This window comes from Rhodamnia argentea, chromosome 3 (assembly GCF_020921035.1).
Source record: "Rhodamnia argentea isolate NSW1041297 chromosome 3, ASM2092103v1, whole genome shotgun sequence".
NCBI classification, from domain to species: domain Eukaryota; kingdom Viridiplantae; phylum Streptophyta; class Magnoliopsida; order Myrtales; family Myrtaceae; genus Rhodamnia; species Rhodamnia argentea.
This window is the reverse complement of record NC_063152.1, coordinates 28,366,952-28,509,654: the sequence shown is the minus strand read 5'-3', so window position 1 is coordinate 28,509,654 and position 142,703 is coordinate 28,366,952. Positions and strand designations below refer to the sequence as shown.

Here is a 142,703-nt window from a genome sequence, read left to right as displayed (position 1 = left end):
TATATACTTAAGTCATATATCTAGCCACCCCAAAATTAATATACCAAGCCAGTAAAAAAAAAAAAAACTAGTGGTCAATCCTTAACGGATTTATCATGTATATATAAAAATATACATTTAATATACAACGTGTCTCAACATATCGAAATTCTCTATTTTTTATAATGCGTCGCCTTGTCGTGTTGCATGTCGCGTGTCGGTGTCGGTGTCGGTGCCGGTGCTACTTAGATGGCAATTGACTTGAATGTGAGAACTCCCCTCTTGTTAGGGCTAGAGATGTCAATAAGGATTAAATACGTATATTTTAACCCATATTCAATAAAATGGGTCAAATATGGCTTGTCTTTGAACCATTTAGATAGACAAACCCAACCAATTTGCAATTTACTTAGCTTGTAAAATTTATTAGTTATTTTTTTAACTTTAATTTTTCAATTTTATTTTTTATAAGTAAAAGAAAGAAAAAATTAAAATTAAAATTAAAAAAAATAAAAATTGCTCAAAGAAGGAGAATGTCGCCGATTGCCGTTGGTCGCCATCTCTCGCCACCAGATTTCATAGGGCAAAAAAGGAATAGAAAAAAGAAAATAAAAATAAATTAAGAAGTACTTTTTGAGAAATAAAAAATACTATTTTTTAAAAGTAAATAATAATTTTAAAAAATATAAAAAAATTTCATCATATTTGTATTGCATGAAAGTGATTTAGCAATATCATTTTTCGTAACAAATTATAAGAAATAAATATTTCATGATTTGGTTGAATATAGAAATGTTTAAGTAATACGGGTTGGGTTGGATATGGATTGAACTGGGTATGGGTTATTAGATTTGTATTGCATAAAAATGAGTCAAAACAGGTTAAATAGATCAATATGGGTTGGACGATATTCAATCTAACCCAAATCTAACTAGCTTATTTTTCGCAAACCAAACGTCGAAAAAATCAAAAATCATTTTTGTGGAAGTTATTTTTTTCGAAACAAATAGAAAAAAACTTTTTCAATTGAATAAAAAAAACCATGTGATTTTGGCTTGAAATTACATGAAAACCACTATTTCCTTCATGACTAGTTCGGATTTGATAAAACAAGATTTTTCACGAACAAGCTAGTAGAAACAGGTTAGCAAGCGTGACAAATCTCGATGCATACCAACGCTGTCGGAGCAAAATATAGATATGGGATTTACAAAGTATTTTCTGTGTTTTTTCAATTTTTGGGGGTTTTCTTGTTCCGTACACTATAGGGACGCTAAACCTAAACGTGTACTTCCTTTTGTAAAATTGTAGTTACCGGAGAGAAATTTCTCGGCGTGTGCTCGTAATTGATGTTAATATGAGACTTGGTGATCGATCGTCGTTTATGCTTCGTTGCTACAACATATCCGTCTTTGTGGAATGGGCGAGTCTCTACAGAGTATACCATGTTAATTCACTTTTCAGATTTACTTGTTTTAGTTACTTTGGGGGATTTGTATCTTTATCTTGAAATTATGTATACCTCTTTCATATGAAATGAAGATTTTCATTTTGATAAAAGAAAAAGTAATTTTTTTCAAGCATAAAAATATTTTCTTTAACTAGCTTATTTTTGGGAACCAACGTCAAAAAATTCGAAAATTATTTTTGTGAAAGTTATTTTCCTCGAAATAAACAGAAAAAAACTTTTTCAGTTGAAAAAAAACATGTGATTTTGTCTGGAAATTACATGAAAACCGATATTTCTTTCATGACTGGTTCGGATTTGATAAAACAAGATTTTTCTCGAACAAGTCTAGTAGAAACAGGTCAGCAAGCGCGACAGATCTTGATGCATGCCAACGTTGTCCGAGTAAAAGGCCGAGGCGGCGGAATTTTCCCGGAGGGCTAGAACCCCAAGCTACTCTCTGTCCATACAGATCGACCAAGACCGTGCTGAGCTGGAACTCACGGTGGGACCTGCAACTGCAACATGGACCCACTTGATAGACAAAGCAAACGACAAAGTCAACGGAAAAAGTCGATGACGGCTGGGATTTGCATTTTGTTTGGGCCATTGGGGCGATTGGGGCTTTGCTTGTTTAACTGCATTTGGCATCGAATTCTGTTTGATTGGATTCTGCATTGGCATGTTGTGTTTTTAGACGACCATTATTGTCCTTGAGGAGTGATTGACAATTTTCCCAAGAAAAATATATTTATCCGGGCAAATTGGATGTGATTATTTTCTACATACGACGAATGAATTACAATTATATGAATCCATCATGTTTGATTCTTTGCCAAGAGGATTATTTTTCATCCAAAGGATGGAGTTATTTTCTATGTTGTATCTCTTTTGTATGGTTGCGTCAATGGAAAGGGAGAAGAAATTGAGCATGAAGTCGATAGACCAGCTCCTAGCTTTTTCTTTTTTTAGACAAATAAAACTTATATTCCATATTCTTGACATAAAAAAGTCAAGATTAGGGATATGGGTTCACATCTGAAACCTAGAACATACGTTATTTACTTTGGAACTGGTACAAACTTTTATTTTATTTTATTTTTTGTATCATTTTATCATATATGCATTATGTACATATCAAACATAAATATAATTTTTTCTGCTTGAACCGGTCTGGTTGCTCACCCCAAGTCGAGACAAAAACTTCAAACTCAAGCTTCAAACTTGTCGTTCCATCTGAATCAAGGTTTGAGGAGACAAAGGTCCATTGCCACGATAAAATGCTTCTGCATTAAGAAAAACTATAATCCAACTACGCCTTTTGTCACACACGTGCACTGGACTAATAGACCTATTGGAATAGAACCTTCCCCTCCAAAGATAGTAGTACATAGTAGAAAAGTGCATGAATCTACTGTTAGGATCGGCGCACAATCACAATGGAATAAAATGAGCAAGAAAGAGAAAATTGAAACACAAAATTTTATTCTGATTCACCCTCAAACTAGAGTTACGTCTAGTAGAGGATTCCTCTATAATTAGATCATCGTACCTCTTATTACATCACTCAGTTACAAGCGAAAAAAAGTATATATAGCAATAGCTATTCATGAGCCTAAACCCAAACTACTAATGAAAAATTACGGATTTAAATCATAAAAGCTCTCGGGTGTCCGGAGGGCGCTGCCCCCTTGAGACCCCCGCTGGGACGGCTTCCCCGGACCCCCGCCGGCTGAGCGTGAAGTGAGACCAACGTGCTTTCATGTCGCAGAGGAATATGAACTACACCCCAACATCTACTACAATATGGTGTTTTGGGGATAATGCAAATGACTAAAAACTAAAACTACAATTGTATCGTTGGAATTTCTCCGCGAAAAAATGTCTTTCACCGAAATTCATTCTTCGATTTTTAATTATGATAAAGGATCTAGTGGAGATATTCAGGAGAGATCCATATAGTTAGAAAATAAACACGTAAGATTTGTATAGATCACGATAGGATTACACAAATGTGATATTGATCAGAGTTTGACTCGATGAAAAGATATAATGAGTACAATCCAAAAGAAATCGGTACAACTAGACTTGAAAGAAAATATATAAATATAGACCACACTGGAGTTGAACTCGACGAGATGGCTTAGTGAGCTAATTTCCTTCAAAAGATAACAAACCAACGCACACAAAACTACGCCAAAGTTTGACTCGTTGGTGTAGAATCTAAGTTAAAGACTAACGCCGGAGTTTGACTTGACGACGAGAATCTAAAAGCTACGCTTAAGAAAAGTAAAGTGTAGTAAAGATACGATAAATTTTGTTGATTTTTTTGTGGGCTTCTTCTGTGGACGTTTGTTAATATTTATATTGGTTGAGTAGGTAAATACCCTTGAGCGGTTGTAACTTTTAGCGCGTCGATAGCTACCATGTCTATCATCTTCCACGAACTTTTTTGACCCGGTCTTCAAGCAGTTATTTAGCTTCAAATAACTATCAATATCTTAGCTTCAGCTTAGCCTCCTTGCTCGAACCAATCATGTCCACGTTCTCCACCTTTAGGACTTATGAGTTAAAATCCCAAGAATCGTCAATAGCCACTAGACTTGCTGTGTCAACTAAAACTTTTTTGTTCATGTGGCTTGTGTTCACGTCCTCCGAACTTACGAACTCATGGGCCGTATTTTCAGGGAGCTACCTGTTGATAACCGTACTCCTACCAAGTAATTCAAACATGATTTTTTGTCTTTTTTGGTGCTCCTTAAAAAGTATTTGGATCTTTGATGGGATTACTTTTCATTGGCACCCATGTTTATAGCTTGCTTCATCTATCCTTATATGTTTCACTACTTTAGACACACGGTATCACCCTTGCTACTTGGAGAGATGGCATTATTCCTTGCCATGATCGATAGCTTGATTAATATTTCTCTCCTCTCGAGTTCTGTATGTGTCTTGTATTCTGTCGAGATGCTTGTTCCTCATATGTTTAGCACGTGTGTCGATTTCTCACATGTGCAGCACATGTGTGGACTGACAGATTATTTTGAGTGCCAACAACTATATATTGTGAATAGATAATGTGATGTCATCAAATTAGCTTATTGCTTTGAATGTTCAAATATGTTTTTTCAGATTATGCAGCTCACAAAAGTAAAGCCATTTAATACATATACATACATACACGTATATATCTTGATGCGTACTTTTAGTATAATATCCTAATTATTCAAAATATTTTTAAGGATAATATTTTATTCAAAATATTAGAATTCTTTTAAATCACAAAGCTATAAGTCTTGTAATTTTTTCTGTCGACTCAAAAAGCCAAGAAGATAGCAAATATATGTCACATCTTGGATTGGATGAAGGAAAATTGATGCTAAAAGCAGGATTAGACATTGGACGGACGATTGAATGCCACGCGCAAATTATATTGTTCTCTTGTCTTATCAAACTATTTCAAGGGCGGGTGTTGCCTATGTAGATTTTTTTTTTCGAAAAACTTTACAAGGCTTCTCTTCATCAGAAAAAAATATAAAATTTAATAGTTCGATCCCACGAAATTTTCCAATTGATTGATGCGTGGAGACAGAGTCTAGAATCTAAGAGCATATTGACAAGTAGAAATTGGCAAACCCTAGTAGTGGTTTTCAAGAAGGTCAAATAACCACCAAAAGTATTGGAAAGTTAAGGTATTATCAATGTTCTAAATCGACATAGATGGATAGGTAGAGAATACTTATAGAGTGTGAACAACTTTCTTTAAGAACTCACGTCATCATTGATAGAGACTTCATGAAGTTGACGTGTAGAGACACAATGACTTTTCATTGATTATGTCTAGAATCTAAGAGTATATTGAAAAGGAGAAAATTACGAACATTGCATATTTCAAACGGCTCAAAATAACCACCAAAAGCTTTCGAAAAGTAACTATTACCTATATTCAAAATCAACATAGGTGAGTAGGTAGAAAATATATTTAGAATGCCAGACAACTTTCTATAAGAACTCGCGTCATCATCAATGGGGATTTTTTAAAGTTGATCACTAAAAGCAAAATGACAGACAAGCTATAACAGTAATAAAGCGAGATATTTCCTCACTTTCTCTGGTTTCTTCCCCTACTTGGGTTTCTCTTTATTTCGAAAAATACATCCTATGTAATTTTTGTATGATTAATGCAGTCAAGTCAGTCAACCATTTTGAGTAAGAGTGATAAAATATTAGGGTAAACAACAAAATCAACACCCAAATTTTCTAACTTCGAAGCTCTTATCGATGGCAACATGACGTAACTGTTTTACAAAAAGTGTAAAAAAAGTAATAGAGTGGGATATTTCCTTCCTTTTGACTTCTGACGAAAAAGTATTAAAAAAGTTTTCAATTTATTGCATTTGTGCCAATTCAATCTTAAATTTTTTTATTGTATTAATTGAGTCTTAAACATTTTAACAATTTGTCAATTAAGTTCATCCGATAAATTTTGGCTGGAAATTTCTGATGTAGATGCCATCTATCCTACGTGGCGCGGTATGCACTAACGTTGATATTTTTTTACTGATATTTTAACATTTCCTCCTTTTTTATCTTCTCTTTATTTTTTTACGAAAAAAATTATAAAATTTATAAAAAAAAATTAAAATGTCATTAAAAATATCCACGTCAGCGCTGGTTGTGCCACATAGGACAATCGGCGTCTACGTCATCAATTTCAGATTAAAAATAACCGAGTGGACTCGGTCAGCAAATCATCAAAAGATTTAAGACTCAATTGGTACAATTAAAAAGTTTATGATTGAATGACACAAATACAATATGTTTATGACCTTTTTTTTTTATACTTTTACACCTCACTAATCACCTGGATATTACCATAGGAAGCCGCTAGTCCGACAATATGCCGGTATTGTCGTTATTTCTGACCCACGATGTTTCAATTAATAAGTGCTTTATGCAAAACACGCGATAATTATATGTGGATCTATAGTTAGAAATAACTGACAATATTGTTAGACTATTAAGAAAGCATTTTCCTATTACCATATTATCATTTGCGAGTCCCCTTGTTGCTTTTCTTCCTTTTTTTTTTCCTTCCTCTTTCCTCTTCCTTCCTCAAACTCGAAACATTCGCTTAAAATTTTCGTTGAACACCCATGCTAGCTAAATAAAGATATAATGATTGGGCACAACCCAACTATGAACGACAGTTGTCAGCAAAACTATGGACATAATTATCATGTTATGATCATTGCATTCGTTGCCTAAATATTGTAGCCTCATTATGATTGTTTGAAAATCCAAAGCTCCTATATTTCATGGTGATGGTGGTCCAGGAATCGGTCTAATCCGTTGATAATGAAATCGAGGCAGTTGAAAAGGAGTGCAGATTTCCACTTATGCCTTTTAGATGACGAACTCTTTTCTTATTATTGCTTCCACTTATCATCAGGGGTGGGTGCATAAATCATTAGGGAGATAAGACAACGATTTCTAAAAACCTCAGTTCCAGAAAGAGGGTGAGAATTAAAAATCATTAACTACAAGTCTTTGTCAAAACAAATGATTAATATTGAAAAATAAATTCCTTACCAAAAAAAAATATTGAAAAATAAATGTATTATTTAGGACCTAATTTTACTAAGATGGAGCCCGCAAGAAGTTGCTCGCTCATTACCCGTGAAAAGAGAGTTTTCGTTGGTTTCCTGGTATGAACTGTACAAGACTTCAGCTTTGGGACAAACCATCTTCTTATAACCCAACCACATCCCCCTTCAACTGCGACCTCAACACAAAGAATTCTCTCTCTCTCTCTCTCTCTCTCTCTCTCGCGCGCGCGCGCACAAAAGCTTGAGATATCCATTATAGACACTCCTGATTTTGTTCACTTTCATTTCTAGTTATCGTCGTCGACATCGTCGTCATACTTAGCGTGCATTGATATGGCTGGGTTGATCACGAAATAAGCTTTCCCGAGATCAGAGTCCCGGCGAACATGCCAAGCATTCGCATGGCCGCATCTGAACCCGCGACGGCAGTGTCTAAAGACAAGATTTATGTCTCGGTCGGGACGGATACGAAAGAGAGCCAATTGAAGCTAGTTTGGACGGTGCATCAGCCAGGGGGCAACACCAACATCGGTATCACTCATGTTCTAGTTCCTTCACAGAGGATCCCCGTGGATAAGTGGCACTTTTATCTATTAGAGTTATAAGAAAAAAAAAAAAAAAAGAACTTAACAAACTCGCATGGATACAATAGACGGGTCTTCCATGATGGACAATCGCTATAAATATAATTGATTATACTCTTGATGGTTTCGGGACGTTGGGGAATCATAAAAAAGGTCCGAAATTTATTGTACTTGTGTTTAGTCATAAACCTTTCAATTTGGTTAATTTAGTCCTAATTATTTTTAACGATTTGCCAATATAACTCATCCGGCCAATGTTGGCTAGAAATCCCAAAAATGGATGCCGACCGTCTCACGTGGCCCGGCTAATGCAGACGTGGACAATTTGCTGATTGTTAAATAACTTTTACAAATTTTTTTTCTTTTTTTCTGTTTTTTTTTTTTTCCTTTTTATTCTTTTACTTCCCTCCTCCGGTCTGCGGCCTTGACGTTGCCGACCACAGGTGAGGGCATCGTAGTCCTTCATGAATCTAGGGGAGGGCTACCACACCCTCACCATATCTGGGCGGCACAGTCATGCCCAATGCAGGCAACAACCGTGGCACCCTCGCTTGGCCCAAATATGGCAAGGGCATCGCAGTCCTCGCCAGCCTCATTTTTTTTTTTTTTTGGTCAATGCCAGCCTCATTTAAAAGATAACACAAAATGAATTAAAAATTGAAAAAAATTATGAAATATATTAAAAATTGTGAAAATTGTCCACGTTTGGGCCGACCGTATCACTTAGGATAATCGGCATCCATGTCGACAACTTTCAGCCAAAAATTCATCCGATGGATTACATTGACAAATTGTAAAGTATTTAAGACTAAATTGATCAAACTAAAAGATTTATGACTAAATTGGTACAAGTGCAATATATTAAAAACTTGTTTTTAGTAAGTATCCCCGATGTTGGACCATTTTCGGATATCCTATTACTGTTACTTGCTGTTTAATTTTCGACTTTCTTTCTTTTTGCGGCGTTCTTTCTTGCAATGAATTACGCTAATTGTGCTGTTAATTTGCCTATGGTTTGCAGGAGGGTTAGGTGCTGGAATTCCTGCAAACTCGGCAAACATGATAATGTTGAAAGCACACAGAGAAAACGAGAGGATGAACATGCATAAAATCTTGGATAACTGTCTGCCCGTTTGTAAACAAATGGGGGTATATTTACTTTCTTCTTCTTCTCCTCCTCCTTCTCTAGACAATTAACTATCATGATCAATTGACTTCTTCATTTAGAGCAAAAGTGTCAAATAGGTGGATCGGATCGGATTTGGGTCGGGTTGAATATGATCCGACCCATATTTACCCATTTAACCCACTTTGACCAATTTTATGCTGCACAAATTTAACGATTCACATCCGATACGACCCATACCCGATTCATACCCGATTTGTATTTCTTAAACATTGATATTTCTTTTTATCAAATAATACACTACTTATTTCTTACAATTTGATAAAAAAAAGATATTGTTAAAGTACTTTTATGTAATAAACATTTAGTGAATTTTTTTATTTAAAATTTTTTAAAAGGTATCTTTTATTTTTTTTTTCCTTTTCTTCTTTCTTTTTCTCCTCCTTCATCCTCCCTCCTCCCTTAGCCGGTTGCGGGGTTTTGGCAATGGCCGGTGGCCGTGCCACCGGTTGCGTCCCGGCAGCTCGCCAACATCGCCCGGTGAGCCTTGAGCGGGTGTTGCTCGAGGCCGGATCCGAAAATAAAAAGGATGCTTGAAATAGAGAAGACAACTCCACGGCATGGTTGCTGCAGAGTGTCGTCTTCTCCCCCAACCAGCATATGCACACCACCTCCTCGGGCCGTCGCCATTTTTCCAACCCGTGTTAATGGGACCTTTGGAAAACCAAGCTCAACGCCATAGCCGAAGAAGGTGGAGGTCCTCGGCCTCATATTTGAAGCCGGTGGAGGACCTCGACCTCAAATCGGAGGTCGTTGTCGCGACCCTCGATCTCGATGGCGGGAGATCGTGGGCTAATGGGTCGCCCTTATCAACCCGGTTGCGTGTGGACCTTCGGACGCGGACCTCTCCCAAGGCCCATTACCCAAATCGCAACGGATGATAAAATCGTGGTCGACCTTTCGGTGTGGTCTAGTGACATGTGCTACGTGTGCATGCCTCAGAGTCGCCACCAATCGTTTCATGGAAGGTACGATTGGAAACCCTATCGAATAGTCGGGAGTTTCTATTCGATTCTGCGAGAACAAGAGAAGTGGGTTCGGGGACTTAGTTACGTCAATTATCTTAATTGACTCCCTTTCGGTACCTAAGTTGAATAAATTTTTCTAATCTCAGATTTCATGCGGGCGAGTGGGGTACGGATCCTAATCTAGGAGTTCATGCGGATGGGAGTGACTATCCTAGCAATCACAATCAATCAAAGTAAATGCGCAAATCAAGGAATCCATAACGTGCAGATAAATCACATCAAATCAGCATGGCATTCCTAATATAGCCCTATTGGCTTAGAGAAAGGGTATTCAAAGCATAGGGGAAGATCGGGAGTGATTTGGAAGCGATTCGCCCATGAGGGGCAAAATCGTAATTTTGAGAAAATTTGGGGACGATTTGCCAAAAAGGAAAAAATCATCATTTCTGAAATAATCCGGAGTGAGAAACGTCAAAAATAGGATTGGCCATTTAAACAGACCCATTTCCTAATTTTCGGCATTTTTTTGAGGTCTACAGGAATTTTTGGAGACAAATTACCCCTAAAAGGTAAAATTATCAATTTTGAAAAGATCGGGAGGAGAAATCTCAAAAATAGGATTGGCCAGTTGATTGTGGCCATTCCTCAATTTTTGAGAATTTTTGGGAATTTTTGGGAATTTTCTACAATTTTTCCTAAATTTTTTCGATTTTTTAATGATTTTTTCGATTTTTTTATTTTTTTATTATTAATTGGACCGGGTCAACCCGGTCCATTGACCGGTTCCCCCCCGGTCCGGACCCACGCCCGGATCGGCGCTCCCCAAAACGACGTCGCCCACGGACCTTCGCGCTCGAATTTTGGAAATCTCCCGCTCAAAAATAATCAATGCTTTAGATTTCGCCACGTGGCGCGAGGACAGCAATCAGATTCGTTGGCCCGAGTTGACGGCTCGGGATCGAAGGTGGACTTAATTTCTACCGCACGATTTAAAGGGACGGATCGACGGTCCAGATCGAAAGAAGCTAACAAATCGTGACTGTTCGATCCCACTATTTTTTTTATTTTCTGAAAATGTTTTTTTATTTATTATTTTGAATTTTCGAAATTTTGATCCAATGATCGGAATGGTGACGCGTGGCCAAACCCGGGCCACGCGATCACAAAAATATTTTTTATTTTTTTTCGAAAAATGGAATATATCTGAAAAAATGGTTTTTATTTTTCGAAAATCCGAGATCTCGACACGTGGCCTATTTTAGGCCGTCGGATCAACTTTTCTCGTTGTAAAAAATGTCGACGTGGCTGCCACGTCGGCGACAGCTGGCCGTTGACCCGGTCAACTTTAGTTGACCCGGTCAAAGAGCTCGCCCGAGAAGAAGACCGGCGCCTCGCCGGAATTCGATTCCGGCGCCCAAACAAGCCCAAAACGTCGCGGTTTTTCCCTCATTCGATCTCATCACAAGCCTACATCCATATATCCCGAGCTTGACCCGAACGACTAACCTAAACTAACCTAAACCGACCTTCGATGTCCGGCCGAACCTGCAATTTCCGGCGAACTAACAAAATGACACAAAACTTCGCCGAAGATCAATGATTCTGCTGCAAATCTAATCCTCATCAACTCACGATCTACCTATTCCAGATTTAGCGAGAGAAATAGCTCTATTTCAAGCAAACAGAGATCCAATCAAACACACATGTCCGGCCACTATCAAACGCGACGATTTTGCGTTAAATCACACATTAACTCAATCAATCAACATCTATGGAGTAGAAGATACTTACCTGGAGGTTCGGTGGCTTCGTTTTTTTAAAGGAAATGAACTCACGAGCTCGAAACGAAATGCGAGGTTAGGAGATCGACGCGGGGGATTTTCATGCGTAAAAATCACAAAAGAAGTACAAGAACCGGTTGAGAAGAGGCGCAGGAACATTTCCAGTTAAAAAGCAAAGGAAAACGATTATGTAGTAGAACCGAGCTACGGGAAACCGAATCTGGAAAAACGACGAGGATGCTCACCTGTTTTGAGCTTGATGACGACGGCGGGAAGCTTTTTAAAAATCTTCGTGAGACCGAGAGGACTCGAATGATGCTATCGGCGAGGAAAGGCGTCGCTTGATTTGGCCGGCGACCGAACTTTGAGCTCTCTGTGCTCACCCTCTCCATGGCGTCCCTCTCTCTCTTCCTCCTCTTCGTTCTCTCCTTCCCTTCGTCCCCCCTCCAATCCCCCCACTTTTTCTTGCAAGCACGCCCCTCACTTTTTTTGTTAATCTCTCGTGCTCTCCTCTAACCGCATCTCCCTTCTCGAATCTTCTCGAAGCTTTTGGTCGAGGAAAAACCGTTCGAAAAACGGCCTTCTGCTCTCTAATTTGCGCCGGTGAACACTTGGAGAAGATGATGAATAGTGCCGGGTCTCCGGGTCGGATCTGCCCGACTCGGCGGGCCCGGTTCGTGCAAAGAAAGGTCAAATCGAAGTAGCAATTGACATTTTTTCACGAAATTGATGTCACAAATCATTTTCTCAACATGGACTCCCTCTGCAAATGTGATTTTCATGAAAAATTTCTTTGAAATTGAGTGAAAACCCCAAATATTAAGTAGGATCCGAAATTGATTTTTGCAAAATTGGAGTCCTTAATGAAAGAATTATCCTCAATTGAACCTACCATTAGATTCAGAAGGTCAAAAACTATAGGATAGGGGTCTTGGGGTTCCATGGGCTTCTCTCAAGAAAATTTAATTTCGGATTTGGTATTTTAGGGACTAAAGTGAAAGAATTTTTTGTGCAATTAAGTCCCTAATGCCAAAATTGAGCAAATTAAGGCGCAATTGGACCAGAATGTGAAATGGAATACTAGAGAATCATGTCACAACCTTAATAGTGAAGAAAGAAAAATAAAATGACCCCAAATGGTATTTTTATGTCTAATTTGTGGGGTGCATTTGTGAAGGAACACACAGATCCAAAATGGAATTTTCAAAGTTTAAGAGGTCAAAATGAAAAGGAAATTAAAAGAAAAATACTGACTATTTTTCCGTATCTTTGTGACCTCGAATGGTATTTTTCTTGATTTTTTGGGTATTTTCTTATTTTCTGAAAAATATCAAAAAATGCGAAAAATTATTTTTTGATCAAAAATGGTTCCTCGAGCTTGGCCAAGGCTACCAAAGTTGATTTTTCAATTTTCTAATTTTTTGTGAATTTTTTATGAATTTTCAAAAATAAATCGAAAAAAAAAAGGAAAAAAAAAGATGATTAAAAATCAGGTGTCAACAATTGTCCCTCTTTGGGAGTGATCTCGCGAGAGGTCACTTCCAAAGATAAGGTGACACCTGAAATCTAATCGAATCGATTGGGGAAAAGAGAAAAGAAAGAGTTGTGACAGTTGATCTTCAAGCATTCTCGTCGATAAGCTCTTATCCAAAATGAGACTCCATGCGGTAGATATGAGAGGAGAGTAAGAAAAGATTTACCCGGCGCTTACCCGTCCGAGCTCGAGAGGCTTTCCCGTGAGTGTGAATGGATTCTAGAAGATACCTAGGGATTCATCATCAGAATGTCCTAGGGAGATTAAGCTCTGACCCATATGGTAGGTCAAACCATAATGGAATTCCTAATTAATAGGGATGTGAAGACGACCTATCCCGTCTGTGGGATTCGTCGGAAGATTTGATCCGTATGGTGAATCAGCCCATAAAAAAGAATTCCTACTTGAAGGGATTCTAAAGACGACCTATCCCGTCCGTGGGATTCGTCGGGAGATTTGATCCGTATGGTGGATCAGCCCGGAAAAAAGAATTCCTACTTGAAGGGATTCTAAAGACGACCTATCCCGCCTGTGGGATTCGTCGGAGGATCCGATCCGACCGGTGGATCGATCCGAAAAAGGCTCACCTACTAAAAGGTTTTACCCGTAAGATGATTTATCCCACTTTCGAGACTTGTCAAAAGTTTTTAGAGAAGGCTTACCTACTAAAAGGTTCACCTAATAAGATGACTGATCATGGATTTAGGGGATACCTGGAATCCCGTAGAAAATCGAATCTGAAAATTCTTTTTAACCAAAGAGGTGTCATTCTGGGATGCGGGGTTACCAGAAATCCTGCAGAAGTTTAAACTTGAAAATTTTTCTTATCAAAAAGTGGAAATTCTTTCTTACCACGAAAGGCGTCCTTCCGGGATCCGGGGTTTCCATGAGTCCCGTAGAAGTTTAAACCTGAAAATTTTTCTCCACAAGAGAAGATTATCAATCTTTTATGGGGAATACGTTATCGAACCGACAAAATTTCTATGACTTAAACCGAAGTCATGAAAAAGTCTGAATGGATGTATTATGATGTCGGAGGTTATCCAAAACATCTTGCAACATGCTAAAGTGATCAAAAATTCCTTGTGAGGAAAGTTTGAATCCAACGATCTGAAACTACCAAAAGAGTTTGGTTAAAACGTCCATTGGAGTATTCTCATCAAAGAGGGCTTCTCACCATTTTGAGATAACGGTTTTTTCATTTTGAAAGCGCTCAAATTTCCTATCGAACCTATGCCTAGGATTCGGGATCATTCGCAGCGCATACATCTTGATCGATCGGGAGGTCTTCGAAAGGACCGTAATGTTGGGCTTGGACAATGGTTTCCAAGTGGAACTCACAATTGAGTCAAGGCTATTTGAACGAAAATCTTCAACATCTGCTCCGGGTTTACAAGTCAAGAAACCTGCAAAATGAGAGAGAAATGATCTTGCTCGTACTTCTTCGAGCTAAGCTTCTACGTTAATCCAAGTGCTTTAATCGGAAAAGACTTTTCAGGGTTGTAACGCAGGTAAGGATTGGAGACCGAAAAATGCTTATTTTTGGGCCTAGAACATGTAAATGGGTGTGTCGTTGGTGATCATTGCAGCTTTACCACCGATACTAACCCTTAGGGATTATCCTTCGAAGAATGTTTCTAATCTTGAAGGCATACCCGAAATTCTTTGGAGAGCATTCTCATCTTCAAAGTACACATTTGTCTTTAGATAGCACCTCTATCACATCGAAATGGTGCAAACTTTTATCTCTGTTTTCGTCATCCGAGCATGACATAACTACAGAGTGATCTATCTCCACTGGGAGTTTTCTTTTACAACCAAGTCTCATTTGAGACAAAGGTATCATGAAATCTTTTGATACTTACAAGATCGAACACATGGTTCACAAATGTACGAGTATTTGAATGGGCATTGGCCTTGCTTTTACTACGCACTTTGCTTTTTCTTATGCCCGGGATTGGCTTTTCTTCTTTCTCGCTCTTTTTCAAAATCCCGCATTTTCCTTTCTTTTCTTGGAAATAGGATTTTCAATGGTTGTGCTAGATATTCAATTGAAAGTTCTAGCATGCCCCAAGATTGGCTTAAGAATTTCTTGTAAATCCTATTTCTTGAACTCTTCCGTTCTTGGAGTGTTGTCGCTCACACCTTGATATATGCAGCGATCACCAATAGGGGTTCATGAAACGAATATGCAGGCTCAATTGGGCTATGCAAAGGATAAAAATGTATAGGATAGAGAAACGAATGCTTTTCGTCATCCTAAAGCACTTGAATTATCGTATAAGCAACACACGAAGATTGATGTTAGTCAAAGCAAGAAAATTTCTAACCATTTTCCTCCCGATATTGCCGGACTTACCTCCATTTGACCCCAATGAGGGGTGGTTCTTGACAGGGGTAAAGAATGAAACCGCCATTCAAAGGGGTTATCAATGGTCACCTGTAGTGTTTAAGATAGAGAAATGAATGCCTCCGTCGTCTCAATCCATGTAATCGCTGCGAATAACCCCTATGTCCGCAGGTCAAGGTTTTACTATACCTTCCACTCCACTCATCTCTCAAGTGTGTATGGGACGTGTTTGGGTAAGGTTTGCCTCTCGTCCGAGGAAATATCCAATGAATGGTTTAAACAACTCTTGTTGGAAAAGTTTATTTTCTGTTTTTCAATTCATACCCTCAAAGGGAATTTATGGTTCACTCTGCATGTTCCAAATGTGCTTGAATAACCTCCGTTTTTGAAGATGAATGCAGATAACATGACCAATAAAAAGTCTAATTCCGAAATCAAAGGCCTCTGCGAATTACCGACATTTACAACCGTCTCTCGTCTTGTGAGATGATGGAAAGAATTCTTGCATCTATTCCGACGTCGATCTTTGGTCGTCTTTTGTGCTTGATCGTCGTACCTTGGCAAAAAAGACACGATCACTTGATGAGCAATAAAATTGAAATGGAAGTAATGGAACAGATACATATCACATGTTTTCATTATTTTGAGATGAACAAACCCCCTAGCTCTTCTTGAACAGGTTGGGTCTCGGATTTCCTGTTTTTGAACCCCGCAAATTTTGTGCATATATGTATGTATGCATGTATGTATGAATGCAATGCAGTAATTCTATGGCGACTCGGATCCTTCAGAAGAGAGCCACAATCATTTCTGATTTTATTTCGGGGATAATATTTCTTTATTGCATCAGCATTTACGGGATATCCCAATTCCTCTCCCTCTGAATTTACAAGAATCAAGGCCCCTCCCGCAAGCACTTTCTTGACAACATATGGACCCTCGTAATTTGGAGTGAATTTACCCCCCGGATGAGCGGCGTTTGGCGTTGTCTTTCTCACCACGAGGTCTTCCACCTCAAAATATCTTGGCTTCACCTTGCGATTGAACGATTTGGCTACTCTTTTCTGATAACTTTGGCCATGACAGATAGCCTTCAGACGCTTTTCGTCAATTAGATTCAACTGCTCGCACCTTTGTTGTATCCATTCGACTTGAGAAAGTTTGACTTCTGATAGTACCCTCAAGGATGGAATCTCCATTTCTACAAGCAAAACTGCTTCCATGCCATAAACCAGGGAATAAGGAGTTGCCCCGGTTGAAGTTCGGATCGAAGTTCGATAAGCCATCAATGCAAAGGGTAGCCTCTCATGCCAATCCCTATAATTTTTCGCAGTTTTCGACAGGATCTTCTTGATGTTTTTATTTGCGGCTTTAATCGCCCCATTCATCTGCGGGCGATAAGGAGACGAGTTAAGATGTCGAATGCCAAAGTGATTCAACAGATTGTCGACAATCTTGTTATTCAAATTGGACCCATTGTCCGTGATAATTGCCTGAGGAGACCCGTAGCGAGAGATTATATCTCTCTTAATAAATCTTGCTACGCTCTTTGCAGTGACGTTAGCGTAAGAATTGGCTTCAATCCATTTGGTGAAATAATCAATCGCTACCAGTATAAAGCGATGACCATTTGAAGCAGGAGGGTTTATTGGCCCAATCATATCTATCCCCCACGTAGAGAAAGGCCAAGCTTCTGACATTTGATGAAGTTCATTTGGAGGGGCATTAATCCTATCTCCATACATCCGGCATTGATGACATGATCGTACATGTTGATCGCAATCCGACTCCATGGTCATCCAATAATAACCGAGTCGCATGATCTTTTTTGCAAGGAGATGACCATTCATGTGGGGCCCACATACTCCTTCGTGAATCTCTTTCATGAGTATGTTCGCTTCCTTGGCGTCTACACACCCGAGCAATACCGAATCAAATGATCTTTTATACGGGGTTTGGCCGCTCACAAAGAATTTGGTAGCCATCTTGGCTATATATTTTTTGTCTCCGGCCCGACTCCCTTCGAGAAATTCCCCTTTCGGAAGATAGTTCTTGATATCATGATACCATGGTTCACCATCAAATTCCTCTTCGGTCAGCATGCGATAAGGTGGTCGGGTGATCACATCAATTCTCAAAGGTTTTATATCCAGCCCGTTCGTCACCCGCAACATAGAGGCTAATGTTGCCAAGGCGTCTGCAAACCGATTTTGTGTTACGGGCAAGTATTCAAAGGATATTTCTTCGAATTCAAAGGCAAGTTCTTCCAGGAACTCATGATACGGGATGAGCTTGGAATCTTTCGTTCTCCATTCTCCTTGAGTTTGAAGAATAATTAGCATAGAATCGCCATACACCCGTAATTTTTGCACCTTCATGGAAATGGCTAACCGTAAGCCCGGGATGCATGCTTCATACTCGGACACATTATTGGTACATGGAAATATCAACTTTGCCGTAACGGGGTAATGTTGACCCTCCGGGGATATCAAGACCGCCCTAGTACCAGCTCCCGATAGGTTAACCGCACCATCGAAATACATGGTCCATTTGTCTTACGTTAATGCCAGGACTTGATCTTTAACTTCTGTTTTATCTGGAATTGGCTCTGACCGAGAGCTTTACGCTAGCAAATCTGCTATAGCGCGTCCCTTAACAGATTTCTGAGGTGAATTTCTTATGTCAAACTCCGACAACATCACCTCCCACTTGGCTAGTTTCCCAACCAATGTTGGTTTTTCCAACAGATACTTAATCGGGTCATTCTCTGTCACCAATTGAATGTGATAATGCAGAGTGTACTACCTCAATCTGCGAAGTACCCAAACTGTTGCAACACAGGTCTTTTCAACGGGAGAATAATTCATTTACGGGGTGGTGAACTTTTTGCTCGGGTAGTAAATGGCTCTTTCTTTTCCATCTTTAGGATTAGTTTGTGCCAACAATGCTCCTAGCGACTCTTGATGGATCGTCAAATATAAGGTCAGCGGGTATTCTGGAATAGGTGGTACCAAGATCGGTGGGGAAATCAAATACTATTTGATCTTCTCCAATGCCCGATGACATTCGGCATCCCGCACCACTTTGGCGCCTTTCTTCAGAAGTTTGAAAAATGATCTAGCCGTGTCAGAGAGTTGGCACATAAACCCGGCAATGTAATTCAATTTTCCCAAAAGGCTTCTCACTAGCTTAACTCGTCGGGGAGCGGCTATGTCGAGGATTGCTTTTATTTTGGACGGGTCCACCTCAATGCCCCTATTACTGACCATGAAACCGAGGAACTTTCCGGATCTTGCCCCGAATATGCATTTGTTGTGGTTTAATCTCAGCTTATACTTTCTCAAGCGATCAAACAATTTTCTCAATATTTGGACGTGATCTTCTCCGGGTCTGGATTTGGTGATCATGTCGTCAACATATACCTCGATCTCTTTATGTATCATATCATGAAACAAGGTCACAATGGCCTTCTGATATGTCGCCCCGGCATTTCTTAGTCCAAAAGGCATAACCTTGTAACAAAAGTTTCCCCAAGGGGTGGTGAATGAGGTCTTGGCCTTGTCTTCCTTCTTCATCGATATCTGATTGTATCCAGAGAACCCGTCCATAAACGAAAACAATTCAAACCTCGTTGTATTATCAACCGTTACGTCGATGTGTGGTAGAGGAAAGTCATCTTTCGGGCTCGCTTTATTCAAATCCCGATAATCCACACACACTCGAATTCTCCCATCCTTCTTCATGACAGTGACGATGTTAGCAATCCGATCTGCGTAAGGAATGGCTTCAATAAAGCCAACTTTAAGAAGTTTCATCACTTCCTCTTTAATCTTGTCTGAGAGCTCAGGTTTCATCGTTACGCATGATTGCTTCACCGGTTTGCATCCTGGATTAATGGGTAATGCATGTTCCACAATGTTCGGATCCAATCCTAGCATATCCGCATATGACCATGCAAAGATATCTTGATATTCTTTGAGCAACTCTGTAATCCTGGACGCGTCCGCCCGCGATAAATGTCCTCCGATTTTCACTTCCTTGACATTTTCAGATTCTCTAATGTTAACAACAATTGGCTCTTCTTCGGTGGGAGGCTTAGATTCTTCAAAATTAACCCAATCCCTCTGGATAGCTATCCGACCCTCGTCTTCTTCTTCTATATCGCAAGAATAATCCTCCCGATGATCAGAGTTGCATAACAACCTAGCATGCATGTTTGGGATGATATGCCCGAAATGTCATGGAAATGGTCGGTATATGCAAATCATAATGGATGATTTTATGGAAAAATCCTTTTATGTTTGTGAAAGACATTTTAAAATCAGAAAATCTAGAAAATGAAACTAGTCCTCATATCCTCAGACATCCTTGTTCCAAAAAGATTATTTTGGAAAACAGGAAGCACATGGCAAATCGAGCTTCAATCTTCGATTCACGAAGACGAGCGTCATCATTAGATCGATTTGTTATTCCACATGTCCTTAATGAAACATGAAAAGCTTTATTGGATGTAAAAAGGATCGCATTACAAAGTGTGCTGTTTGGACCACCGGTCGGAGGTCCAATGGCATTTTCCTTTTAAATTCAAAGTAAAAAAGGCACTAAATCAAAATGCGGAAAAGGAATACAGCAGAAATGCGATAAAGTAAACACAAATGCTAGTAATAAAGGAAAAACTGCAGAGAAGATCTCTTTACTCAGTAACATCTTCATTTGCCTCGAGCCATTCGACTATCACATTCACAGTGTTGTCCTCGAGGAATGGATTGGTCAGGTCTGTCTCTGTCGCAGGGGACGCCATCTCGTCTGCCGGCCATTTGGAATCCTTAGAGAAAAATTGGTTCAACCGATTGTCGAACATTTTAGCTTTTCCTTTCCGGGTGGGAGAGCCGATAAAAGAATCACCTCGGCCTCCTTGACGTCTTCGGCTTCCATGGTTTTTGCCTTTGCCTCGGCCTCGGCCTCCATGGTGATTTTTCAGAGTGGCAGGGCTGCTGCTATCGATTCCAAAACCCAATCCCGTTCTGTGCTCATTGGACTCGAGTTGTAAAGGAGTGCGGATCCCTTGGCCAAATTTTCCTAGGCCATCTCCCGGAAGATATCCATAAGCCAAAAGCATTTTTGCGGGTGGAGCAACGAATTCAGAAAGATTAGGAACTCTTAGCTTGGTCCCAGCTGGTGTATGGACCACGGCCACTAGTTCCAAAGAATGATAACTTGCCTCTTCTTTGGCCTCGGGCTCTATGTAGGGTATGGCACTGTTACGATAAGACCGGAGATCTACCTCGCCGTGGACGGTAACAATCTTCCCATCTACTATGAATCGCATCTTTTGATGTAAGCTCGAAGGGACAGCCCGAGCTACATGAATCCATGGCCTTCCCAATAAAAACCCAAAAGCACTCGGGAGATCCATCACTTGAAAATCAATAGAGAATTTGGTCGGGCCTATGACAACATCAAGCTCGATCTCCCCAACCACAGTTTTCCTCATTCCGTCAAAAGCCCCGACGGTCGCTTTGGAAGTTCGAATCATCTCTTCTTTTATGCCCAAATTCCTCAACGTGGCCAAAGGGCAAATATTGAAAGCGGATCCATTGTCTATCAACACATGGGCTACTCGCTTTCCATGACACTCTGCGGTAATGTATAGCGCTTTGTTGTGCACTCGCCCGTCCATGGGGAAGTCTTCATCTGAGAAGCTTATTTGGTCCTTCAGCAAGATCGCCCCAACAAAGTTCTCCAATTGAGTCTCATCAATCGTCTCGGGGACATGCACCTCATTCAACACCTTCAGGAGTGCTTGTTTGTGCTTTTCCGAAATAATGAACGGATCAAGTAAAGAGATCCGGCCCGGCATTTTCCTCAATTGCTCTATCACCTCGAACTCGCTCGTCTTGACGATGGATAAAAGCTTTTCAGCGTCTTCTTTAGTAACCTCTTTCTTTTCGGGTTCAGCTTCCCAAGGGGCATAAAATCTACCCGATCTCATTACAACATCTATTTCTCCGGTTCCATAATTCCAATGGACCGCTTTGGGGTTATACGGCTCTACCGGTGGAACTTTAATCACCACTGGTGTTACTTTTTCAATTTTGACCTCCGGTTCATCATCCGTCTCATCGTCAGAAAAGCAAATCACTACTGGCTTGACCGGACGATCGTCTTTACTGTCGCAGCCATCAACTTTATCCAGTCTAATCACAATGGGAGCTACAGTCCCAATCATCCCAATCAGATCATCTAGATCTTCCGAATTATATCCGCACTCGAGCTCTTGGTAAAATACATCGTGCTTCTGAACGATCGACGAGATTCCTTGATCTAAGGCAATCTCACTATCTCTTTTGCTTGAGGATTCAGCTTCTGCACCTTGAAATTTTTCAGTCAATAAGCTCCTTTCAACCTCTTCGCCCACTCGCACCAAATGAGCGAAAGAATAGAAAGTCGATGGAGGGTTTTGCTCAAAAACTTCACGCGAGAGGGGTTCTAGAAAATATCCCCCCAACTCTTCTTCAACCATAGGAGTATAAACTCGCGAATTTCGCGTCTTCTCTCTACACGCATCCAACCCCAATTCTTCATCCTCCTCATGGGTCAAATCAGCCTTAGTAAAAATTGCTTCGAGACGAGTGAGTTTCCGTGAAGCAAATGATTCGGTAGCTTGATCGGCGGCGGGGGTGATTCCAGCTGAAGCCAAAGAGCTTAAAAGTTCTTTCGTTTCCGTCAACAATGCGATCAAGTTCCTAAACCGGCAAATCAATCTCATCATCCTCAAGCTCATTTTACGACTGCGAGTGCGGGGTTGTACGAAGATGCATCTCATACGTCGTCATGACCGATCCAACACCGCCGGTTGTTGAGCAAAATTTTTTAATTCATGAGAGAAATCAGCCTCGTATTCCATCATGTGAGACAACAACTCCATAACCTCGGTATTATTCATTGCCCCTGAATCTTTCGGATGAGGTACGACTTTGACAGCATCATCAACTACGTCCGGCTCGATAACTTCATCCATACCTCCCCATCCATCCGGTACAATATCCTCAGCCTTTATGAAAAAGCTAGGAGGAGCGGAGTATTTAACTTTGAAATTGTACCTCCCCGAGTCTTCGCCCAAATTATCCACGGTTTCGCCCTTTTCATGAGCCTCCAATACGAATCTTTGATCGCCCACACGAGTCTTTTCGGCTTTCAGATCATCCTCATTAATCTTAGACTCGGGATTCGTAATCAATTCTAAATCACCCATCAAGCTTTCATGAGGAATCCTCCAAGAATTGCCTTGCTCGGTTTCCATCACGAACCGATCCCGATCCAAACTCACAGTAGCGAGCACTCCTTCAAATGTCTCGTCGCCGACATCCGCAACTATCCCGAGGCTCATCAATTTGGCGATACATAACATTTTTCGTTCAATCGACATTTCTCCTTCATTTGGATAAGATGAAACAATTGCCAAAATGTCATGCAATTTGCTCATGTTCACCTTGAGCTCTAAGTGATGCTTTTCTTCTCCGCCAAAAATCATCCCTACCACCCGGTGATCGGGGAGCGGATTCTGCTGTACATTAGGCGCCGTCTTCTCAAACTCCACCAGATGGTTATCAATAAGGGCTTGCACCTTGAGTTTTAGGATGTAGCAGTTGTCGACATTGTGTCCTCTCTCCCCCATATGATAGACACACGATCGGCTTTCATTATATCCGGGATATTTCATCGGGTTTGGCCTTGGCGGTTCCTTCGCAACTAAATGCTCCTCCAACAGCATCGAAAGCAACTTGGATAATGGCCTAGGAAGGGGTGTGAACTGCTTAGGAAGTGGCTTCTTCCTCGGTTCTTGTACCTTTTGCGTCGACCATGACGACCCTCCCCGTGTCGGGTTGGAATTCGAGAACTGTTTGGGCTTTGGTGGATTCGGTACAAAGGCAATGTCAACTCCCGCCCCACCTTCTTTTCTCAATGCATACTGGCGTCTTGCCGGCACTTCTGGGGCTTTTCTTTCTCTCATAGCCCATTCCAGCCATTCCGCAACTTTTATCGGATGGACAAACGTCCGACATCCCGACGTGTTCAACTTGTCAAAGTACTCGTAGGGGAGTGCCTTCGAAACAAGTCAACTAACTCGTCTTACGGAATAGACGGCTTAACTTGTGTCGCCAAAGCTCGCCACCTCCGGGCATACGTACGAATCTGTTCATCCTTTCCTTTCACGGTTCCGAGCAAGTCTTCTCGAGTAGGGGCGGTGGCGGTGTTAAACTTGTACTGATGTAGAAAATCTTCAGCTAAATCCTCCCAACCATCATAATCTTCCAAGTCTAACTCGATAAACCAGGCCAAAGCAGCGCATGCCAAACTTTCTTGAAATGTGTTCATTAAGAGAGGGACATAATCCGAATAATGCGCCATCTTGCGCAGATAATATTTCAAGTGAGCACGGGGACAGCCTGTCCCATTGTATTTTCTGACAAATTCCGGTTCCTTATAATCCGGAGGCACCTCAATTTTCGCAAAAGGGGAGATCTTATCAAATCCGGCTAGCTCATAGCCTTGACTGCTCAGGCACTCTTCGATCTTGGCCAACCTTTTAGCCCCCTCTTCCGTTTTAACTGCGGATTTTCCTTTTTCCTCCTTCTCCAAATTGATAACTACAGGCGACGCTTTAGGTTGTGGATTAACCTGAGGAGCTTGAGTGACTTCAGGAACAGGATGGGCGCCTTCATGTTGCCCCTTGTCATTAGTGTTAGACAATGATGGATGGGCGGGATTGTTCAGATCCGGTATCTCCGGCTGTCTTGCATGAGAAGCTTCCAGCAAAGCTTTCATCTCTGTTATCATTGCCACCAGCGAGTTCACTTGTGTCTCGAGAACTCCGACTCTCGGGCTCGGTTCTTCCCGCTCCATTCTAGTTCTCAAACGAGTTCTAATACGACCTCTTGGTTGTTCCGTGATTAAAATCACCTGTTTTGAAGAACGAAAATAAAGTAAGAATACTGAAAGGAAGCAATAACAAAGTACTGAATCCTTTCAATTGCATGTTTTCTTTCGATTAATGAGAGAAAGGACTACTTCATGAGCCCTATTCTCATATAAGTAGCTCTTTTCCTCATTCTCCGAGAGAAATCATGTAATTAAAAGAAGCGTAATCCATGGCAATAGTTTTAATGCATCGTAAAAAGAAACATCTCAACATGTATATATAAGAAAATCAACCGAGTTCATTACAACCGAAACCTCAAAGAGTGTTTGAAAGTTAAAATGACATAATGTTTCGATATCCTAAACTTGATGGAGTGATTCTATCCAAGTCCGGGACGTTTGGGATCTAGGGTGTCCCGAATATCCCAAGAGAGGTCAAGTTCCCCCATCCGAGACTCCCCATCTTCATGATAAATCGGCGATCTCATATCTTCGGGTACATAGGGCTCCACTCCGGGCATATGAGAAACGATGTATTCCGGCACGTATGGCTCGACAAAGCTACGTCCGACTGTCTTGAAATGGCAGATGTACTCGGGTGATGCCCTGTGAAGGTTCATCTTGTCGGTCATATCTTCCGGCCACTCTATATCCCCGGTCTGGGATTTCTTCAGGGAATCCTTAATGTACTCAACCTTGGCCTCGAACGGCTCCTTATATTTGCCTTTGAGAACCTCCTTCGGTATGTCAAAAGAGAAGACTCCCGGTGCGGGCGGTGTCGGCATCTTCTGTAAAGCTCCAAACTGTCTGATGACCCTCATTGGGTAATACGTAGTAGCTCCGGTAAAACCCATAAAAGGAACTAGATCTCCATCATTACAAGTTAGTCGAGCCTTATATATCCTTGGCCATTTAAGCCGCCATTGGAGTTGATCCGGTTTCAAGGTTCTAAGAAATTCTCTCCAATCCTTAAAGTTGAGGTTAGGGACTCGATGATGAGTTTGAACAAAGGTTCTAAAGGGGTTGGTGTGAGGATTAATCTCAATGAAACCCATACGGAGGTTGAATTGTTTGATGTGAGAAGTGAACCACATATACAGAAATCCACTAGAAGCCCTAAAGATTCCCTTATTCCTAGCCCGGAAACGGTTTAAAGACATGAAGGTTTCTGCTAAAATCAAGCTGGAATAATCCCACCCACAACAAACCCGTCTAACTACCACAGCCATAATAGGATCAAAAGTGGTGGTAGAAATAGGAAATAATACGAAGCTAAAGAAGGCTAAGATAAAGACCCTACCCGACTTAGTCCCCTTATACGCAAGAAGGTTTGAGAACCTATTTATGAGGAAAGCAAGGGAAATGCGCCCACAATTGCTCTTGGCATTTAGGGTTACCTCGAAAAGGTTAGTATCTAGGAATTCAGCTAATGAGCTAAGGGGTTCATATCCTATTGGAGGTTGGACAAGGCGAGGTGTAAATTCTATTCCGATGGCGGTACTATACTCCTCTAGAGTAGGGGTGAGCTCGAGTCCTTCCATATTGAATGTGGCGGTGATCGGATCCCAAAATTACGCCATGGCTTGGATGAAAGCGGGAGGGCATTCGATCTTCATCAAGTCCAGCAGATATCCTAGTCGTGTCTTGGCGTACGTCCGATTGGCTTCACCCATACTATCTCACCAAGCTAGGAGCTCATCTCGAGGGATCTTGAATACTTGGATATCATTCTTCCCCATCAAGTCTAGAATATTCAAATGATGTTGAAAAATCAATTGCCTTGGATTACTTTAAAATGCATGGATGCCAATGTTATGAAACATGCAAGATGCAATCCAATTACATATTTCGGTTAGTGAAAATAAAAATTAGATCATCTCATCTAGGCTAAAGACCCAATATGAGATCTAATTTAAATTTCAAATAAGCGAATTATGCAATTGATCGTGATCGTCTCGGTGATTAGGAGAAATAACAAAGTCACATTCCATTGATCAAAACAACAAATCGAACAAAGTAGGGAAAATATACCGGAGTAGATTCCTAATACATTGATATCTAATAGAGAAAAAGTGGAAGAGATAAGAGGAAATCCCGTGAAAAGGGAATCCTATACATGTAGACTAAAACATGAAAATGGTAAAAGATCAATGGAATGTGAAACCTAAGCTTCGAACTGTACGAGATCACCATGTTCTACTTGTCCTCATCTGATTCCTCTTCGGGGTAATCTTCGTTGTCTTGGGTAGATTTTTCAGTTGGGACCTCCTCGGATGAGTCGTCCATCGGGGGTTCTTCCTCGAGCGATCCCTCACTAAGCTCCCGCTTCCGGATAGGGTTCTTCGATCAGCACCTCTTCTTTAATTGGTTCTTCCTCTAGGGATTCTACCTCCGAGTCTTCTCCCGAAAAGGCATCGATGATGGTCTTTCCTCCCTCAATGAATTCTCCATGGTGGCGTAATTCTTCCGGCCATTCTCTCGTCCATGTCATTGACGCTTCGGGGGACTCCTCAGCCATTTTGAGTTTAGGCTTCTTGAGCACAATATGCTTTGGCTTGGTTTTGATAGCAGGACGCTTCCCCTTCTCCCACGGAGCCAGCATGGGTCGGTTCACTTTGATCCGACGTTCAGCCTTTTGACGAGCATACGCTTCTCTAGCCGGTTGGTTGCGACGCTGTCTTTGTAATTCCATAAGTTCCTCATGACGTCTATCCATTTCGCGATTGAATTGCAAGTCAATCACATAGTATTCGGTGTGGCAATCTTCGGCATATCCTAACTTCTTCCCCGTCGGTTCACGTCCATGCACGAACCTGGTGAAGTGCGGGCCCGTATTGGGTCCGGGCCACACCACCTTCCTCCGATGGATGAACGGCTCCAGCTCGGCAGAACTTCGGAGAAACAACGGCATCCTAATCTACCATTGTTATTTTTCTTAATCACCAGGACGATTTATAAGCATATGTCATGCTCATGAATGCGAATGATATGCAATATATGAACAAATTATGATGAAACAGCATAAAGAACTACATCATAAAATAAAATGCCTTACCAACCAATACGAAAGGGAATGCATGATTTTCCCTGCACATTTTTGGTTTTAGGTATACCAACCATCCACAGATATGCGCATGAGACAAGTGAGGGGTATACTCTAAAAATCGAAAGATCGGGTATGGAACCTATGGCTAAAGGCTCCCACGATCCAAATATGACAAATTCGCCCTCGAGGGTACCTACCCGAGAGGGTTGGAACTTGCCAATCAAGATCATGAGCGGGAACGAATACGAAAGTCTCAAGTGCCATCGAACACAAGATCCTTTCGCATCCTTTCCCTATCTAAGGTAACCTATAGGTGGTTGCGGTCGGGGTTTGACCGCCGGTGTGTGCAACGTGTCGTGATCGCCAAAACGCAATTTCATACACAACAGTTTATATCAAAACACCGCTTCTATAAACACATCCACAAACATACATTCCTTACTCCGACCTGCAGGAAACAATGTCAACAATCACTCCACCCCTTATTTCTCCCACTGCGCAAAAACATCTAACACATGTGTTAGCATACGTACCTCACCTTCAAGAGCATCCGCATAAAATCGGGTTAGGAAAAATCAATCAACTTCTTAATCGGCTCAAGTCCTCTAATGGCTTCGTAACCAGTCCCAAGCGGAGTCGCCGGTCTGTCGCGACCCTCGATCTCGATGGCGGGAGATCGTGGGCTAATGGGTCGCCCTTATCGGCCCGATTACGTGTGGACCTTCGGACGCGGGCCTCTCCCAAGGCCCATTACCCAAATCGCAACGGAGGATAAAATCGTGATCGACCTTTCGGTGTGGTCTAGTGACATGTGCTACGTGTGCATGCCTCGGAGTCGCCACCAATCGTTTCGTGGAAGGTACGATTGGAAACCCTATCGAATAGTCGGGAGTTTCTATTCAATTCTGCGAGAACCGGAGAAGTGGGTTCGGGGACTTAGTTACGTCAATTATCTTAATTGACGCCTTTTCGGTACCTAAGTTGAATAAATTTTTCTAATCTCGGATTTCATGCGGACGAGTGGGGTACGGATCCTAATCTAGGAGTTCATACGGATGGGAGTGACTATCCTAGCAATCACAATCAATCAAAGTAAATGCGCAAATCAAGGAATCCATAACGTGCGGATAAATCACATCAAATCAGCATGGCATTCCTAATATAGCCCTATTGGCTTAGAGAAAGGGTATTCAAAGCATAGGGGAAGATCGGGAGTGATTTGGAAGCGATTCGCCCATGAGGGGCAAAATCGTAATTTTGAGAAAATTTGGGGACGATTTGCCAAAAAGGACAAAATCGTCATTTCTGAAATAATCTGAAGTGAGAAACGTCAAAAATAGTATTAACCATTTAAACAGACCCATTTCCTAATTTTCGGCATTTTTTTGAGGTATACGAGAATTTTTGGAGATAAATTACCCCTAAAAGGTAAAATTATCAATTTTGAAAAGATCGGGAGGAGAAATCTCAAAAATAGGATTGGCCAGTTGATTGTGGCCATTCCTCAATTTTTGAGAATTTTTGGGAATTTTTGGGAATTTTCTACAATTTTTCCTAAATTTTTTCGATTTTTTAATGATTTTTTCGATTTTTTTATTTTTTTATTATTAATTGGACCGGGTCAACCCGGTCAACGGACCGGTCAACCCGGTCCATTGACCGTTTCCCCCCCGGTCCGGACCCACGCCCGGATCGGCGCTCGCCAAAACGACGTCGCCCACGGACCTTCGCGCTCGAATTTTTGAAATCTTCCGCTGAAAAATAATCAATGCTTTAGATTTCGCCACGTGGCGCGAGGACAGCAATCGGATTCGTTGACCGGAGTTGACGGCTCGGATCGAAGGTGGACTTAATTTCTACCGCACGATTTAAAGGGACGGATTGACGGCCCGGATCGAAAGAAGCTAACAAATCGTGACCGTTCGATCCCACTATTTTTTTTATTTTCTGAAAATGTTTTTTATTTATTATTTTGAATTTTCGAAATTTTGATCCAATGATCGGAATGGTGACGCGTGGCCAAACCTGGGCCACACGATCACAAAAATATTTTTTATTTTTTTTCGAAAAATGGAATATATCTGAAAAAATGGTTTTTATTTTTCGAAAATCCGAGATCTCGACACGTGGCCTATTTTAGGCCGTCGGATCAACTTTTCTGTTGTAAAAAAATGTCGACGTGGCTGCCACGTGGCCGCCACGTCGGCGACAGCTGGCCGTTGACCCGTCAACTTTAGTTGACCCGGTCAAAGAGCTCGCTCGAGAAGAAGACCGGCGCCGGCGGACCTTGCCGGCGCCTCGCCGGAATTCGATTCCGGCGCCCAAACAAGCCCAAAACGTCGTGGTTTTTCCCTCATTCGATTTCATCACAAGCCTACATCCATATATCCCGAGCTTGACCCGAACGACTAACTTGAACTAACCTAAACCGACCTTCGATGTCCGGCCGAACCTGCAATTTCCGGCGAACTAACAAAATGACACAAAACTTCGCCGAAGATCAATGATTCTGCTGCAAATCTAATCCTCATCAACTCACGATCTACCTATTCCAGATTTAGCGAGAGAAATAGCTCTATTTCAAGCAAACAGAGATCCAATCAAACACACATGTCCGGCCACTATCAAACGCGACGATTTTGCGTTAAATCACACATTAACTCAATTAATCAACATCTATGGAGTAGAAGATACTTACCTGGAGGTTCGGTGGCTTCGTTTTTTAAAGGAAATGAACTCACGAGCTCGAAACGAAATGCGAGGTTAGGAGATCGACACGGGGGATTTTCATGCGTAAAAATCACAAAAGAAGCACAAGAACCGGTTGAGAAGAGGCGCAGGAACATTTCCAGTTAAAAAGCAAAGGAAAACGATTATGTAGTAGAACCGAGCTACGGGAAACCGAATCTGGAAAATCGGCGAGGATGCTCACCTGTTTTGAGCTTGATGACGACGGCAGGAAGCTTTTTAAAAATCTTCGTGAGACCGAGAGGACTCGAATGATGCTATCGGCGAGGAAAGGCGTCGCTTGATTTGGCCGGCAACCGAGCTTCGAGCTCTCTGTGCTCACTCTCTCCAATGGCGTCCCTCTCTCTCTTCCTCCTCTTCGTTCTCTCCTTCCCTTCGTCCCCCCTCCAATCCCCCCACTTTTTCTTGCGAGCACGCCCCTCGCTTTTTTTGTTAATCTCTCGTGCTCTCCTCTAACTGCCTCCCCCTTCTCGAATCTTCTCGAAGCTTTTGGTCGAGGAAAAACCGTTCGAAAAATGGCCTCCTGCTCTCTAATTTGCGCCGGTGAACACTTGGAGAAGATGATGAATAGTGCCGGGTCTCCGGGTCGGATCCGCCCAACCCGACGGACCCGGTTCGTGCAAAGAAAGGTCAAATCGAAGTAGCAATTGACATTTTTTCACGAAATTGATGTCACAAATCATTTTCCAACATGGACTCCCTCTGCAAATGTGATTTTCATGAAAAATTTCTTTGAAATTGAGTGAAAACCCCAAATATTAAGTAGGATCTGAAATTGATTTTTACAAAATTGGAGTCCTTAATGAAAGAATTATCCTCAATTGAACCTACTATTAGATTCAGAAGGTCAAAAACTATAGGATAGGGGTCTTGGGGTTCCATGGGCTTCTCTCAAGAAAATTTAATTTCGGATTTGGTATTTTAGGGACTAAAGTGAAAGAATTTTTTGTGCAATTAAGTCCCTAATGCCAAAATTGAGCAAATTAAGGCGCAATTGGACCAGAATGTGAAATGGAATACTAGAGAATCATGTCACAACCTTAATAGTGAAGAAAGAAAAATAAAATGACCCCAAATGGTATTTTTATGTCTAATTTGTGGGGTGCATTTGTGAAGGAACACACAGATCCAAAATGGAATTTTCAAAGTTTAAGAGGTCAAAATGAAAAGGAAATTAAAAGAAAAATACTGACTATTTTTCTGTATTTTTGTGACCTCGAATGGTATTTTTCTTGATTTTTTGGGTATTTTCTTATTTTCTGAAAAATATCAAAAAATGCGAAAAATATGAAAAATTATTTTTTGATCAAAAATGGTTCCTCGAGCTTGGCCAAGGCTACCAAAGTTGATTTTTCAATTTTCTAATTTTTTGTGAATTTTTTATGAATTTTCAAAAATAAATAAAAAAAAAAGAAAAAAAAAAGATGATTAAAAATCAGGTGTCAATAGCCGTGAACCTCCATCTTCGCTGATCGGGAGGTCCAAAAACTCTAATCCGAGGTCACGGACCTTTTGTCGGCATTAGATCTAAGGGTTGAGTCCGGGAGAGATGTAAAACAGAACAGACAATGGTCGCGATGCTCAAGTATCGAGCAATAACACCAACGAGCGATTGGAGAAGGTGACAGTGTCGGAGCGTCAAGCTACGAGCGATGGGCAATAGGCGATGGGTGATGATGGCGATGCTCGAGGAACGACCAACAAGAGCAAGTGGAGTCCCTTGACCGGAGCTTCACGTTCCTTGTCAAATTTTTGTTCCATAGTGTTACCTGTGGGTTTAAATTAACAGCTTAAATGGGTTCAATATGGGTCTAGGGCTTCAGTGTTTTGAACCCATTTTTGATCTGTTTTATAAAATTTTAAATGTTTCATATTCAACCCAACCCATTAAAAACCGATGGGAATAAGACGAAGAGGAAGGACGATTTCGACAAGACAAGAGGAGGGGATTTTGTTCAATGTATGAATTCTCATTCCCATACCGAAAGGGTTACAAGACAAGCCTTTATATAGGCATAATACAATGACTCTTCAATTACACGACTCATAAATAAAGAACAACTAAATGCATTAATCAAAACATTATAACTCTAAAAGACACTTGGAAAGACTACAAAGCATTAAAGACAATTCTTGATTCATGTACTAGCGCATGCATACGTCTTGGGAGTCTAATGGACTCATCGAAACTTTGGCAATACTTAATGAATTTGGTTTAATTTCCAACAAAACTCCCCTTTAAACCAAATTCTCTTCCATCAATTATTCCAAGCAGACTCTTGAATTTTCAAAACACATCGACCTTCAAAGGTTTAGTAAAAATGTCTGCAACTTGATCTCCGGTCTTTACATACGACACTTCAATTTCTTTCTCTGTCACCTCTTCTCAAATGAAGTGATATCGAACATCGATATGTTTGCTTCGTTCGTGCAAAACTGGATTCTTCGCCAAAGCAATGGCTGAAACATTATCGACATTAATCTCTGTCGCGTTCTTCTGCTCCAAATGAATTTTTTTAAGAAGTTTTCTCAACCATATCCCATGACATACGCTTGAAGATCCTGCAACATATTTGGCTTCACATGTCGAAAGTGTAACACTGGATTGCTTCTTTGATGACCTTATGAAAACAGTATCACATAAGAAAAATATGAAACCCGAAGTACTTTTTCGATCATCGATATCTCCATCATAGTCACCGTCTGAAAAACCTCTAAGCCAAAAATTTTAAGATGGATAATAAAGTAAGCCGTGAGAAACAGTACCTTTGACATATCGAAGTATCCTCTTTGCAGCTTTAAGATGGGAGGATTTTGGTTTCTCCATTTATTGACTCACGATTTCGACACTACACAAGATGTCCGGCCTTGTACATGTCAAATATCTCGGGCTCCCAATCAAGCTCCTATAATATGTCGAATCAACATCGACACCTTCATCGAACTTTGAAAGTTTGGCTCCACATTCCATTGGTGTATTTACCAATGTACAGTTCTTCATGTCAAACTTTTCAAGTATGTTTTCCCCATAGCCTTTTTGGGAAATAAAAATCCCATCACCACTTTGCTTTACTTCGATACCGAGAAAATAATTCATGAGACCATTATCCGTCATTTCAAATTCTTTCACCATAGATGCCTTAAAAGCATCAATCATTGCTCCATTATTTCCTTGAAATAAGTATCAATTCCGGAATTCCATGCTCTCGGTGCTTGTTTTAGCCCATACAGCGCTTTCTTCAATCTCAGCACTTTGTCTTCATGACCTTTCACAAGAAACCCTTCGGGTTGTTCAACGAAAATTTCTTCTTCAAGGATGCCATTTAAAAATGCTTATTTGACATCCATTTGATGAATTTTCCATGCATTCTGAGCTGCAACATAAATGATTAATCTAATCGTTTTCATACAAATGATAGGGGCAAATACTTCGTCATAATCAATTCCAGCCTTTTGCTTGTACCCTTTTGCGACGAGCCTAGCCTCATAATGAGTGACTTCTCCTTTCTCGTTCTTTTTCGCCTTATAGACCCATTTGACATCAATTGCTTTCTTGTCCTTCGGAAGATCCGCAAGTTGCCATGTTTGATTTTTCTCAATAGCTTCGATTTCTTCATTCATGGCTTTCCTCCATTTTTCTTCTTTTACATCATCATCATACACAATCGGCTCACAATCTGCAAGAAGGCATACAAGGTGAAGTTCATCGGTAACTTCATAAAGCTCGGACAATCTTCTTGATCTTTGTGTTGTTGGTTCGTCGACACCGTTTGAAGAAGTTGGTGTTGATGAACTCGGACTCGAAAATGATGTTGGAGAGGAAGGTGAAGGTTGATCCTTCGACTTCATTTGACCGGAATCACCATGAACATTCACTTGATCTTTTGGATTGTCCTCCGACAAAGCATCTTCATCGAACTTTACATCTCTGCTTATGTACACTTTTAAAGTGTTAGGATCAAATAATTTATAAGCTTTCGATAAAGAGTCATACCCGATAAAAATGAGCTTTTTGCTCATATCTTCCAACTTTGATCTTTTCTGCTCCGGAACATGAGCATATGCCATGCTCCCAAAAATTCTCAAATGTGAAACATTAGGTGTTCTCCCAGGCCATGCTTCTTGTGGAGTCACGCCTTCAAGTCCATTTGTCGGACATCTACTTTGAAGATAGATTGCACACATAACAGCCTCACCCCAGAGTTCTTTGGGCAGATTTTTGCTTTTCAACATGCTTCGAACCATTTCGAGAATGGTTCTATTTTTCCATTCTACCATGCCATTTTGTTGAGGAGAATAAGGAGCCGTTAGGAAACGTCGAATACCATAATCTTCACAAAATTTGTTGAATGCGGCAGAAATAAATTCTTCTCCACGATCGGTTCTCAAAGCTTTAATGAAATAACCACTCTCTTTTCAACTAATTTCTTGAATTGTTCGAAAATTTCAAACACTTCCGATTTTTCTTTCAAAAAATACACACAAGTTTTTCGAGTAAAGTCATCAATAAATGTAACAAAATATCGATGATTACCACACGACTGGGGTGTGATTGGACCGCACACATCCGAATGGATCAATTCCAGCGGCTTCTTTGCTCGAAAAGTTGCTTCTTTTGGAAAGCTGGTTCTGGAATGCTTCCCGATGACTCACCCTTCACATAATTGATCGGGATGATCAATATGTGGTAAGCCATAAACCATCTTCTTACGAGAAAGCATATTGAGTCCGCCAAAATGGAGATGGCTGAACCTGCTATGCCACAACCATGAAGGATCATCCACACATGATTTTAAGCAAAGAGCCATTTCATTTTTTATATTGAGGGTGAACATCCTGTTCTTCGACATCTTCACGGATGCAATCAACCTATTATTTTGATCTCTTAGCACAAGGCTAAGATCTTTCATGTGCACAGAATATCCTTTCTCCAGAAGTTGTCCCAAACTCAAGATATTGCTTGACATTTTTGGAACATAATAAACGTTAGAAATCAACTGAAGTGCACCATTCTTCAAATGAATCCGGATTGTACCTTTGCCTTCGACAAGAATTTGGGAATTATCACCAAATGAGACTTTCCCTTTGATTGTCTCTTCTAACTCGGCAAACATCTCCTTTCTTCCACACATGTGGTTGCTTGCTCCAGTGTCCAAGTACCACGTATCACTCTTTTCTCCTCCATCTTCTTTGAATGCCAATAAAAGAACGTTATCGGCATCATTCACCAAGTTTTCCTTTTCATCTGCTCCACTACTTTCTTTATGCCAACAATCAGAAGCATAATGACCCGGATTATTGCAATTATAATAACAAATTTTAGATTTATCATACCATTGACCTCTCGAATTTCTGCATCTTCCACGAACAAAACTTTGATTTTGGTAGCTACCTTCTTTGGGAGCAAATTCCCCTCTACTTCGGCCACGGCCTCTTCCATGAAAGTGACCACGACCTTGACCTCGATCTAGATTAGTGCTTCGGACTTGCACAGGTTCTCTTCTTTGTTCCTTCTCATCTCGAATCGACAACCGAGTTTGGAGTACTTCCTCCACCAGTTCATGTTTATTTCTTCCGAGACTTTCTTCATGGGCTTGTAATGAACCCATAAGTTCATCGATCATCATGGCATCAAGGTCTTTGGATTCATCGATTGCAACCGCAATGTGGTCGAACTTTTTGTCTAACGATCGAAGAATCTTCTCGACGACTCGAACATCGAAAACTTCCTCACCATTTCTTTTCATCTGGTTCACAATTGCTAAGACTCTTGTGAAATAATCAGAAATCGACTCAGATTCTTTCATACAAATTATCTCGAACTCGCCTCTTAGAGTTTAAAGGCGAATCTTTTGAACTTTTTGTACTCCTTGGTGTGTGTTGCGAAGTATCTCCCATGCCTCCTTTGAAGTTGAAGCGTTCGACACTTTCTCAAACATCGAATCGTCTAAGCATTGATAGATGATTGATAGGGCATGCTGATCTTTTGATCGAATCTTCTCCAAGGCATTCCTTTGATTTTGATTCATGGTAACTTCATCATATGGCTCATCATATCTATTGTTGACAACTTCCCAAACACTATAGGCGCCAAGTAGAGCTTTCATTCTTGAAGCCCAGTTACCATAGTTTTCTTTGGTAAGGCGGGGATATTGAAGAGGAAACAGATTATTAGTTGAGGCCATGATTATGAACCAAAAAACTCTGATACCAATTTGATGGGATTAAGACGAAGAGGAAGGACGATTTCGACAGCTCGAGAGGAGGGGATTTTGTTCAATGTATGAATTCTCATTCCCATACCGAAATAGTTACAAGACAAGCCTTTATATAGGCATAATACAATGACTCTTCAATTACACGACTCATAAATAAAGAACAACTAAATGCATTAATCAAAACATTGTAACTCTAAAAGACACTTGGAAAGACTACAACGCATTAAAGACAATTCTTGATTCATGTACTAGCGCATGCATGCGTCTTGGGAGTCTAATGGACTCATCGAAACCTTGGCAATTCTTAATGAATTTGGTTTAATTTCCAACAAAAATGAGTTAAAAAATGAGTTTGTGACTGATATTGCCACCTCTAATTTAGAGACTAAATAATTAAGGCAAATTAATTGGTTTATCAGTTATTAGGTACAAGCAAAGAAACTGCTCATGGAATCTATGAAGAAGCACCGACGTACCAAACTCCTAGCATGTCCGACACACGGTCAATACGTCCAACACATGATCAACGCTAGCAAGATGCCGAACACACGTGAGTCGGTGAGGAAAGAGGGCGGGGAAGAGCAGATCCGAAGGGCGTAGATCGGTGGGGTAGAGGGAAGAGCATCTCAGGCCATGAGAGAGATGAGGGAGGGAGCCGGCGACGGGCGGCGAGCGCCCGTGTAGAGAACGGCCTTCATGGGTGTCGGAGTAGAGAGCGAACGCGCCAAAGGACAGAGCAAGAGAGCGCCGGAGGAGAGACGAGCAACAAAAATCATGGTGGTCGACGTCCGGTTGGCTTCGCAAGACAGAGAGGAGAGAGAGAGAGAGAGAGAGAGAGAGAGAGAGAGAGAGAGAGAGGTGTGAGATATGCATGAGATTTTTTCAGAAAGTAAAGAGAGAAAAAGAGGGGGAGAGAGAGAGGATAGAGAGATGAGACAGATATGAGCCGTGTGAGATTTTTTCAAAAAAGTAAAGAGAGGGAAGGCGAGAAGACCTAGTGGAGGGGGAGCGTGCAACCGCAGACCATTTATTTTTCTTTTTACATTATTATTTATTTATTTTTCTAGGCTGGTTGGGATCAAATTAGGGGATTACCCCATGGTAGGAGCTTCCTTTTTATTATAAGAACTCTTTTCGTAAATTCTCCATTTTATAAAAAAAAATTTATAGAAATAAAGGAAAATTCCAAAGAATGGCCCAAAATCCTCTCATTTTCTTAAATAAGAATCTTAAGTGAACCTTGTTTCAAATAAAGGCATGAAGTGCTATTATTTTCTCAAACAATGGTCCGAAGTGAACATTATTTCAAATAAGGGTTGAAGTGGCCATAAAACCTCAAAAAAGGGCCCGATTTCAAGGGTAACTCGGTCTTTTTCCTTATTGATTTTTTCTATTTCATTAAAAATTAACAACAAAAAAAAAACATATAGAGGCGAAGAGGGCGACGGGGTTGTCGGCTCGGCGGCCCTTGCCTTGACCGGGGGAGGGGCGGCCACCCCCTACCCGGATCCGGGAGAGGGAGGGCTCAACCCTCTCTCTGTTTTGGCGAGAGCCTACAAGCCCGACCAAGGGAGGGGTGGCGACCCACGCCCTAGTCAAGGCGAGGGCCGCCAACCCCCGCCTCGACTTGGGCGGGGGACATCGGCCTTTGCTGAGGCACCGGCGATCCCGCCGGCCATCGCCATCCTCGTTGACCCCCCACCAGCAGTGGGTGGGTTGCCACAAACGAGAGGGGTAGCCCTCCCGCCCATGTGGCTGTCTTTTTTTTTTTAATAGAAAAATAAAAAATAGAGAAAAAATAAACACAAAATCAAAATGAGAAATGATGAAAATGCCCTTTAAGCCGGATCCTTTTTTGAAACTTTATGGCCACAGACCCTTATTTGATACATACTATGTCACTTCAAGCCCTTATTTAAAACAAAATTCACTTGGAGCCCTTACTTGAGAAAATAAGAAGATTTCGAGCCCTTATTTGAAATTTTAGCTAGAAATAATAGTATATCATGCATATATAAAATATGTATTTAATATATAACATTTCCCAACATATCAAAAATCTCTATTTATTAGAAATGACTTGTTGATGTGTTATGTTGTGTCGCGTATCACGTATCGATGTTAGTGCTACTTAGTCCATCATTGGTGAGAGGAGGCAAAAGTACATTTTTAGTGTCAAAAGTTGTGTATGGAAATCACTTTGGTATCAAAAGTTTCAATCGAATCACTTTAGTGTCAAGTTGGAGAAAAAATGATCACTTTGGTGCATCCGGCCAAAAATTCTGGCCAAAATTACCATGTGACATTTTTAATTAATTTTTCAATTTTAATTCGCGTTTTAAAAAAAAAAAAAATGAAGTCCACGTGGGTTCCACGTGAGAGGACAATGTTGGGGCGGGCAGTAGAGGAGGAGGTTATTTCTCATTTGGATTCCTCTTTCTTATGGCCGTGTCAACGGAAAAGAGGAGGAAATTCAGCATCAAGTCAATCCCAAAGTCAAGCTTCATTGTCCACGATCCGATGCTTCTGTGACATTGAGGTAGAAAGACTATCCGACCGCTGCTCCATGTCACACACGCATCGCACACGGGTACAGGACCAACTAGAATAATAAACTTAAAGGAGGAAGACCCAGACTAAGAGACTACTTCTGCTTTAGGACAAGCCAACTCTCTATAAGACTCCCCCGCCTTACTTTGTTTCCGCAATCTCAGATAGTTCTTCCCATGCCTCGCTTTCTGTTTCTCTCCTGAGTTTGTTTCCCAATTTCCGTTTTTCTGCTAAGAGCCGCCAGTCATTCCCCGTCGTCTTACTTGACACTTGGCCGGCGATATAGCCGTGCTCGATCGTATCAGACTTCCGGCGGCGACGATGGTGTCTGAAGACAGGATTTATATCGCGGTGGGGAAGGATGCGAAAGAGAACAAATCAAAGATTGTCTGGACGGTGCATCAATCCGGATGCAACTTCAAGATCTGTATCGTTCACGTCCTAGTCCCGTCGCGGAGGATCCCCATGGGTAAGTCAACGTTTCTTTCTTCTGTTTCCTTCGCATATTTCCATCCACCGTTTTAGTAAGAACAAGAACTTACCATGCTCGCATGGATAGAATACACGAATCTTCCAGGATAGAAAATGGTTGTAGCAATAAATTAAAAAATTCCCTTCGAGGGTCTCGCGATGGAGGACCATATTATTATTGGATATCCTATCTCTATCATTATCGATTTCCGTTCTTTTTGCGTTGTTCTTTCTTGCGAGGAACTAAAATAATCGTGCTGTAAATTTGCCTTTGATTTGCAGGAGGCCTGGGTGCCGGACTCCTTGCGAGCTCGGCGAACGAGATAGTGTTAAGAGAACACAGAGAAAAAGAGAGGATGAACGCGAATAAAATCTTGGATTGCTGCCTGCTCGTTTGTAAACAAATGGGGGTATACTTACTTTCTTATCCTCCTCCTCCTCCTCCTCCTCCTCCTCCTCCTTATTATTATTATGAGGAGGATAACAATGAAACGAATTTGCTGATTTATTGGTTGATTAGGTGACAGCGGAGAAAGCGTACATAGAATCGGACAGCGTCGAAAAGGGGATTGTGGAGCTCGTACATTCGCATGAGATCAGAAAGCTTGTGATGGGTGCAGCAGCGGACAAGCTCTACTTCAAGTGAGTACAAGGACAGTGGGACACCCCCACATGGGTCGTGGCCCTGTCCATTCCAAATCTGTCCTCTTCCTAACGAAAAGGAAATGCTTGTTTGGATCCTTAAGATGTTTTGTACATTATATCAGGAAAATCGGTAGCGCTTCTCGAACGCAATATCTTGGTTCGCTCTGAGTCCATCACTTATACATCATGTGCTACGAGTCAGTCCTATTTTCCTACAGAGTGAAAAAAAATAACAAGAAGAAGATAACGAAATTTGTGACATATCGTTCCAAGAATCGGAAAGTCTCTTGCGTTGTGTCTACAAAGTTATGTTTGGTCTTGTGCCGCATCACACCAAATTAATTCGCTTGCCTTCTCTGGTTTTGAATCGGCAGGAGGATGACAGAAATCAAGTCCGAGAAAGCCATCTTCGTTCGCGACAACGCGCATGTCTCTTCCCACATTTGGTTCATCTGCGACGGGCACCTCATTCACACAAGGTTATCTTTTTCACTTTCAATTTGTCTTCTTCAAAGCCATCAATTGCCCACGTCTTGTTGGGATAGTTGAGAGCCATGACAGACCTAGCATTTTAGGTTGGGATGAGGCTGGGACAAATATTGGAAAAATTGCTAAATATGCACTAAACTTATTCTAATTGTGCCAATTTAGTCTATTTGACCGGGAAGCGCTAACGTGACAAATTTCTAATAATATTTTGATTTTTTTTCAAAAAAAATTAATTATTTCTTTTTAAAATCGTCTTTTCTTTTCATTTCATTTTTTTTTTGTTGGGCCGGCGACCTCTGCCGGCCGCTTGGCGAGGGTCGTGGCCCTCGCTGGTCGCCGGGCTAGAGACCTAACCCAAGGGCCGACGACCAGGCTTCCGGCCCAAACCCAAAGAAAGAAAAGAACATAACAGAAAAAATATTAAAAAATAATTAGAAGATTTTAAAAAATTACTAAAAAATTGACCCGTCAGTGCCGGCAGGTTAAATGGGTTGAATTGGCACAATTGTAATAGGTTTAGAGCTTTTTTAAGTTATTCTCCCCAAATAATTGCATTCATGTCTTACATTATACCTTCTTTCTTTGAATGATATGGCTAAATACTTGGGAGATTTTGGCTGGAGGCCCATTGCGGATCAGTTCCCCTAGGTCCATATATGTCTAATTGGCTCATAAAGCTATAAATCAGATTTTAGAATGAAATTGAGCACAAGTACGAACGTTTATGGGCCCGGAATCCTGGTCCGGACGAATCAATTTCCCCATAATGACATATTCAGTTGTTTCCATTCCTTGTCAATATAGGGAAGCTCGGACGGTTCAAGTCGTTGCAGAAGTTCCTAGTGATGCGCCAGCACCAAAGACTCCGAGCCTTGGAGCCGGAAAGTCGAGTCTCTCGAAGTCACAATCCGCCAAACTGCAGAGGAGCCGTACGACGAAGTTGAGCAATCCATTTCAAGACATGGTGAAAAGAACCTTCTCTTGGAACACCGACCGACGTGCAGTGATGCCAATTGCTTCTCCTTCTTCCTCAGATAGCTCTCCAGAGCAGCCCAATGTGGCGAGCATAATGTTGGAGAGGCGAGATAGTTTGCGAGAACTCAAATCAGCTTCGACAAGTCTTTCCTATCGTCTGCAGTCAACACAGTCGGTCTATCATACCGGCCAGTCATCAATTTCCAACACTCAGGTATGCGCAAAAATAAGACAACCATTGTTGTTTTCATGTTCTCTAGCCAGGAAGTCATGTCTCTAGCCTTTGCTTATCCTATTTTATAGCCAGGAATATCTTACTCTGTCCTTAAAATGAAATATTTCAACTTTAGCTAATTGTAACAGGATATGAATGAAAACGATGCGCGAGAAGGGCTTGAGGCGGGAGGGATGACTTGTGCTGAAGCGGAAGTAGATATCACCAAAGGCGGGCCAAAGGAACCCGGAAAGGTAAAACGTCCATATAATAAATTTGACAACCTTTGCTATACATCGACCCAGATGCTCTGATATTTGTACATTGTTCATGCTAAATTGTAACACATAGATATCATGTATGACATAACTTACATGAAGATGAAAGATGATTTATTGACTTGTGGCTAAAGAATAAAAGATGAACTATTGGTTGTAGCATTATGGGTTAACTTTAAGCGGAAGTATCTGCAGAGATTATATGCTGAGAAGTTGGAGGAAGAACTTGAGAAGGTGAAGGATCAGCGAGACAAAGTGATGGAAGAACTTCGCAATGCTCAGGCCCTGAAATCGCAGCTCGAGAACCAACTCATGGAGTCCGACCAGAGCAGAAAGGAGTTGGAGCTGAAAATCGTTGAAAGCGATGAAATGTTACAGACTTTTAGACAAGAGCGAGAGCTGCTGCAGATCGACCTCGAGAACGCACGCCAAAAGGCTGAGGAGGTGAGCAGAAGAAGCAAAGGAAATTCTTCGGGGTCAAAGTACTTCTCCGAGTTCTCCACGACCGAAATCACGGAAGCTGCTCAGAACTTCGACGAATCCTTGAAGATCGGAGAAGGCGGTTCCGGGAGCGTGTATAGAGGCTTCCTTCGACATACACGGGTGGCTATAAAGATCATGAAATTTCCTGGCATGCAAGGTTCAAAAGAATTTCAACAGGAGGTTAGAATTCTCGAGTATCCTCTACGTGTTTTCATGTTTTCTCTAAACCAAACTTAGGAATAGTAAAATATATATAAAGACTTGGTTCATCATGAGGTCAAATTGTTTTCTCCAATAACATCATTGTTGATCATCGAACTCTTGATTGAATGTCTCACAGGTGGATGTGCTGAGCAAGGTGAGGCATCCTCATCTCATCACGCTCATCGGCGCTTGTCCCAAGCCCTGCACTCTTGTTTACGAATATATACCAAACGGGAGCCTCGAAGACTGGCTCCGCAGCAGGGACAAGGCGAAGCAGCTGCCGTGGCAAGCCCGCATACGCATCGCCAATGAGCTATGCTCCGTCCTGGCCTTCCTCCACTCTTACAAGCCTCACAGCATCGTCCACGGGGATGTCAAACCGGGGAACATCCTACTGGACGAGCACCTCGTGAGCAAGCTCAGCGATTTCGGCATCTGCCGACTGCTGTCCGGTGGCGAGCGGTCGATCAACAACACTACCGTTGTGTACCCGACCAACCCGAAAGGGTCGTTTGGGTACATGGACCCCGAGTTCCTCGTCACGCGAGAGCTGACCACGAAGTTCGACGTTTATTCTTTCGGGATTATACTGCTTCAGTTATTGACGAGGAGGCCCGCCTTAGGAATAGCGAATGTAGTGCGAAGGGCAGTTAGCGCTGGGACTTTGGAGGCCATCTTGGACCCTTTGGCTGGAGAGTGGCCCTATATGGTGGCTGAGAAGTTGACTCAGTTGGCTTTGAGGTGCTGCGAGATAAGCAGAAAGAGTAGGCCGGATCTCCGGTCAGAAGTGTGGACGGTGCTCGAATCGGTCGCCGCTTCCTATCAATAGACCGAGACTTCTGAATATTCAGTATTGAGCGATATACATGTTCGTATGTGTACATTGAACTTCATTTAAAATAAAATTTCCAGGTGATGTGTGGCGGCCGGCAGTGAGTACCGGCCGGTTTGTGTGCATGTACATACATAGGTTTTTCGCTTTGTCAGGTGTTGAGCTATCTTGTTGAAATTTCTATCTGTATATACCCACCATTGCTCTTATGAATAGATTTTTGCTGTGCATTAAGTACATGGTCATTGAGGTGGGATTGCTTAATTTCATGCAGAACTAGACCCACGTATACAGCAGCAAGCAAATCCAATGCCTTGCTATGCTCTTTAGTCCTATTTACCACGAATGGAGCAGAACATCGAACTGATGATACAAAGGGCCTATGTATAGGCTGTCCCAGAGTATTATCTAAGGTAACTAAAAATTACAAAATCAATCACAATAAATCAAGGAAGATTATGATACTATCAATATCTCTGACATTCCCCCTCAAATTCAAGGTGACATTGAAGATGTCAACTGGAGTTTGGAGAATAGCTCTTGGAAACGTCCAGGTGAATGTGCCTTAGTAAAGATATCAGCCGTCGATCGAGTTGATGAAGTGGTGATAACACGAATAGTACCACGAAGCACATGAGATCAGACGAAATGACAATTTATTTCAATATGCTTGGTACGCTCATGGAAGACATCATTATGGGCAATCCGAATAGTATTCTAGTTATCGCAATAAATGATCGTTCCACCATGATAACGAACTCTGCCGTCTTCTAATAACCATCACAACTATAATAGTTCAAATGCCGTATCAACAAGAGTTTGATATTCTGCTTCTGTACTAGATCGAGCAATAATAGTGTGTTTCTTACTCCACCAGGAAATAAGGGATTCTCCTAAGATGAAGTAGTAGCCAGTAGTAGAACGACAATTAAGAGAGTCACCAGCCCAGTCAACATCTGAATAAGCCGACAACTCTAAGGTTGAGTGAGCCAAAAAGTGAAGACCATGAAATAAGGTACCCTTGACGTAGCGAAGAATGCGAAGAACGAAAGCAAAGTGAGTCGTGCGCGGCATGATCATGAATTAACTTACAACATGAACAGCATAAGCGATATCATGATGGGTAATTGTGAGATAAATAAGACCGACAACCGGATGTCGATAAAGAGTAGGAGTCGGAAGAGGAGTCCCATATTTGTCATCAAATTTCACATTAGTCTCAATGGAAGTTAAAGCAATCTTGTTATCCGCAAGCCCTATCCGAGAAATAAAATCAATGGCATATTTTGCTTGAGAAAGGCAATACTCAAAAGAATCTACAACAACTTCCAAACCTAGAAAATAACTTAGTTGTCCAAGATCTTTAATTTCAAAATGTCGACTCAAATACTGCTGTATTTTTGTAATACGACGATGATCATCAGCAGTGATAATGATGCCATCTGCATATAATCCCACGAGATGTTCGTTGAATGAAGAGAACATTGTCGTAGGGACTAGAGATAAATCCAAAACATTCCATAGTGGAACTAAACTTGGAATACCATGCACGAGGAACCCGCTTCAAACCACGCACAAGGAACCCGCTTCAAACCACATAATGCTTGGCATAGTCGACATATTTTATTAGAAGTGTGAGAATATCCAAGGGGAGACTCCATATAAACTTCTTCAATGAGATCGCCATTGAGGAATGCATTTTTAACATTCATCTGGAATAGAGACCATCTCTTAATGGCAGCAACAACACAGAGGCTATGAATAGAAGTGAGACGCGCAACTAGAGCAAACGTCTCATCATAGTCAATGCCATACTCCCGAGTGAAGCCTTTGGCGACTATCGTAGCTTTGTAACATTCCACCATAGCATCTACCTTTGTTTTGATTTTGTACACCCATTTATAACCTACAGCAGACTTTTCAAGAATTAAATCAACCAAGTCCCAAGTGTGAGACTTTTTCAATACATGCAACTCATCGGACATTGCTTGCTACCAAAGAGGATTAATACGAGCTTCTCTATAAATGCAAGGCTCGTGAAAAGAAGCAATAGTAGAATAATAATTAAAATCGCGAAGCTGAATACAGGGTTGACTTGCTCGTGTGGAACGACGAATGGGAGAGGAAGGAACATCCAATGGTAGAGAATCCGCAGATGGCACAGAAATGTCGGGAACTACCGAAGTGGGATTTTCAGATATACATGCATCAAGATTAGGGGTGGATAGTTCCAAATGGGACGATTCATGTGTGTCATCTTCTAGAAATAGGTCAATAGAAGGATTCGTGAAGAGGCGAACAGTTGGGGAGTATGTAAAAGGATGGAGAGATGAAAACATCTTATGTTCCCAGAAGGTAACATGGTGAGATACACAAAGTCGATTAAAAACAAGATCCCAACATCTATACCCCTTATGCTCAATGCCATATCCAAGAAAGCAACATAGATGAGCACGAGGTTCTAACTTCATGAGTTCGTTAGGAAGGAGAGCACAAAACATGCACTACCAAAGACTCGAAACAGATTGTAATTTGGCACACTATCATATAAGCACCGATAAGGAGAAATGTTACCTATATGAGGTGTTGGAATGCGATTGATAGTGTATACAGCAGTATGACAAGCTTCTCCCCAAAACTGTTATGGACATCATGATGATATAAGAAGAGTACATACGATATCTAAGATATGTCCGTGTTTGTGCTCTACTCGACCATTTTGTTGGGAAAACGATGAATAATGATACCGTTTTGAGAAAGAATTTTAAGGAACTCATTTTCCCTATATTCCACAGCATTATCAATACGAAAGATTTTGATGTTTTGGGAAAATTTTGTTTTGATCATGGCAACGAATTTATTAAAGATATAAGTAAATCCACTTCCCTTCCACGAACAATTCTCATGGAATTAATTGGCTGATTATGCAGCATACTTTCCAACATGCCGGTCTCGCTCTTCACTCTCAAAGTTGGATCAGTTCTAATTTGCTCTATTCATATTCGCCATGTTATTGCATGCGCCGGTGGCATTTAAATCCAAAGTATGAAAATCTTGCAAGATCGGCCAGATCTACGAATCACACAATGTGCTCGTGTTGACACGCGAGAATTTTCAATACTTTAAAACTGCGAAATGATTAGTCGTGCGAGATCAGCTTCGTTTTTTCACCTACTTCTCCTTGGGTTATCCTTTCTTAGTAACATCAAAAGATTTCTGCACAACATGAACGGATGAACGAAACCGTCTATGGAAATTTGGTGCAACACAAAAAAGAAAGAAGAGTTTGTTGTTCATACGAGGCACTCATCAATCATTGAATAAAATAGATTAGTCAGTTGTGAAAAATATCAACTACGGATTGGATAGCAACCCTAGCTCATATTTGTCGTTTCCTTTTAACTTATTTGAGTTACAAGTAAACATCAGCATGTTTCTTGCCAACTACTTTCTTTTCTTGATGAAATTGTTAGTTATTGACGTAGTCAGAAATAGAAGATTAGTCGACCGATAAGGATTGGATGTTGGATGGGCTAGGATTGCGATTTGAAAACTATAGAATGCGATATCAAATTGCGTCGGTCATGTACCCTACATGAAAAGTCGTGATCTTGCGGGGCCAGTTCACTGAAAATAGGTAGCTTGTGAGTGTTGTCTTCTTTAGACCAAAAAAAATAAAAAAAGTGTTGTCTTCTGGTGATGAGGATTTTCATTGAATGAAAATTTAATTCCAAGTATTGGAAAAGGCTAGAAACGAAGTAGGATTATGAATTTACGCGTTCGTCAACGGAACAACACATTTGTAAAATGAATAATTAAGAATATTTCGGGGAAGGACAAAAAGGGGCTAGATCCCTTCGAATTAAGGAACTTTTTTCACTTTATATACTAATATAAATCACACACAAAAAAATGCACGTGACTCACCACAAAATTCAACAACATCAATGACGATCTAGGAAATATCGACACTCTCTAGGGACATCCGTGTCGTGTTGTGTCTTGTCCGTGTCGTGTCATGTCTTGTTCATGTCATGTCCGACACTTTTTGACATACAACCGACAAGTGGTCGGCGCTCCAAACACGCTAGCGATACGCGAGTCCGGCATCTCAACACGCCATTTCGACACTCACGGGTCAATTTTACGCATTTTCAATAAATTATGGGTCAAAAATATATATATCTAAGTCATATATCCAGCTACCTAAAATTAATATACCAAGTCAAAAAAAAAAAAAAACTAATCGTGAATCCCTAACGGAGTTATCATGTATATGCAAAAATAGATATTTAATACACAACGTGCTCAATGTGTCGAAATTTCTATTTTTCATGACGTGTCGGCATGTCGTGTCGTGTCGTGTCGTATCGTGTCGCATGTCGGTATCGGTGCTACTTAGATGGCGATAGACTTGAATGTGAGAATGGACATCCCCTCTCGTCGGGGCTAGAGATGTCAATAAGGATTAAATACTCATATTTAATAAAATGGGTCAAATATGGTTTGTCTTTGAACCCATTTAGATAGACAAACCCAATCCATTTACAATTCACTTAGCTTGTAAAATTTATTAGTTATTTTTTAATTTTAATTTTTTCAATTTTATTTTTTATAAGTAAAAGAAAGAAAAAATTAAAAAAATATAAAAACTACTCAAAGAAGTGGAATGTCGCCGGTTGCCGTGGGTTGCCGATTGTCGCCGTCTCTAGCCACCAGATTTCATAGGGCAAAAAAGGAATAGAAAAAAGAAAAGAAAAATAAATTAAGAAGTACTTTTTCAGAAATAAAAAATACTATTTTTTTGAAATGTAACTATTAATTTTTTTTAAAAAAATTCATTAGATTTGTATTGCATGAAAGTGATTTAGCAATATCATTTTTTGTAACAAATTATAAGAAATAAATATTTCATGATTGGGTTGAATATAGAAATGTTTAATTAATACGGGTCGGGTCGAATATGGATTGAATCTGGTACGGGTCGCAAGATTTGTATTACATAAAAATGTATCGAAACGGGTTAAATAGGTCAATATAGGTCGGATGATATTCGTCGACCTAACCTAAATCTCATCCGACCTACCTATTTGACACCTCTAATAGCATCTTGAAATTGATTTGAGTGGAGAATGTGGTCAATTCGGACAGCAATATTCCATTCCCCTCTTTCTTTGGACCATTTCCCCCCTTTCTTGTGAACGCTAATATTAAAATAGGATAGCGACTAATATCATGTGAAACTTCCACAGACACCTCTAATTTTTCTATCTTATATCAAAGTATTCATAAGAGAATGCCCAAATCAGTATTTTTTATTTTATCTCTCAACTGTTTCGATATTTAAAATCCAAATCTTTTGTATCCTTTACGTGTCAGACTTTCTCTCTCTTATTTCCAAATGACTTTGGGGAGTATTACAGCTTATAATCATCACCCTCTTCCATCACCCCCACATTTAACCCCAGCGTGATGTCAATAGTTACATGCTACTTTTTGAGAGGAGCATTTGAAAAATATTTTTTAGGAAGTTTTTTTTCAGAAAAATGACAATATTTTTCTATGCTTACTTGAAACTTAAAAACGACCCGAAAAATATTTTCTGCCATTTGTAAAGGAAAATCAATTTCAACCGCAAACGCCTTCTAATAATCCTTTCTATGTTTTAGAAAAAGCATTCTTTGATTATCTTCTTTTATCTTTTTTTTCTTTTTATTTTTATTTTTTATATTCTTTTATATTCTTTTTCTTTTTCTTTTTCTTTTTCGGTTAGCAACTAGCCGCCGAGCCATGCCCCTAGTCGACGAGGCTTGAGCTCGCCAGATTCCAATGGCCAACCCTCCCCGGATGTAGCAACCCTTGGCCTCGCTTGCCTGTGACCGATCGTCGGCCGTTGCTGTGGCCAAGAACAAGCCGTGGCCGACAAACGATCGTGGCCAGCGACAGGCCAAAGAAGAAAGGAAAAAAAAAAATCAAAGGCAAAAAATTCAAAATTTTCTAATTTTTAAAAATATAAATAATGAAAGCAAAGCAAATAAAATAATTATAAATAAAGAAAATGTGAAAGAGAGAAGGAATGAAATATGAGGAAATGTTCTCCTCTTCTCAAAAAGAGAAAAACATTTTTCCTTACTTTTCTTTTTCCTCTATCGCCCTTAGGATTTTTCCAACCCAGCCAACGCCAACCAAGTTTCTTCTGAGGGAGAAGAGAGAGTCTCTCCCTCCCTTCTCATCTTCTCCTTTCTCATCTTTGGTTGTTTCTCCATTTCTGTATCTTTTAGTCTGTTTGTTTTCGTAGACGACGTGGCTGACATCTTCGCTTTTGAAAATAAAAGCGCGAGAGTTTCATAAGAATCTATTCTCTCCGGATTTGCTGGTTCGCTCCGGTGTTTACTCAAGATTGTCGAATGCTCCACAAGTCTTCGAGACTCATTTATTGTTGTCTTTGGCAATCGGCATTTCTAAAAGTGATTTGTGTTCAACCGATATCTACTTTATAGTTGTTCTATCCCGATTTAGAACTAATTCTCTATTTGGATGCTCTTCTATCCCGATCTAGATATAGATATGGTATTTACAAAGTATTTTTTGTGTTCTTTCAACCTTTTGGGAGTTTTGGTGTTCTACACGGTGATGGTGCTAGGGACATTGAACCTAGGCATGTACTGCCTTTGGGCAAAATTGTTGTTATTGGAGAGAAATTTCTAGACGTGTGCTCGTAATTGATGTTAATCCGAGACTTGGCGATCGGTCATTGTTTGTGCTTCATTGCTACAACATATCCGTCTTTGTGAAATGAGCGAGTCTCTGCAGAGTATACCATGTTAATTCACTTTTCATATTTACTTATTTTAGTTGTTTTGTGGAATTTGCATCTTTATCTTGGAATTATGTGTACCTCTTTCATATGAAATAAAGATTTTCATTTTGATTAAAAAAAAGTAATTTTTTCAAGCATAAATAATGTTTTCTTTAACTAGTTTGTTTTTTGTGAACCAACGTCAAAAAAATCGAAAATTATTTTTGTAAACGTTATTTTCCTCGAAATAAATAGAAAAAAAAATTTCAGTTGAAAAGAAAAAAACATGTGATTTTGGCTGGAAATTACATGAAAACCGATATTTCTTTCCTGACTGGTTCGGATTTGATAAAACAAGATTTTTCCCGAACAAGTCTAGTAGAAACAGGCCAGCAGGCGCGACAAATCTGGATGCATGCCAACGTTGTCAGAGGAAAAGGCTTAGGCGGCGGAATATTCCCGCGTGGGTAGAACCCCGCTCTAATCTCTGTCCACACAGATTGACCAAGACCCGTGCTGAGCTGGAACTCATGGTGGGACCTGCAACTGCAACATGGGCCCACTTCATAGACAAAGCAAACGACAAAGTCAGCGGAAAAAGTCGAGGACGGCTGGGATTTGCATTTTGTTTGGGCCATTGGGGCGATTAGGGCTTTGCTTGTTTAACTGCATTTGGCATCGAATTCTGTTTGATTAGATTCTGCAATGGCATGTCGTGTTCTTGGACGACCATTATTGTCCTTGAGGAGTGATATGACAAATCCACTTTCTCAAGAAAAATATATTTATCCGGACAAATTGGATGTAATTATTTTTTTACATACGACGAATGAATTACAATTATGTGAATTTATTGTCTATGATTCTTTGTCAAGAGGATAATTTTTCGGCCAAAGGAGGGAGTTATTTTCTATTTTGTACCTCTTTTGAAGGTTTCGCCCACGGAAAAGGGGAAGAAATTGAGCATGAAGTCAATAGATCAGCTCCTAGCTTTTGCTTCTTTTTTTTTTTAGGCAAATAAAACTTATATTCCCTGTTCTTGACATAAAAAAGTCAAGATTAGAGGTGATAGGTTTCACATCTGAAACCTAGAACATACCTTGTTTACTCTGGGACAGGTCCAGACTTTTATTTTATTTTATTTTGTTTTGTTTTGTTTCATTTTATTATATACGCAATATGTATGTACCAAACATAAATCTAATTTTTTTGCTTGAGAATAATAAGTCGAATATATTCAATTTTAACAAACATTTCTTTCTTTTAAAAAAAGATTGTAAGAACTTACTTAGGATTAGTCATGAACTGATTCAGTTTCACGTTCCACCTTAGTACTAGCCTTGCAAGTTTCTAGTTCCAAGTTTTATGTTAGAGCCGGTTAGTTTAGATATAAAACAAAAACCAATACCTGTCAAGACCGGTTCCCAGTTTTTGGAATCGGGAACCAAATCGGTCCCCGTATGAACTGGCCTTGAACCGACTAGGTAAGGCCGGTTTTTAGGTTGAACGGGTCTGGTTACTCACCCCAAGTCGAGACAAAACTTCAAACTCGGGCTTCAAACTTGTCGTTCCATCCGAATCATGCTTCGAGGAGAGACAATGGTCCAAAGCCACGATAAAATGCTTCTGCATTATGAAAAACTACAATCAAACTACGCCTTATGTCACACACGTGCACTAGACTAATAGGCCTTGCGGAATAGAACCTTTCCCTCCAAATATGGCAGTACATAGTAGAAAAGTGCAGCAATCTACTACGAGATTGTGTCTCGGGGATAATGCAAATGACTAAAAACTAAAACTACTATTGTTTCGTGGGTATTTCCCCGCGACAAAATATCTTTCATCGAAATTCATTCTTCGATTTTTAAATGTGATAAAGGATCATGTGGAGATCTTGGACAGGAGAGATCCATATAGTCAGAAAATGAACACGTAAGATTTGCACGGATCTCGATAAAATTACACAAATGTGATCTCAAGCAAAGTTTGACTCGATGAAAAAATATAATAAGCACAATCCAAAAGAAATCGGTACAACTAGACTTGAAAGAAAATATACAAACATAGACCACACTGGATTTGAACTTGACGAGATGGCTTAGTGAGCACAATTTCCTTCAAAAGATAACGAACCAATGTACACAAAACTATGCCGGAGTTTGACTCGATGGTGCAGAATCTAAGATAAAGACTAACGCCCGAGTTTAACTCGACGACGAGAATCTAAAAGCTACAGCTAAGAAAAGTAGAGTGTAGTAAAGATAAGATAAATTTTGTTAATATTTTCGGGAGCTTCTTCTATGGACGTTTGTTAATATTTATATTGGTTGAGTAGATAAATGCCCTTTAGCGGTTGTAACTTTTAGCACGTCGATAGCTACCACGTCTATCATCTCCCACGAACTTTTTTGACTAGGTCTTCAAGAAGTTATTTAGCTTCAAATAACTATCAATATCTTAGCTTCAACTTAACCTACTTGCTCGGACCAATCGTGTTCACGTTCTCCACCTTTAGGACTTATGAGTTAAAATCCCAGAACTGTCAATAGCCTCTAAATTTGTCATGTCAACTAAACCTTTTTCGTTCATGTGGCTTGTGTTCACGTCCTCCGTACTTTACGGACTCATGGGTAGTATTTTCAGGGAGCTATCCAATCACTACCCGTTGATAACCGTATTCTCGCCAAGTAATTCAAAGAAGATTTTTTGTCTTCTTTGGCGCTTCTTAAAAGGTATTTGGATCTTTGGTGGGATTACTTTTCATTGGCCCATGGTTATAGCTTGCTTCATCTAGCCTTGATATGCTCCACTACTTTGGACACCTAGTATTACCATTGCTACTTGGACTGATGGCATTATTCCTTGCTTGTATAGATAGCTTACTTAGTATTTCTTATTAATTGACACCTATAGGAATCCTCCAGCGTTCTGCATGTGGCTTGTATTCTATCAAGGTGTTTGTTCCTCACGTGTTTAGCACATGTGTGGACTAGTGGATCATTTTGAGTGCCAACGACCATATATTGTGAATAGATAATGTGATATCATGAAATTAACTTATTGCTTTGAATGTTTAAATATGTTTTTTCAGATTATGCAGCTCACAAACCTAAGGCCATTTAATATAATATAATATAATATAATATATGTGTGTGTACACGGATATCTTGATGTGTACTTTTAGTATAATATCCTAATTATTCAAAATATTTTTAAGGATAATATTTTATTCAAAATATTAGAATTCTTTTTAAATCACAAAGCTATAAGTCTTGTAATTTTTTCTGTCGACTCAAAAAACCAAGAAGGAAGATATATATATATATATATATATAGAGAGAGAGAGAGAGAGAGAGAGAGAGAGAGAGAGAGAGAGAGAGACGCACGATGAGGCCAATTTCTTTGATTGGACGAAGGAAAATTGATGCTAAAAGCAAGATTAGACATTGGACGAACGATTGAATGCCACACGACAATTATATTGTTCTCGTCTTATCAATCTATTTCAATGATGGGTGTTACCTATGTAGAATTTTTTTTTTTTTTTTTTGAAAAACTATACAAGGCTTCTCTTCATCAGAAAAAAATAAAATTTAATAGTTCGACCCCACGAAATTTTGCAATTGATTGATGGATGGAGACACAAAAATCTCTCATTACCCATGTTTAGAATCTAAGAGCATATTGACAAGTAGAAAATGGCAAACCATAGTAGTGGTTTTCAAGAAGCTCAAAATAATCACCAAAAACTTTGGAATGCTAAGGTATTATAAGTATTTCAAATTGACACAGATGGGTAGGTAGAGAATACTTATAGAGTGGGGACAACTCTTTCTAAGTACTGGCGTCATCATTGATGGAGACTCCATAAAGTTGACATGTAAAGACACAATGACCTCTCATTGGCTATGTCTAGAATCTAAGAGTATATTGAAAAGGATAAAATTACAAACATTATAGATTTCAAGCAACTCAAAATAACCACCAAAAAGCTTTCGAAAAGTAGGTATTACCTATATTCGAAATCGACATAGGTGAGTAGGTAGAAAATACATATAGAATGCAAGACAACTCTCTCTAAGAACTCGTGTCATCATCTATGGAAACTCCTTAAAGTTGATCACTAAAAGCAAAATGATGGACAAGCTGTAACAGTAATAGAGTGGGATATTTCCTCACTTTTGCTGGTTTCTTCCCATACTTGAGTTTCTCTTTCTTTCGAAAAATACAATCCTATGTAATTTTTGTATCACTAATGCAGTCAAGTCAGTCAACCATTTCGAATAAGTGTGATAAAGTATTAGGGTAAACAAGAAAATCGACACCTAAAGTTTCTAACTTCGAAGCTCTTATCGATGGAAACATGACGTAATCGTTTCACAAAAAGTATTAAAAAAGTAAGAGAATGGGATATTTCCTCACTTTTGACTTCTGACAAAAAAGTATTAAAAAAGTCTTCAATTTATTGCACTTGTACCAATTCAGTCTTAACTTTTTTATTGTATCAATTGAGTCCTAAACATTTTAACAATTTGTCAATTAAGTTCATCCGACCAATTTTGGCTGAAAATTTCTGAAGTAGATGCCATTTATCCTACATGGCGCGGTATGCACTAACGTTGACATTTTTTACTGATATTTTAACATTTTTCTCCTTTTTTTTGTCTTCTCTTTATTTTTTTAAGAAAAAATAAAATAAAATATCATTAAAAGTGTCCACGTCGGCGCTGGTTATGCTACATAGGACGATCGGCGTTTACGTCATCAATTTTAGATTAAAAATAACAGAGTAGGCTCGGTTGGCAAATCGTCAAAAGATTTAGAACTCAATTGGTACAATTAAAAAATTTATGATCGAATTGACACAAATACAATGTTATGACTTTTTATATACTTTTACACCTCACTAATCACCTGGATATTACCATAAAAAGCCGCTAACCTGACAGTCCGACAAGATTCTCGTTATTTCTGACCCCACGATGTTCTAAGTAATGAGTGTTTTGTGCAAAGCACACGATGTTGGTATATGAATCTTTGATCAGAAATAACCGACAGATCTGTCGGACCGTCAGGAAAACATTCTCCTATTATCATATTATCATTTGCGAGTCCCCTTTTTGCTTTTCTTTCCCTTTTTTCCTTCCTCTTTCCTTCTTCTTACACGAACTCAAAACATTCACTTAAAAATTTCATTGAACACCCATGCCAGCTAAGTAAAGAGACAATGATTGTGCGCTACTCAACTATGAACGACAATTGTAAGCAAAACTATGGACTTATCATGTAATGATCATTGCATTCATTGCCTAAATATTGTAGCCTCATTATGATTGTTTGCAACTTCAAAGCTCCTATATGTCAAGGTTATAGTGGTCCAAGAATCGGTCTAATCCGTTGATAATGAAATCGAGGCAGTCGAAACGGACTGCAGATTTCCACGTGTGTCTTTTAGATGACGAACCCTTTTCTTATTGTTTCGACTTATCATTAGTGGTGGGTGCAGAAATCATTAGGGAGATAAGACAACAACTTCTTAAAACCACAGTTCTTGAAAGGGTGTGAGAATAAAAAATCATTAACTACAAGTCTTTGTCAAAACAAATTATTAATATTGAAAAATAAATATATTACTTAGGACCTAACTTTACTAAGATGGAACCCACGAGAAATTGCTCACTCATTACCTGTGAAAAGAGAGTTTTCGTTGGTTTCCTGGTACGAACTGTACAGGACTTCAGCTTTGGGACAAGCACAAGCCATCTCTTTATAACCTAAGTTACCTAACCACATCCCCCTTCAACTGCGACCACAACACAAAGCCTCATTCGAGTCTCTCCCCACTTTACTTCGTTTTCTTTTCTCAGAGAATTCCCATGCCTTGCTCTCTCTCTCTCTCTCTCTCTCTCTCTCTCTCTCTCTCTCTCTCTCTCTCTCTCTCTAGCTAGCTATCTCCATAATATACACTCCCGAGTTTGTTGACTTTCATTTCTTGTTATCTTTTTCAAACTTAGTGTGTTGATATGGCCGTGGTTGATCGCATAATAAGCTCTCCCGAGTTCAGAGTCCCGGCAAACAATCCGAGCATTCGCATGGTTGCATCTGAACCCGCGACGCCGGTGTTTAAAGACAAGATTTATGTCTTGGTCGGGACGGACGTGAAAGAGAGCGAATCGAAGCTTGTTTGGACGGTGCATCAATCAGGGGGCAACATCAAGATCGGTATCACTCATGTTCTAGTTCCTTCACAGAGGATCCCCATAGGTAGGTTGCGCGTTTTTTGTTAATTATTATTAGAGTTTTTTTATTATAATAAAAGTAAGAACTTACCAAACTCGAACGGATATATTATACATATCTTTCATGATGAACAATCGTTGCGAATATAATTAATTATACCCTTGCTGGTTTAGTAATGTTGGGGAATTACCCAAAAAATCAGAAATTTATTGCACTTGCACCAACCCAACCATAAACCTTTCAATTTAGCCAATATAATTCTAAAAATTTTGACAATTTGCTAATAAAATCCATCCGGCCAATTTTGATTGGAAATCGCTAATGTGAATACCGATTGTATCACGTGGCAAGGCCAACCAATAACATCGACAATTTTGCAATATTTAAATTACTTTTCTTAATTTTTTTTTTCTTTTTGTCCCTTTTCCTTTTGTCCTTTTTCTTTTTTCTTATTCTTTTACTTCCCTCCTTTCCACAATGTCAACGCCGCTGGCCACAAGTGAGGGCTGTGCAACCCTCCTCGAATTTGGGTGAGGCCCACCATGCCCTCGCCCGATCTGGATGGCATGGTCACGCCTAATTCAGGCAAGGGCCACGGAACCCTCGCTTGGCCCAAATTTGGTGATGGCATCATAGCCCTCACCAGCCTCATTTAAAAAATAAAAAGAAAAGAAATAGAAAAAATTGAACAAATAGAAAAATTGAGAAATAACATTAAAAATTACAAAAATTATCCACATCGGCACCGATCGTCCTACTTGAGACGGTTGGCTTCATGTCGGCGATTTCTAGCCAAAATTAATTAGATGGACTACATTAGTAAGTTGTAAAGGATTCAAGAGTAAATATGGCCAAATTGAATGGTTTACGTCTGTATTGGTACAAGTGCAATATATTTAAGACTTTTTTTAAAAGCATCCTAGAGAGAATAACAAAAAAAGTCTTAAATCTATTACAATTGTGTCAATTCAGTCCTAAAGCTTTTGTATTTGTATCAATCCAGTCCATTTGACCGGCCAACGCCGACGAGCATTTTTTTTTTTTCCAAATCTGATTTTTAATATCAATTTTATGTAAATTAAATTCAAAAAAGAAGGTAAATATAAATAGAAAAATAGAAGCCGATAGGGAGTGTGGGGGATGGCCGGCGAGGGTCGGTCATCTCCATGTCGGCATCAACCGGTTAAATGGATTGAAATGACATAAATACAAAATGTTTATGATTGAATTAGCAAAAAAAAAAAAAAAATTTAGGACTGAATTGGCGCAATTACAATTGGTTTGCTTTTTTGGTAGTTTTCTCGTGCCCCGCTATTGGACCATTTTTTATATCCAATTGGTTTTACTTGTCCTATATTTTTCACGAAATAAAGAGAGCCTAATTGTGCTGTTAATTTGCCTTTGGTTTGCAGGAGGCTTGGGTGCCGGAATTCCTGCGAACTCCACAAACGAGATAATGTTGAGAGCACACAGAGAAAGAGAGAGGATAGACATGCAAAAAATCTTGGATACCTACCTGCGCGTTTGTCAAAAAATGGGGGTATATTTACTTTCTCCTCCTCCTCCTCCTCCTTCTCCTCCTCCTCCTCTAGATAAGCTATCATCCTGATCAATGACTTCTTAACACAGTACTAGTGTTGACCCTCGACGTATATGATTCTCACAAGTTTACATTATTAAATGTACACTTCATCATTTAGAGACGAAACAATTAAAGCAAATCAATCGGTTTATTGGATATTAGGTACGGGCAGAGAAAGTGTACATGGAGTCGGACAGTGTCGAAAAGGGAATTGTGGAGCTCATACAGTTGCATGGTATGACAAAGCTTGTAATGGGTGCAGCAGCTGACAAGCGCTATTTCAAGTACGTACAAAAACAAGAAGACAAGGCCCAGATGGGCCGGACTCCAAAATTATCCCCTTCATCCGTTCGGATCCTTAATCGGTTAATCCCAACGTTAAACCAGATACTTGTTTCGCTATTGATCCTTAAAGATGTGTTGTACACGTCCGATATTTGAGGAGAACTCTAATTCACTCTCTTTAATGTTTGCAAATTGGCAGGAGCATGGCAGAAATCAAGTCCAGGAAAGCCATCTTCGTTCGCAATAAAGCACACATCTCTTGTCAAATTCGGTTTATCTGCAACGGGCACCTCATCCACACAAGGTTATCCTCCAACTATTTTGCTTTTGAATTGGTCTTCTTTGAATCGAATGCGCTGAATGCCACGGGAAACCTAGGGAAGCTTGGACGGTTCAAGCCGTTGCAGAAGCTCCTACCAATGCACCGTCCCTGAAGACTCCGACCCCTAGAACCGGAAAGTCGATGCTCTTGAAATCGCGATCAGCCCCACGGCAGAGGAGTGGTTCGGCGAAGTTGAGCAATCCAGTTCAAGACTTTGTGAGAAGGAAGTTCTCCTTCAACGCAGATATGCCAGCATCTTGTCGTTCCCCAGCTCCTTCAGAGCAGCCTACCGTGGCGAGCACAACGGGAGGCAAGACACTATGCAAGAACTCGAACGAGTTTCGACTACCCTTTCCCATTGTCCGCAGTTGAATCAGTCGGTCTATTACACCGGCCAGTCATCACTTTCCAACACTCTGGTATGGGCAAAATAAGTCAACTTATATTCGTTTTCACTTTTCATGTTGTCTAGCCAGGACATGTCTTTAGCTTTGCTTTTATCGCTGAATAGCTTATTCTTAGTCCTTCGAAGCAATATTTGCAAATGTTTAGCAAATCGTAACAGGATATGAATGAAAACGATGTGTGAGAAGTGCTTGAGGAGGGATCGACAACTTGTGCTGAAGTGAAAGAAGATGTTGTTGAAGGCGGGCGAAAGGATCCCAGGAAGGTATAATGTCGACATAATAACTTGACGGGTTTTCTCTATACCGACCAGATGCTTTGATTCATGTGAAAATGCTCATTTTGAAAATAACTTGACGGGTTTTCTCTATACCGACCAGATGCTTTGATTCATGTAAAAATGCTCATTTTGAAAATTGTTCTACTGATTTTACTCAAGTCTGATTGTTGAGGACCATCCCCAAATCCCTGGAGACAAAACATCCTAAGAAGTAACGGAGCACCTATCACATGAATTACATGTAGATGAAAGAAGATTTGTTGAGTGTAGTGTCACGGGCAAATTTTCAGGGGAAGCATCTACAGGGATTATTTGCTGAGAAGTTGGAGGAAGAACTCGAGAAGGTGAAGGATCAGAAAGACAAATTGATGGAAGAACTTTGCATCTCCCAGGACTGCATATTGCAGCTCGAGAGCCTATTGGCGGAAAGCGACCAGAGCAGAAAGGAGTTGGAGATGAAAATCATCTCGTACGATGAAATGTTGCTGACTTATAGACAAGAGAGAGCTGTTGCAGATCGATGTCGACAACACGCTCCAAAAGGCTGAGGAGTTGAGCAGAAGGCTAGGAGATTCCTCGGGCGCAAAGTACTTCTCCGAGTTCCCTATGGCTGAAATCAAGGAAGCTGCTAGGATCTTCGACCCATCCTTGAAGATTGGAGAAGGCGGTTGCGGCAGCGTGTATAAAGGTTTCCTTCGTAATACGCCGGTGGCTATAAAGAAGATGAAATTTCGTTCCGTGCAAGGATCACAAGAATTTCTACAGGAGGTAAAAGAATTCTTGAGTGTCCTCTACTTGTTTTCATTTTTTCTGTGAGACCAAAACTAGGAATAGTAAGAAGATATAAAGACTCGGTTCATCGCAAAGCAAAATTGTTTTTCACAATAATATGCCTATGACAACAGGAATTCGCAGTGAGAGCACGTTAGCCTAAGCGTTTGAGAATATTGTTGCTGGTCATCGGATTCTGGATCGAATGTACCGCAGGTGGATGTGTTGAGCAAGGTGAGGCATCCTAATCTCATCACGCTCATCGGCGCTTGTCCTGAGCCCTTGACTCTTGTTTACGAATATGTTTCAAACGGAACCCTTGAACACTGGCTTGGCAGCAGCAACATGGCGAAGCAGCTACCGTGCCGAGCCCGGATACGCATCGCCACAGAGCTATGCTCCGTCCTGTCCTTCCTCCACTCTTGCAAGCCTCATAGCATCGTTCATGGGGACGTCAAACCAGGGAACATCCTACTGGACGCACACCTTGCGAGCAAGCTCAGCGATTTCGGCATCTGCCAACTGCTGTTCTGCAGTGAGCGGTCAAGCAACAACACCACCGTCGTGCACGAGACCGACCCAAAAGGGACAGTCGGGTACATGGACCCGGAGTTCCTCGTCACGCGAGAGCTCACAACAAGGTGTGACGTCTATTCTTTCGGGATCATACTGCTGTAGTTATTAACGAGGAGGTCAGCCTTAGGAATAGCGAAGAACGTGCCAAGGGCAATTAGTGCAGGGACCTTGGAGGACATCTTGGATCCATTGGCTGGAGAGTGGCCCTGCATGGTGGCCGAGCATTTGACTCAGTTGGCTTTGAGGTGCTGCGAGATGAGCAGAAGGAATAGGCCGGATCTCCGGTCAGAAGTGTGGACAATTCTCCAATCGATCGGAGCTTCCTGCCCATAAACCTAGATTCCTGAATACTCGCGAATTGGGCGATATACATGTTGTGGATGTGTACTTTAAACTTTAGCGCCGTTTGTTTCGTGAAAAATATTTTTCGAGAAAATATTTTCTTTATTTTTCAGTGTTTGATTTGCATAGGAAACTAAGTTAACGGAAAATGTTTTCCCAGTCAAAATAACACTTATGCTTAAACTCAGAAAATAAATTTTCTTTTTAAAAAATCAAAAGCAAAATATGACTAGGCATCTACGCTCGAGCACAATAATCCCAATAGTAGTTCCCGAATCCCCGAGGTCCAGGACCGGGTCTCTAGCGCCCGGGCTCGGTTCCATCGAGGCCAAGCCCATGACTTGGGACCCCAATGCTCGTGCCTGGGAGGTCGAGCCCAAGACCCCGATGCCTATGCTCGGGACCATCATGGCCCGTACCCGATGCCCCGGCACCCGGGCCTAGGTTCACAAAGGCCGAACACGGGATCCCAATACCCGAGCTCGTATCCCCGACACTCCGATCGGGGTCCACAAAAGTTGTGCCCGAGACCTCAACAGTTGAGCTCTAGTCCTCAGTCCACAAAGGCCGTGCTTGAGTACTCTGCGCTTGGGTCTCTAGTGCACTAGCCAGGGTCTATTGAGGCTGAGGCCATGGACCCCGGTGACCATGCTAGGGTCCATACAGGCCAAGTTCGGTACCCCAGCGCTCACACCTCGATCCATGAAGGCCATGCTTGGGACGCAAGTGCCTATGCCCCCATCCTCAATGCCTAGGTCAGAGTCCATCGAGGTCAGGCTCAAAACTCTAGTGCCCGTACTTGGTTTCCCGGCTACATATGCACAAGATACTAGCGCTTAAATGTTATATGTCTATCTAAGAAAATCAAATTAGATTTTCCATACCAAACAACAGAAAATATTCAAGTTCATTTTCAAGCTTCGACCAAACATCGGAAAAATGTTATCATTTTCCTAGAAATTGATTTTCTAGATAACATTTTCGAGAAATATCACATTTTTTTATGAAATTAACAAAGCCTTCAAGTAGATTGACTTTCCAGGTCATGTGTGGCAGTCGTCGTCGAGTACCGGCCAGTCTATGGGTACATATACATAGGTCTTTCGCTACCTCTTTTACTAAGTTATCTTTTCGATAGTTCTTACAGCATGTTCCAACCATTGTTCTTATGAATAGATGTTCTTCCCCATTAAGTTCCTGGAAAATTGGTATAGAAGCTAACTGGAGACCAAAAATAGTTGTATCTACGAGCCACTAATCAATCATTGAATAAAACGGATAGTTAATCACCCAGTGTTGTGGCCTCTATATACCCAAAAATAAGAATATTGTGGGCTTGTCTTTGAACTCTTTGTTTATCACCTTCACCCTTGTGTCCTTTTTGTCTTAATAGACTCCATTATTGTCAGTCGAATGAGTATCTTTTTCTAATCTCCTCCCCTGGCTAATTAGCCTAACTTGTTGACCTATGCCCACAAGCAACCGGGGCTCGTACTTTTCATTTTTCTTATTAATTCCTTGAGTTACAAGTAAATATAAGTATGTTTGTTGCCAACTAATTGCCATCTTGCTTGTTAAAAATAATTAGTGATTTCACTTGATAATTGTCGATTTTATGCATCTCTCAAGATCGCGCGTATATCTCTCCCTTTGGTTATGGGAAAAAGTACCAAAAAATTCCTTAACCTTTTTGTACTAATACCAATTCAATCCATCCGGCAAATTTAGCGAGATATCACTAAGGTGGATGTTGGCCATTTTATGTGGTACGCTTGGAGCTGAGTGGACATTTTTCAATAAATTTACAAAAAAAAATACTTGTTAGAAATATTTTTTTATTTATTTCTTCTTCTTCTTTTGTTTTTTTTTTCTTTCACTTTGACCGATGAGGGTCACCGACAACCCTTGCCGGCCACTGGACAAGGGCCAGCCAACCCTCAACGGCCACTAGCGATGATTGGCTGGGCCTCACTGGTTGCTAGCGAGGGCTTGCAAGGGCTAGCAAGCCTTCGCTGGCCCCGGCGAGGGTTGCGGCCCTCGCCAAATCCCGTACAAATGTAATAGATTTAGGATTTTTTTTTTTTTGTGTACTTTTTTCTTTGGTTGTGCATATCTTAATTGATATATGTTACATTCAACGGTCATTCATAAAACTTATAAATAGGTTTATCTACTCTTCATCATAGACATCCAAATGTATAGAAAATTCCACAATTCTCTCTCCCCTTGTAAAATAGAACAGAAAAATAATAGACAGATAAGGATTGGACAGGCCCATTGGCGTCTGTCTCTCTCTCTCTCTCTCTCCCTCAACGTTTTCTTGAATCCTGTATTTGCTGGAAGACTGGGATAGCGACATGAAAGCGATAGAAGGTGATATCAAATTGCGTTGGTCCTCTTTAATACATCAAAACTTATGGTATAGCAAGTAGGTCATGACCAGTGACGCCTTAATCTTAATAGGTCAAATCTATTAATTTTTAATTCTAATCATGGTATTAAACCTCGTGAGAGTTGTCTTCTGGTGACGAGGAAAGGAAAGGGACGTGAACCCAAGTGCCTATTGACTGTATTCCTTGGATGGATTTAAGGTTTTAATTCTGCTCAATGATCACTACTATCTCATCCCGTAGTCTTGACGTTTCTTAGGATGGTTGACAATGGCCACAGTGATTTCAAAACTAGCGGCTGACTCCTTGAGCATATTTCTTCGAAAATCGTTATTAGCAGGTTCATCCAACCCAACACCAATTGATCTCGTGACCGCGTGGGGTGATTTTACGTGCGAAGTATGTGCATTGATTGTAGTGTTGAGCACGATGAAACGACCCTAACATTTTGAGGGTTAGCAAGGAATTAAGGTGAAAAACGTTGTCGTTGAGGCCTCAACAGGCAGGAGTGGCAATTACTGTTCGCCGGTCGTGTTCTTGTCACGACAACAACAGGTTAATCAGAACATGACATGATTAGTTAATCGTGTTAACCCGTTAACACGTCCAGCTCTACACAAAAATGCTCCAAAATTTAACAGGTTGAAATGAAAATACTCGTGACACAATTAAACAACGATTTACGAGAAAGCAAGATTGCACAACTTGCTGTGACAAGAAATCTACCCACCAACCAAAACTTGACATGAACATCCTCATTTTTTCCGTAACAAATTGCATTACTCAGTCAACAAAATATCACCAACATCAAATAAAAAAAAAATTGATAGCCAATGAAATATTATCAATTTAAAATCTTAATAGTGACTAGCGAGAAGAAAATAGTCTTTTAGCTAATCGTGCTTAAGCGGGCCATATACATGTCTCGTCAGCACTAACCCTATTCATTTATCCAGGTTAATTTCGTGTCCGGCGGGTTGGGGTTGCCATGACTTGGTTATTAATCGTGTCTAGCAGGTTAACACGATATTGACCTGAACGTGATTAGCCTTAATCCAAACCAGCTCATTTTTGTCGACCCTACTCACGGGTGTCATAATTATCTTTTGATTGAAGATCGAAAGAGAGGTGTTGAATCGTGCTATTATCATTGCTACCATAAGCTAATGAATTCAAGTGATGAAGATCATGCAAAAATATATATTGACTAGACACTATTGGTATCACATAACCTTGACGTAGGTAGACGTATAATTAGGAGATGTGTACTGCTTATCTCTTGTTGCCAAGTAGTTGGGTGCCTAATCTCTCCACTTTTTCTTCCTTTCGTATAGAATAAGTAGATATTCCTCTTCGACGGCATCGAAAGAAATTACGAAGTTCGGTATAGACTGATTTCGACATCACTTGGACCACTGCAATTTCAAAAGAGAGAAAGAAAAACAAGCTGTTATGGAAATAACAAAATGCATGAGCAATCGAAGCCAATCCTATTCTAAGTGAATTTCTCAAGACTGGTCTTGACTAGATCAAAATTGACGGCGCGAAGGTGAATATGGCTGGTGGAAAACTTTACAAGCAGCACGTCAATATCTGCTAATTTTTTATTGCCGAATGAGCACAGGTGACTTGCCACTGAAGAGATTAAGCAAAATCACTTTGCCATGACATATTTAAAATAATCTAAACATGGAAAGAAAATTATTGTTAGAAATGTACAACACAAAGGAATCGGATGGACATTAATGTAAAGAGAACAAATCTTTATAAAAAAAAGGTTGATGTAAGATGATATCGTGATAATTATCCAAATTTTAATAATTTTAAGACGTGATGAATGGATTAAGACTATGAATTCGACGAATTCGTGTATGTAACCAATATCCGTAAGTTAACCGACTAAATATTTGGGGGAAGAACAAAAACATTTGAGATACCTTAAAATTAAGAAGCTGCTTTTTGTGGCATATGACAATATCGCCATGTGAATGAATCACCGTAAAATACGACAATAGATATTCCCGCTCGTCAGTGCATCTTTTTCTGCCCAAAAACGTTGCTTCAAGATTGATTTGAGTGAAGTATGTGGTCAAACAATGTTCTTTTTTTCTTTTCCCTATTAAGACTCATGAAAGATTGTCGTTCAAGAAATGCAAGCCAGAACAGAATATGATATTTAGCTGCACAAAGTCTACCACAAGAAGGAAAAAAAAACAAGTTTCTTCCGTTAAATTTAAGAGAAATCACCTTTCATATTTCTCGACCGAGAAAATTGTCCAAAAAGTCTTAAACATATTGCACATTTGCCGATTCAATCTTAAAACCTTTTAATTTTTTGCAAATTGAGTCTTGAACATTTTCATGTTTTGCCAAATTAGCCAAAAATCACCGACATGGACACTAGTCGTCCCACGTGGCACATTCAAAGCTGACGTGGATAATTTTAAAAAATATTTCAATATTTTACCTGAATTTTTATTTTTTTTATTATTCTTCATTTTCTTTTCTTTTCTTTTCTAGGAGTGGCTGGCGAGGGTCGCCAATCCCTCACCTGGTCCAATTCTGGATGAGGCCCGAGTGAGGGTCGCAACCATCGCTGGCCACTTCCAGAAAAAAGAAAAACAAATAAAATAAAATAAAATACTAAAGATTATCCAGCACCAGATATGCCACATAGGACGGTTAGCATTCACATCACAGATTTTCAATCAAAATTATTTGGATGGACTCAAGCAGCAAAATGTAAAAAAACTTTAGGACTCAATTGGCAAAATGAAAAGATTTAGGATTAAATTGACAAAATTGTAATATATTTAGGATTTGTTGGATAAATGATCTGTAATTGAAGTGCATCCCATAAGGTTTCCTTACGTCAAATCAAACGACCCCTCTTTAAACAAGCTGTGTTCCTATCAGTTTCCAACTGTTTCTAGAAATAATGAATGAAGCTGTCGAAGTCATGGTCCCATTTCGACCGAAAAAAAAAAGAGTCGTGTTCCCATGGTTTCCATTTCCACAAACGAATCTGAGATTACACCCTCTAATCCCAAATTAGGGGGGAACAGGTAACCGCGTCTTAATTAAAAATTAATTCGATCCGACGTGCAATCCGGCTGGCTTTTGTTCCCTTGACTTGATATTTCCCATCAGCCACGTATTTTGAATTTTATTATCCACATAATCCCTATTATCAGCATTTTTTTTTCTATTGTTTGTTAGATCAAAGACTGGCCATCCACTACTGAGATTAGGGGTATCTACGAGAGATTACTTTAATTGGACATGACTTTTGAGATCTCACGCTTTTCCGAGACATAAAAATAATAAGCGATTTACTTCTCGATTAAGTTTTTTTACTGCGTCGACGATATCCGTATTTCGCCGTTTTAACTCAGTCCTTAGCATTTTAAGCGATTTAAATATATGGTAGGCTTTCTCTTCAAAATCCATTCATTGAGAATTTTTGGGAATTACTATATACCTAAGTGAAATGTTTGTCTCTGAAGTTCGCCTTCCTCGATGTCACTTTGGGACATCTTTGGTGGCTAAGCGACCACGGCAATTCCTGTCCCACTCTCCCGTACTCACTATTTTGAAATGTAGTATTCCAGTGGGTCTATGGTGACAGGATCACCAACCCAAACCTATTAATTTTTTGTCGTGTCAGAAGTTGTCATCCTTACTTATGGGTGTCATAATTATCTTATGTCGTAAGAGGGGTGTTAAGCATTATGCTAACATCCATCGCTATCATAAGCTCATGAACTTCGAGTGATCAAAATCATTGTGAAAATGAGTAGTGATTAAAAAAGAAAACACTTTTTGGGCATCAAATCACCAACACCATTGAAACCTTTACGTAAGTAGACGTATAATTAGGGGATGTGCACGAATTGTCTCTTTGCTCCCGAGTAGTTGGGCGCCTACCCTCTCCTCTTTTCCTTCCCTTTGCTCGGAATGAATACAAAGTCCCTCTTTGGCGGGATTGAAAAGATCTAAACCGTGTGGACAGATATGGGTGAAGAGTATGAGTTCGCATGAGACTTCTAACCATTCAATGCTTTGGCAACGCCATTCGCATCCCATCCCATCCCATCCAGCAATTGCATTGAATGGCAAATAAATTAAGGAAAGAAGAAGAGGAGGAGGAGGAGGAGGAGCTTGCTCCAAATAAAATCCTTTGAACAAAGCTGTCTTTCTATGGAAAATCCGACGTAACTTTGCCAGACAGTTTTCGGGAAAAAAACGAATGAAGATGGTTAGTACAAAGGAATCGGAGACTACAGCCTCTGGTCCCAATGGGGGGGTCGGGAAAACCGCGTTTTAACTCTCGAATAACTTTGATAAGACATGTCGTCGGTGCCGACATGGTATTGCTTTCGATATTTGATGCATTTCTTTAAAACTAGGCAACACTTCAATCTCGAGCAACTTGTGCCGTCTTACCCGATTGCGACATATCTCGTTTGAATGGGCTTCGAGGCTAGAAGCATCTTTGTCGTTCTGCGGTGATGGCGCTCTTTAATTTTAGAATTTCGAATCACGGGTCAAGTGGAGCGATTATAGCTCAAATGAGACATTTTGTATTGCAACATCTAGAGATATCGCTAGACAAAACACTCCGATCCGAATCCGGTGCCGTGTTTGTTTGGCATCCATAGATATTCTGTTTCTGATTTTTCTGCTCAAGGCTATCTTCTCCTTCTTTCTTGTTTTCTTTTGCCCCTTTGTTTTGGCTTTAGAAGACAAAGAACAGGTCTCCAGCTGAATATCAGCCACACCGGCCGATGACGGGACCGTGCTCGCCGTTGACCGGGGAAAACCCAAAGCCGCCGCCGGTGAAATCGATGCCACGTGGAGGTTTTTATCGCGGTGAAGTGCACGGAGAAGAAGATTCTCTTTCGGGGTCATTTTTGTAGGGGGCAGACCGGACACGTGATAACGTGCGACGGCCAACACGCAGAGAATCTGGAGACGGGGGATTTGGAATATTCCCTGTGGGGGTGGCCCCCAACTCGTCATCCGTACACGCTTTGACTCGGCCAATCGCAATAATTCATAGGGAATTAATTTAAGCAAATTAATCAGCAAAATCACAAACCTCGCACGGGAAATTCCCATCAATTTTTTTTTTTCATATTTCAAATAAATTTCTTCAGTTTCGACTGATATTAATATATATATGTGCAATACTTTAAGGTAAACAAAGAAAAATCTGAGTAGTGACGTTCTGGCGGGCCCGCAAGATGGGCCCCACTTGTCCTTTATAAAAAAAAAATTCAATATGGCTTCGTTTTATCCTCCATTATTTCGTTTTTTTTTAATATTGATGTCGCAAGTTTCATTTGTTGGCTATTGGAGCTGCGTCTTTCCTTGGTTGCGTTTGACATTGACAATATTTAGGCCATACTCTGATGCTAGTTGTCACGATGACTGCTTTTATTAGGTGAATATGATCTTAAATGTCAATACGTGTATGTTATTAAATATTCGAGGTGTTTGATGTTATATAGAAGTTAATCGTTTGAAAGCTAACAAGTAAAAAAACTTTTCGGAATCACATATATAGGAGATGATGTTGGAGTATCGTGTCGAAAATACCCAACATCGATTGACAGTAAGATTTACACCACGATAACCTTGAGTGCGACCTTTCCTCGGTATTTCTCCGAGTTTTCTTTTTCAGAAATTGAGGAAGCAACTCGAAACTTTCATCCATCATTAAAAATTGGAGAAGGCGGCTATGGGAGCATATATAAAGGTTCCCTTCATCACACACCGGTGGCTATCAAAATGCTGCATTCTCATAGCTTGCAAGGTCCTCAAGAATTTCAACAAGAGGTAGGGTCAAGTATCGATTATTTCTTGAAAATCCTAGGGATATATATATATATCTTATGGGCCTATTGACTACTTAGGGCTGCTACTGAAGATTATTGATCTTAATTATTTCGCCTACAATGATGGCGGGATGTATAGCCAACTTCTTGAATACTATAAACATTTTCTTGTCATCCCTCTGCATGGATTTTCCTTTATCGCGTCTGTTGGAGTATGCATTTGTAACTTGACTCTCTCTGCTCCGGCTGGCCGTTTATAGTGGTTTCATGTCATTTTGAATTTTTCAACTACACCTACATCTATTGGGCTTCTTGACTGCAGCAACTTGAAACAACTCATTTGGATTATGTCGCCCTTTAGGAATGCTGGGATGCATGTCTCAGTCATTGAATCTCAAGAATTTTTGCCTATCTCAAAGTTCACAGCACTTGTAATTTGACTCTCTCTGCTACCACTGGCCATCTCATAGTTGGAAATACTAAACGGTTTCATGCCGTTTTGATTATTTAATAACATCCCCATCTTGTTAGAAGGACAATGAAATACCTTGCATGGTAGAATTCACTGCTGCTGGTAAAATTCATCTTATGTGGCACGCTTGGAGCTGACGTGGACATTTTTCAATAAATTTACAAAAAAATTACTTGTTAAAAATATTTTTTATTTATTTCTTCTTCTTCTTTCGTTCTATTTTTTTTTTTTCTTTCACTTTGACTCGTGAGGGTCACCGACAACCCTTGCCGGCCACCGGGCAAGGGCCAGCCAGCCCTCAACGGCCATTGGCGATGGTAGGCTGGGCCTCACCGGTTGCTAGCGAGGGCTTGCAAGGGCCAACAAGCCTTCGCTGGCCCTAGTGAGGGTCACGGCCCTCGCCAGATCCGATACAAATGTAATAGATTTAGGATTTTCTTTTATGTACTTTTTTCTTTGATTGTGTATGTCTTAATTGATATATGTTACATTCAACGGTCATTCATAAAACTAATAAATAGGTTTATCTACTCTTCATCATAGACATCCTAGAAAATTCCACAATTCCCTCTCCCCTTGTAAAATAGAACAGAAAAATAATAGACTGATAAGGATTAGACGGGCCCATTGGCGTACTGCTCTCTCTCTCTCTTTCTCTCTCTCTCTCAACGTTTTCTTGAATCCTGTATTTGTTGGCAGACTGGGATAGCGATATGAAAGCGATAGAATGGGAAATCAAATTGCGTTGGTGCTATATCATACATCAAAACTTATGGTATAGCAAGTAGGTCATGACCAGTGACGCCTTAATCTTAATAGGTCAAATCTATTAATTTTTAATTCTAATCATGGTATTAAACCTCGTGAGAGTTGTCTTCTGGTGACGAGGAAAGGAAAGGGACGTGAACCCAAGTGCCTGTTGACTGTATTCATTGGATGGATTTAAGGTTTTAATTCTGCTCGATGATCACTACTATCTCATCCTGTAGTCTTGATGTTTCTTAGGATGGTTGACAATGGCCACAGTGATTTCAAAACTAGCGGCTGACTCCTTGAGCATATTTCTTCGAAAATCCTTATTAGCAGGTTCATCCAGCCCAGCACCAATTGCTCTCGTGACCGTGTGGGGTGATTTTACGTGCGAAGTATGTGCATTGATTGGAGTGTTGAGCACGATGAAACGACCCTAACATTTTGAGGGTTAGCAAGGAATTAAGGTGAAAAACGTTGTCGTTGAGGCCTCAACGGGCAGGGGTGGCGATTACTGTTCGCCGGTCATGTTCTTGTCATGACAACAACAGGTTAATCAGAACATGACATGATTAGTTAATCATGCTAACCGGTTAATACGTCCAGCTCTACACAAAAGTGCTCCAAAATTTAACAGGTTGACATGAAAATACTCGTGTAACACAATTGAACAACGATTTACGAGAAATCAAGATTGCACAGCTTGCTATGACAAGAAATCTACCCACCAACAGAAATTTGACATGAACATCCTCATTTTTTCCGTAACAAATTGCATTACTCAGTCAACAAAACTTCATCAACATCAAATCAAAAACAAAAAAAATTGATAGCCAATGAAATATTATCAATTTAAAATCTTAATACCGACAAGCGAGAAGAAAATAGTCTTTTAGCTAATCGTGCTTAAACGGGCATATACATGTCTCGTCACCACTAACCCTATTCATTTATATGGGTTAATTTCGTGTCTGGTGGGTTGGGGTTGACCATGACTTGGTTATTAATCGTGTCTAACAGGTTAACATGATATTGACTTGAACATGATTAGCCTTAATCCAAACCAGCTCATTTTTGTCGACCCTAATCAAGGGTGTCAGAATTATCTTTTGATTGAAGATCGAAAGAGAGGCATTGAATTGATCTATTACCATTGCTACCACAAGCTAATGAATTCAAGTGATGAAGATCATGCAAAAATACATATTGACTAGACATTATTGGTATCACATAACCTTGACGTAGGTAGACGTATAATTCGGAGATGTGTACTAATTATCTCTTGTTGCCAAGTAGTTGGGTGCCTAATCTCTCCACTTTTCTTCCTTTCGTATGGAATAAGTAGATATTCCTCTTTGACGGCATCGACAGAAATCACGAAGTTCGGTATATACTGATTTCGACATCACTTGACCAATGCAATTTCAAAAGAGAGAAAGAAACAAGCTGTTACGGAAATAACAAAATGCATATGAGCAATCGAAGCTAATCCTATTCTAAGTGAATTTCTCAAGACTGGTCTTGACTAGATCAAAATTGACGGCGCGAAGGTGACTATGGCTGGTGGAAAACTTCACAAGCAGCACGTCAATGTCTGCTATTTTTTATTGCCGAATGAACACAGGTGACTTGCCACTGAAGAGATTAAGCAAAATCACTTTGCTATGATATATTTAAAATAACCTAAATATGGAAAGAAAATTATTGTTAGAAATGTACAACACAAAGGAATCGGATGGACATTAATGTAAAGAGAAAAATCTTTATAGAAGAAGATTGATGTAAGATGATATCGTGATAATTATCCAAATTTTAATAATTTTAAGACGTGATGAATAGATTAAGATTATGAATTCGACGAATTCGTGCATGTAACCAATATCTGTAAGTTAACTGACTAAATATTTGGGGGAAGAACAAAAACATTTAAGATACCTTAAAATTAAGGAGCTGCTTGTTGTGGCATATGACAATATCGCCATGTGAATGAATCACCGCAAAATACAACAATAGATATTCCCGCTCGTCAGTGCATCTTTTTCTGCCCACAAACGTTGCTTCAAGATTGATTCGAGTGAAGTATGTGGTCAAATAATGTTTTGTTTATTTTCGTTTCTTTCCCTATTATGACTCATGAAAGATGTCATTCAAGAAATGCAAGCCAGAATAGAATATGATATTTAGCTACACAAAGTCTACCACAAGAAGGAAAAAAAACAAGTTTCTTCCTTTAAAATTTAAGAGAAATCACCTTCCATATTTCTCGACCGAGAAAATCATCCAAAAAGTCTTAAACCTATTGCACCTTTGCCGATTCAATCTTAAAACCTTTTAATTTTTTGCCAATTGAGTCTTGTACATTTTCATATTTTGCCAAAATTAGCCAAAAATCGCTCAAATGGACGCCAGTCATCCTACGTGGCACGGCCGGTGCTAACGTGGACAATTTTTAAAAATATTTCAATATTTTATCTGAATTTTTATTTTTTTTATTTTTCTTCATTTTCTTTTCTTTTCTTTTCTTTTCTTTTCTTTTCTTTCTAGAAGTGGCTATCGAGGGTCGCCGATCCCTCACCCGGTCCAATTCTGGATGAGGCCCAAGTGAGGGTTGCAACCATCGCCGACCACTTCCAGAAAAAAGAAAAAATAATAATAATAATTCAAAAAAATACTAAAGATTGTCCAGCACCGGATATGCCACGTAGGACGGCTGGCATTCACATCACAGATTTTCAGCCAAAATTGATTGGATGGATTTAAGTAGCAAAATGTAAAAAAACTTTAGGACTCAATTGGCAAAATGAAAAAATTTAAGATTAAATTGACAAAAGTGTAATAGATTTAGGATTTTTTGGATAAATGATATGTAACCGAAGGGCATCCCATAAGGTTTCCTTACGTCAAATCAAACGACCCCTCTTTGAACAAGCTGTGTTTCTATCAGTTCCCAACTGTTTATGGAAATAATCAATGAAGCTGTCGAAGCCATGGTCCCATTTCGACCCAAAAAAAAAAAAAAAGTCGTGTTCCCATGGTTTCCATTTCCACAAAGGAATCTGAGATTACACCCTCTAGTCCCAAATTAGGGGGGAACAGGTAACCGCGTCTTAATCAGAAATTAATTCGATCCGACATCCAATCCGGCTGGCTTTTGTTCCCCTTGACTTGATATTTCCCATCAGCCACGTATTTTGCATTTTATTATCCATATAATCCCTTATAAGTGAAATGTTTGTCTCTGAAGTTCTCCTTCCTGGATGTCACTTTGGGACATCTTTGGTGGCCATGCGATCACGGCAATTCCTGTCCCACTCTCCCGGACTCACTATTTTGAAATGTAGTATTCCAGTAGGCCCATGGTGACAGGATCACCAATCCAAACTTATTAATTTCTTGTCGTGTCAGAAGTTGTCATCCTTACTTATGGGTGTCATAATTATTTTATGATTGAAGGTTGTGAGAGAGGTATTTCGCATTACGCTAATATCCATCGCTAGCATAAGCTCATGAACTTCGAGTGATCAAAATCATTGTGAAAATGAGTAGTGATAAAAAAAAACACTTTTTGGGCATCAAATCACCAACACCGTTGAAACCTTGACGTAAGTAGACGTATAATTAGGGGATGTGCACGGATTGTCTCTTTGCTCCCGAGTAGTTAGGCGCCTACCCTCTCCTCTTTTTCTTCTCTTTGTTTGGAATGAATACAAATTCTCTCTTTGGCGGGATTGAAAATGTCTAAACCGTGTGGATAGATTTGGGTGAAGAATATGATATTATTTACACAAAAATGAAACCGCAATAAGGGGAAAAAGAAAACGAAGTTATATTCTTTTAAACCTTTTGAGAGTTCGCAAGGAAGATTCGTGGAGACTTCTAACCATTCAATGCTTTGGCAACGCCATTCGCATCCCATCCCATCCCTTCCAGCAATTGCATTGAATGGCAAATAAATTAAGGAAAGAAGAAGAAGAAGAAGAGGAGGAGGAGGAGGAGGAGCTTGCTCCAAATAAAATCCTTTGAACAAAGCTGTCTTGCTATGGAAAATCCGACGAAACTTTGCCGGACAGTTTTCGGGAAAAAAACGAATGAAGATGTCAAAGTCATGGTCCTATGGTTGGTTAGTACAAAGGAATCGGAGACTACAACCTCCGGTCCCAATAGAGGGGCCAGGAAAATTCGCGTTTTAACTCACGAATAACTTTGACAAGACATGTCGTCGGTACGAACATGGTATTGCTTTCGATGTTTGATATATTTCCTTAAAACCAAGCAACACTTCAATCTTGAGCAACTTGTACCGTCTTACCTGATTGCGACATATCTCGTTTGAATGAGCTTCGAGGCTAAAAGCATCTTTGTCGTTCTGCGGTGATGGAACTCTTCAATTTTAGAATTTCGAATCACGGGTCATGTAGAACGACTATAGCTCAAATGAGACATTTCGTATTGCAACATCTAGAGATATCGCTAGACAAAACACTCCGATCCGAATCCGGTGCCGTGTTTGTTTGGCATCCATAGATATTCTGTTTCTGATTTTTCTGCTCAAGGCTATCTTCTCCTTCTTTCTTGTTTTCTTTTGCCCCTTTGTTTTGGCTTTAGAAGACAAAGAACAGTTCTCCAGCTGAATATCAGCCGCACCGGCTTATGACGGGACCGTGCTCGCCGTTGACCGGGGAAAATCCAAAGCCGCCGCCGGTAACATCGATGCCACGCGGAGGTTTTTATCGCGGTGAAGTGCACGGAGAAGAAGATTCTCTTTCGGGGGTCATTTGTCGGGGGCAGACCGGACACGTGATAACGTGGGACGGCCAACACGCAGAGAATCTGGAGACGGGGATTTGGAATATTCCCTCTTGGGGCTGGCCTCCCACCGTCATCCGTACACACTTTGACTCGGCCAATCGGACTAATTCATAGGGAATTAATTTAAGTAAATTAATCAGCAAAATCACAAACCTCGCACGGGAAATTCCCATCAATTTTTTTTTTTTTTATTTCAAATAAATTTCTTCAGTTTCGACTGATATTAATATATATATGTGCAATACTTTAAGGTAAACAAAGAAAAATCTGAGTAGTGACGTTCTGGCGGGCCCGCAAGATGGGCCCCACTTGTCCTTTATTAAAAAAAATTCAATATGGCTTCGTTTTATCCTCCATTATTTCGTTTTTTTTTTTTTTATATTGATGTCGCAAGTTTCTTTTGTTGGCTATTGGAGCTGCGTCTTTCCTTGGTTGCGTTTGACATTGACAATATTTAGGCCAGACTCTGATGCTAGTTGCCGTCACGACGACTGCTTTATTAAGTGAATATGATCTTAAATGTCGATACGTGTACGTTATTAAATATTCGAGGTGTTTGATGTTATATAGAAGTTAATCGTTTGAAAGCTAACAAGTTAAAAAACTTTTCGAAATCACATATATATATAGGAGATGATGTTGGAGTATCGTGTCGAAAATACCCAACATTGATTGACAGTAAGATTTACACCACGATAACAGAATTGGAGATATGAGTTCAAATTTTTCTAGGCTCATATTTGTCTCTTCAATTACGTATTTTCGTATCAGACCGTATTGAAGGCGATAAGAATGGAGCGAGAATATGGAACCGGACCATCTCCAGAACTTAGATAACTGATGGCAATAAATTATCTTAATTACCACTAAGCATATGAAAATATGGAAAGGAACCCTACTCGTTTTGCTGATCAAACCCATGAAATATTCAATGACTCAGGAAGGAAGTCTTTGACTCTCTCTCTCTCTCTCTCTCTCTCTCTCTCTCTCTCTCTCTCTCTCTCTCTCTCTCTCTCTCTCAATTGGCAGATTACTTACTAAACAAGTATTTATATCTGAACAGGCATTCCTAAGAAGTAAGACCTAATCAGCCCCACTAAATATATCAAATTATTTGTCATCCAATGGCACAAATGACAGCTTCATGTTTCTTTAGATTTGGAGAACGACAAAGAGCAACGATAAGATTCCAATAGTATCGTAATACAAATTCACATTTATATCAACATTTTAAAAATGTCGAATTTCCCGCGACGAAACCGAAGGACAGTAGTAACAATAGTAAATTCACTATCGTTTTTAATGGATCTCTCCCCCGCTTTTTATCTCGTGTTGTACGTAAGCATTAATAGCGTCATCTTAGGAAGATTGGTGTAACTTTATTCTGTTAACATGCTATCGACTCGAATGATAAAAATTTGCGACAATTGCCGATTCATCTTTTATGATACAACGGGTTACATAGTGAATATTCCGCGAACTGCGAGATCGTATAGCCGGGTATTCGATTAGCGTGCCAATGTCGAAATCGAATTCTTAAGTCATGTGTTGATATCCCGCCAAATCTAATTAAGTCCATGGTCAAATGTCACGACCCGGAAAAAGCACTGCAATTACATTGATTAGTCAAACCCACCCCCGGTGGCTAAGGCCAAGGGAAAAAAACGAACTTCCCCGCAATTGGCTGCTTTGTCCTCCGAAATCTATGTTGGATATTTTAATGTCTGATGTTAACAAATTTTCGTTCAGTTAATGAAATTTCAGTATTTTCGACCAAAGAAAAAACTCACTCCCGGTCGCCTCAAGCGAAACCGGGATTCCGTGGACTCGGCGCCCTCGTCGATTGAGAGAAGAAAAAAGATGAAGCTCGGACCGGACGAGAGAGAAAGCTGCATCGACGTTTGAGTCTTTGATCGTACGTGAAGCTTGTAGAGATGGCAAAAGCCGATTCAACTTTGCCTGGCGTGGGAATGGAAGCGGAATCATGGAAGTTTGTAGGTTAGATGTCAAGAAAGTTCGTCCCTTTTCTTGTGTTTCTAGATTCAAATCTTTGTTGAGCGTATTTTAGGAGTGAAATGCCGGAAAAATTACCCAAAAACAAAAATCCTAAACCTTTTTAATTTGGTCAATTTAGTTCTTGGTTTTCCATATAGTTCTTTCGGCCAATTATGACTGTTAATCGCTAACATGAATGTTTGACGTCCTACGTAGCATTATCGTGACCGATGTGGATAATTTTTGCATCTTTCGAAAGAAAAAATTCTAATTCTTTTCAATTTTCTTTTCTTTTTTTCTTTCTATTTTTCCTTTTCTTTTTTGCTAATTCCGGCGACGGTCGGAGGGCGGCCAGCTACTGGGCAAGGGCTTCACGGCCGTCACCTGTGGTTAATGAGGGAATCTTCCTCGAGAAGGAAGGTTCGCAAAATAGAGGAGTAGAAACCGCTTACGTATATGGATTTTTGTCCTATTGACATGATGTTTTTTCCATGGCTGTTTCTATGTACACATCTGTCGTGTTTAGACACTTCTTGCTCAAGCTCGTGATCCTATCCTTCTGACGGAAACTAAGTAATTGAGAAATGGCCTCAACATTCTGGTTCAATTATTCTCTTCGCCCCCAATTGTAAGCGAACTTTCAGTTATGTGGTCCGACACTTATTTTGACCGGTTCAATCGAACCAGAGCAAGCTGAAGCACGTGGTCGAACCGGTCGAACCGGCCAACGCAGATCCGGTTTTGAGAACGCAAGGCCAAGAGAGACGGAAAAGTGGACCTTCGGAGAGAGTAGAGTCCCCACCCAGAACAGAAGTGGTTAGACGAAATTTCTGAGTTGCTTTAAAACGAATTTACTATTCGACATCATTATTCATGGAGCGATGAATGATATGATGGGGACTGGGGAGTTCCTTCTTTGGTTTTTAAATTTCTAATTTTTATAGCGGAGGTGATCGAGAGCTTTAGGACAAGATATCTCTTTACAACCCGAATAATTCGTCATAGCCGACTAATTTCTCCTCGCTTGAGGCTTCGCGAGCAGAGGTTGGTTCGTTCGACGTTGGAAACTTCGACGGTTCGCTCTCCGACACCTTTGTCTTCTCTAAATCGTCCCCATTGAACCTGGGGTTTCCAAAAAAAGAAGAAAAAGAAAGGAAGTGGGGAGCTGAGACGGCAAAATCGATCGGGCGAGAGAGAGAAAGAGAGAGTCTTGGGTGGTCAAAGCTTGCGCGGTTCGTGGCTGAGGACGCTGATCGGTGGGCTTTGTGCTTGAATCGATCCTCGCGTGAAATTTTCGGTGCGGAGCTTCTGGGAGGGAGGGAGGGAGAGGGTGTGCTTTTTCCTGCTAGTCTTTTTGAGTCGATGCTGAATTGCTGAAGTTGGTGGCGCCGAGCATTTGTAATCGGGATTGATGGGTGTCGAATTTTGATGGTTCGTGCTGTTGAGCTCCTCGTGCTTGTGTTGTTGCCATGGCTGTGCTGAGTCGTGCGCCGGTGATAACGCCAAGCGTGGATCGAATTCGGATTCATGAAATTGGAGTTTCGGCGATTATGGCGAGCAGAGGGGAGATTGTGCCTGAACCAGTGACGCCGGCGGTCGAGGATAAGATTCATGTCGCGGTCGGGAATAATGTGAAAGAGAGCAAATTGACGCTTATTTGGGCTGTGCAGAACTCTGGTGGCAAGAAGATTTGTGTTCTTTATGTTTTGGTTCCTTCGCAGAAGATCCGGATGGGTAAGTTGAGTTCAAACTGAAAGTGTGTTTCTGTACGACTTGTTTCTTTTAGCTAGGTTCTGTAAAATTGTGCATCATGTTCTCTCTTTCTCAACCCTTGATTTATTTGGTTGCTCTCGATATTGGATGGCTTGTGACATCTGGGAAAAGATTGATTGGCCGTGTTGGTAACTTCAGTTACATTTGTCGTTGGATGGGTTATTGATTTGGTGTCAGAACTGCGAAATTATTTGGTCAAAACCTGTGAAAAAACCAAAGAAAAAGACTAGTTTGGTCATCTGTGCAAATCCTAATCATAGAAATTGGAAATTTATGGCTTGAAATGATTGACGATGAGCTGTATCGGGAATTGGTAGTACATGGCTTTGCAAGAACATGAAGTTCAAATTATTCTTCATTTTTTGGTTCTTCTTCCTATTGTTTTCCTTTCTGGGCCGATCGATTGTTGGTTTAAGGTAAGTAGAAATTATTGGTGTTTTAATTGTCTTCGTTTGCTGAACAGTAACTCTTAAAGCTCTAATCTCTCACAACTATTTTTCCGCCCTGGTTTGCAGAGGGACTTGGTGCTGAAATTCCTGTGAGCTCAGCAACAGAGCAGATGGTGAGAGCGCACAGGGAAACTGAGAGGCGAAACATGCATATACTTTTGGATGAGTACCTTCGCATTTGTAGCCAAATGGGGGTATTGTTCTTCTTTTGTACTGATGTGCTTTCTTTCTAGAATTTTGAATTCAGATTAATCGCTCTGGTAATAGTCTTCTTGTGGAATATTGGACGTGAGGATTCTGTTTATTGGCAGGTACGAGCAGAGAAACTATTTACAGAAGCAGGCTCTATTGAGAAGGGGATTTTGGAACTTATCCAGGTGCATGGTATCAGAAAACTTGTTATGGGAGCAGCAGCAGACAGGCGCTATTCCAAGTACAAATCTATAGAAATTTTTTGCCTCTTTATTCCTTCTTTTCTTTCTTGCCATAATGACAATCAACAGGAACAAATAGGATTAGATCCCTCCTCTTTAATGTATTTTACCGACAGTGCGCCGTTGTTTTCAATCTTTGGTGTGATTGCTTTTTTCTTATGATTAGCCCATACTAGAAAAATAGTCAGTTTTTGCCCAAACAAGTTGGAAAAGGATGTTGTGGCATGCAGTTACTGATAATGATCATAATGTAAGATGCAGTGTATCTCATTTTTCTTGAATTGTTATAGTTAGATTGTGTGGAAACTTCTCCTGTGCATCGCATGCATGGACAGCATTAGTTTACTTGATATCGAAGAAGGAAATTTTTTAAGTTAAACTTTGTAGTGGATGATAGGTCCATGACAAACACCTATCTACAGTTTGAGATGGAATCTCACACGATCAGAACCGTAAGCACCATCTATTCTCGTGATTTTAGGCTCTATTCACAGATTTTGCAAAACTGACTGGAGTGAGTTTTCAGAAGGAACCTTGCTGCTCAGCCAATAATGTGGTCAACAATAACAGCTTATTATGAAAATCAGTCCGGATGTTCAGTTATCGTTCAAATCATTCTATGATGGTCAAGTGATTGAAGGAAATTAATTATGCATAAGCACTTAACCATGCATGAGTATTAATTAGCAACGCTTTTTGGTAATCCTTTTTATCTGTCTTGCATTTACGTAGAAACTACTTATGATAATTGGTTTTAATTGCAGGAAAATGATGGAGCTCAAGTCCAAAAAGGCCATTTCTGTCCGAGAAGAGGCACCTCTTTGCTGTCACATTTGGTTTATATGCAGTGGTCACCTCATTCATACAAGGTTATTCTCTAATTCCCATCGCCTTTCTGGCTTGATACAACCATGCACGTAATAGCAATATATGAACCAGCAAAGAAAGAGCTTCTTAACAGCCATACTGACATCTAACTCCGAGAAAAGAAAAACATACGAACAGTATGATCATGGATAATAAAATTTCTGCTACTGGTTAATAAGGAAATAATAAGTCTATTTACCAGATATTTCCTCTTTTGTTGGTTATGAATCATGGGGATGGCAAAGAAAAACCTCTCTGGTCATACTGATCTTAATTCCTCATGCAAATAGGGAGGCTAGTACAGATCAAGCTGATACAGAAGTTCCCTCTTCACTGGTTCCAATTAACGCTACTCCTGATTCTGGAGTGTCAACTCTCTCGAGTTCATCGTCTGGGACGCCGCGTAGGAACGATACACAGAAACTGACAAATCCAGTGCAAGATATGTTTAGCAGAGTATTATTCTCTTCAAATAGCGAGAGGCGTGGAGGGAGGTCAGTTGTTTCTTTTTCCCCAGAGAGTCCTCCAGGACCATCAACTGCCCAAAGCACGTTGGAACGCGAGGAGAGTTACCATGAAACTGAAAGGTCATCAAGGAGGAGTCGCTCTCAGAGTTCAGTTGCTTCATCATGCTCATCCATTGGTGCAACTGAGATGATATCCTCTCCAGATGTCATGCCAGAAATGAGCGACAGGAGGGGAGAGATAAGTCAGTCAAACTGTAATGACGAGGATTCAGCTCCTTCCAGTACGCTGGTATGTGCAAAGAGCGATCTTTCTTTTTTGGAAAAATGCCTGCTAGGAGCCATTGTTTTTACCTTTGCAAGCCACTTGATATGGCTAACGTTTGAGAGGTGTGATAAAATGTGACAGGATGTAAATATGAATGACGATCTGTACGATCAACTTGAGCAAGCCCTAACGGAGGTTGAGAATGCAAAGATAGACACGCTTCAAGAGGCAGTGAGGCGTGCAAAAGCTGAGAAGGATGCCATTGAAGGCATGAGAAAGGTAAAGTTTTGATAAAAGTGCAAAATAGTGTGCTGTATGTGTGTTGACGGAATGGACTTAGTATTTTCATAAATATGTCATTGACCGGCGTGTGTGTTTGCTGATTCGGTTTAATTTTTGTCAATCATATCTGTTAATTGCTAATAGCATTTAAGTCGCGTCACTACAGTTGTACACCTCGCGAGACATGTTTGCCAATAATGCTCTTGTTTCTTCCCAAGTCATGTTGTGTTCTTGGTGAGTGAAATGCTTGGTTAATAATTTTAATGATCATAGTTGCATCTTGTAACAGCTGAACAGCATGCATGGCGTAATTTACATAGAAGTGAAAAAAGAAATAAATGGATCACTTATCCTTAGTAGTAATCCTGTGTGATTAATTTAGGTAAAAGCTTTGGAAAGCTTGTATGCGGGGGAGCATAAGCTAAGGAAAGAAATTGAGGAAGCTCTCGCAAAAGAAGAAGAAGAACTTGGCAAGATGAAGAATCAGCGAGATGAAGTCTTAGAAGAACTTCGTATTGCCTTGGATCAGAAGTCATCATTAGAGAGCCAAATTGCAGAAACAGATCAAATTGTAAACGAGCTAGAGCAGAAGATCATTTCTGCTGTTGAACTTCTGCAGAGTTATCACCAAGAACGAAATGAGTTGCAGATTGAGCGTGACAACGCACTCAGAAAAGCTGAGGAGTTGAGGAGCAGACAAGGTGATACCTTGAGTGCGACCTTTCCTCAGTATTTCTCTGAGTTTTCTTTTTCAGAAATTGAGGAAGCAACTCGAAACTTTCATCCATCATTAAAAATTGGAGAAGGCGGCTATGGGAGCATATATAAAGGTTCCCTTCGTCACACACCGGTGGCTATCAAAATGCTGCATTCTCATAGCTTGCAAGGTCCTCAAGAATTTCAACAAGAGGTAGGGTCAAGTATCGATTATTTCTTGAAAATCCTAGGGATATATATATATATATATATCTTATGGGCCTATTGACTACTTAGGGCTGCTACTGAAGATTATTGATCTTAATTATTTCGCCTACAATGATGGCGGGATGTATAGCCAACTTCTTGAATACTATAAACATTTTCTTGTCATCCCTCTGCATGGATTTTCCTTCATCGCGTCTGTTGGAGTATGCATTTGTAACTTGACTCTCTCTGCTCCGGCTGGCCATTTATAGGGGTTTCATGTCATTTTGAATTTTTCAACTACACCTACATCTATTGGGCTTCTTGACTGCAGCAACTTGAAACAACTCATTTGGATTATGTCGCCCTTTAGGAATGTTGGGATGCATGTCTCAGTCATTGAATCTCAAGAATTTTTGCCCATCTCAAAGTTCACAGCACTTGTAATTTGACTCTCTCTGCTACCACTGGCCATCTCATAGTTGGAAATACTAAACGGTTTCATGCCGTTTTGATTATTTAATAACATCCCCATCTTGTTAGAAGGACAATGAAATACCTTGCATGGTAGAACTCGCTGCTGCTGGTAAAATTCATCGAGGAATTACGGCTTAGTACATCCTTCAACAGCACTTTACAAGAGAATCTTACCTTGTTACATCACTATTCTTAATTCTGAATGCATGGCTTACCACAAGTAACGTTTTTACTACGACCTTGAGCTAATTTTTTCCTACTTCTGTTAGTAAATATTTTTTGTGCAAATAACTCACAGTCCAAAAAGTTGCTTCTGCCCAGGAGTTCAGCATTATAATTTACTGTGGGTTTGACCTCAGGTGGACGTCTTGAGCAAGGTGAGGCACCCAAATCTGGTCACACTTATTGGAGCTTGTCCAGAGGCTTGGACTCTGGTCTACGAATATCTACCGAATGGAAGCCTTGAAGATCGACTCAGCTGCCGTGACAACACGCCGCCATTATCATGGCAAACTAGGACACGAATTGCCACTGAGCTCTGCTCAGCCCTCATCTTTCTTCATTCTAGCAAACCTCACAACATTGTGCATGGAGATTTAAAGCCGGCTAATATCCTTCTAGATGCCCACCTTGAGAGCAAACTCAGTGATTTTGGCATCTGCCGCCTGTTATCGCTCAATGAACGTTCCAGTAACAACACCGCTTTGTGTAGAACTGATCCAAAGGGAACTTTTGTATATATGGATCCGGAGTTCCTCTCTACAGGAGAGCTCACTACCAAGTCCGATGTTTATTCTTTTGGGATAATACTGCTGCGGTTGTTGACAGGGCGACCTGCCCTGGGAATTTCAAAGGAAGTGCAGTATGCACTTAGTGCGGGAAAATTGAAATCCCTCTTGGATCCTTTGGCTGGAGATTGGCCCTATGTGCTAGCTGAGCAGTTGGCCCATTTAGCTCTGAGGTGCTGTGAGATGAACAGAAAGGACAGGCCAGACCTTGGGTCGGATGTGTGGAGAGTACTTGAACCGATGAGAGCTTCCTGTGGAGACTTCTCGTCCTTTAGAATGAATTCTGAAGAACGGTGGCAACCTCCTCCTTATTTCATTTGTCCAATTCTGCAGGTAAGCTAGTGGAACATAGTTAGATACTCTTCCATGCCATCTTCTTTGTACTTTTGGACAGGTGTTATCATCCTATTATTGCAAAAGATTCCATCTTGTTTGGCCCAGTAGAACTTTCCATCGTAGTTACTGGAGGATAGCGAAACCGTTCTTGGGAACTTTTGAACTGCCGCTATGGTTGAATCATCTTCTTTGTGCGGGTCACAATTTGTGGGAAGATGTCCCATTTGAATTTCTGCTTTCACTATGGGATAATTCTAAGTACATCTCACTTGTTTGATCTTGTAGGAAGTCATGCAAGATCCGCAAGTTGCGGCAGATGGATTCACTTACGAAGCAGAGGCTTTGCGAGGATGGCTTGAGAGTGGCCACGATGCTTCGCCGATGACAAACCTCCAGCTTGCGCACAAAAATCTTGTCCCTAACCGCGCGCTCCGCTCTGCAATCCAGGAGTGGTTGCAGAACCATTAAGGACCGATATTTGCCGGGTGTATTCTTCTCTCAGTATTTTTCGACGGATGCTTATCAACTTCATCCTTTCCCATCCCCCTTTTCTCTTTTTGCCGTTTTAGTTTGGCCTATATTAGGAGGATGTCTTACGCACACCTTTACTATGTCCCTGTAATGAATGCAGGACAGGCATGCGTCTGTGTGATCATTTTTACTGTACAGAAGACAGCACATGTACATTAGCCCTATGTGATACAAAACAGTTTCCATTTTCCTTTCAGCACGACCTTTTCTCATGCTTCCTGCTTGCAGATTTTACCGTATTACTAGAAATTCTTACGAAAATGGTTCCTGGTTCAAGAAGATTTGGGACTTATTGCGTTCATTGAATGTCATGATCTTGCATCCATCTCAGACCTCGGTCATTTCCTCTTAATCGTGAATGTTCTCGCGCATGTCGAAGTGGTCGTGCTGCACGCGACAGCCATGGGTCGATGTTTGATTATGCAATAGGCTTATCAGCTGAATTCTTCTTGACATAAGGTGTGATGCTTCTTCACATGTCCACCTTGTCCTTGAATACTGACATGGAAGCTTAATTCCTGTGGTTGAAGAGATTGTCTGGAAACGGACAGCTAACACAAATATGACCGCGACAAGCATGTAAATGTTGGTGAGACTTGAAAGTGGTAGGCGTTTCGCCGCCACCTAACAAATGTTTCCTAACTATTTCCGAGCTCTTCATTAAATGAGTGAATAGAAAGGGCCTGCGCGCGCGCACCGTGATGCCAAAACTCGAAGTAAACCCTACTTCGGTCCAACCATATCTACAGCTAGGAAAATGCTATTCATCACTTTATTCAATGCATGCAAGCCCTATCGATCTTCAATGACGTCTCATATTTGGCATTTGATCAAGGACGCTGGGCAACAAATCGTGTACGCGCAGATGGCTAGTGAAGTCAAATTCACATCGGCGAGATCGAATCACCCTCACAAAGAAAGACCCTTTCTATCAGTTATTTCCACAATTCACCCCCACAAAGTCGGTATCTTTCGTCATGACCTTAGGGGGGAGTCTCATTGCGACATCAAATGGAGAAGAACATCCTTGACAACGGATTCACCATTTCAAAACCTGGAATGCCCGGGACCAGAAGGGTAGATCTTGTGTAGCTGACCAATCTTTGGAAATTTAATGCGGTTATCGCGCGCTAGGAAATGGCGAGAAACAACCTCATTTCCTTAGTCAAATGTAGGAGGATCGGCACATAGGAATTCCAACCAGACCTCATCGTCCCCCTTTAACTCTTCCCCGATTGCTACGGTCGGTCGAACAGCTTTGCGTCCCGCCCCTCTCCTCATCTGCCAACCACTCCCACCAACGCCCTATTTAAAAGCCGGAAGAGAAAAAACACGACAAGTAATAATTCTGACAACAACTTCCCCAAATAACGAAAAGCCAAATTGGCAAGATTAGGTCCACAACTGCTAAAGTCGTAATTATTGTTAAATTAGTTTAAACAATTAACCTTATAAATTTTTCATTTAATTCCCCATTTTGGACGTCGGGGTACCGGCTGCATTCAATGGCCTACCCTCATTTATGACCATGTGGATCGAGATAGGAGCCATGTGACAGCCTTTTATCTGTCATTTTTATTGACTTTAGTGTCCAATCGGGAGTTGAAATATTCAGGCAATGTGAAGTGAAGTTATGGGGAAGTCGCAAAGATGACATTTCTCCTCTCTCTCTCTCTCTCTCTCTCTCTCTCTCTCTCTCTCTTCAAATAGTTCGCTAGGAAGAAAATTACTCTGAATAAGAGACGCGGAAAGGAGGTCCAAATCTTTCGCTAGAAAGAAAAAATTATTATAGAGTTCACGACTTGGAGCATGCATTCTAATTGAGCCTTTTTATTGAGCGATAGAGAATTAACTTAAGTAACGAAACTTATTTTGCAGTATAATTCTCATGCGGCTGAGTCGACAGCAAAAAGTTTAGAGCCTACATGACAACACTTTTGGAGTAGGATTTCGACTTTAGAAAAGCTATTAGAGCAGAAATTCATTTTGGTAACGCAATCTATGGCTTTAAAAGTAAAAAAAAAAAAAAACACAATTTCTGCTCATAAGCAGAAGTTAAAAAAAATCAACTTCTGTTCTAAAATTGATTTCTAGAGCAGGCATGTTGCCATGCTCGCCCTCTTAATGTTTTGGAATAGTTTTCGTTTTTTTTATGCTTCGAGATTTTTGAAGGATGGTGACGTGGAAAGTTGAAAATAAAATTAAAAAAAAAAAGAGAGGGTGAAGCCCAAATCGGTCATTTAATTCCCTAACCTCCACATTTAAAAACCGGCGTTCCCTCCCCTCCATTGCATGAAGCTCATCCTCTGCAACATCTCTGAGTAGAGAGAGAGAGAGAAGAGAGCAGAGGAGCCGGTGAAGCTAGCTCGAAACTCTTCGAAGCTCAAAGATGTCGCAGAATAAGGAGAAGCAGAGTAAGTTCCCGCCGATCGGCGAGTGCAGGGGCAAGAGCTACGAGTCCGTCGCCGCGGATCTCGACGGCACGCTCCTCTCCTCGTCCAGCGCCTTCCCTTACTACATGCTGGTGGCGATCGAGGCCGGGAGCCTCCTCCGCGGCCTCGCCCTCCTTCTCTCCGTCCCTCTCGTCATCCTCACCTACTTCTTCATCTCCGAGGCCCTAGGCATCCAGATCCTCATCTTCATCTCCTTCTCCGGCCTCAAGGTCCGCGACATCGAGCTCGCTTCCCGCGCCGTCTTGCCCAGGTACTTGAACAAGGCTAGACCTCTTTTCCTTAATCTGTTTTGTTTATTTATTCTAGCGTCTGAATGATGATCGATTCGGTGTTTGGCGCTCAGTTGATCTGGAATGAGAGTTAAAAAGCTGATTGCAATGGACTTGTGCGATCGTTACTCGATCTAGACAGCTAAGACGTTTGTATTTTAAGCTCAATCTGCCCTGAACCGCGAATTTTCCGATCAACTCGTTCGAAATGTTATCAGGTTTTATGCAGCTGATGTCCGGTCGGACAGCTACGGAGTGTTTGACAAGTGCAAGAGGAAGGTCGTGGTGACGGCCAACCCGACCGTCATGGTCGAGACATTTGTGCGGGATTATCTGGGTGGAGACAAGGTCTTAGGTACCGAGATCGAGGTGGACCCGAGGACGAAGAAGGCCACTGGGTTCGTGAAGAGACCGGGAGTTTTGGTGGGGGATTTGAAGAGGCTGGCGATTTTAAAGGAGTTCGGAGACGAGGCGCCCGATATTGGGATCGGAGACCGCGAGACCGACTACAATTTCATGGAGCTTTGCAAGGTCAGTATTCCCGGTATCCCTTACTACATCATGCTGATTGACGAATGAACGAATTAGCTACATTGCCTGTAAATAATGCGAGGAGAGCGGTGCACGTTGATGTGATATTAGTTAGAACTGTTCCTAACATCTGCTCTTAGTTGAAATCAACGACGTCCAACTTCTTTTGAAACCCCAATTAGATCCTCATCAGCCATAGTTAGCTGCTAGATAGCTGATGGTATGACTAAACTGGGAAAGGTTATGTTGCTTAGGGGTTAGTCAACCTTAAGTTTGTGCACAACATCTATAGACTTCACTTAATAATGGGGGGCAAACAGGGTTTAGGGTCCACGGGCTGGTGAAAATTCTCAAGGCCTTATCTTGATGCTGACATTAACGTGCGAGACGGGGGATCGAGCACGATGGGTCTTAACTTGTTGAAGGAGGTGAACCAAAGGGGTGACGAATTCATACTTTGTCGGCAACATCCCACCAACACCATTAAAAAATATACTTTAGTTTAAAACTTTGTAGCCACAATCGCTGGTGTTGTTGAGCGTGAAAGTGAGACTGAAAGACATGCAGATTTGGGTCTTTGAAGTCAAAACTAGAGAGGGAAGTTGCGGAGCCGCAGAAGCATAATTTTAACTTGTATTCATCCCAAAAACGGTGCCGCTTTGATCTCGAAGGACCCACCGTCTTAACCATCCTCAACCCCCGGCCAGCTAAACTTTAGGTGGTCCACTTTAATAATAATCAATGCGTGCGCAGGGTGCAGCTGTTCTTAGTTTGGCTTATTTACTTTGCGTCTTTCCTCTGGGTCCTGTTTCGACTGGTATAAGTTCGTATACATCTCCCTAGCAATGTTGTCAACAAGGACTTTACTTGAAAGAAATAATTAAAGTTTAGGAAATACTGCAATTTTGGTACACCAGCATTTTGAAAATTCGAATGTTTTTTTAATGTTCTGAGTATTCGTTAGCAAGGCTATTTATAAAACTCCTAGTACATTCGTTCTTTCTCGTACACATATTTGTGGGCCACATAAACAAGTGAGAAAGCGAATACATTGTGACATAAGGATGCAACAGGCTCTCTGAGCTGTCATGTTCTATGGTCGAAGCAAGATGGACACTTTACTGCATATGATATAATCAATGACATGATCATTGTATGTAACACGGGTTGGGTCGGGCAGGACGCATTCATTTATTGTTTCGGATCGGGTATTATGGAAATTCAAATCGACCCATCGACATCCCTAAGCGTAGAGAACATTTTCACATTTTATGCATCCTGTCGGTGGGAGGGAGTCCGTATGTAGTTGACATGTGGCTCTCTTGTCTAACCTGCTTTGTTTTCCTTTAATTCCTAGATCATTTCATATTTTGTTTTTCGCTTGTTTCCTTTGAAAAATTGCAATTTCTATCAAGAAGAATAATACACAAGTGGAACATGTGGTCCCATAATTAAAATGTTCATCATCATACTAAGTTGTTAAATTCAATAAAATTGCAAGACCAGTAGTGCTAAGAACACGTGGGTAAAGAAAAGAAGTAACAACATGAGCGTCCCATAATTGAATAAATTTTGTTCTTTGTCGCAGTTTATAAGTTAATAAGGAGCATATAGTTACATTCAATGTTACCGAAAGATCTTATTCTCCTAATGACTGAGCATACTTCTAGAATAATTACTTCCTGAAATTAATTTCAGTAAGTCTCTTCCCGTACATAGCACGGGTCTATAGGCTAGTTATATAACTAATTTTATGCAAAGCGCAATTACTTTTGATAATCTGGTCTTGTTAACAAATGCCAGGAATGAATAATTGAAGACAAAATTCAGAAATTGAAGCGAAAAAAGGGAAATTTCCAGCTAATAAGTGGGTGCAATTGGTGTCTGGGTCCCCATGAAACTAGATGTCGATTCGATATCTCGAATCTTCAATTATTTGGGGTTGATTGATTGACTTGTGAACCCCGATCCGGTGCAAGTAAAGGGGCCATGTGAGGGGGGTCACTGCATGGTTGGGTCATTAGGAAAAGACTATTGCGTGTTACGGGGACAATCTTCATTAATAAGACAGGCTACCTATCAACTTCAGTTGCTAGCAATGAGGCTAGGTTCATCCTGAGCATTCATTGATTGCGCTCAATCTACGAGTGAAAAAGGAAAATTTTGAGCTATCTGATTGCTGTACGAACGAAAGCTAAAGCATAGTTCCCCGCCGGAATAGATCATATTCACCACAGCGGTGAGTGAGAAGGCTACTAACTCGTGCCCATGCAATTTTAACATCAGGAAGGTTACATGGTGCGCCGCAGCAAATCAGCAACTCTCGTCCCGCCTGAACGCCTGAAGAGCCGGATCATCTTCCACGACGGCCGCCTCGTCCAACGCCCGGACCCGCTCACCGCCCTCGTCACCTACCTCTGGCTTCCCTTGGGATTCATCCTCTCCATCATCCGCGTCTACTTCAACCTCCCGCTCCCCGAGCGCATCGTCCGCTACACCTACGAGATGCTCGGCATCAAGCTCGTGATCCGCGGCAAGCTCCCTCCCCCACCCTCCGCTGGGACCCCCGGGAACCTCTATGTCTGCAACCACCGCACGGCTCTCGACCCCATCATCATCGCCATCGCGCTCGGACGCAAAGTCTCGTGCGTCACCTACAGCGTCAGCAAGCTCTCCCGCTTCCTGTCGCCGATCCCCGCCGTCGCCCTGACCCGCGACCGCGCCGCCGACGCGGCCATGATCTGCACCCTCCTCGAGAAGGGCGACCTCGTGGTCTGCCCCGAGGGCACCACGTGCCGCGAGCCCTTCCTGCTCCGGTTCAGCGCGCTGTTCGCGGAGCTGAGCGACAGGATCGTCCCCGTCGCGGTCAACTGCAAGCAGAACATGTTCTACGGGACCACCGTGCGCGGGGTGAAGTTCTGGGACCCTTACTTCTTCTTCATGAACCCGAGGCCGATGTATGAAGCCACGTTCCTTGACCGGTTGCCGGAGGAGATGACATGCAAGGCGGGCGGGAAGTCGCCGATCGAGGTGGCGAATTATGTGCAGAAGGTACTGGGCGATGTGCTGGGGTTCGAGTGCACCGGGTTGACGAGGAAGGACAAGTACATGCTGTTGGGCGGGAACGATGGGAAGGTCGAGTCCATGTATAATGCCAAGAAAGTGTGATTCTATCATTCTAGAGAACTTCATAGCCGCCGAACTCTGTGAAAAGGAAGAATGCATGCCTTGGATCCATTGGACCTTCAAATGAAGATTAAGTTATTGTTGGGTTGATTCGGTCTCGATTGTGTTAGGGTTGGTATTTTGATTTGAATATTGATCGACGACGATAGCTTTTTTTTAAGTTGGGTTGTACTCCGCGTGAGCAATGATTCAGTTTTTCATTCCCATGTGTACTTCGATTTTAAAAAGTAGGGGTTGCGAAGTAATATCTGCAAAAAGGAAGTCATCGGGGTGGTTCTTTAGCATTTTCTCCTGTTCATATTGCTGGCTTTAGGGTCTGTTTGACAGTGATTCTGATCCTTTGTTTCCGTTCCCAGAAACAAAAAAGGATCATAAACATGTTTGGTAATGGAAAAAAAAAATGATTTTGATTCTGGTCCCGGGAAAACTTTAGAGATATTTCGGATATCTTTTACATATCTAGGATATTTTCTCCTATTTTCTATATCTATTTTGATTGTGCATATCCGATTGGATTTCTTTAGATAACAGAGCCTATATATAGGCATTCATGTATTCTTTCCTTTTATGTCGAAATACACAATAATTTCACAAATTCTCTTTTCCGCTCTAGTCTTCCGCTGTGCCCTTCTAGCACTTCCATAGTTAAATATAGCTTTAAAGTATGATTTTTAGGGGGTTGCGAAGTAATATCTGCAAATAAGGAAGTCATCGGGGTGGTTCTTTAGCATTTTCTCCTGTTCATATTGCTGGCTTTAGGGTCTGTTTGACAGTGATTCTGATCCTTTGTTTCTGTTCCCAGAAACAAAAAAGGATCATAAACATGTTTGGTAATGGAAAAAAAAAATGATTTTGATTAAGGTCCCGAGAAAACTTTAGAGATATTTCGGATATCTTTTACATATCTAGGATATTTTCTCCTATTTTCTATATCTATTTTGATTGTGCATATCCGATTGGATTTCTTTAGATAACGGAGCCTATATATAGGCATTCATGTATTCTTTCCTTTTATGTCGAAATACACAATAATTTCACAAATTCTCTTTTCCGCTCTAGTCTTCCGCTGTGCCCTTCTAGCACTTCCATAGTTAAATATAGCTTTAAAGTATGATTTTTAGGGGGTTGCGAAGTAATATCCGCAAATAAGGAAGTCATCGGGGTGGTTCTTTAGCATTTTCTCCTGTTCATATTGCTGCCTTTAGGGTCTGTTTGACAATGATTCGATCCTTTGTTTCGTTCCTTAAACAAAAAAGGATCATAAACATGTTTGGTAATGGAAAAAAAAAATGATTTTGATTCTGGTCCCGGGAAAACTTTAGAGATATTTCGGATATCTTTTACATATCTAGGATATTTTCTCCTATTTTCTATATCTATTTTGATTGTGCATATCCGATTGGATTTCTTTAGATAACGGAGCCTATATATAGGCATTCATGTATTCTTTACTTTTATGTCGAAATACACAATAATTTCACAAATTCTCTTTTCCGCTCTAGTCTTCCGTCGTGCCCTTCTAGCACTTCCATAGTTAAATATAGCTTTAAAGTATGATTTTTAGGGGGGGTGCGCGCGCGTGTGCGCGCACGTGTGTGTTGTGTAGGTATTAGAGGTAGGGGTGTGCATGGTCCGGGCCAATCCGATTCCAGTATAGAATCGGGGATCGAACTAGTAGTCCCGATCCCCAAATTTTCAAGACTAAGGACAGGACCAAAATCGAGACGGGTGGTCCGGTCCGGTCCGGTCCCGATCCCGTGGGACCGCTAAAATCTAATCCTTAAAATATAATATGCTTCGATTGCATGTTAATTTACAATCTATACCCCAGTTTAATAAAAAAACAAGTTCGGTTTGCTCGGTTTCATAATAGAGGGGTGTCTTCACATAATGGTAGGTTTAACAATGACATTGGTCTAATCGTTGACACAATTAAGATATATAAAGGACAAAATCGAAAAAACTTAGCTGGTGAAGACAAACTAATAGTGATGTTGTTCACTAAACGGATTTCACATCCAAGCAGTGTACAGAAACAAAATACAAGATTACTCATGGAAATGAACAATCGAAACGCATAAACAGTAAGAAATTGATACCACTATATTAAATGAACCGATTGAATCATTTCTTTTTGGGAAAGAACATGCCTGCGTACACTCACCGCACAAAACACTGGAAAAAGCCATAATAAATAGGATATACCGCATTCAGAACATTGAGGGGTTGTCCGAGTTTCAAGAATGTACATCCTAACAATGGAAATGGCTCGAGAAATAAATATTGAAAACAAATGAAAGCTTCATTTTTTTAATTGTATATATATATATATATATATATATATATATATATATATATATAATTAAATATATTATAGGTGGTCCGGGCGATCCGAGCCGGTCTCATCCACCTAAAATCGAGGACCGGACGATCGGTCACCGGTCCCATTTATTGGGACCAGGGACCAAGCCACCCCTCTCAAGGACCGGACCAACCCGTCCGGTTCGATCCGGTCCAGTTTGCTCACCCCTAATTGGAGGAGCCATCACTTGTAATCTTTAGCCTCTTGCCAATTGATTATGGATAACTTTATCAAGATCAGAAGAAGCGAGTTGTGCAAAGGCTTCTAATTCCGAGAATTGCGCGAATTCTAATTTTAATTTTCTAGCTACTTGTTTCATGGTTGGCGATCGGATATTATACAAAACAAATCGTTTTCGAATAGATCTTTACTCTACTCTATTTAGTATCTCATCAAAGTTAAATTTTTTTCTAAGTCCATTCATGGCATCCAAGTTGAGAGAAATAAATCAAACAAGTCATTCGTTGGATTAGCTATGTTAAGTAAACAGTAAATAAATGTGTTTAGAATGGTAAAACTAAAAAAAAAAATACGAGTATCAGGTGGGTTCACAATTTATCCAAACCAGCCCACCTTTGCGATTCACTAGTCACTCTACATCCTCTCTTTTTTTTTTCTTTTTTTTTTATATTTATTTTTTTGGGGTCAAAATACATCCTCTCTTGGTGAGCCCGTAAGATGGGGCCCGACTTCAACTACATTGAAATATCAAGATTTTTTTTTCCCATTACTATTTACTTCAGTAAATCTTGTAAGTTTCGTCTGTTATTCTATTGGAATATATCTGGTTGCATTTGACATTCTTATTTTTCTAATCTAAGTTCTTGTCGTTGTAATTAATGGTCAGCATAAATCATTTTCTTTAATATCTTCCACCCATTTAACTAAAATTTCAATTCATTCACGTTATAAGTTTTGTAATTCTATAAATTCATTGCAAAGTACTAACTTTCTCTTTTTCTTCACCGTAAATCAATATGAAAATTGAAAATCCTATACAATGTTAAAAGCCAATTCTCTACCACCTTGTAGTGGGAAACCTCAACTTTATACCGATAACATATACACATGAAGTGCTGAAAATGAGTTAACCAGGTGGATATAAATTTTCATATATAGAATTAAATATGAAAGTATTTTGGTAAACGGATTTAATACAGGCTGATTATGGGTCATTGAAACCGTATTGCATCTAAATGGATCAAAACGAGTTAAATAAATCAATTTGGATCAAACTATCTCTGACCCAACCTAAACCCGATCCAACCCACCCATTTGACAATGCTAATAATAAGCAACTATTCCCTTCTTCTAATTGTAAGATTTGATGGGACCACGACCAACTGCTCTAAAAGCTTAAGCTTATAGAAGAAGGTGTGGTTTAATATTTATATATTCCAACACTCCCCCTCACGCTTAGTCCGGTCTTTTTGCCTAGTACTAAGCGTGGAAATATTCATTTGGGGAGGCAAATAGGGGCCTGGAAAGATTTGAACTCGGGACCACCCGCTCCGATACCATGTAAGATTTGATGGGACCACGGCCAACCGCTCTAAAAGCTTAAGCTTATAGAAGAAGGTGTGGTTTAATATTTATATATTCCAACACTAATAACTAAGTTCATGAGAACCATGCACACAGAGATTTACTTTTTTCACTTTCGGTATACAACAGACATGACACTCACTCAGAAACGTGAAGATAAACTTTATTTATCCGTTTATCTTCCAATGATAGATAACCTAATAAAAATTGCTTAGGTAAGTGCTTTTAGGTCGCTCATTCACATCACCTGTTTTCCTTTGCTTACTCACAGTAAAACAAAATTCACTCCGGAGGGCTCATGTAGCTCTACGTGTATTTGATTCCACTGTGTTGCTATGGAAAAGAAAGAAAGACTATGGGAAAAGAAAACCTTAATGATTTGAGCAACTACCCTCTAATCCACGATTGAGCGGTATCTTCCTCACCGAACCCTAATGCTGTGCATGGTTGAGTTCAGGGCTTTTCACAAAATTCACATTACTAAGGCAACTCGGACATGCACACGGGACATCCTGCGCTGTTCTCGAGCCACCCGACGATGCAATCTCCGTGATAAACGTGGGAGCAGAGCATGCGAGCTCCTCTGGAACCCACGCCGATCTCCGTCGCGCAGATCGTGCAATCCATTGGCTTCCCGGTGATCACCACCTTCTCCAATCCCTCCACCATCACCCACCACTCCTCGTCGTTGAGCGGATCCACGCACGAAATAAAGACGCCCATCGGCAGAACCCCCAAGTCCCTGTTCCGCTCGTCGTTCGCCATAGCTACTGCAGCGCTCAGTACTTTTTCGGCCATGAACTCGTAATCTCCATGGAAAGGTACTCCCATCTCGCCAAGTAGGTTCCGCACTACGCGCTTTGCCATAGGATCGTGCAGCAGAGCATCCGCATCTACGAGGAACACCCTCTTCTCCTGCTTGGAAGTGTGGACGATGGCCTGAGCGGAGAACCGAGACGCGGTGTCGGGGAGCAAGTAGACGAACTCAACTTCAACTTCCAAGTGACAGTAGCGAAACCCACCCGGCACGGCTTTGCATTGATCAAAGTCTTGGATTTGAAACGTTTCGCAAACGGGTTCAGGAACCTCATCACCTTCCATGGCTTCTTTTGGGGATAGAAGGAGAACGTCCGGAGATATATGTAGCGTTTCTTACCCAGTAGTTTCTGGTATCTGTTGCGAGTTCCTGTATCTTGATTTTCTTGAAAGGACTTGTTCATACGGTGGTGAGTTCGTAGATATTATACAAGTGTAGTTAAAATAGGATTCACGTTTCGACAGGATATTAGGGGAAATATTTTACTTGTAATCAGACCCGAATCAAGAGATCTGCTGAAACGTGTGAAAAAAAAAGAAAATTTCCAGCTACTATACAAGATTCAAAAGGGAAATGTAGTAAGAGAGTGATGCTGAAGTGGTGCATATCTAGAGACTCGCACATTAACCAAAAAAAAAAAAAACATGGATAAGTGTACTAAATATCTTAAAACTGATTGTAAAAGTATAATTGAGTTCTAAAATTGTCAAAGAGTGCAATCAAATTGTCGAACTTTCAAATTGGTGTAATCTAATCCTTTTGTTGGCTCTATTATAATTTGGCTAACGGAAAATGTTATCTTGATTTTGTTTCATTATTTTTTCTCTTGTACGTGAAATTGAAGTTACTAAAGCATTAAGAATGATAATAAAAAGACATTGTTGTGATCCAAATACTAATTTTTTAATTTGAATTTTAGTTAAATTAGATTAAAATTTAAAAAAAAATCGAAAAACAACTTCAAAAGACGAAAAAAAGAAGGAAAAAAAAAAAAACAACCCCACAGGCTTCACTTGTGGGGGCTGCTGTTGTCCCACCATCATCGAAAAGGGGCAGCAAGGCCCTCATCGAGATTTGTGCAAAGGTCACAGCCCTTTGCCAGTGGCCGGCGGGAGTTGCCCGCCACCACCAAGGCCCCGGCGACCCCCGTTGGCGATCATCATTGCCCTGCCGCCCTTTTTTTTGTCGAAAGGGTGGAGGCCCACAGTAATTCTTTTTGTGTATTTTTAAATATTTTAACATTTTATGCATTTTGCGATTTGACTTAATTAAGATTTGGACCGAAACAATATTTTTTTAGAAAACGCCTAATGATTTGATTAAGTTAACCCACGTAGAAAAAAAGAAAAAAAAATCATGTCAAAATTTTCCTTTAACCAGATTGAACAAAGTAAATGGAATGATTTTGCACCAATTTAGCAAACTTTAAGGCACAATTACAATTTTCGTCATAAATTTTTAGATTTTTAATGCAATTATTGCAGTAGATTAAGAACACCCTGAAAACAAAAGAAGAGTAAGTGCAAACGTCCAATCATAAGCTACTTAAAGCAGGCAAAAGAAACGAAAAAACAGTGAATGCTGGAAGCATATTCTCCTCATTGCTCATACGACTTCAGATGTTTCAACACAATGACTATCCATACGTTTTCACGTAGCCAAAGGACTTGGCTAAACGTTAAATTTCACCACAAATCCACCATTCCAACAATGGAAGCCATCTTTTAATTATCATTCTTTTTTAATTTAAGGGCACGGTCGTAATTAGCCAACTATCTTGAGAAGAATTGGTACAGCAACCGTATTGGTTCTTGAATCGAGCGGGGCAGGTAGAGTGTAAAGACAATATTAGCCTTCGACGCGCGCGCGCGCACAAAAAAGAACACACAGTAGCACGACAAGTCTTAAATTACCAAACTCTTAATTTACAGTAAGATTGCTTCAACACAGATGTACTTACACAGTAGTAACACTCTGAACAACACCGGACAGATTCTACAGTCAACTCCCTCTCCCCTCTTCCCTCTCCAAGGGAGCTGGAGCTGCCCTTGATGAAGAAGCGCGTCCGTCTTCAAAGACTAACAACTTTAACATGAGATATGGGGCCAAACATCCTACTCTTTTTTCTGTCAAAAGTGATCAGAGATTAGCTATGGTGAGCAACAAAATGCAGCAACTTTACAATAAAATGACGTGATAACATCAAAAACATACCTTCATCATCATTCCGAATCATCAACACCGTCACTAGAGAGCAGAAAGCAACAATAATCAGAGTGTTAACAGAAAGGCTTGAGCTTCATTTGTATTCTAATGAAAGCAGCAGTTCATGCAACCGACACATTGCTATCTCGAAAGAACTTCACAAGTCCACTTTGGTTCGTAAGATCACTATGAAATTACTAAACCTAACCTTCGCCAGGTTACTTTTCCTACTTAGCATTAGCCTGATCCAGCGATACGATGAAGATGCGTATCTCCTTCCAACATGAATGATGCAATGCTTCCTATAAAACTTTTAAGGCCAGACAACTAGGCACATATAGTTGAGAATGTCTCAGAGGGTAAAAAAGTGATCTCATAGATTAATGGATACAAAAGATTCTCTCTCCTCGCGCACCCCACGCATGCGGATGTACACACGGAGTTTATGTTTTCAAGTGAGTGTTTAATCGTATGCAATGGCAAATGAAATACCTCATTGCTGATGCTTACGTGCCATCTAAGTTGCAAAGCTTGCAATCTCTCATGCCGCCACCTGTGACCCAGAATTACAAGACCCATCACAGCTGCAGCAATGAAGACGGACCAGAAGGCATTTGCCTCTTTGGCTTGGGCATACAAAGAAGCAGCTCTTCTCTTCCACCAAGCACCACAAGGAAGGTTAGACCCGTGTAAATTATCATCTTTAATTGCTTTCGACGAGTGTAATGCTTCTGATGAGGAATCTGGGTGGTTTTCAGAAGTTCCAACCATGTCAGAAGTGATTGTATCCTTCCCAAGAGCATTCGGAAGACCAAGAGCAGCATCTCCATGCAAAGAACTAAAGGTGGCATCATATAAGCTCTGCTCTTTGTCCTTCAACCCAAAATCTTGTACACTTTTGCCTTCTTCAAATTCTGTATTATGAATGGGAAGTACGTTATCTTTCTCCGAAAGGAATTGCATTCCTGGAAATTCATCTGACAGAGTCTTGTCCTTGAAAGCCCGCTCAGTTTCTTCCTTTACCCTATATCGACTTACTTCTGCATCCAGTTGAGCAAAACCATCTTCGCATTTCTGTTTTTCAGTGATATTAAGACTTGAAAGTTCTGGGGAAGAATTGTCATGTCGATTGGGTTGAAAGACGAAGTGACGAGACATGAACAAAGCATTAGAGGTTTGTGGTTCATCCTCACTGGGGACAGAACTTTTGTCGTCATCAGTCGGCTCAACTTCTTTTGGACCAGGAGAAGCTGCATATGTTGAAGCGGTAAGTGATACAACTTCCCAATCATTTCCGCTCTCCTTACGGTCCGCCATTGTGATGCAACCTTGTACATCATTAACCAAGTACAAAGGTCAATAAAGAAGTAAGGAGAATGATTCATTTGGAGTCTTTCCAAACGACTGCAAAATGGGTACAAAATCTATGCCAGAGAACTTCAACTGTGAACTCATACAGGCAAACACCAGTCCTACCGCTACAGCCAAACTCTGCACAAGACCTCAGGCCCGCTAAAGCCTCTGGACCTAACATTCAGAATCACACAAATAAGCAACTGCATGCGACGGAGAAAGCTATTATGCATGATATGCAGAAGCACAGGTGGATGATCATACCATAACGATGACATCGGGTCGATATATTAACTCGATATAATCCATGTTCAGTGATAAAGGAATTACCGCAAGAGAAATCTAGTAATCCAAAGATAGCTGAAGTCAACTGAAAGCAGAACCCAGGATGTAACAGCATATTATTCCAAAGAAACAATTGTTCAATTGGAATTATTACATAATTCCAGTCAATAAAAGTTTCCAATATCCAAAAACAGATCGACTAAAACCAATTAGCACAAAGAGCACTTCCAACCTCGAAGAAAGGATCAATCCTTAGCCCAAAAATGGGGGCAAAGAGATCCAAGAAAAATCCATAATTTTTCAGGCAAACCAGAAAAGCAAATGTCCATGTTTGGTACCTCAACTACACAAACTGCAGAAACGAAGCGGCATCAAATCAAATTCCATGATGATTGCCCTGTTACTCATCTTATCCCAAAACATCAGTACTTCCGCACGAGCAACTTTACTTTTTACGCGACCGTTTGAAACTATCCACGAGGCAAGAGTCACAATTCTTTTCAAAATAGCCATCACGAAGCAAGTCAAAATTATGCCAATCGTACAACAAAGCAAGAAACTAAAACCCTTTTCACGTCATATGCAATCAGAAGAATTATCAAAACAACAGCACGAGAGTCAGAGACCAAGCAATCGACGCGCACGCAAAGCTACAAGAAAACCATATTTACTCCAGAACGACTCGCTCCATAATCAAGACCAAGAAAACAAGAGACCGTCATCCGCAGCAAGAGGAGAAGTAAACGCGAAGCAAAGATCAAAGTTGGACGGCTAGGATCTTACAGGAGATCGATCGGACAAGTATCTGCTGCGCGAGGAGCGTCGGAGAGAGCGAAGCAACCTCTTTCTTACCGTGCTGTCCAAATTTTATCGGATGAGTTGACAATGAGGAGTAAACCGAAATAAGAAGAAGAAGAAGAAGAGAGAACACGGGAAATGGGCGAGGGGATTCTATTCTACACTTGGTTCTATCGAGAATGAGACGTGGGGAATGGGGAACCGGGAGGTCCGGTTGAAGCAGTTGCCAAATGGGATGGATGTGACCGGGCACAGCAGGTCAACGTGTGCCCCAATGGACTGGTGATTGGTGCGAGCTGCATGCACCTGCTTGCGTCCTTGGAGAGGAACGAATGTACTACACTCAATCAAGGTTCAACCTTCCAGCCAAGATAACAATCCCCGAAAAGGTCAGAAGAAACTTGACTCGCAATCCCTTATCCAGAATGACCCCAATCAGGTTTGCGGGCTTCTAGATTGATCGAAAAGTTTAGCGGGAATTATAATAGTAGTTGAGAGAACATCTTTCACATTATCACGAAATTAAAACACTTTCAATACGAGTCGAATTAGCGGTTCAAGCGACCCCGGCGATCGTCGACTGGAATTGCGGCACCCCAATTGTCGCCTGGCAGGGGGCCATGCGACCCAAGCTAGATTCGCCTTGGCTAGGTTCAAAGATGCCAGCGGCGCCTCACCTCGCCTTGCTTCTTTGAACTGAAAAATCTGAGAAAGTTGAATTTTTTAATGCCTTTATCTCTAAAGGAAAAAAAATGTTGTTCATTTCCAGTTTTCAAAGAAATGATTAGCAGCTGAAGCAAGAAACTTCATCTGTATCTACTGAGATCATGCATAGCCGGAACGCCCCAAAGGATAAAAGGAACATGAAGTGTTGATGAGGAAATGTGGACAATTGAATCGTCCAAAGAATTGAGGGTGCCCCGAAGGACGCATTCTATCTCTCACTTTTTTTCATCCTTTTCTGGCCCTTGATAAGCACACAGCATTTTACTGTTCATCTGTTGGAAGCTTCATTGAGGTGATTCCTACCACCTACAGTTCTTCTTTCAACCGCCCTTCATTTTCTCCTGGGATTTTACTGGGTTCCTTCTCTTTGTGGAGCATCTCGAGAACTTCTTCCAGAGGTGGATCTCCAGGTCGTCGGAATGCTTGATCTCCAATCTTTATCTCATATGCTTCTCGTTGGTCCAGCAAAAACTCCTTCAACTGCAACGAGAGTGGAATTATAATTAACCACTGGGACATGAAAAGGCAAGGAGTAATCAAGCAGTCCACCTATGTTCACAGATCAAGCAAGGTATAGAGCAGAGCAGAGAATGCGCAATAAAGAGAAGGTGTGGGGGTTGTTTTATTCCTCATATATGAGTATGTTCTGTGACCTGCTTGACATGATGTTCTATCTAACATTCCAAAAATGTGTCATGCCGAGAGCGTGAGCTATCTACTTAAGATCACTTTAGAAACAAATCGACTTCAGAAAAAATTGCCACCTCTCTTAGTTATCAAATTAATGTCTAGCCTATTTGGTGCGGCGAAACCCGATTTATCAAGCCAAAAAGAAAGAGGTACCTCTAGTGTGTCTTGGCCTTTGACCATGGTGAACATGATCGTATTAAGATCAATGCCCATGAACTTCACCTCAACAGCTCCTGTCTTTAAAACTTTGGTCCACTTCATAGCGATCTCAGACACCATATCCTGAAAAGAGACAGAAAAAGACCAATAAAATTCATTGAGACTCTGACTAGTTTTCTAATTCATGGGGACATTTCAAAAGCATTATGATATTTCAAGCACTGCAAGTGAGGATATTTCAGAAGCACAACGATTTTTCCAAGTACCGCAAGTGCAATAAAGTAGCAAATCAGCTGAATTACTCGCAAGTGAACATATTGTCAATTGCTGGCTATACAAAACAACTCCATTTGACGGAAGCTACAAATTACTTCTTCAAAAGGGCATACTGAATGCTCTAGCTATAAGGAAAAGGAGAAAACAGTAAAGCACAATAACCCCATGCACAATGTCCTCTTCGGAGAAACAAAACCCAAATCATAGCCCATATTCTAACTAGAGATCAATCTTCCTGTCGGAGACGACCAAATGTTGCCTGGATCAAAGTCTAGTTCTAGTTCAGCTGAAGAAATGAATCTTCCACTGACGTTGATGTCTAGCCTCCTCTTGTTAAGCTGAGGAAACCATTGTGCTATCAAATTGCTTTCTGGGTTGAACAGTAATTAACCGCAAAGTTATAGATTAATGACTTTCAACTGGATTAACGCATTAAAACTATTCCAAATGTGTAATCAATGTCACGCATAGCTGAACTCAAACCTTAGCTAAACCTTACCTTGAAATATCGAGAAGGTGATCGATTTACGAACAACTCAAAACCATCCTAAAAGAAAAGGGAAAACCGACAACCGTACAAGAAAATCGCAACAAGAGAATCAGAAATTGAAATTGAAATTGCAATTACCCGGGTCCGAGGAACGCCCAGTCGGAGCTTCACGAACCCGAAGGTGGGCCCGGAGTGACGCCTCATCATCTCCTCCTGAAACTGGCCCAAATCCACGCTCGACAAATCCGGAGGAGGATCGAACTCTTCGTCGGAAGGAGAAGGCGTCGACTTCTGGCCCCATTGCCTCCAGGACTCGTCCTCCTCGTCGTCGATCACGTCGTCGAGGTCGTCGTCGACGTGGATCCTCCGGTGCGCGGCGTCGACGGGTAGGAGAAACTTCGCGCTTAGGGAAGCGAGGATGAGGAGGGAGAGAAGGAAGAAGACAAAGAGACGTGGAAGTGGACGAGGAGCGGTTTGGTTCCCCATTGTTTGTGAACGAAGAGAGTCGGAATGAACGGAATTCGAAGGTGTTGATCAGCGCAAGCGTGAGAAGGAAAAAATGAAGAAGGCAGTTTGGAGTGCAGGTGGTGAACCACTCGCGTCAGTGCGTGCTCGAGCTTGAAGAAGACGGATTCGAGTAATTCGGCGCCCGGCCCCTTTTTTATCGTGGGCCAATGAAATGAACATTGGAATTTGAGCCCATTTTCCAAGGCCCGAACAGCGTACTGCGATTCGGGCCGCCATAAAGAAAGGCCCAAAACATACCCGCGCCGAACCATGTTGTTCACACGCTCTTTCTCGACGAAGCTACTCGTACGGACCTCATGAAATCACGACGGTTGATTCTCGTGCAATCCCACGCCTGACATGATTGACGTCACTGATGGAACGATTCATGCGAACCCGAGTGCAGGCAATGCTGGCCCACTCGAGGTGAATGAAACCCAACCTATGTTACACAGACACTCTTCGAAAGCCTCCGTGTCGTGTCGTGTCATGTCGTGTCGGCCACTCTCCGACACTTCGATAATCTCCGACATGTGACCAATACATGGTCAACGCTCCAAACACGCCAACACCATGCCGCTTCGGTATCCCGATACACCATTTCAACACACATGATGTCAATTTTAAGCATTCTCAATATATTAGAGGTCAAAAAATATTCACTTAAGTCATATATCCAGCCACTCCAAAATTAATATATTCAATCAACCTAAAAAAATCTAATTGTGAGTCCCTAATAGCAATAGAAGAAGAAACTTCACGCCGATATATTTTATATATACGTGGTAATTAATCATGTATATATAAAAATATATATACATTTGATATATAATGTGTTCCGAAGTGTCGAAATTCTCTATTTTTTGAAAAATCACGTATCGGTATATAGTGTATTATATCGTGTCGATTCAACATAGATCTCGACACAAGTTCGCAAGGAAGTACGCAAATGTAAGAAAGCATGTTGGCCAACTGTTGCGAAAGAATAATAAAACCATGGCAACCATCTCGCATTGGTTGATCTGAGGGCAGCAACAACTCTGACCCTGATTGTTTCTCGTAATTAATTTGTAGCTACCTAAACACTGTGTTACTAAATAAACAAAGCTAAAATTCAAGTTAAGTGTCAGCTGATGACGCATCATGCGATCGAGTGGCAGGATGGGGAGGGAGCAGACCTCTCAAAGCGGATCGTACATGAGTTTACAATTTACTTAAATCAAATCCATCTACATGACTCTTTCTTCATTATCTTTCGCCCTCACTCGATCTCTCGTTTACTCACTCCGCACTTGCACTTTAATATGGGTATGAATTTTCCTAGAGTAGATTAAAGATGGAACTATTTTGGAAATATGAATTGGGCATGGTTCACTAAATTTGCATATCCATAGATAGGTGATTAAACCCGTCTATTTAGATCACGTCATTTATGACCCGACTTATTTGTTTGGTGGGTCCCAGGACAGAGCAAAATTCGGATACGTGAAGCTAAAGCCCTCTTCAAGTGCATTGCATTGGGCCATTTGTTATCAGGTCGGAGTCAGCCTATGGCCCCACTTCTTGGGCTGCTATTCGATTCGGCTATCTACAGCCAAATTCGATTGATAAATAAATTGCGTTTCATGTTTTGTTTAAGAAGTCACATGGCAATTTACATGTATTATCTATTAAGAAACATCTCGAAAACCCACTTTACTCATGTTAGATTCGGCCAGATTAAATTAAATTAAATTGCACCCCCAAAAAAAAAAAAAAAAAACGCAACAACAACAACGAGAGGAAGGACAGAAAGAACACATCACTCGAAATGAACATAACATCACAAGTTCTTATCAAGACAACCTCGTCTGACCGTCGTCTCGTCCTGGGCTCGGACCTTCATGGAATTATTGGTCGAGGGTCCTTGGATCAGAAAAGGAACGTATGAAAGCTGCCAACTTTGTGCGGTGGCTGTCCTGACAATTGTCAATTACCATATTCGGCCGAGCTCCATTTTCCTGACGTAGACAGAAGGGCGAATTAGGATCGGCTTACGGGCTTCGCTTGCTCCAATAAGACAAAAGTAAATTTCTCGACTAACAACAGTAGTATAGTTGTTTTTGACAGAGTCCCAAGGAGGAACGGTAGCTACGACAACTCGATCCGTACAAATGTATCTCTCCCAAACCGCACCGGTCCATACGAGCGTACAGTACAACCTCCCGAGAAGCGCCAAAACGGTATCTGCTGCGCCCCCTGGTGTTAGATATTCCATGAAGCGTGCATCATAGGTGCAATTCCAAATTTTTAAGAGAGCGTTTGCCATGAACGCCCTTCCGAAAATTAGCTGATAAAAGAAGAAAAGTGCCTCGTTCGGAAAGAATGATTATTTGGGTCGACGAGGAAATCGCAAACTTTTGTCTACATTGATAGGTGGTCGAAAGTTTTTTCGATGAATTTTGTGTCTCGATTTTTTTCTCCCGCTTTTACGTTTTATTTCGTTATGATTATGGGCGTCATTTTTCTATATCGTGAACGGATTTACAGGCACGAATGGCCGGCTCTCCCGTTGCACGAATGGCCGTATCAAACTTTCAGTCCGGGAGTTTCTTTTCTCCATGTGGTTATATTGACCATCGTCGGCTGCCAAGAGCCAACCCACTTTGTTCTCTTTTGTATTGACACTTGTGAACCTTTTTGAGGGGATTTCGGCCAACTCTTTTGGTGCATGACCGGACGGCTTTGCTATGGACGTGGAATTGACATGTGATTACGATCCAGCCCACACGTTCGAGCATCCTTATCGATTTTTGTCTCTGCATCCATGGCTTGCTTGTTTGGTTTAGAAATTTCTCTCTAGCCGCCGGAACGTTCAACAAATATAGAATAGAAAAAAGTAGAATTTGGAGAAATCTTGGGTAAGAGATGATACAATGCAAACTTACCATTCAAATGACATCATTCCTTCAAGCAATTTTCAATTAGAAATATCTAGAGAGAGAGAGAGAAAGAGAAAGAGAAAGAGAAAAAACTCTTTTCATCGAGCGGACAAAGAGCCGTGAATCTCTTGTTGCGGAGAGAAAGTGTTAGAGTACTTAAAAATTAAACCACGCTTTCGTCTAACAGCTTAAACTTTTGGAATTGACTTTCTAGCATGGTATCAGAATAGGAGATCTTGAGTTCAAATATTTTCAAGCCCCTATTTGTCTCCCTAATGAAGTATGTCCATGCTTAGTACTAGGTAAAAAGACCAGATTAAGCGTGAAGAGGAGCATTAGAGTACTTAAATATTAAACAACACTTTCATCTAACAGTTTAAGTTTTCGGGGTTGGACTTTCTAATAGGAAGCAAACGATCGAACAATAAAATCGATAGAACGATAAAATAAATCGACTACCGGATATACGTGATTTGGTCGAATGACCAACATCCATGGAAAGAGTAACAAAGAATTTCATTATATATCAAGCGATACCAATGAGATTACAATCACACTCGAATTACTTAAACACTCTCAACGTTTCTCAGCACCCAATTACACCCGATAACTCACACAGCTTTTAGCCCAACAATTCCACACGAAATAATCTTCCAATCTCGCGAAGGAATTCACAAATCTTCCTCACTAGGTTTTAGTGGTGTCAACACTCTACTGCTTCGGGGTGTATGCAATTCACAAGAAGTCGCCTCGCGATTAGTCTTCACAATGAAGACATTTCTTACTCATACACAAGAACAAGAAAACTCATTTTAGGAAACTTACTCCAACTAAAAAACCAAGTCAAATTAGGAAAGCTCCGTGCTTTCAATGCTCAAACTCAAGACATATTTTAACACCTCAACTTTAAAGAAAAAAAAAATCGCTTGTTAACTCAATTGGGAGATGAACCTGTTCTCTTTGAAAAGAAGCCACAAAGAAGTGCTTCCCACACGCATCACGTGTGCACACGCCCGATTGGTCCTCGGACGCCCGACGAAGACCCTTCCAAACGGCAACCTTGAGATTGGCAGGTGCATTGAACCCCCACCGAGTCAATCACCTCTCGTGCTGTGATTCTGAGAATGAAGCCTCCATCCATATTTTTGTTGGCACCAAATTCATTGATTCGTCCATCGATGTCTACAGATCCAATCTCTCGGTCGGATTAAACATATGCTCGTTGCTATTGTAATTGTTCTTGGGATTGGCTTCATTCATCTTCATCTGAACAAATACTAATCCCCGGCCAACAGGGGCCAACCCTAGTTATTGTAACTGCAATTGTTTTGCTGTTGAGATGGCTAGGTGTTCATTAGAAAATCAAGAAACCTGCGGGAGCCTGTGTCGTTGCCTTTACAAATATGGCATAATGCCGTTGTCGATGGGGAATCCTAGGGCCACGGCAACGAATTTCGCTTTCGAGCTTCGAATATTAGCACCTTACCCTCTATTGTTCCGTGGAAGAACTCGTCAAATAAAATGCATGGCAGTCTAGAGATGAAGTGCTTGCCTATCTCTCCGGTGATCCCTTCGACCCAAAAAAAAAAAAAAAAAAAAATTCTCTGCGGTGATCACGAGTTTGATCCTTATAGTGAGCAAATGTTTGCATGATGCGATCCGCCGGGCAATGACTGAGCTTTTGGCCACCGTCACGCCAAAGGAGGCTACTATGATTGACTCACCCTTCTAGAGCCCATCTCCATGGTAGTCGTAAATTTTGCCCGGACACTCCTTAGACCGATTTATGAACACTAGAGGTGGCCAAATGGGTTTAGAACCCATATTCAACCCATATTTGATGGTGGTGGGTTAAAAATAGGTTAGCTTAAGTGCTTAAATGGGTCATAAGTAGGTTATTTAGAAATCTAATGGGTTCTAAATGGGCTATAAATGGGTCAGGTAAAACAACTATCATAAGAGAATTATAAATAAATTTGATGAATATTTAAAAGAAAATTCGAACTTTTAATATTTTATTATAATATTAATTTTTTTCTTTTTTTTTCTCCCGCTTTGGCCGCCACTAGCCGACGACGACCATCGGCGAGCCTAGGGCGAGCTCCACTAGCCGAGATCTCGCGAGCCTCGAGGCTCGGCCGAGGGCCAGCGACGGCCATCGCCGAGCCTAGGGCGAGCTTGGCGGGCCGAGATCTAGCGAGCCTCAAGGTTCGGCCGAGTACCGACAAGCTCGAGGCTCGGTCGATCTAGGCGAGTCGAAGCTCGGCCTAAGCATACAAGCCTAGGCGAGCTCGAGTCACCAGCCGAGATTCGATCCGAGCGAACTCGTATGAGCCTAGGCGAGCTTGAGGCTTGTCGGGGATCCGGCCTCGAGTTGTCGGGTAGAATAGAGTGAGGCTGGAGCTCGCCGACATCGGGCGAGCTCGAGGCTCGTCGAGATCCGGCCTCGAGTCACCAGCCTGAATTGAGTGAGCCTCGTTGGGAAGCAGTTAGTTGCCGAGCTTCCCGCCGTCACCAAAGCCCCGAATATCGGTGGACGGAGGAGGGAGGTTGTTGACGTAGGTTGCAAATGAAGATTGCAGACGAAGGAGGGAGGAGAAAGGAGGAATGAGAAAAAAACAAAAAAGAAGAAAAATAAAAGATAAAATAAAATAAAAATTAAAAACCTTTTTTTTGTCTAGAAATTAAAAACATTTTATAAAATTTAAAAAATTAAAATATATATAATAAAAAAAATTTCACAAAATTTGTATCGTATGATTTAGTTAAATATCATTTTTTTTATCCGGTATGATTTGGTTTAATATAGAATTGTTTGAGAAATACCGGTCGGGTATGGGTCATTGAATTTGTATTGGATAAATATGGGTCAAAACGAGCTAAATGGATTAATATAGGTCGGACCATATTCGACCCAACTCAAACCCGACCCGACCCACCCATTTGACACCTCTAACGAACACGGTCAGAATAGCGCGGCAAGCTGAAATTAGGCCTTTAAACGAATATATCATCCTTAAGGTTTAATAAGATTCTACGTCATTTTCTATGCATCGTTTTTATGAAACTGTCCTTTACATTACTATATATAACTTTAGGGCTCCGTTTGTTTAGGAAAGAATGGACGATTTGAAAAAAAAAATTCAAAAATTAATCACTTATATATTGCTTACAAAAATAAGTAAATGAACAACTTTTTCATAGTTCATGAAAATATTAAGACGTAAATTGCTTTCGACAATCAATTATTTTCGTTGGCTAATTATTTCAAATGGTATGAATCAATCATTTTTAAAAAAATATTTTCTAAATAGATCATTTTTCGCAAGACAAGCGGAGCTTAAAAGATTCTACAAAGATCCTTTTAATTAATTGATTCTTATTATAGGATGACGGGTCTATGTGTGTACTTCATTTGTCGCTTTATCCTCGAGCAGCATATTTCCGACCGCTAGGCACTATATAAAGGGAGGCATCACCTTCACCGTCTTTGCGTCTCTCTCTCCCAAACTCTCTCCTAACGTCCACAGAAGAGTAGGAAGAGGCCACTGTGCGTGGGGAGACAGAAGCGGAAGCTTTCTATCAATGGCTGCTCTCAGGAGTTGCTTGAAGAGAAGCTCCCAGACACGCCACAGTCACGAGCTCCTGACGCCGCTCCGATCGCTCTTCTCGACCGAAGCCTTGGTGTCGGACTCGCCTTCCTTCGCGCAGCGTCTCCGGGACCTCCCCAAAGACCTCCCGGGGACCAAAATCAGGACCCAAGTCTCTCAGGTCCCCAATCTCTCTCTCTCTCTCTCTCTCGGTTGAATTCTGCAAATCAAGTTTGTTTGTTCTGGAGTGGTGTGATTGGCTCTTCAAATGCAGAGACTTTTGAATGGATGCATTAAAACTGTTAGCATCCTTTAGCTTGCTTTAGTTTAGTTTCGATTGGTCGTTGGTTGTCTCCACTTCAGATCCTCTTTTGCTTGAGCAGCCGAATCTTTGTAGCTCACGACTGTCGGACTGAGATTTGCTTTCCGGGCTGTTCTCGTCATTTTAGTTCTTTGACCCTTCCGTTTTCTCCCTCGCCAGTTATGTATCGCCACGTGCTAGTTGTGGGCGGGGGGGAAGGATGAACTGGGTCTTTTTATCCTCGTTCGTGTCGGATTATTATAATAGAAGGTCCTCTACGGAATTTAAAGTTTCGTTATCCGATCGATTAATTCTTAAGCTTTTGTAAAACGGTTTTTTTTGTAAATTAAATAGAACCATGCATTTTCCACTCTTTTGTTATCCTTAATTAAGTATGCTAATACAATGCTTAACATCAGCTGATTGGGAGGACTCCCCTGGTGTTTCTGAACAAAGTCACTGAAGGATGTGGGGCTTATGTTGCTGTCAAGCAAGAAATGATGCAACCGACGGCCAGCATCAAAGACAGGTTTTTTCCTTCGCTTTCGTCGCGATATAAAATATATTTCATGCCAGTTCTTTAGAAAAAGACGGATTCCCGCTCAATGTTAAGTGCCTTTATCACATTCGAAGTGAGGATTAATGCGATTTTATATTCGTCGCCAGGCCCGCGTTTGCGATGATCGATGATGCCGAAAAGAAGAACTTGATCAGTCCTGGGAAGGTTAATTGGCTCCTCCTATGCGCTCCTTATTTTGCCCCGCGAATTTCGGTTTTTCTCGGACTGACTTGTGCTGTTTTTTGCCGGAATAGACGACTTTGATAGAGCCGACTTCGGGGAACATGGGAATCAGCATGGCTTTCATGGCAGCCATGAAAGGTTACAAGATGATCCTGACCATGCCCTCTTACACCAGCTTGGAGAGGAGGGTCACCATGAGGGCGTTCGGAGCTGAGCTGATCCTCACCGATCCCACCAAGGGGATGGGCGGGACGGTCAAGAAGGCTTACGAACTCTTGGAATCCACCCCAAATGCTCACATGCCGCAACAGTTTTCGAATCCGGCCAATACTCAGGTGGCTGCCAACTTCATTTTCAGTGGTATCTTGAACTGGTTGAACTAAGATAAATTGCCTAACTCAGCTTAATTAAATGATCTGATAAAACAGGTGCACTTTGAGACTACTGGTCCTGAGATATGGGAGGATACGAATGGACAGGTCGACATTTTCGTGATGGGTATCGGCAGCGGTGGCACGGTGTCAGGTGTTGGACAATATCTCAAATCCAAAAATCCTAATGTCAAGGTCGGTAACTCATCATCTGATTTTAACTTGCTTCTCAGTCACTAAATTAAAACTTACCGCGGCCTTTTCTTTGCTAATACCTACTTTTCACTCCGGAATGGCAGATATATGGACTCGAGCCTGCTGAAAGTAACATCCTTAATGGCGGTAAACCGGGTAAACACTGCAGCGCTTTCGCTCTCTTCATGGATAAGTAGACTTCTCCATTCACAATGTTCTGAAACGGAAGGGCTCGTAAACAACATATGTCGAACTACTTATTCAGTTGCTTCCTGCACTAGATTTATTTTCTCAAAGAGAGAGGCTTCAGCATTGAGTACTTCATGTGATATAGGACCCCATCATATCACTGGCAATGGCGTCGGATTCAAGCCGGATATCTTGGACATGGATATAATGGAGGAAGTTCTCATGGTGAGTTTGTTGCTTAATATATATCTCTTAGCTAGTAACATAATTAGAGACGGGGAGAGAGAGAGAGAGAGAGAGAAGGGTGATCGCGTACATAACTCTTTCTTATGCGAGGTGGCAGGTCTCCAGTGAAGATGCGGTGAATATGGCGAGGCAATTGGCATTAAAGGAGGGATTGATGGTACTTTTTTCCCCCTGATTTATGCTATATCCTTAGTTTTAAGGAGCAATTGCGTTTTTCAATCGTCGTGGTTAGAGACAATCGATGTCTGCTCGCTGAGGTAAATTTAGTGAAGCAATCTACATGATGCAGGTCGGAATATCTTCGGGAGCTAACACCGTCGCCGCCCTCAGACTTGCACAGAGGCCAGAGAACAAAGGCAAGCTTATCGTGGTAAGCGAGATGCACTTCCTAGAGCTGTTGAACAAATTAGTTTTCGTCTGGGATGCAGTTTCTCGGCACGCAGCTCATGAGTTGTAATGACGGGTTTGTCATTGTTTACCGTTTCAGACCATTCATCCAAGCTTTGGGGAAAGATACTTGTCGTCGGTCCTGTTCCAGGAGTTGAGGGATGAGGCCGAGAAGATGCAACCGGTTTCGGTTGACTGAGGAGGGTTCTTCACTAGAAGAGTCTGCACGGCATTTTCATTAAGCCAAAGATGAAGGAAATGCTCGTGCAGCAAAACATGAGTCTCTGGTCACTCTTGCCTCCGCGTATTTGTGATTCTGTTGTAACCATTTGGACTAAGTGTTGAATTTTCCTCTCTAATAGCAAGCGCAAGATCCGTTAACAAAACTTGGTGAGACTCCCGACCCGACAGTCCATGTGTACTCCAAGCGTATGCACTTGGTCCGCCAGATGACTTTTCTAACTGACGGCTTTGTCAAGTTGGTAACATTGCAGACAGCTTCATGCCTCCGAAAGCGTCGGCTCTAACATTCTATTCTATGATAGAATGGTCAATTTCCCGACAGACCCATGTTCCCCTAAACTACAGGGGGAAATAAGCCGACGTTAGAGTACCATGTGACCACAACACGTTCTGAACGGGTTAACAAACCAAAGGTCCTTCATGCAATGCCACAGGAGAAGACAAAAACCTGATCACTCTTCCGCAGTCAACAATCATCAGGCCACTCAACCCCACAAAACGCAGCACAGGAACTCAAGCTATGCTGATATGACAGCAATAAGAATTGGGCTTCGGCTTTGGGACAGCCCTCCGCAATGAGATTAGTCTAGATTTAGCCGACATAATATGATCCCAAGTCCTTGTTAGGTAAAAGAAATTGAAATCCTGAAAGAAAGGCAAAAGAAATGTAATAATAATTATAAAAAAAAAAGAGCGAGGGAAGCTCGAGGGGGCTTCTCATCGCTCGCAGTGACCACTACTCATCACTGTCAATAACCTATCGGGATAGTGACGGTGGTTGCCTTTGCCACTGTCCAAGTTTAAGATTCCGAATAATATATCGACAGGAGTGACCCATAACTAATGGTGCACTCAACTCGTCATTCAAGAATTGAGAATCAGCCCTCGATGCATTGAATCCGTTCAAAAGCAACGAAGAAAATGGCATTGCATTGTGAACTAACACCAACACACACCTACATTACATAATCGGCTGTTTAGACAAACAGTCTTTCACGTAGTTAGAAATCGCACAATGGGCTGTTCACAATAAGACGTTTGAGAAGGAATCTTGCCTGTTGGTTTCATGTATAACATAAAACACAACAAATCCAGAAGATTTTTATCCCATCCTGTCGACCGTATCATGAAATCAGTATTGCGACTTTCCAGTATTCAGCCCGTAAAAGTGAGAACTTTTTCATAAATCGTGTCCAAAGGACATGTTCCCTTCTATTGAAGCTTTAAAGAAGTCTCTCTGAAGTTCACAGCAGTGTCCATCATGCCAAAAGGCAAAATGTCCCAACCTACTCGTATCCACACCTCTGGAGCAATGATGTTCACGGCACTTTCCCCCACTAGACAATTACTTTCACTTGAAACATATGATTGGATCGATCACAGACAAGAACGTCACCAATTGATAACCCACTTTGCGAACCGGCTAACAAAGAAGTTTTCATATGATTTATAGATCATACGGACCAAAATTATTTGAACTGCTAAGGATGTTGGTTCCTCCATATAGCCTACATGATCAATGGTTCAATTGAACCTTAAATTACATGGTCTATAAGCCATACAGCATTTCTTTTTTTTTTTTAATCAGCTATCAAGAAATTTGGGTATCCAACTGTTCATTCACAAGAGAGCTGAGAGTTGAGCTCGTGGAGGAAAATAACAAAAGGCTCCACATTAGAAGACATTAGCTCGCAAAAAATTGTCTTTCACAAGTGGAGTATGCACTGACATGCCCACACATACCAACAACTGTGTAACAGTCCTAAAGATTATATCACAAAATTGATGAAGCCATTTCAATGGTCAAACAATCTCAACAAGTTTCTCTAGCTCCTAAACTATGCTGCAAAATCAGTATCCATTTCATCGCCTGGCTTTACTATGGACTCTGCCCCCCAACTCATGGAGCTAAATCAGATGACTAGAAAGGAAAAGTTGAGGTACCGCAGCTAACCAAAAAGCGTAATCCCTGTCTTAGATGTTGGTTGTCAACGCAACTAGCTGTGTGTCTCAAAAACTGAAGGTACATGGGCCAAAAGCTCTTGGAGAGTACTGCAGCTTCTGCAGCAAAAAGCTGCCTTCTGATGATGACATCTACCATGGCAGCTAATCCAACAATCACATATCCAAAACTGTGCTCACATATGAACACCAAGACATCTCATTTTCTAGGCAAATTCCACGCTGATCAGCTAAGAATTCTTGTGGAGAAACAGATTCGAGAGAGACACAACAGAGGGTACTCCCAGAATTTACATTTCTTGGCATATCACCTACTCGCATTCATTGGAGTCACTTTTTGCTATTACCTTGTGACTTTGTGGGAGAATAAAATATGGAGCTTGTGGATTTAGTTTCGTGACGACCACCCCACTTAACTGCTAAATTCGTTTCTGCCTCATCATCATCACTGTTAATGTCACTTGGAGATACCCTATTCTGACATCCTCGTCGTTGCAGAAGAAAGACATTAAAGTAGTAGCTCACCAACTCCTCCCTGCTTTTTCTTGGAAAAACTCGAAATATCTGGTCCCAGAAACACTTATCCTGTGATAGGGAATTCATCTTCATAATGGTTGCAAACTTATTTCGCTCTTCTTCTGTCCAAGAAAGTCTTACTTCCTCTCCCATCTTATGAAGTTTCCACCGGTAAAATGCTGAGCCCAGTTCGATTTTCAATTTTAACCTTTTCTCAGCAATGTGAAATCTGACACACTCTGTAGAACCCAGAACCGAGCAGCCACATGAATCTTGTCTTCCCTTTCCAATAGGATCCCTTTCAATAATAGTCCTTTTCTCTGCTTCATTGAGTGGCCAAACCTTGGTCCCCAACCATTTAGAGTCACTTTCAGAGGAAATCCCCTTCCAGACAGGTACTACAGCTTGATATTGAGAACCCAATGGAACTTTTTGACAATTATAATCCGGAAACAGTGAATCAACAGTCGAAGAATTAGGGGTAACACCTTCGTCAGAATTATCTCCCATCCTTGCCATGCATGTACTAGGACTTTTGTCCAAGTTACTTTGACCACTTAAGGAGAATGACTCAGAAAAGGCCTGACCTTGCTTTAACTGTTCTCGAGGAGAGGCCTTCTGGTTGCTTTTTGATCTCTCCCGGAGATTGTAGCTGGATCCAATATTATCATCATATATGCGTAGATCCGTCTTCTGATTTCTCTACAAGATGAGTCATGACCTCACTCAAACGTTGTATTGAATGGACATATCTAATTTATAACTTAGTCCTAAAAACATTACAACGAAATATCAGACTATAACATCATGCGTCGAAATACCGAGACAAAGTATCCGAGAAGAAATTAAAGGTGCATTTAGTTTCGTATAACATTTACCAATTTTCCATTCGCTTAACATTTTGATAAAGCTGTTTCAATACCCAACAATTCAGCTTCCTAGAAACGTCTTCCGTTCATTGAATACAATTCGCAACTTTTTGTATATTTTTCATCCAATTATTGGCTTAAATCAAGAAAGTTTCATAACGTACACAAAAAGAGAGTCCAGTGCTGTGGAGTTCAATGAGCTCCATGAAACAAGCCTAAGCTCAGTAACCACGTAAGAAGATCACCTTTTAAAATGAATGAAATTTGGCAATGCTTCATACTAGGGCTTTCTTATTTCACTACAAAAAAAAAGTAACAGCACATTATAGCTTTCTCATTTTCATGAAAACTGTTTTCTAGTTTCAGGAAATCTTGAACCAAAGCGGGCTACTGTTGTTTTCACAGAAGATAGAAAATAAAGGGGTAGAAAACTAATAGCCAAATGCACCTCTTGGCTGTAGAAAGTAATTCACTTTTCACTCAATGAAACAAACTAACAACACTACCACCTATTAAGGTGATACAATCTCTGAGGTAGGCTCTATGATCAACGACATATACTTCTTTTGTCGGTTTTGATTTCTTTTTCGGCTAAGTATCTTATTCTCTACCCATAACTAAGTCTGACAAATTTTAAAACAAATTAACACAACTAAACATATTTATGGAAGCACATGTTGGTCAACTAAACAATGACACATTCAACAAAAATGATACCATGTTGCAATCACACAAGTTCTAAAATTTGACAATTGAACAGGAATTGCGAGCCCTACCCTTAAGCAATATTTACCAAAAGGAACTTTTGCATTTCACAAATAATAAGCATCTTTCACTCTTTTGTATATCCCCCTTGGGCTCCCTTTTGTATATTTTCCTTGGGCCATCTATCACTTATGAAACTCTCAGCAAAATATCCAACATGAATGTGTAGGGTTAATAATAAGTTTTTATAAGAGGAATGTTAGCAACGGACATGAGAAATACCAGAATAGTGTATTAGAGAGAGTGAGTAGAAGAGATGGACGAGGTAATACTACTGAGTAACTGGTGAATAAGGAAGAGAACCGGGTACAGCAAACATAGCTCATGAGAATTTGTAGCAGCAACCATATTCAGCAATTGTTAGTTGAATGGCATTATAGATTAAATGTAATATGTATAGTAGAATTGAGAGCACTTTCTGACACAAAATTGCGGAAAAAATGGGTGGCGCTATTTCCACCCATAATTTGACAAAGACACTCCTTTTTTCAGTTAAGTGACTGAAATACCCTTCTCTCTTCAATTAATTGTTTCTTTGTTTATCAGGCTAACCAACTAAACTGACTTATTTATATCATCTCCCTCATTGGTTTCGCAATATAAATGCCCCATAACATTCAACAAGATATCATCTTATCCTGGAGTGGTTGTTAATTTTAACTTATGGTCTCATATTTGTAATTACGGAAGTTACATACAAGATTAGGAATTTCTATTTATGACAGCTTATGAACACACAATTAATTGCCTATTTTTAATCAAATAGTTTGTGAGAAACTATATTTCAAAGTTGAAAATAAATTTCAATCCACTTTTCTAGTCGATCTTGATAAAGAATGGAAAACTTTTTATGAACTACGGAAAAGGTTGATTTGTTAGAAGCATGATAACACATTAAATATGCTTATATTTAGATCATTTCAAAACAAAAGATGAGCACAAAAAGGGGTAAAAAGGGCACCTTCTTGCAGTTTGACATCTACCATGAAGAAAGTAAATTAATATCACTTGTGGATTCAATCTTAGAACAAGCCGATCGAAACATTAAAATATGCTTAAAATTTTCCACTGAAATAATTTGAAGTAAATTTGAAAATGAATAAGGGGTGACTAGATTTCAACCCCATCTTGCAATTCAGATTAAAATGTCAAAAGCTCAAAAGTAAGCACAAAATAAGCAATGCTTAACTTTAGAAACCTACAAAATTACTCCCAAAAAAACACCGATTGTCTTAAAAATTAGATTGACATTTAATTTTCAAGTTTAAAAGATGGATTTACTCAAATTATTTGAAAGAAAAATAGGCAATTAACTGTGTATTCATGAGTCATCATAAATAGAACTTCCTAATCTTCTATGTAACTTCCTTCTCTAGGCAAAGTGACAACAAGGTGCGAGATAAAAGGATATCTTCAAATTTCTATCGTGAAACTGAGGAGAGACATGATAGAAATGTAATCTGTTTCGTTGGTAAGCCTGATAAGCAGAAAACACATTGCATCGAATAAAGAGAGAGAAGGGTATTTTTGTTGGTTAACTAAAACAAGTGTCTTAGCCAAAATAAGGGTGGAAATAGCACCATCCAAAAAAATAGGTCTTCCCATTTAACTCCATGCCAAGCCCACTAAATGGAAGATCTTCAAAATATCACATGGAGTCATGACTTACATGCATCAGACATTCATCTCCATTTAAATATACACCCAATAAATTTCCAAAATCAAATCTTTTAAAACATCGGGTAGAGCATTGAATAACATGCTTTTCTTTAATCTTTGCTTCTATTCATGAGTAGATTCTCTTCTAAGACTTTATACTGTAGAGAATCCCGCCTAATTTCTCACAAAAAGCACTCAAACTAGGACAGACACGAGTGCAAAATTGGAGGTGAGCATGATGTTTCAACATCAATGGACAAAATTATCCGCTAAAGGAAACTTAGAGGAGTTTTGACCAAAAAAGGACTAAAGAATAGTTAAAACTGATGAAGAATCCACCGAGGTAAATCAGGGTCATTCACACTGAAGGAAAAACCAAAAACATGACTTAAATCACAAGTCTGCATCCAAGAATCAGCAATAAACTCCCATGAATAAACACCATCACAACACTCGATGGAAGATTTCGAAACACACTTACAGTCAGATAGCTTATTGAGATCAAACAAACCGTGCGATGATAGATTACCTGCCAAGTTACAGTTCCCATGTCGTTGACATCGTCCCGTCTATGGAACATAGTTTCACGTGCCAACAACACCTGCTTCCACAATACTTCACTCCCATAAGACTTCCATTTTGACTTCTCTGGCAAAGTACCCAATCCCGAAGCTAAAGGATCTTTAGCAATCTTAGTTAACCATTTAAGCATACCCAAAAATGAGGACTGTTCCCTCTTAAAATGAGACACCTCCTCATTAAACACCTTTTTATCCAGAGTGATTACATTGTCGTCGTCATCATTAAACGATGTCTGAGAACCCGATTTAGCAACCACACATCCTGTCTCATCATCAGCCAAACTTACAGTTCTCTTGTTCTTCTTTTGGTCCAAGTTTATCGAGTCTCGATCCACAATCTCATAATGCTTTCTTTTCTTAGTGCCGTCCCGTTGCTTACCACCAGTTGACCCCAGCAAATCACTTCTACTATTAAAATCCCCATTGTCATGCAGCTTTCCGCGGGTCACCGAAGCAAACTCGCTCTCTTTGGAGTCCATATGCATATATCCCTCATCCTCAACACACATCATCAACTAGAAAAAATGTGCTCACACTAGCCCGTGGAGGCAGCTGAGCAAATCTTACATAGAGAGCATACCTCTTAGCTCAAACGAAAAACTGGCATACCAGCAGAAAAAGCACCAGAGCATTCAGATTCGGCTTCTGCGAGGCATAGGCGCATTTTATTGGCTATAACCCGCCGTCCTGCGATGGAATATCACAGTTCAAGACATATAAGCAAAAGCAAAAACATACACGGGCCCACTGCATTTTTCTTCGACTTGAACTGGGCATCGAACGAACTAAGACAACATTCAGCTCAAAGCAGAGGTTGAAAAAAGGAGAGACGAAGATTCATCGGATTGAGCAGATCACAACGGACCATACAGATTCCGCAACTGGGTCGAACACGAACGGTTTCGAGCTTCAGTTTTTGGCGGGAAGAGGGACGATCTAGGGCTTCTTCGAGGCTTATGCTTTCGGACTCTCTCTCTCTCTCTCTCCCCCTCCCTCCTCTCTTAATTGCGGATACTTTGGAAGCAAATAGAAACAGAGAGGGAAAGAGAGAGAGAGACTGTAAAGGGCGAAGAGGCGGAGGGAGAGTGAAAGAAAAACGTGAAGAAAAGCACTTCAAACTTCAATTTTCAACAGATGCAGACCCTCCATTGCAAAGCGAAAACCAAAAGAACCAAACCCCTCTCAAGGTGATGAGAGGCGAGAAGCCAGACACTTTTACCTTTGAAGTTTTTGAAGATCCCTCTGGGCCTTTCGGCGCTCGGCCTCTTCGCAAAACTCTCTCCCCCGGAAGCCTCTTTTGTCTCTTGCTTTCCTTGTTGCGTGTGCAGAGCAAGCGTTTTCAAAAAACCGAAGCCTTGTCGAGTGGGCCTTTTTATAGTCGATGAGTGTGGGTTTGATCATTGACTAACCTTTGGTCAGTAATTTAACCCTAGTTGGTCTTATGTAGGGTATGCGACATAGGGCGTATAGGAGCGAAAAGTTAGAAGGGTCAAAGCGATTTTCGAGGAAATGGTGGGGAGAAGATGGGAAGATATTTTGTGTATCGGTTACCGCATGTCATCAGTGATTTGTCATAGCAGCTAAATAATATGCGGCGTTTGATCGTTCGAATTCGAATTGAGATACGATGGGATAAAGTGTGGTTAGAATTCCTCCAAACCGTAAAAAATCTCATCATATGTTTGATGCTACCATGATAAAATTGAAATTTTTTTGAAAATGTCCAATCGTGTCCAATTGGTCAAGCCTTCGTCCCTATACTTTCGACACTCCCCGTAATGCATCCGGTGCGACGTCCTATCCGTCGCCCTCTTGTCTATTCAATCCCAGCACGAGGGTCGCGACCTCCTTTCCACATCACAAAGATGGAGTCGTAGGCCTCCACCAAATCGATTGGGGTTCCTTTTTGGTTGGAAACATGATCTTCCAAAATCAGAAAATTTTGAAAAATTAGAAAAATTGGTTTCCATTGCCTTTCTAGCCTAATTTGAATTTCTACACCCTAATTGGCGTTGATTGAAGACCGATATTCAGTCCTATCTGATTCCTATGTATCCGACCTTCATGTCGAAATTGATTGCCTTCAAATATGACCATTAGGCCGCATTTGACCGTCTGAATAAAAATTAGGATGTGATATGTTTTATCATATTCTGTGTTTGGCAGCCGTCTAGAATAGAATACATTCGCAAAATTTTGTCGTTAACGAAAATCATCGAAGGTCTTCTGCTCCGCACTAATATGACGAATTCAAGCTCCATCTTTGGCGAGTTCAAGCTTCAATCCGCAAAATTTTGTCGTTCCAGCGAGTGTCTTCAATTTCCAGAACACTCACAATTCACAGCCTCTGATTCGCTCATTAACCAGGTGAGATTGAATCTCATATACAACTTTTTTTTTAGGAAAATGAGATGAGGAATTGTGTGTGTGTGTGTGTGAGAGAGAGAGAGAGAGAGAAGAGGAATCGTACCTTGCAAAGAGGAACCTCGAAGAGATTGGAAGGAAGATGATAAATCAAGTTTGACGAAAAGTTGCTTCCTAATAAAAACTCGAGGAATGTGAATGAGAATGGCAGAAAGCGAAGAAAAGTTTAAGGCTTAATTTTGGTCTGTTTTTGCTTGTACTAGACGTGGACGTATTTAATTATAAAGGCAAATAGACACGAAAAGATTTGAATTCATGACCTCTTACTCTGATACCCCGTAATACTTTATGAAACCATTATCAACTATTCCAAAAGCTTGAGCTGTTAAATAAAAGCATTATTTGATATTTGAAAAAATTACCTAAAATGTATGACATCCGAGATTTTCCTTGTCTTTGATGATAATATCTAGATTGTACAATTAAGTATTATTTAACATGGAACATAGGATTACCTGTAAGTCATTAATTTTGTGATGTGCGAAAGTGCTAGGATGATTTTTCGGGACATTAATCGTATGGTATTCTATGCATTAGGTTTCAACTAATAGATGTTGACGTGTACGTTAGCTGTGTAGATTGGTGGCGGTTAATTTATCACCCTCGTAGTTATAGTTATGGGAAGTATTTGATGATTTTCAAGTTTGAATTTACTGAATTGAGATTTTCCTACTTTTCGATATTATAGTGGATTCAAAAGATTTTTTTGGATATATCAAAGTTTATAATGAAATTGTTTTCCTTGTTTATATATTGGTTTACGAGATATTTCGTTAACTCAACAAAATGCCTATTTTAAATACCCTATAGATGAGTCAGAGTGGTTGTTATCTAGTTTGTGGACATATCTCTCTTTATTTTCCATCAAGTACTTGAAGGCACGTGTTCTTTGCCTTGTAGTTTGTGGACATCTCTCTCTTTATTTTCCAACAAGACTTTTCATGTACCGAGTTTGTGATTAATCAATGTCCATAAGATTCGGTAGTATAAATAGGGGTAATGATGAAACTAATCCTCAAGTGATATTTTGACTAAATTACCTGACTTATCTGTTAAGTGTTGCCTATAAATCATGTGGTCAATTCTTTGAGTTGTCGATGTTCATATGGTCGATTTTTTGAGTTGTTGAATATTTGGTTGTCGATGTTCATGTTATCGATTTATGAGCATGGAAAGAGTAAGGATATATTAAAGTTCGTGTAATTATTTGTTTATTCCTAATTGCATGAGAAAGGCCAAATTTGTATGATGCATATGGGAATTTTTATGTTAAAACAATGGGTATGGCTATGATGCCATGTGAAGAAGGCATTTGCCACAACTGATACCCTTGTATAAGTATGTGTGAAAGACGCTGGAGTTAGCTAAATGTTCTACCATATGTGAGAGTTCTCTATAAGGTTGAAGGAAAATGAAAGTCATATAATTACACACGATATGAGTTGGCTTGTGTAGTCCGAGTTGGCTCGTGTAAGCCTATGTTGACCATCATCATGCGGTCATACAACGGCGTATTTATCCTTGTTGATATAGAAGACACCGGTGATGACTAGACCGTGTGGCATAGCAAACATGTACTTATGATTCAGTCCCCAAAGAATTGGTGGTGGTGATGCCCGTGTTTTGGGATACCTCGTAAGTCTAGATGAGTCATGACATTACGGGACATCATAAAAAGTCTTAAACCTATTGCAATTGTGCCAATTCAGTCCTAAACCTTTTTTTTTTGTCAATTCTGTCCTAAATCTTTTGTATTTATGCCAATTCAGTCATTCTCGTCAACTTTGGTTGACCGGCACCGACGTGGACGCCGATCATCAATATTTTAATATTTTTTTTCAAATTTTTTTCTTTTTTTTTCTTCTCCTTCTTCCTCCAGCCGATCACGGCCAAAGGCAAAGCCTGGTGAGGCCGAGCTCACCCAGCAACGGTGAGGTCGGCCTAGCCCAAATCTAGCGAGGTCGACCTCACCTTTGGCCGATCGCCGACCGACGAATGGTTGGAGGAAGAAGGAAAAGAAAAATAATAATAATATATAAAATCATTACAAAACTTATACACATCAACGTAGGTCGACCAAAGTTGATCGGAAGGACTGAATTGGCACACATACAAGAGGGTTTAAGACCGAATCGGTTTAAAAAAAGTTTAAAACTGAATTGGCATATTTATAACAGATTTAGGACTTTTGCAGTAATTTTTTCTTTAATATTTAAATATTCTATCTCTAGGATTCACAAGGCTAAACATCATCGGCCTTCACTGTCACAGATGGGCAGCAAATCATAACACCAATTTTGTACAAGCAATACTAAGAAACAAGTCCGTTGACTTGACTAAAATGGGACCATGAAGTGGATAAGGCTTGTTCTAACCCAGAGGCCCATCCGATCCGGCAGAAGAATGTGCCCATTAATCCGAATTCTAACAGCCATGTAGACGAGTAGTCAGAAAAATAGGGAAGAATGGGGGGCTACAAGCCAACATATGTTGGAAAGGTCATCTCACCATGTCACATCTTCGAAAACCGGATCACCCTAGGCTATATCAAAGTAAGAATAAATAGCTCATAATGAACCATTCGAGGTTAGAAAGAACTTTGAACACTTCAAGAACTGGATCATCCTAAGATCATCCCCACGATGTCGATGAAGGACGAACACCTTCCGAGTGAACTCTCACAAGCAACTTTTCCGTTCATTTATAAGTTTTTATTGTCTCGGCTTGCATTATCCATAGATTGTTACTCGTTTTCTGAACCATATCAATTGAGATGGTTTGCCAAATGGTAAATGGGTCGTCTATCTTTCACGAAATAACGAGTTCAATTTATGTTGTGAACAACCTTTAAATGGCTCATGCTGCGCTCTCTAGTTTCGATATGTTTCGCGTGAGGAGACTTCTTAACCGTTAGAATCTTGGTAGGGCTGTAGTAACATACTCAGCAATCTTGAACATTCAAACCAATAAATGGCGTAGAGTAGTTATGGCTCAAATAGAGGATACGGAACCCTTATGGCAATAATCAGAATGGGCCCGATAGCTAGTTGCCCCTCTCATGCTATTGCTAATAAAAAGTGCATTATCCCTCGATCTCGAACATTTTGGGTTTTGTTTTAAATCTCTATATCCTACATTCATTTAAACTTTTACTTCCTAGAAGAGAAAAAACCTTCAAATATCTCTTTTCCCTCAGTTTAAACATTTATCAATCTTAAATTAAGTGGGTCATAAATTATGTTTTTATACGATGATAATTGAGTTCCTATAAATAACTTGTACCCAATTTTTGTTTTAAAGAACTCTACAATGTGGTGGGGCTAATAACATTCCCCATGTCCATCCCCTCCTATTCGTCCTTACCTCGTGTGCATGTACTTCCTTTGTCTTCCGACGGATGATTTCTTTATCTATTCAAATTGACAAAGCGCCGAATCAAATGAATCGAACGGCGTATGGTTGATTGAATAGGAACATCGTACATGATGGGGCCCACGATGAGTTCCACCGTTTTCAATGTCCCAAATGCAATTTAGGACATGTACTAGGTTCATGTCGACCCACAAAAAAAAAAATTACTTCTCAATAAACTACCAATTTTACTTGGCCCAAAAAAAAAAAAAAAAAAACAATTCCGATCGACTGTCTCTGTCTATGAAAATGACCATACCTATGGAAAAGGCCATACGGCCGTCGAAAAATCAATTTAACCTTTCAATGCTCACATCTCAGGAGATATGGCACAAGTATGTGCATGTGCTAAAAATGAAAAGGGTCTTGATAAAGAAAGAAAACCTCAGATTTGAGTCATTTTACCAATTTATATGATGTATTCTTTTCCAAAATGAAGATAATTAACGAAAGTTTCAAAATTCATAAGCAATTTATGAGATACGCGATAGTACGGTCGATAAACTTATCAAGCTACGCGTTGAGTGGTGATATACGGTCACTCTTTACTTGCTACAATAACTTTCGATGCCAAATGGTATACTCAAGCGCTCTTGTATGTAAATTATCAACTATACTGCTACAATAATCAACAATGATCAACAACTTCAGTTCACTCCGTCATTAAAGACGGAAAGACTTAAAAAAAATTGATTTTTTTATTAATAGGTAATAGAAAAAGAATATGGCAATGTCATATCCTTCAATATGTATGTGGCTGTTTGATAAGAACAACTTGTTGCACTCTATCTAGTAACTCTGACCATTTACTCTTAGATTATACCTTCTCTATAAGAAACAAAAAGAACAGGGTAAAAATGATCTACAGGCAATGTTTAATCCGGTAATCGGTGTAATTTGCCCACCAATGGCCTTAAACAGCCAACTAAACACACCATTTACTGAGGTTAAACACAATTATGTTCTAATTAATCAGGACACCGCTTTACATCTTACCTAAATCCTCTACAGACAAAGCACTCACAACCCATGTTTTTTTCTTGCCCTACGTCAGCTCAGATGCTTCCTCCGATCCGGCGCCCCATTTACGCATCCTCTCTGATGCTTGCTCAACCTGCCGGAATTCTCAAAAGCCTCAATGAAGAGATAATGATCAGATCAAAGGACAAACCCTAACTGTAGAGTCCACACGAACCTCTTTGTTCCAGTTGGTCTTGTGGATGATGATGACGAGGATGATCGTCTGCAGCAGCGTCCCAAATATCATTCCCATCCAAATTCCCTGCAACCCCATTTGTATGTACGCACAGTTTTCACATATTCAGCTATAATTAAGAAGGAAAAAAGGAAGATTTTCGGGAGGGAAAATGATTTCGAAGAGAAGAACTTGTTCGTACCTGCACTCCTAAACTCGTCTTATAACCGAGGAGAAACCCGAGAGGGAGCCCAACGACGTAATAACAGAACAAGTTGATATAAGCCACGAGGGCTTGCCATCCTCCTCCAACGGCGACGCCTGCGAAATGAATCGATGTGCTCAGTATCAAGGGAAATTTGTGCACACTATACATGTCTCCATCATGCCTAAGAAAATAGAGAGTTAGGGTCAAGTTGAAACGGAGAAGGCTTGTCTCAGAAGAAACGATAGTAGATTCTAATGACCTGATATGACTGGCTGTACACTGTTGAGCAACATTGTGATTCCGAGGAGGTAAGCTAGCTTAGCGACGGCACGTCGCATCTCGAGGTCGCTGGTGAAGATGACGGCGAAGTAATCTTTCGTCGCCAGAATTAGGACCGCGAAGAACAAACCTATGATGAGGGACTCTATGACCGTGACAACCACAGAGTACTTTGCAGCTCTGGGATGCCTGGAGCCAAGCTCATTGGAGATTCTAACACTGATTATGGAGCAGATGTCAATGCTGAGCTTCCTTTTTTTGTTCTTTTTCTTTGGTAGGAAGCCTAGAATCATTGTCGAAACATTAATCGAGAATTAAGCAGAGTTTCGGGAATTTACCTTATGGCTGCATTGATTCCTATGAACAGCATGCCTTCCCATCCGTTGATGTTCATGCTGTCGACGCAACACAATAAACGACTTCAGGTCATTGATCCCTAGTCATTGGCGTTCACGAGAGGCAAAGTTGAAAACTTTTTATGAGATTTTCTTTTATAAGGGTGGCAATTCGTGTCATGTCATCATATTTGTATCGATTCTTCGTGTCTCAACACATAATTTCAACGTGATTAGAAAGCACTTTTTCAAGTTGAATTGTGGCAAATAAATGTCGCTATTTTCATGAATTATGCCGCGACACAGTAAGCTTAGCGAAAGGAAAGAAATCTTGCGAAGTAATAGTGACAAAGAGACCCACCAGATGGAGAGTGAACCAACTGCTATAACGGGGTCGTCAAGGTGGCCAGTGAGCACAATAATGGTCATGAAGTACCAAATCTCCAAGCACAGCATCACAGCTGAAGCCACCGAGAGCTTCACAAACTCCCACAGATCCTTGAAAGCCAACCAGGACAACCCTTTCCAACCATCCTTGCACCACCCCACCACGTACACCACCTGTGCCACCGAAATCCCCCATGCCGACACGTCATACGCCGCCGCAGCCCCCGCCAGCCCCCACCCGAACACCCTGATGAACAGGTACAGGAGTATCACGTGGATGAGGAGTGCCGCGAACCCAATCCAAGCGAGCACGTTGACCTTGCTTTGTGCCTGGAGGAACTTTTGGGTGGGGAAGTTGATGGCCAGAGAGAACATCTGGGGGATGACCTGGATGGTGAACTTGCCTGCAAGGACAGCGATGTCGTCCCGCTGGCCGAGGAACTTCAGGATCGGGGTCGCGTAGATGTAGAGGGGCAGGATGGCGAAGCATGCCGCCGTCAGGATGAGCCATGACCGCTGCATGTACACGCCGAGCATGTTGATACGCCCGGCCCCAAAAGCCTGCCCACACAGCGTCTCTAACGCGCTTCCCATGCCAAACTGCACGGATTCCGCACTCGAATCAGAAAATCAAAATGAGATGAGATCAAACAAAGGTGTCACAGCACAGAATGCGTTGAATAATAGAATCATATCAACATGCATTTTCTCCAATTCTAGGCTGATGTTATACAGCATATGCTCATTGACCGAAAGCTAGAATCATCAAGCGCAGTGCCCTGTCGATTTCACGACAAGCACCGAAAATACATCGGTGAAAAATGTCGGAAGAAAACGGAAATATATGCGAATGTAAGAAAAAGCGACGGCTTACTAAGAAACCGAAAGAGAAGTTGGCGATGACGGACAAGGAAATGGCTACGGCCGAGAGCTCAACATTCCCAATATGACCCACGAAAATGTTCGTGAACGAATTGACCCCATAGTTACACAGAATGTTGAAGGCAATTGGACCCGCAATCACCCAGAGCTTGGTGCTTTCCAGGCGACACACGTACTTGGCATCATCGAAGGTCTTTACAGGCTCGTAGTCCCCTTCGCTGGGGCCAAGGAAGGTGGTCGGTGCATGGTGGAGGTCGGCGGTTTCGATCGCCGACGTGGCAGCACTGGGATTCAGCGGCAACTCGCTGAGGGACTCGGGTTCTCCTGGAGGGATCGTTCCGCCAGAGTAGGCGGCGCCACCAACGGCCATCAATGATGCATTTTCTTTATTATTCGTGATTTCGCGAGGCCCTTTAGAATGTCGTACTCCTCTTTCTTTTCTGGTCCTTTTGCCAATTCTTGCGGGAAGTTAGGGACGGAATTGAAATGAAATGCCAGACTAATCTGATGGCTTTGCATTTCTGGAGAGTGTGGCTCAGATGTCTTTAGCCTGTTCTCGTTGGGAATGACCTACAAAGGAGATGGAGTTGCCAGGTGGTACAATTTGTAACCTGGCCATTGAAATATCTCCAGCTAGAGAGAGAGAGAGAGACAAAGAGAGAGAAGGGGTGCTGACTTGGTCTGTTGGAGGAGATCGTTCGGCGGTAATGGCTTGTTCCTGAAAATTTCCCCTGTTTTGCTCGACTTGAAATGAAGCTGAAGTTCAATGCAGCCTATGGTCAAATTATTGACTGAAACGATTTCATGTGCTCCATCAGAGTCCAAGTTGGTTATTCTGCCTTGTCGTGGCAAAAAATGGACAAGCAAATTTTGGTTTATGGAAAGAAACTTGGACGAGCAATTGAATTTTCCGAACATTTCACATGCTTTTTCTCCGCAGATCCTTGTCTCCCCATACAGGCATTACAACCCCCAATTCGTCAGAAACATTACAAATGTCTCTGACACCCCAGGAAAAATGTTAAGAAAGAGCCATCATATAAGTAGCTTAGATACCTTCAGGAGTCGAAACAGAAGCAAAAGAAACAGAGACTCTGTACAAGATGAATCTTGCTGAAGGACAATGAAAACAGCTGAACCGGCAAATTCCGGATCCCCTTTTCCTCGGGGATTATTATTCGCCTCAATAAAAAAATTCGGGCAAAATCACAGATGCAGATCCATTCGAGGCCGGAGACCGGAGTTATAGCAAAGAATTGAGAGAACGGAAATCGAGCTTTTTCTTTAGCACCCCTGAATTTCATGTATAACCTGCACTCTTCAAACAGCTAAACCAGATGGATTATGTACAAGAAGCCACCGTCAACAGAAACATTGAAAACGGGAAAATTGGCCATGGCAATGCAAGGTCAACCACCTCCATCGAACGCACGCATGACTTCAGCTTGCAAGAAGAGCTACAAATCGAAGGAATTGTTGAATTCCATGATCTGCCACAGAATATAAGCAAATGATACCATAGTAAGCAACTTGGCGAAGGACAATTGAGTAACGCGTGCATAAACGAATGCAATGGGGAAGGAGGTCGATTGAGCAATTAAGTTCTAACAAGTTTTCTGCTCACATCCTATAACAATTTGACGTAAATCCTGTACACGTGCCAGTGCCAGAGCCACACGTTACCATCACGTAGGGTTTCCAACAAATTTATTATGCTGAGTAAACAGAAGAACTTGATAGAAACTTCATGAAAGTTTACAGAGTTTATTGCTCCATTCAAAAAGTTTTAGGACCAAATTGCATTATCAAGTTTTTTTAGGACTACTAGAGTACTTATCCCTCAAACTCATCATGATAGCAACATGCTAAGTCCCACCAAAGGTTCGTAGTTTTTCATTTTAACTTAATTTGCAATGTTTACTGACAATTTCAAGAAGATAATTCTGCAGCAAGGTGTGTTTTTGCACATAAATTTTGAAACAAATGTACATAGGAGATTTTTAGGTCAATAGGTACTCATATTCACAATTTGACTCCACAATATTCTGCTGAGAGAGGAGAATGTGAACCTTATCACAGATGGGACAGATGTCACTTCTTTCCATCCACTCCAGGATGCACGAGAGGTGAAAATGGTGTTCACAATTTGTGATGAATCTTGGGTTACCCTCATTGTACCCTGCATTTTAAGTCAAGTTGCACCATCACCTAGTGCTGCTAATGCAACTATTTAAATCCACATAATTTCCATGTCATCATCCCCAAAGCTGGGAAAAAGAGATAGTTATTGATAATGCAATTACAAATAGAAGAGGGAAGCACCTTCAAGACAAATAGGACAAACATCCTCCTCATCTGCTACCGAAACATCGACGTCATTTGATTTAGAAACTTCAATTGCTTTTGGAGAGCCTAACAGAGCAGTTGACTGAGCTTTATAGTCTGGCTCCATGTGGTCTAGGCAAACTGATTCTCTAACAGAGTCAGTGCCTATTGGTAGTGATCTCAACACTGCGTCATAGGGTAAAGGCAGCGGTGGAGGACGAAAATTATCGGGTATTGATGCCTCTAACTGCAAATCGACTAAAAATCCTGATGTGATGGCAGCAGCAGTAGCATCATGCGATGTGAGGGACTCATGCTCTTCCAAAGATGGAGGATACTGCACGGAAAGGCCGGAATTCTAGCAATGATAATATTCACCAAACTTGCAAATTATCTTTTAAAGAGAGAAACCTGGATATCACGAACTCTATGCGCCAGACAATTTTAAAGACAGTACCAAAGAACCACAACATTTACCAATCGTTAGACAAGAAAATACTAACCTAAATCCCACACCTTGAAGACGGATTTGCATGTGTTGACCCATGAAGAATACACTTAGAAGTTGTGACGAGTTAAACTATAGTAAAGATACAACACACAGTAAACCAAGTTTAGCCATGAAGATTTTTCTGATATTTCTCGATCAAACTCATTATGACTGCAAGATGTCAAGCAGTCAGAGAGTATTGGTAGATCAGATGTACAATTCTCTGATGCCATAAGAACTCTGTTATCTCTTGACTCTTAAGTTCACAATGGCCTACATGGGCATCAAGTTCCCAGGTCAAATTAACTTAAATTTCGTGTTATCTACCTAAATAAGTCAAATGCCCCAAGAATGGTGGTTTAGTTTGCAGGGTCCCCTGGAGACACCCTTTCGAGGAATATTGCCTGTGAGGTCATCGTGGGCTGTGACCACCACTGCTTAGCAAGATACTCTTCATGCATCACAGCTAAAAGAGAATAAGATACCGATGCACCCAAGTAATGACAGTGTTAAAATATTGAATCATAAGATCATTACTGACATAATAATATACAGGTGCCCCATTCAGATGAGCTTTACGAGTCGAACAACAGCAGCCTCCCATTACCAGCAGTATCCTGTTCATACAATCATAACAAACAGCGCATGCATATTAGGCATATAGAATAAGAGGGTAGTCAAATGTGTGAAAAACATGCGAGTCTATCAAATGAGCTAGAAAGAATGGTAAACGTAGAATTCATTGCAAGCTCGACAAATAGAAGTATGAACTGTCGCAAAAATATTTCTGAAGCTCACTACACAGAGATGCAGATAACTATCCTAAACAATGTTCTTAATGACCCTATCGATGACTTTCAGACTGTGGAGTCAAAGCAAAAACATAGCAGTATGCAGGATCACAATCACCAATTATAATCAAATTTGCAAAGTGCATTGCTGGCAACTGGATACTAAAATAGCTTGTTCCAGCTACTAACCCGGAAGCATCATAAAAGAAGAATCTGAATTGTCCAGGAAGAAAGAAAAGTTATTGGTTACAAAAACAATCCAGTGTCCAATGAACTAGAGAAGAAATTTAACAATACCATAGTCTATTGGAAGATCAAATTGTAGTTGCACGAACATCCTGGAGATAGTCTGAGAGAACTCAATGTCTCCAGTTCTGTGTTTAACAGAATAGACTAAAATGCTTGTCCTAGAAATCACGACACACTAGCATGACCAGAAAAACACATTCTTCTTTCACTACCTATTTCGCATTCTCCAGAGCTTAATAGCTCAATTACGGCTCTTTCCGCCAGGGGAAAAACAATCACAACACGAAAAGCCACTAAATAGATATTATGGCATCTCAATCAGCCATTTTAGCTGAACTGAAAGAATCAAAGCAACATTTCGAGAGCCATAATCAATAAAACATTCACAACCCAACTGAAGTGCGGCTCAGCAACTCAATTTACAGAAACCATCCAACAACACGAGAAGCCAATGAACACCCTGAAATCATAACGGAAAAACCAACCCTTTGTGCTTGACGCACACAAATCGACCAAGTAAGAGATCATCGACACTAGATGAAACCACAGGACATAGCCAGCTTATTCAAACCCATAATTCCAAATCAACTCACTGCTCCTAAAAAAGGGACCAAGAGCAATTACAAACAGAAATTCAGCCCAGTTCATCCGATCAGTTCAGCTGGACGTCAAAAGCGAACATACACAGAAATTCATCAATTGACGACTCTCTGAAATACCGATGCGCATGAATTGCACGCGAGAATCACTATTAACCAAGATTCGAGAAAAAAGCAGTTACCTTTTCGAGAGAGAGAGAGGTTGCGCTGCGATTTCCCGAGGTAGCAGAAGAGGAGGTTTTGTCTTTTGGTGGTTGCTTTTGTTCAGTTTTGTGGTTCCCACTTTCGCGAAGAGTACGCACTTCTTCAGTATGCTACTCTTTCCTTTTAAGAAACTGTTTGTTAACTTTTCTTTTTTGTACTGAAACTGTTTGTTTACTATACACATTGCTTTCTTCTATTTGTCATGTTCAGATATCATTTGAGCTTTCCACGTTGGGAATTAATTAATCACTCCACATTATTTTGCTAGCGATAGACGTAAGGCCGTTAAATTTGCGCGTCGGATCAGATTTGAATTGGGCCGAAAATGATCCGACCCGCATTAACCATTTAACCCATTTCGATCAATTTAGATGCAATACAAATGTAATGACCAATACCCAACCCGACTCGTTTACTAAAAAATTTCATATTTAGTCCAATCTTTGATAATCCGTATTCACCTAATTAACTCACTTTAAACTCTTCATGCATATATTTTATTTGGATGAAATCGTTATTTCGACTACAAGATGTTAAAGAATTGGCTTTCGAAATTGAATTAGAATGTTCAACTTGTGAATAAAGAATGAGAGAAAGTTGGTACTTTGCAGTGAATTTATAAAACTAGAGCATCAGATAACGTAAAGGAATTATACCATTTATTGATACGTAAGATATTGAAGAAGAAGGTTTATGCTGACCATGGATTGCAATGGCAATAATTAAAATTAGCACATTACATAAAAATAAGAATGCCAAATGCAACCAAAGAAAGATATTCCCAAGTAACCAATAAACGAAACGTAGAAGATTAATAGGGGTGAAGTTAGCCACCAACAGTTCTATGAGCATTGAGCAGTCCGCAGAGTCCATTAATTTCTCATAAAGGATGAAAAGTAAGTCACAAAGGTGGGTTGGGTTTGGATATATTGTTAACCCATTTAAAATTCATATTTATTTCGGACTTTGCCATTCGGAAACCATTTTTAACATATTCACTGAACATACATAATCAAATACAATTACTCATCCCATCAAATACTAGTTAACAAATAGGTCTATGACCAACCATTGGGGGATTGCTCAAGTGGCCACTTTTTCCGTTTGGAAAAAGAGATGTGGGGGTTCGATTCCCCACTTTCCGAATGAGTGGAATGTGGACGCGTGAAAATGGAGCAGGGTTTTACAATCTGCACACACTACGTAGCACACATAGCATGGCTTGTATAATATGAGAGGATAGAATAGGATAAAAAAAAAAAGTTTGTGATTTATTTTGACAGGTCTAGTTAAAAATAGAATCAGCAAACGGGAAGTTACCCATAAATAGGAAAGAGGATATTATCGCGTTAGGCCGAGGATAACTTCCGTGGGGGTAAATTAAAAATATCTACTTCTGGGTGATCCTGTAAAAGGAAGTAGGACCCCAAAATGGAAATAACAAAAGACATGGGGAAACGGGTTGGCAGTTCTGCACGTGTGAGAGAAAGTTCTCATCTCAAGGCACGCACGTGTGAGGTGGACCTGACTCGAGGAATCTCTACTCGATGAATCGAGAGAGCGGGACTCGAGATTCTATTATATTGTCTTTTTATTTATTTTTATATCCTAAGAATGCCCTGCCAGTCTTCACCCACAGTCCCCGGTGCTCCAATCCAATTAATCAGCTCTTTAATTGGCTCGTCATGAATTAATGATTTGAGTTGCTCAATCATTTGGGCCTGGGTCGTTCGGCCCATTCGGACCTTAGGAAAAGCCCAGAGTCCGAGCCCGTTTTATATGGATCTGGCCCGCAGTTACCTGGGCAACGGTCACATTCGTCGCCAACACCTGATGAAGCGGGAACCGAGATTCCAGATTCCCACGTGCGGCATCGGTCCAATCGGGACCGTCAATTTCAAACCAGAGTTACGGTCTGTGTGAAGAGGAACCGCTTTACTTCTCTTCCCTCCAAAACCACCCTTCGCCTCAGTCCTCACACTGCTAGTGCTACCCAAAAAAAAAAAAAAGGGTTCAAAAAGAGAAGCACACAAAATTGAAATTTCACATTATTTATTTCACGAAATTTATTCCGAAGTTTTACATGATCACGAAACTCTCTTTTTTCTCTCTCTACATGTAATAAGTCCATCCACTCAAAACTTTTTCGGAAAATGCCAAAAAAGGGCCTCAAGTGTACTTAGTTTGTCAAATAAGGGCTCAATGTGGAACGCTTACCCCGTCCGATAAAAAATCAATGATGATAATTGATTCTGCAGATATCTTTGTCTGTTCATTTGAAGGAAAAAAAGAAACGAAGAAGATCTTCCATTATCAAGAGCTTCCATAGTGAAATTTCAATTTCTTAAGGTTTGACATGGGCAGAAACGAAAGAAGATCGGCGGAGGAGGGGCAGAACCGCAGTCACTTCACGCGAAATAGAATTGGCCTCTGCTTTCTCTGCGGCCTTATCAAGAGCTTCTGTTGTCAAGCGTCCCAAGCGCCTCTCGGCGTAGCTATGATCAAAGAAAGAGAGATATGGGCAGGGCGAGAGCGAGGGCTGCCCTCACCGGCAACCGCAAGGTCGGTCCTCGCACAGGCAGAGCAAGGTGAGCCCTCGCAGCCATTCCCCTCATCGACGATCGCAAGGCGGCCCCCGCCTAAGCAAAGTGAGGGCTTGCCTCGTGCGATCCGGTGAGGGTTCACCTCGTAAGCGGCGGCGAGGCGGGCCCTCGCTTGGGCGGATCGAGGGCCACCCTTACCCGATCTGGCGAGGGTTGCCCTCGTCGGAGGCCGCAAGGAAGACCCTCACGTGTGGCGAGACCGCCTAACCCACGGCCACCGGCTAGTGCAAGGGAAAGAGGAAGAAAAAATAGGAAAAAAAAGAGAAGGAAAAAAAGGAAAAAAAATCACAAAATTTAAAAAGACGAAAGTATTCCTGTTTAGGTCATTCTTGGAAACAAAAAAGACATTTCAAGCCCTTCTTTGAAACAAATTCCACATTGAGCCCTTATTTGAGAAATTAAATGCACTTGAGACCCTTTTTTCGCATTTTGCCAAACTTTTTTGGGTCTGAATTCTTACCGTATGTTCTCGCTCTTGATTTATGGATGTTGCCACTTGACCAATCTTTTCATGTTCTAAATCGATTTAGGTTGAATGAGACATGGAGTTCCGGGGTTAGACGATGATGGGCATGGCCATACTTGTCCATTCACTTCCGCACAACTTTGCCGAGTCTCAAGAAATTGGAGCCGTCCGTGGTTTAAAACCAATAGTTAAGATTATTCGAAGTTTCCTACGTGTGAAATGGTCGAGCTTGAATGTGCCAATCGTCGAGTATGCTAATTCGAGCCCATTAAGAGTCCGCATGACTTGGAAACACGCTAAAAACTAACGAGGAGATTGTCACATTCTGCTCGGATACGAGTAAAATTTTAGTCAGGGCCAAATTCGTGATTCACCAATCAATGTGGTCCAAGGCTTTAATTGTGTGAGGAAAATTTAGCAAGGTCAAGCTGGGCTGGGGCGATCTTGATTTTGACTCGGATTGGATCCAAGTCCAGAGATGAAGTTCATTGACGGTCCAATGTGGTCTCTTTCTTGAATCAACATTAACGAGTTATTCGTTTGGCTTCTTTGACTAGTAATGCCAAAGTTTTAATTGGTCCAGATCATTTGGGTAGTCCAATGAGTAAATATGTTCTCGAGTTTAAGTTGATCAACGTCATCTCCAGACAAACACCCCGATCAAGAACTCATCTCATTTTTGGGTTTAACGGATCGATGAAAATTACATTTGTTTTTTTTTTTTTTAGGAGTTGATGTCGCTCGCATGAATCTAATTAAGAAAATGGTCTTTACCCTTTTCCTTTGGGTGTAGCTGTAAGATGTTATCTTTCACCATATATCCAACTTCTTCCCGGTCCGATGAATAGTATATACTCTCCTACTTTACCAAGTATACACTTGGTCAATTAGGTCGCGCATGGTAACCATTTTGTTCCGGAAAACCGATTCTGATTAAAATGACTTTTTTCTGATTCCGTTCTTGGATGATTTTTAGAGAATCAAAACAAATTTAATTACCGCACAAAATTTCTGTTTCAAAAATTTTTTTCTCTTCCTAATTTTTTTCATTTAAGTCAAATAACTATGTAGTTACTTTGTAAAATTTCACCCTAAATTGAAGACTAATTTCCAATGCACACTAAAATTATTTAAAATACATTATTTTTTTAGCACTTCATAAATGAAACATAAATTTTAATACATTAACTTTGAAGTTCAATTGAAGCATGAGACAGTTCTCATATTAATAACTCATTTTTTTCTGTAAATGTTGCATTGTTCAAAATACATATAAACATAGCAGCCGAATAATCAAATTATCCACTAATAAAAAAAATAAATTGTCTTCCTTGATACGAAATACAAGTCATTCACTATCATTTTGCAGCTTTTGTCGCAAATCTAAGTGGGTGTTTAGCTTTAGCTCCACGTGCAGATGTTTACATTTTGTGACACACAGCTACGAGTATATATGTTATCATCCGTATGTTGGATACCATCATCTTCTATGACATTTTTTGCGGAAGACTGAAATCTATGAAATCTAGAAAATTTAGGCCCAAATTTATGAAAATGAGGTCAAACTAGCCTAATATAAGCTTATTCTATTTTTAGGGATTTTCTAAATTTTTTATGATTTAAAAAAATTCAATTATTATTATTTTTTTATTTTTTATTTTATTTTTATTAGGTTGAAGGAAAAGTTACGAGAGAACTAAAAGGGAAAAGTGAGAGATGTGAGACTTCATTTTATTTTGTGATTCTCAAAAGTGATTTTTTTTTTCAAAACTATTTTTTTTCTTCTGAATTTTGCTCTAAAACTGATTTTGATTTTCTAAAACCGATTACGGGAATAGAATCAGAACCAAATTTATTTGCATTACCAAACGCGATTTTCATCCTTTTTTATTTCCAAAATCAGAATCAGAGAATGAAAATGGTTATCATGCAGACCCTTAAGCGAACATCTATGGAATGTCTTATTCTTCGACTATACACCTAATAAAACCGGTCCAAAATATTAGGTTTGGAGAATGGATTTGTTCTCTAATAAATGGTAGAAGTGACAATGTACAAGAGAAGCTTTTATATAGGTTTGGAAGAGGTTAAGAGTTTAGTACTCTTCCTATGTGGGACAAAAGAGAAAGAAGAGAGGCATGTATGTTCCAACACGAGAAAGAGTAAAATCTAATCCTAACATATACAATATATCTAACATAAAAAAAAAAAAAGGCCATCTCCCCGATGCAATGCAATGCTTGATTTGGTCCACTTCTTGATAAGTTAGTTAGTTGGTGGGGATGTCGATTGAATGGTTTTGTCTTTACAACACTTGATGTCTAATCAAATGGCCTGGAGAAGAGAACCTGTCAAGTTTACCTTCCGACTGTTGTCCCTTATTTCACTTCTAATCTAAGACTAATTGCCGTGGTTCCATCAAGTTAGGAGCCATCACGGCATCACGCTATTCCTTGCCTCCTCTACTATTATTTTTCAGGTTCTGCGCCTTGCTTTGATTGATATTGTTTACTAAAGTGGTACTGGTACGCACTCGCTATCAATTTTGCATACAACTAATCTCTACTAAGCAAACAAATTGCAACATGAAGAATTTTACTTTTCTTTTTTTTTTAACCATCATATAGCATTGGATCAGTACCTTTGAAAATCCCGAACCGATATACCCGTGTCACATTTACCTACAAACTAACTTTCGTGCCACAAATAATTCAAAATGGTATATCGGTGCCCCATTTATCTCAAATTGGTGCATTCTGTTGGGGTGTGGTTCATGTTCTCTATCGATAGGAAAGCACGAGGTCTGCAAGACGTTAGATGGCTTTTATTATTTGAGCCTATATTATATTGATAAGTTTGGGTTTGGGCACATAAATAGCTAATGTAACATATAATTGAAACTTGTACTAGAGAGGTGAGAAGTCCTACTTATAGTGAAATCTTTTATTAGATATAGAGCTAGTTTAAGTGTGAGTTAGGATAAATCTTGTGTCTCGATTTCTCTTTTTCACATTTACTCTTTACTTCATTGTGTTTTTGCACCTAATCCTAACACACACGTGCCACATTTTTTCCAAATTATTTTTTATGTCGCATGTCGCGACCTAAAAATTCGGAAAAATTTCCAGGCTAATGGATTATCAGGTTAATTATTTAACCAACCTAACTCGGACTCTCCCAAGTCCATACCAAATCGCAACTTAAGGTTCAATTGATTAACATGCAATATATTTTAATTTTGGAGCCGCCACTAATCATTTATGGTAGGTCGATTAGAAACCTAAATAAAATAGCGGGAGAACTATTTTATTCCTACGAACCAGAGATGAAGAGTTCGGGGACTTGATTACGCCAGATTACTCTAACGCCCTTTCGGTACCATTTTATTTCATGAAAAATCATTAGAGAAGGCAACATTGATTTTAACCTAAGTCACTAACAAAGGTTATCATGCGGGTACACAATCAATTAATGAACATCCAGAAGTCAATATAATCAAGGGAGCATGCGCCACACAAAATTATTTTTTTATTTTCGATTTTTATATGAATGCATGAGAGACTACACTATATGCAATGGCATGGATTAAATGCAAGACTAAACTAGATTACATGCAAACTAAATGAATGCACAAGTAGGACCATGATTAAATTAACTACGTGACACGTGTATTAATTAAAAAGAAGACATGCAATTCTAATATGCAATTTAAGCTAAAATGCAACCTAGTATGACATGGCAAGAAATAATGACATGGCAAAAATGACGTGGCAAGGATGACATGGCATGGATGACATGGCAAGAATGAATGATTTTTTTTATATTTTTCGGATGAATTAATTTCCTAAAATAGAACTATGTCAAAACAATTTTTATCTTGTATATTTTAGAGTTTACATTGACCTAAACCCTAATATATTGAAGATATATCATTTTAAACATAAGATTCTATTTAAACATGCAATTTCTATTCTAGTATGCAATCTAACCTAAAAAATTAGATATGCAATATCTACATGATGTTATTTTTTAAAAGATGCAATTTTCAGATATGCAAAGTGAATGAATGCAATTTTTTAGAATTTTTGAGATTACATCATGCGACGGGTATATTCTAAAAAATATGACAATCAAGCAATTCAAATCAAATGAGGAAAGTGAATATGCCAATCAATGTCAAACAAGAAAGTGGATATATCAATCAAGTTTTGGAATATTTCGCGAATATTTGAGTCAATCTTTAATTCGTAATCCTACGATTAACGATTGAACCCAAATCCTTGCCTAATCGAGTATTCCATCAATAATCCTAAAGATGGACGTTCTCGATCATATGACAAGTTGCGGATTAGGAAAGGAAATTTTCCTAATCAACCTGTATTTTAAAAAAATATCCACTTCGATGCAATATTTAGGATATGCAAATAAATCACAAAATAAGCAAGTGAATATATCAAAGCTCAAGATAGGAAACTTACCTTGTCTGCAAAATTTGCGCTTTCCTAATTTGGATTTTCGAACGACAAATTGCAGCCCCAGATTTGCCCTCACGGACCTGCTTGATGGGGGACCTTCCTTGCACAGCTAGGACAACTTGAGGGACCGGCGGCTCAATGGGACTCCACGAGGATTCAAGGTGGGCAACTCGTCGTAGAGGCTATTCAAAATATCTGCTGATGTTGCTACGGTTCGTTGATATCTTCGGCGACGTAAACAATGTATTCTCCAAGTACAGTCCAAGCCTAGCGGCTTGTTGTTGGAGGTTCAACAACAAAATAGAGACCAATAGCTGCACGTGAACAAGACAAAACACGGAAAAATGTTTTAAAGGCTAACAAAAATCTGTTGATCTCTTTAGCAAGTCTGGACAAAATCCAGAGAAAACGAGCCCACACTCCAAGCTCTTCTCCCTTTTGTTGTGATGCTCGTTTTTAGGGGAACTCGTAGGAAGATGGTGCTGATTCGCCAAGGACCTCCAATCGGTGACAACTGGCTTGTGGTGCAGGAAAGGAACAACCAGTTGTTGTCCTCTTGCTTGCCAACGGAAATAGAAGAGGAGGCTCTACGGAGGGAAGCTGCAGCGCAAGCTAGGGAAGGATCGCCAAGGACTTCTCTCCCGTTGTTCGCACGTTCTCTCTCTAATTTTTTTTAGTCAGCCCCCATAATCTCTTGCTAGGACCTTGTATTTATAGAGAGAATTGGCCTAGCTTGATGGGCAAGAATGCAATATTCACATATCCTTTTGGATGTGTATCTTAAAAATCTGAATATTTGATAAATATTCCCTCTTGGAGTGCGATTATCAGCCAAAGAGACATGCAAATGTGCTAGCCGAATTGCACAATTTCTTTCCTATTTTCTAATAAAATATTCGGCTATAAGGAATATGCATGTGGGCTTGCCGTATTTTACGTGTGTATAGGCTTTTTGCGCAATCTTGAGCTCGAATAATTAATTAAAAGTGTCCAACACTTATTCAAATTCGGCACACCCATTTCAAATGCCTTGCCCAAAAATGCCCTATTGCTCCCGCCCGTGAAATTTAAGTTCCAATTTGTGCCGCCGATGGTCCAATGCAAGATGCAATGCATGAGTAAAAATTAAATATGCTAAAGATGATGAATTTTTTATGAGAACTAAAATTAGTTCTAGTTTTTTATCCATAAATGACTAAGAAAATATTCAAAATTTAGGTGTCAACAGCTGCCCCTCTTTGAGTGGAGGCTCGCAGAGGTTTCGTTCAAAGACTAAAATTGAAACCTAAATTTTGCAAATGTATGTGAATGAATGATATTTTTTTTGCGGGAGTTTTAATCCCATTTTTTAATGCAAAGGAAATGATGCATGATGTGCAAGACTATAAATAACATGCGCCAGAGCTTCTCTTTTTTCCATATTAGAGAAGCTTGCACATGGATCGCATACGAGAATACCTGTTTTACTAGATACCTCATAAGCTGACAATTCCCTTAATTTCCAAGCTTATAATGCGAGGATCTTAAGCTCTTTGGGCCCATCCGTTATCGAAACTTCTCCCCGATGCGAGACGACGCGAGATCCGTAATGAAGAAATGTGCTTGAGTTATGGTTCAAGCTGCACTATCTTTTCTCTTGGGGCTGCCATCGTTTTAGTGAGCCACCATGAGTTGGTAAAATGCTTCTCGCGACCTCCTCCGTTTTAGCGGGTCACGTATCGATTGAAAATGTCTCTTGAGACCACCTCCGTTTTAGCGGGTCATCATGAGTCGGTAAAATTGTCTCTCGTGACTCCTCCGTTTTAACGAGCCACTACGAGTGATAAAATGTCTCTCGGGACCACCTCCGTTTTAATGGGTCACCGTGAGTCGGTAAAATGTCTCTTGTGACCTTCTCCGTTTTAGCGAGTCTCTCCGTATGAATGCAAGAGATGATGTGACGCCTGAAACTTGCCGGTACGATTCACAAAAAGAGTGTGATACAAACCTTGTTAGTATGCACACAAAATGAATACGTCACGTGTACCTTATCAGCGTAAACATAACGGAGGTATGTCGCACGGACCTTATCAGCACGAACATACATAGGGATTAAAATGACAACCAAGGTCAATTTGGAAAAGGTTTGAGAAAACTTACCTGGATTTTCCGAGCAATGGTTAAGGAATGGCTAGGCCGATTGCATCATACCTATTCATTCACTTAAAATAAAGTTGCAAATAATTGTATTCATAACAAAAATGCA

The 142,703-nt window shown here is 40.6% G+C and overlaps 9 protein-coding genes and 1 pseudogene across 17 annotated transcripts; 5 read left to right on the top strand and 5 right to left on the bottom strand.

The window, feature by feature from the left end:
- Nucleotides 1–39,242: 39,242 nt before the first annotated feature.
- Nucleotides 39,243–43,608, top strand: LOC115727579 (U-box domain-containing protein 33-like). The gene is made up of 8 exons (XM_048276704.1): nucleotides 39,243–39,391; nucleotides 39,676–39,803; nucleotides 39,914–40,035; nucleotides 40,413–40,517; nucleotides 41,332–41,716; nucleotides 41,866–41,970; nucleotides 42,190–42,657; nucleotides 42,818–43,608. Exons 1-8 carry the CDS (start codon nucleotides 39,244–39,246, stop codon nucleotides 43,508–43,510), a joined length of 2,154 nt encoding a protein of 717 aa, XP_048132661.1. The 5' UTR covers nucleotide 39,243; the 3' UTR covers nucleotides 43,511–43,608.
- Nucleotides 43,609–56,395: 12,787 nt separating this feature from the next.
- On the top strand, nucleotides 56,396–61,109 carry LOC115727582 (annotated as a pseudogene).
- A 17,187-nt stretch (nucleotides 61,110–78,296) lies between these two features.
- Nucleotides 78,297–85,145, top strand: LOC115727577 (U-box domain-containing protein 33-like). 2 transcript variants are annotated; one of them, XM_030657813.2, is made up of 9 exons: nucleotides 78,297–79,108; nucleotides 79,663–79,790; nucleotides 79,908–80,029; nucleotides 80,795–80,899; nucleotides 81,263–81,653; nucleotides 81,771–81,908; nucleotides 82,294–82,821; nucleotides 83,651–84,412; nucleotides 84,701–85,145. In XM_030657813.2, the coding sequence occupies exons 1-9, from the start codon at nucleotides 78,844–78,846 to the stop codon at nucleotides 84,881–84,883; spliced, it is 2,622 nt and encodes an 873-aa protein (XP_030513673.1). In that variant the 5' UTR covers nucleotides 78,297–78,843; the 3' UTR covers nucleotides 84,884–85,145. The 2 variants fall into 2 exon arrangements, with proteins under 2 accessions (XP_030513673.1, XP_030513672.1); XM_030657812.2 differs by having other exon boundaries at nucleotides 78,298–79,108; nucleotides 81,188–81,653.
- Nucleotides 85,146–87,230: 2,085 nt separating this feature from the next.
- LOC115727578 (probable glycerol-3-phosphate acyltransferase 8) lies at nucleotides 87,231–91,681 on the top strand. Its single transcript, XM_030657814.2, has 3 exons — nucleotides 87,231–87,649; nucleotides 87,887–88,199; nucleotides 90,486–91,681. The coding sequence occupies exons 1-3, from the start codon at nucleotides 87,336–87,338 to the stop codon at nucleotides 91,365–91,367; spliced, it is 1,509 nt and encodes a 502-aa protein (XP_030513674.1). The 5' UTR covers nucleotides 87,231–87,335; the 3' UTR covers nucleotides 91,368–91,681.
- Nucleotides 91,682–97,983: 6,302 nt separating this feature from the next.
- On the bottom strand, nucleotides 97,984–101,011 carry LOC115729175 (ATG8-interacting protein 2-like). 3 transcript variants are annotated; one of them, XM_030659643.2, is made up of 4 exons: nucleotides 100,736–100,995; nucleotides 98,807–99,642; nucleotides 98,324–98,356; nucleotides 97,984–98,235 (listed from the first exon to the last, which is right to left on the bottom strand). In XM_030659643.2, exons 2-3 carry the CDS (start codon nucleotides 99,629–99,631, stop codon nucleotides 98,354–98,356), a joined length of 828 nt encoding a protein of 275 aa, XP_030515503.1. In that variant the 5' UTR covers nucleotides 99,632–99,642; nucleotides 100,736–100,995; the 3' UTR covers nucleotides 97,984–98,235; nucleotides 98,324–98,353. The 3 variants fall into 3 exon arrangements, with proteins under 3 accessions (XP_030515503.1, XP_048132710.1, XP_048132711.1); XM_048276753.1 differs by lacking the exon at nucleotides 98,324–98,356 and having other exon boundaries at nucleotides 100,736–101,011; XM_048276754.1 differs by lacking the exons at nucleotides 98,324–98,356; nucleotides 100,736–100,995 and adding an exon at nucleotides 100,361–100,571.
- Nucleotides 101,012–101,706: 695 nt separating this feature from the next.
- LOC115729362 lies at nucleotides 101,707–103,685 on the bottom strand. Its single transcript, XM_030659916.2, has 3 exons — nucleotides 103,230–103,685; nucleotides 102,320–102,448; nucleotides 101,707–101,956 (listed from the first exon to the last, which is right to left on the bottom strand). The coding sequence occupies exons 1-3, from the start codon at nucleotides 103,575–103,577 to the stop codon at nucleotides 101,783–101,785; spliced, it is 651 nt and encodes a 216-aa protein (XP_030515776.1). The 5' UTR covers nucleotides 103,578–103,685; the 3' UTR covers nucleotides 101,707–101,782.
- Nucleotides 103,686–109,999: 6,314 nt separating this feature from the next.
- Nucleotides 110,000–112,919, top strand: LOC115729360 (bifunctional L-3-cyanoalanine synthase/cysteine synthase 1, mitochondrial). Its single transcript, XM_030659909.2, has 10 exons — nucleotides 110,000–110,290; nucleotides 110,830–110,939; nucleotides 111,077–111,134; nucleotides 111,224–111,487; nucleotides 111,581–111,718; nucleotides 111,823–111,874; nucleotides 112,053–112,132; nucleotides 112,251–112,310; nucleotides 112,443–112,523; nucleotides 112,641–112,919. The coding sequence occupies exons 1-10, from the start codon at nucleotides 110,105–110,107 to the stop codon at nucleotides 112,737–112,739; spliced, it is 1,128 nt and encodes a 375-aa protein (XP_030515769.1). The 5' UTR covers nucleotides 110,000–110,104; the 3' UTR covers nucleotides 112,740–112,919.
- Nucleotides 112,920–114,457: 1,538 nt separating this feature from the next.
- Nucleotides 114,458–120,479, bottom strand: LOC115729178 (AT-rich interactive domain-containing protein 1-like). Of its 5 annotated transcripts, none has more exons than XM_030659646.2 (3): nucleotides 120,355–120,479; nucleotides 119,084–119,822; nucleotides 114,458–115,963 (listed from the first exon to the last, which is right to left on the bottom strand). In XM_030659646.2, the coding sequence occupies exons 2-3, from the start codon at nucleotides 119,645–119,647 to the stop codon at nucleotides 115,076–115,078; spliced, it is 1,452 nt and encodes a 483-aa protein (XP_030515506.1). In that variant the 5' UTR covers nucleotides 119,648–119,822; nucleotides 120,355–120,479; the 3' UTR covers nucleotides 114,458–115,075. The 5 variants fall into 5 exon arrangements, with proteins under 5 accessions (XP_030515506.1, XP_048132672.1, XP_030515507.1 ...); XM_048276715.1 differs by lacking the exon at nucleotides 120,355–120,479 and adding an exon at nucleotides 119,900–120,340; XM_030659647.2 differs by lacking the exon at nucleotides 120,355–120,479 and adding an exon at nucleotides 120,001–120,340.
- Nucleotides 120,480–125,824: 5,345 nt separating this feature from the next.
- On the bottom strand, nucleotides 125,825–128,708 carry LOC115729173 (protein DETOXIFICATION 34). The gene is made up of 7 exons (XM_030659641.2): nucleotides 128,249–128,708; nucleotides 127,349–127,974; nucleotides 126,991–127,047; nucleotides 126,633–126,871; nucleotides 126,368–126,486; nucleotides 126,166–126,252; nucleotides 125,825–126,084 (listed from the first exon to the last, which is right to left on the bottom strand). The coding sequence occupies exons 1-7, from the start codon at nucleotides 128,624–128,626 to the stop codon at nucleotides 126,016–126,018; spliced, it is 1,575 nt and encodes a 524-aa protein (XP_030515501.1). The 5' UTR covers nucleotides 128,627–128,708; the 3' UTR covers nucleotides 125,825–126,015.
- Nucleotides 128,709–129,167: 459 nt separating this feature from the next.
- Nucleotides 129,168–133,036, bottom strand: LOC115729179 (probable E3 ubiquitin-protein ligase RHB1A). 2 transcript variants are annotated; one of them, XR_007197935.1, is made up of 6 exons: nucleotides 132,893–133,017; nucleotides 131,613–131,688; nucleotides 130,579–130,918; nucleotides 130,326–130,435; nucleotides 129,601–129,746; nucleotides 129,168–129,538 (listed from the first exon to the last, which is right to left on the bottom strand). XR_007197935.1 is itself a non-coding variant. In XM_030659650.2 (5 exons), the coding sequence occupies exons 2-5, from the start codon at nucleotides 131,673–131,675 to the stop codon at nucleotides 129,714–129,716; spliced, it is 546 nt and encodes a 181-aa protein (XP_030515510.1). In that variant the 5' UTR covers nucleotides 131,676–131,688; nucleotides 132,893–133,036; the 3' UTR covers nucleotides 129,168–129,713. The 2 variants fall into 2 exon arrangements, 1 of the variants encoding a protein (XP_030515510.1); XM_030659650.2 differs by having other exon boundaries at nucleotides 129,168–129,746; nucleotides 132,893–133,036.
- Nucleotides 133,037–142,703: the final 9,667 nt, after the last annotated feature.

Bases quoted from the DNA above. Each gene is read 5' to 3' on its own strand.
- LOC115729178 (XM_030659646.2), bottom strand. From the start codon at position 119,647: ATGATGTGTGTTGAGGATGAGGGATATATGCATATGGACTCCAAAGAG. The intron at 115,964-119,083 runs GTAATCTATCAT...CTCATCTTGTAG, and splicing joins TGGGAACTGTAACTTGGCAG to AGAAATCAGAAGACGGATCT.
- LOC115729175 (XM_048276753.1), bottom strand. From the start codon at position 99,631: ATGGCGGACCGTAAGGAGAGCGGAAATGATTGGGAAGTTGTATCACTT.
- LOC115727579 (XM_048276704.1), top strand. From the start codon at position 39,244: ATGGTGTCTGAAGACAGGATTTATATCGCGGTGGGGAAGGATGCGAAA. The intron at 40,518-41,331 runs GTTATCTTTTTC...TTGTCAATATAG, and splicing joins GGGCACCTCATTCACACAAG to GGAAGCTCGGACGGTTCAAG. The intron at 41,717-41,865 runs GTATGCGCAAAA...TAATTGTAACAG, and splicing joins CATCAATTTCCAACACTCAG to GATATGAATGAAAACGATGC.
- LOC115727577 (XM_030657812.2), top strand. From the start codon at position 78,844: ATGGCTGTGCTGAGTCGTGCGCCGGTGATAACGCCAAGCGTGGATCGA. The intron at 79,791-79,907 runs GTATTGTTCTTC...GTTTATTGGCAG, and splicing joins GCATTTGTAGCCAAATGGGG to GTACGAGCAGAGAAACTATT. The intron at 84,413-84,700 runs GTAAGCTAGTGG...TTGATCTTGTAG, and splicing joins TCATTTGTCCAATTCTGCAG to GAAGTCATGCAAGATCCGCA.
- LOC115729173 (XM_030659641.2), bottom strand. From the start codon at position 128,626: ATGGCCGTTGGTGGCGCCGCCTACTCTGGCGGAACGATCCCTCCAGGA. The intron at 127,975-128,248 runs GTAAGCCGTCGC...GAATCCGTGCAG, and splicing joins ACTTCTCTTTCGGTTTCTTA to TTTGGCATGGGAAGCGCGTT. The intron at 127,048-127,348 runs GTGGGTCTCTTT...TTGCGTCGACAG, and splicing joins GTTGGTTCACTCTCCATCTG to CATGAACATCAACGGATGGG.
- LOC115727578 (XM_030657814.2), top strand. From the start codon at position 87,336: ATGTCGCAGAATAAGGAGAAGCAGAGTAAGTTCCCGCCGATCGGCGAG. The intron at 87,650-87,886 runs GTACTTGAACAA...AAATGTTATCAG, and splicing joins TCCCGCGCCGTCTTGCCCAG to GTTTTATGCAGCTGATGTCC. The intron at 88,200-90,485 runs GTCAGTATTCCC...TTTTAACATCAG, and splicing joins ATTTCATGGAGCTTTGCAAG to GAAGGTTACATGGTGCGCCG.
- LOC115729360 (XM_030659909.2), top strand. From the start codon at position 110,105: ATGGCTGCTCTCAGGAGTTGCTTGAAGAGAAGCTCCCAGACACGCCAC. The intron at 110,291-110,829 runs GTCCCCAATCTC...GCTTAACATCAG, and splicing joins TCAGGACCCAAGTCTCTCAG to CTGATTGGGAGGACTCCCCT. The intron at 112,311-112,442 runs GTACTTTTTTCC...TACATGATGCAG, and splicing joins CATTAAAGGAGGGATTGATG to GTCGGAATATCTTCGGGAGC.
- LOC115729179 (XM_030659650.2), bottom strand. From the start codon at position 131,675: ATGGGAGGCTGCTGTTGTTCGACTCGTAAAGCTCATCTGAATGGGGCA. The intron at 130,919-131,612 runs GTCAGTAATGAT...CTTTCCGTGCAG, and splicing joins GGGCACCTGTATATTATTAT to TATCCTCCATCTTTGGAAGA. The intron at 129,747-130,325 runs GTTCACATTCTC...ATTCTGTGGCAG, and splicing joins TCTGTCCCATCTGTGATAAG to ATCATGGAATTCAACAATTC.
- LOC115729362 (XM_030659916.2), bottom strand. From the start codon at position 103,577: ATGGGGAACCAAACCGCTCCTCGTCCACTTCCACGTCTCTTTGTCTTC. The intron at 102,449-103,229 runs GTAATTGCAATT...GTCTCTTTTCAG, and splicing joins TGGGCGTTCCTCGGACCCGG to GATATGGTGTCTGAGATCGC. The intron at 101,957-102,319 runs GTACCTCTTTCT...CTCTCGTTGCAG, and splicing joins AAGGCCAAGACACACTAGAG to TTGAAGGAGTTTTTGCTGGA.